Source organism: Prosopis cineraria, unplaced genomic scaffold, assembly GCF_029017545.1.
Source record: "Prosopis cineraria cultivar Desert tree isolate PC_DT_omini unplaced genomic scaffold, ASM2901754v1 PC10, whole genome shotgun sequence".
Classification (NCBI taxonomy): domain Eukaryota; kingdom Viridiplantae; phylum Streptophyta; class Magnoliopsida; order Fabales; family Fabaceae; genus Prosopis; species Prosopis cineraria.
Window position 1 is genome coordinate 36,168,260 of NW_026555341.1, and position 144,179 is coordinate 36,312,438.

General features: G+C 29.8%; 4 protein-coding genes and 2 pseudogenes across 6 annotated transcripts; 4 read left to right on the forward strand and 2 right to left on the reverse strand.

Moving 5' to 3' along the window:
* The first annotated feature begins 3,682 nt into the window (after positions 1–3,682).
* LOC129322609 (uncharacterized) lies at positions 3,683–7,587 on the forward strand (annotated as a pseudogene).
* A 22,578-nt stretch (positions 7,588–30,165) lies between these two features.
* LOC129321469 (transcription factor MYB8-like) lies at positions 30,166–33,002 on the forward strand. The gene is made up of 3 exons (XM_054967236.1): positions 30,166–30,444; positions 31,124–31,253; positions 31,880–33,002. The coding sequence occupies exons 1-3, from the start codon at positions 30,315–30,317 to the stop codon at positions 32,364–32,366; spliced, it is 747 nt and encodes a 248-aa protein (XP_054823211.1). The 5' UTR covers positions 30,166–30,314; the 3' UTR covers positions 32,367–33,002.
* Positions 33,003–58,215: 25,213 nt separating this feature from the next.
* Positions 58,216–61,745, forward strand: LOC129321633 (U-box domain-containing protein 11-like; annotated as a pseudogene).
* Positions 61,746–76,255: 14,510 nt separating this feature from the next.
* On the forward strand, positions 76,256–78,489 carry LOC129323129 (uncharacterized protein At1g66480-like). 2 transcript variants are annotated; one of them, XM_054969703.1, is made up of 2 exons: positions 76,256–76,889; positions 77,816–78,489. In XM_054969703.1, the coding sequence occupies exons 1-2, from the start codon at positions 76,341–76,343 to the stop codon at positions 77,873–77,875; spliced, it is 609 nt and encodes a 202-aa protein (XP_054825678.1). In that variant the 5' UTR covers positions 76,256–76,340; the 3' UTR covers positions 77,876–78,489. The 2 variants fall into 2 exon arrangements, with proteins under 2 accessions (XP_054825678.1, XP_054825676.1); XM_054969701.1 differs by having other exon boundaries at positions 76,269–76,898.
* A 2,249-nt stretch (positions 78,490–80,738) lies between these two features.
* LOC129322130 (putative 1-phosphatidylinositol-3-phosphate 5-kinase FAB1C) lies at positions 80,739–89,017 on the reverse strand. Its single transcript, XM_054968205.1, is given in 18 exon segments — positions 80,739–81,204; positions 81,821–82,042; positions 82,044–82,079; positions 82,201–83,712; positions 83,886–84,053; positions 84,180–84,205; positions 84,208–84,302; positions 84,405–84,681; positions 84,684–84,735; positions 84,875–85,117; positions 85,120–85,532; positions 85,535–85,637; positions 85,859–85,893; positions 85,896–86,063; positions 86,066–86,201; positions 86,275–86,428; positions 86,534–87,328; positions 87,567–89,017. Coding segments are annotated over 18 exon segments (5,226 nt in total). The 5' UTR covers positions 88,094–89,017; the 3' UTR covers positions 80,739–80,940.
* A 24,448-nt stretch (positions 89,018–113,465) lies between these two features.
* Positions 113,466–120,272, reverse strand: LOC129321233 (nicotinate-nucleotide pyrophosphorylase [carboxylating], chloroplastic-like). Of its 2 annotated transcripts, none has more exons than XM_054966936.1 (11): positions 120,060–120,272; positions 118,078–118,113; positions 117,568–117,710; positions 117,188–117,321; positions 117,048–117,111; positions 116,851–116,933; positions 115,941–116,024; positions 115,688–115,840; positions 115,247–115,423; positions 114,924–114,991; positions 113,466–113,880 (listed from the first exon to the last, which is right to left on the reverse strand). In XM_054966936.1, the coding sequence occupies exons 1-11, from the start codon at positions 120,149–120,151 to the stop codon at positions 113,784–113,786; spliced, it is 1,131 nt and encodes a 376-aa protein (XP_054822911.1). In that variant the 5' UTR covers positions 120,152–120,272; the 3' UTR covers positions 113,466–113,783. The 2 variants fall into 2 exon arrangements, with proteins under 2 accessions (XP_054822911.1, XP_054822912.1); XM_054966937.1 differs by having other exon boundaries at positions 120,098–120,196.
* Between the last annotated feature and the right edge of the window lie 23,907 nt (positions 120,273–144,179).

A 144,179-nucleotide genomic window follows, 5' to 3' on the forward strand; every position in this document is an offset into this window, starting at 1 on the left:
TGAATGAACTAGCCAGGGTGAGAGGAAGTGCAGCTGAGATAGCACAGAACTTTGTTCAGAGGCTTAATCAACAAAATGAAGTCTTAAAGAGTGGAAATCACTTTGCCTTGATCAAACAGAAGAAACCAAAGAGTGGATGTTAAAATGTAGGCAGATAATTGATTTGGCTAACGACAAAATTCCAGAATTTGCAAGAGCATTTAAGCAAGCTGAAGGCACGGTTCTCCCTGAAGGAACTCCATTAGAGATTGTTGAATTCTTCCACTTGTGCAATGAAATTGTAAAAGAACTCAATAGTGTGACAAAGTTCTAAATCTGTATTAACATTTGAATCATTGTATGAGGATCCACATGACGCTTTGTGGTTGTGAAATTGTTGATTGATTTGTACTACCATCATTTTCTTAAGACCTTGAATTTCGATAGGATCCAATGTCCTTCTAATTCAATGGTCAACTTTAAATCCCATATGAAATAATAAATTTCTGGAGGAATTTAAAGGGTGCCAGTGTCGTGAAACCCTTATGTCTACACAATACTGGATATCTTACGAAACAAACGTAAAGGTAAAACTTATTAAAATTAATTATTATGTTACACAGGTAAGCCAACATTGTGCCTCGAAAGAAAAACTCGGCTGACCAGATTCCCGCCACTCAAACATACAACACACGATCGCGTAGTCGTGTAATGGAAAATTCAAATGTGAATGAGTCAGCAACCTTAAATGATCGGATGTCTGCAGTGGAGTCTAAAATGGCCGAAATAAGTGACATAATGAAATTGCTAACAGAGGCTCTAAAAGGACGGAGTGATGATAATCCACCACAGAATACCGTAGCAAATGAGAACGCGGCTAATAGAACAATTGAGCCAAACAGAGGATTAGATCCTAAAGTACCCACGCCAGAGAAACAAGATTCTGGGATAGGGGCCTTTAACATACTGGATGGTCCTGGGGAAGATCATGCCTACATGTTCCAAATCCCACAAGTGCTACATAAAGAGAAGGAGTTGAAAGAAGAACTTGGAGAGATGAAAGATCAATTGAAGGCTCTTCAAGGATCAAACACGTGGGGTTCCTTAGACTTGAAAGAATTATGTTTGAACCTCAGAAATTGATGTTCCCAAGAAATTCAAGATGCCAAGCTTCGATAAATATGATGGTACAAGTAACCCAATTTATCATTTGAGGGCCTATTGCACAAAGATGTCCATATGGTCACAAGATGAGAACTTTCTGATAAACTTCTTTCCCGAAAGCTTAACTGGAGTCGCATTGACTTGGTACATGCAACTAGACCAAACCAAGATTAAAAGATAGAAAGACCTTGTGGATGTTTTCATGAGACAATACAAGTTCAATCTTGATACTGCTCTGACCAGAGAACAATTGAAAGCAATGACCAAAAAATCATCAGAGTCATTCAAAGAATATGCTCAAAGATGGAGAATAGTGGATTCGCAAGTGCAACCTCCAATGGTTAATTCCGAACTTTGCTCGTACTTCATCCGTGCATTGCCTAAGCCATTTTACCAACACATGATAGGAACACATGTCACTGATTTTGCTGATCTAATGGTAATTGGAGAAAGGATTGACATAGACATACGAGAGGGAAAGATAGCCACTTCTCAAGCTGAAAGTAGTTCATGAAAGAACTATGACCAAAAAAAAAGAAGGGAATGTGAACTATATTCAACCTGTAAGACAAGCAGCTACCAGTTCTCAAGTCCCTTATCAAATAGAGGGAAGGAATCAAAGCAGCAATAATTTGGGTTCAGGCCTAACAAGCACGGGCAGGATGGAGAGAGGAGAAATGTCCAATCTAGGGATAGTCGCCCATGGCCCAATTTTGGATTAACAAATGTTGAATTATACCATAAACTTTTAACAGCCCAATTATTAGGTCCACGACCTTATAAGCCCCTTGGTCCGCCTTACCCGGTGTGGTATAATCCAAATGTTGTTTGTGAATACCACATAGGTGCACCTGGACACTCAATAGAAGATTGTGTGACGTTTAAAAGGAATATGCTAGACTTGGTTGATTCTAATCATATCTAGCCTAAAGAAGAGGGAAGCTCTACCATTACTACTGATCCACTCCCAAGTCACGAAAAACGAGTCAACGCTATTGAGGAAGAGGATGCGTGTTTCAAAAGCTCCGCAAGGATCAGGATGCCTATGAATGAGCTTTATGCTCACTTAAAGGAGTATGGCTACATGCGAGAAATGCTCATCACAAATAATATCAGTTATCAAATGCCTGGATACTGTGAATATCATCAGGAGAAAATAGGCCATGACGTAGAAAGCTGTGAACAGTTTAAAGAAGCTGTTAGAAAAATGATGGCGTTAGGGATCGTGTCTGTAAAGAAGGGAGACGCCAAAGTGTGCATGGTAAAAAAAAATAGATTGAGCTTGTCATTAAAAATTCAAGCCTAAAAGAGCGAGTCCAAGCAGTCTCTTTTGTGATAAACAAAGCTTCTGTAGATTTTGCTCCTCACGCAAGACAACCAACATTGACCATAAGCACGCCTCATCCCTTTCCCTATGAAAGTGATTGAGCAGTCCCGTGGAAATATCAAAGCATTGTGGAGAACCACAAAAACCTAACGTTGATTGCCGGGACAAGTAATGAAATGGCAATCCAAAGGGGTGTTACTCGAAGTGGAAAACCATACTTACCATCTTACATTAGGAAAATGGTAAAAGAGAAAAATGCAAGTATTGACAGGCCAAAGGAAGATAATCCTAAAGAAATGGAAAAATTAGAAGATGAGTTTTTATCGATTATGAAGCAAAGTGATTACAGCATTATGGACCAATTGAAGAAAACTCCAGCGCGTATCTCCATACTTTCTTTGATTTTGAATTCCGAAGCGCATCGCCAAGCATTGCAAGAAGTATTGAATCAAGCTTTTGTGCAGCCTAATATAACCCCTGAGAAGGTGGCAAGTGTAATGAATGTTGTAAAAGCCTCCTCTACCATTTCCTTTTGGAAGAGGAAGTTATAGAAACTGCTGTCCACTAAGCCAAGGCTTTGCACATCACTTTGAAATGTGAAGGGTTCATAATCGCAAGGGTATTAATTGATGGAGGATCAGCATTAAATGTCTTGCCGCTCTCCACATTTGAATCATTATCACTAGAAGCTTCAAGTGTACATAAAAGCAATATTGTGGTAAGAGCATTCGATGGATCAAGACGGGAAGCATTACGATCTGTTTGTCTCTCCCTGGAGATAGGGCCAAGCAGGTTTAAGGTGGATTTCCAACTCATGAACATAGACCCAAGTTACACAATGTGCTAGGAAGGCCATGGATTCATTCTGCTAGGGCTGTTCCTTCTACCCTACATCAAAGGTTAAATTCATCAGTGATGGGGGAATTATAGTAGTTAAAGGAGAGGAGGAAATCATGGTGAGCAAACCAAGCTCACTCCCTTATATTGAGGCTGTAGAGAAAGATCGTGGAGTTTTTTTCAAAGCCTAGAGGTTGAAGGTATTTGCAATAGTACTCACAACATCAATTCTGTCGTGGCTAAAATCATACGAAGAGTGGGTTTATGCCAGGGAAAGGTTTAGGCTCTCATTTATAAGGAATTACGTGTCCAATTAAGGTTTTAGATAATTGTAATCGCCAAGGATTAGGGTATGAGCCTACCCTAGAAGACCAGATGAAAGACAAAGCAAGTTTGGCAAAAGGCAAAAAGGCCAGTAAATTAAAGATTCCACACATTAAAGAATCCTTCCCAGGCCCGTCCAAGGTGATATATGAACCAACTATCTCGGTGATCTCTTCTAACGAAGATGTAGCATGTGGAACAAGTGCCTCAATTGCAATCGATGATTCCAGCAAAGTCCTGACGAATTGGGAGTTTGAAGAGGCCAATGATGTCATTAGCTTAGAGTAATTATTTCAATTATGTTGTTCCTATTTTGTTATCCATTCTTGAGCCCAGGCTTAGGTAATAGATCTTGAGTATTCTCAAATGCAAACTTTTGGTGCATGTAATTTATGAAAATGAATTTCAGTTGCATTCATGTTATCTCTTTAATCCGCCCTATCCACTTCAATACATTTTTCCCCATTTCATTCATGTTCCTTATTTTATCTCATTTCATATTCATCGTCCAGGGATTTTGTTTCTTCTAATTCCATCTCTCACCCAGAGGTTAATAAGCCCTTTGAAGATGATTCACTCGTTGCCACTGATATGCCTGATTGTGAGTCTGATAATGAAGACATAATCCAAACTTTTTCTAAGATGCTTGAATTGAGTGATAAGAGAATATGCCCACATGAAGAAGTGATTAAGGTGGTTAATATGAGAACCGAGGAGGATCAAAGAATGCTCAAAATAATAGATAATCCTGAAAGGGAACAAATGATTGAGTTGTTCAAAGAATACATAGATGTGTTTGCATGGTCTTATAAAGATATGCCCGGGCTAGATCCAAGCATTGCTTCTCATAAAATACCATTACTTCCTAAGGTTGAGCCTAAGAAACAGAAGTTAAGAAGAATGAATACGGGGGTGTCCTTGCAAATAAAAGAAGAAGTAATAAAGCAGTTAGAAGCAGGATTTTTGGAGGTAGTAACTTACCCACAATGGGTGGCAAATATTGTTCCTGTTCCTAAAAAAGATGGTCAGATTCGAATGTGTGCTGATTATCGTAATTTAAATAATGCGAGTTCGAAAGATGACTTTCCATTACCCTACATTGATGTATTGGTCGATAATACTGCTTGAAGCTATCGCTATTCCTTTATGGATGGTTATTCAGGGTACAATCAAATCCCTATGCATGAAAGGGATAAAGAGAAAACAACCTTTACAACCCAATGGGGAACTTATTGTTACCGGGTAATGCCTTTTGGTTTGAAAAATGCTGGGGCAACTTATCAATGAGCTATGGTAGCACTATTCCATGACATGATGCATAAAGAAATTGAAGTATATGTAGATGATATGGTAGCTAAATCAGCAGAATGAGAGTCATGTTGGAGTCCTTAGAAAGCTATTTGTGAGATTGCGTGAATATCGGCTAAGATTGAATCCTAACAAATGCATTTTTGGAGCTCTTTCTGGGAAGTTATTAGGATTCATTGTGAGTCGTAAAGGGATAGAAGTAGATCCAGATAAAGTGAGGGCAATTCAAGAAATGCCATCTCCCCAAACAGAGAAAGAAGTTAGAAGTTTCTTGGGACGATTGAATTACATTGCTAGATTCATTGCCAATCTAACAGCTACTTGTGAACCAATGTTTAAGCTGTTAAAGAAAAATTGCAAGGAGACATGGGATGATGATTGTCAAAAGGCCTTTGATAAAATTAAAGATTATTTATTAAATCCCCCGATTTTGGTCCCTCCCTCACCAGATCGTCCACTAATCCTTTACCTAGCAACTTTACCTCACTCAATGGGAGCAATACTAGGTCAACGTGATGATTCTGGAAAGAAGGAAAGAGCGATTTATTTCTTGAGCAAGAAGTTTAATGAGTGTGAAGCTCGTTATCTTGTGATTGAATGAACTTGTTGTGGACTAGTATGGGCAACTAGAAGGCTAAGGCAATACATGCTTTACTACACTACCTGGCTAATCTCACGAGTGGACCCACTTAAGTACATCTTTGAGAGCCCGCACATTGCAGGTAGAGTACTAAAATGGCAAGTTGTACTATCAGAATATGATATAAAGCATGTGATGCAAAAGTCAGTCAAAGGTAGTGCAATAGTAGATCACTTGGCCGATAATCCTTTAGAGGATGACCAACCATTAGATTTTCAATTTCCTGATGAAGGCATATGCACTACAGAAGAAGGTTGTGATGAAGGAAACAATGAAGAGCAAGAATGGGAAATGTATTTTGATGGAGCCGCCAACATGTATGGAAATGGGGTAGGAGCAGTGATCGTTTCACCAGAAGGAAAACAATTTCCAGTGGCCATCAAATTAGAATTTGATTGTACTAACAACAAAGCAGAATATGAAGCTTGTGTTAATGGTCTTCGAGCAGCTATTACCCTTGGTATACGGTGTTTGAAGGTATTTGGTGATTCAGCTCTCATTATTCATCAAGTAACAGGAGAATGGAGAACAAAGGATGTAAAATTGATTCCCTATCAAGAACTCCTAACAGATTTGATTAAGCAATTTAAGGTTGCTAGCTTTCATCACTTGACTAGAGATAAAAACCGTTTCGCTGATGTTTTAGCCACTTTAGCAGCAATGATCCAACTTGATTGTGGAGTCCATGTCTAACCCATCCAAGTGGAAGCTAGAAGCTTTCCAGCGTACTATCTAAATGTTGAAGAAGATCGAGAAGAATATCCTTGGTTCCAGGATATTAAGGATTATATCACTAAGAGATCATACCCAGCTGGAATGACTGAGAATGAAAAGAAAACCCTTCGTCGTTTGGCTATGACATTCTTTATCAGTCAAGATGTTCTGTACAAGAGGGGTTATGATGGTACTTTACTTCGCTATGTGAGTTCAGAAGAAGCAAAGAAAATCATGGTTGAGGTACATGAAGGCATATGTGGTACGCATGCGAATGGTCACACTATGGCCAAACAGATTCAAAGGTGTGGCTACTTCTGGCTAACAATAGAGAAAGATTGCTTTGAGCATGTCAAGAAATGCCACAAATGTCAGATCTATGCCAATAGGATAAATGCTCCTCCAATCCCATTACATAATTTGGTATCACCCTGGCCATTCTCAATGTGGGGCATTGACATTATTGGCCCAATTAACCCAAAAGCTTCGAATGGACATCGCTTCATTCTTGTTGCGACTGACTATTTCACAAAATGGGTAGAAGCAAATTCATTTGCTAGCATCACGCAAAAGACGTTCCTTAAATTCATGAAGACAAATATTTTATGCCAATATGGGATTCCTGAAAGGATCATTACTGATAATGGTCCCAATTTCAATGGAACGGAAGTCAGGAACTTTTGCAAGAAGTTCCAAATCAAGCATCATAATTCAGCCCTATATAGACCTTAAATGAATGGAGCAGTTGAAGCAGCCAATAAAAATATTAAGAAGATCATTGGAAAAATGACAGTAACTTATAAGGATTGGCATGAGATGCCTCCCTATGCTTTACATGGTTATCGTACTACTGCACGCACATCCATAGGGGTAACCCTATACTCCCTTGTTTATGGAATGGAAGCTGTTACACCCATTGAGATGGAAATACCATCTTTAAGAGTATTAGCAGAGGTAGATTTAGAAGAAAATGAATGGGTACGAACCCGATTTGAGCAACTTAACATGATTGAAGAGAAAAGGCTCATTGCAATGTGTCATGGACAATTGTACCAAAAGAGAATGGCAAGAGCTTTTGATAAAAAACCCACGGGAATTCAGTGCTGGGGATCTTGTACTCAAGAAAATATTGCCTAACCAAGAAGATAATAGAGGCAAATGGGCTCCGACCTATGAGGGACCTTATGTTGTCAAAGATGCCTTTTCTGGAGGAGCACTGATCCTAGCTGACATGGACGGTCAAGAGTTAGCAAAGCCCATTAATGCAGATGCTGTCAAGCATTACTTTGCTTAAACAGAAAATGAAAAAGAATGAAGCGCTCGTTAGGTTGAAAACCTGTAAAGGCAACCTAGGCAAAAGTTAGAGCTAATAGAAAATGAAAAGGAAATAATAGCTCGTTAGGTTAAAAAACCTGTAAAGGTAACCTAAGCAAAAGTTAGAGCTAAAAAAACGGGGGGGGGAGGGCAAAGCCATAATAAGAAGAAGAAGAGCTCGCCAAGACAAAAGGATGTCTTAGGAGAAGAAAAGGAAGGCATCAAAAGTTAAGTATCTATGTTTGGGAAAGTTGACTCCATCGTCTCTCATATTATGCATATCAATAACAGCTCAGTGAAACACCTGTTGGGGTTTTGAAAAGCTAAAGGAAAGAGATGTGATTAAATAAATCCATATATCCCATTTACGCTTTGGCCATTTGTACTCATAAACTAAGATATTCCCATTTCTCTATGAATTTTAGCATCAGTGAATGAATTTTTTCCGCCCTTACTCCTTTGAGACCATCTTTCTTCTCGTTTTGTGTTATCATATTCAAATTCATATCCCCTCTATTACAGCAGGTTCGCATTCAAGGAACAATATTTATTGACGCATTTACTTGACGTAGAATGCTGGTATCTTTATTCTCGCCTTTCGCCCTTGAGGTATCAAGATCATTGCATAGGTGTAAAATGATAATGAGAGCATGTCTACCATCAGTGTTCGGTCATAATAGTTGATCTCATTAACTTGAAGACAAGATCAAGCGATGAGAATTTGGTCATTGGAATTTTCTAAAGAGGGGCAACGGCATACTGTGATACTACACTTATTAATGAATAAAGGTTAAATAACGGACTTGGAGGTATTACCTTATGTTCGAAATGATTTATTCAATGTGCACAAAATTTTCAAAAAAAAAAAAGGATAAATACTAAGATAGTTTTCAACATTAAGCTTTCCAATAAAATTTTTGCAATACATTTGCATTATTCATACATTTGCATTGGGGCAAATAAGCGCGTCTTACCCTTTGCATTTGTCACAAAAGGAAGTCTCATAAATTGAGGCAAATAAAGGTTCAAACCTTTTACATTGCAAATCATCCATCCATGGTATATTGTACATATTCTCAGCACTTATGAAAATCATACACGGCGCATTACCACATTGCAGAAACACGCCGCATTTGGATTGGGGCAAAACGACATATAAAAAGAAAACAAACAACAAACAACAACAACAACAACACAAAAAAAATTTTAGGAAGTAAGAAAAGAAATAACGAACCTCACCTGTGAGTTTCTCATATCTTCCACGTGAAATAAAACCTATTCTCACCCCCCAAAGCCCTGTAACGGCAGGAACCCTAAAGCCCAGTACCGGCTAACATGATTCTTTAAAGCCCTATAATGGCAGGCACCCCAAAGCCTTGTCACGGCAGGCAACCCTAAAGCCCAGTATCGGCTGGCATGATTCTTTAAAGCCCTGTAACGGCAGGCACCCCAAAGCCCTGTCACGGCAGGCAACCCTAAAGCCCAGTACCGGCTGGCATGATTCTTTAAAGCCCTGTAACGGCAGGCACCCTAAAGCCCTGTCATGGCAGGCAGCCCAAAGCCCAGTACCGGCTGGCATGATTCTTTAAAGCCCTATAACGACAGGCACCCCAAAGCCCTGTCATAGCAGGCAACCCTAAGCCCAGTACCGGCTGGCACGATTCTTTAAAGTCCTGTAACGACAGGCACCTCAAAGCCCTGTCACGGCAGGCAACCCAAAGTCCTATAACGGCAGGCACCCCAAAGCCTAGTACCGGCTGGCACGATTCTTTAAAGCCTTGTAACGACAGGCACCCCAAAGCCCTGTCACGGCAGGCAACCCAAAGCCCTGTCATGGCAGGCAGCCCAAAGCCCAATACCGACTGGCATGATTCTTTAAAGCCTTGTAACGACAGGCACCCCAAAGCCCTGTCACGGCAGGCAACCTAAAGCCCAGTACCGGCTAGCACGATTCTTTAAAGCCCTGTCACGGTAGGCAACCCAAAGCCCAGTACCGGCTGGCACAATTCTTTAAAGTCCTGTAACAACAGGCACTCCAAAGCCCTATCACGGCAGGCAACCCAAAGCCCTGTAACGGCAGGCAACCCAAAGCCCAGTACCGGCTGGCACGATTCTTTAAAGTCCTGTAACGACAGGCACCTCAAAGCCCTGTCACGGCAGGCATCCTCCAAGCCTTGTAAAGGCAAGCATCCACCAGGTCCTCTGGAACATAGACAATTCACCTCCATTGAGGTTTTGTTTTGTTTAGTTCCTAAATCACATTTCATTTTAAATTCTTTGTTTTATTTTGTTTTGTTTTGTTTTGTTTTATTTTTGTTTTTGTTTAGTTGTAAGTACCTAAGAGTCTTGCCCTTCCAAACAAAATACCGGTTTCTCTCTTCATTCATTTCTAAGGTAAAAATATCATCTCATAAAATTCTCACTTAGAAATCAAATGAAGAGGGGGCATCTCGTCAACATATATTTTGTTTGGATCGTTATCATTTAGTTATTTTCATTTGCATCACATTGCCAAAAAATCAAAAAATTCAAAAATTATTTCACTGTGTTTGTTATCCAATGGTCTTGCATTCTTTTATATTATTTGGTTATTTTTATTTGCATCACATTGCCAAAAATCAAAAAATTCAAAAATTATTTACTATGTTTTTACCCAATAGTCTTGCATCATTTGGTCATTTTGATTTACATCACATTGCTAAAACCAAAAAAAAATTATTATGCTATTGTGTTTGTTTTCCAATAGTCTTGCATCATTTGGTCATTTTGATTTGTGTCACATTGCTAAAAAAAAATCAAAAAAAATTCATCATCATTTTATTGCATTTGCATCACATTGCTAAAAAAAAATCATTTTATTGTCTTGCATTGTGTTTGGATCTTTGTCAATTGATCATTTTCATTTGCATCACATCATCTCATCACATTATTAAAACAAAAAAATCATGTCATTGTGTTTGTTAAGCAATACTCTTGCATTTAATCATATCTTGTCGTGTCAGGGGCAATTAGGTCTTTTCATAGGTATTGCATGGCCGACCAAAATACATGTTCTATCTTTACTTGTCACTTATGTAAGAATTCAAAAGCACACTTTTTCATATACTTACACAAGAAACAAGTAAAGAGGGGCAACTGTGAATACCGTATCTTGTCCAGATATTTTCTTTTAATAATCAAAAAATATAGAAATACAAAAATGAGATTTAATCCTTTTTAGGATTATATTTTCAAAAAAAAATAAATAATTAATAGGGTTTAATTTTGTTTTAACTTAGATAATCTTTTATTAGTTAGGATCTTATTTCTTTTAGTCCATTCAAAAATAACCAAAAAATATATATAAAAATATAAAATAAAATTTAATCCTTTTTAGGATTATATTTTCAAAAAATAATAATTTAACAAAAAAAGAGGTTAAATCTTGAAAAATATTGAGAATCAACTTTTGAGGATTAAATGTTTTTAAATTTGTCTCCTTAAATCTAATGTTTCTATTTGAAATATGTATTTTAAAATTAGATCTTTTCCCTCTCCCTTAATCTGCTTGACAAAAAAAAAAGGAGCATTATGACAAGTGAAAGAACACGAACACACGGAACACACATGCAAGTATACTTTCGGCCATGACAAAAGAAGCAGAAATAAGAACATGTAAGATTAGATAAAAATAAAGGCAGACATGGCAGAAGCAGAGAAAGAAAGCAGAATGAGCACACACGGTCAAGCACCAAAGGGCAAAGTCAGAGGTAGCAAAGAAAGACAGCAGCAGGAGCACTCACGCAAAAAAAAAGAAGACGAGAGAAGCGCTGGAAAAGGAAAAAGGCTCAGACGCATAGAAGAAGAGCTAGAGACGCAAAACCAGACATGCACGTTACAGAAAATAGAAAAAGTGCACGCAAACACAAAGGGAGACAGAGCAGCGAGCACACACAAAGACAGTAGCAGAAAAAAAAAAGCAACATGCAGTCACGCATGCACGGAAAAGACGTGAGAGAAACAGAGCAGAGAAAGAGCAGCAGAAAAGGAGAGAAAGAGGTAGCTGAGAGGGAAAGACTGAGAGTATAAAAGGATGTTCATGCTGGACAGAAAGGAGGGGAAGAGCGAAGGGGGCTGGAAAAATAGAGCAAGAAAGGACGATGAAAAAACACAGCAAAACAGAGATAGAGATTAGAAGCTAAAAGAGAGGCTGAGAGAGAAGAACAGAGGCAGAGGAGAGAGTTCGAGAGAGGATGGAGAATGAGAAAGAGACGGAGAGTGAAATATGAGGAGGAAACCGGGAAGAACAGAGCATGAAGGAAACACCGCATGCACGAGAAAAACAGAGACCAAAAAAAAAGGAAGGAAGGAGAGAAACGAAATGCAAAAAAGAGAGAGAGAAGAGGGCATCTGGAGAGAAAGAGAGAAACGGAGAAGGAGAGAGGAGAAGGAAACTAAGAAATAGAGCTTGAAGGAGAGGGAGAAGAGAGAGACCGAAGGAGGCAAAAAAAACAAACAGACACCAAGAATAGAGAGACTGAGAAGGAGAAACAGGAATGTGAAAACGGAGCAAAAATCTAGAGCAGGAGATCGAGGAGAAGAGCATGAGGATGGACGGAAGAGAAGAGAAGAAAGCTGGATGTGAAAGCTGAAAACAAAGACAGAGAGAAAGAGGAAATGAGATCAGGAAGGGAAGAGTCTGCTGGACTGGTGAGACGGAGCTGAGACGTGTTACACACAGGTTTATTAGTCTGTTTGTTTAAAAATTTGAAATGCTCAGTTTGATTTCAGTTTATTAATTTCCAAACAAATTCCATGTTTAAATACCCGTCCCTCATTTTTTTAAGTAAAAATCAACGTAATTGTCTTTTTCTTAAAAAATAAAAAAAGAGAGAGTATGAAAAAGAAGGATAAAGAGATTGCAAATAATAATTTTGTTTGCTATCATAACTAAGCTTAATGCAATTTTAGGCATAATCTCATTTCAAATAAAGAAAGAGTTAGTGCAATTATTAGGCAGGGTCTTTAAATATGTGTTTAGCATGAAAGGGCGTATTAATATGTGTGGGCATGTTTTTTCATTTCCATTAGTCCTAAAGTCCTTTAATTGTCAATAATATTACACTCATAGTGTATGACACTTTCTATGATGATCGCATGTATGATTTCAATTATTATGACGAGCCTATTTTATAAAAGGAGGAGGAGAGAAAATTTGATTATTACCCAATTGAAAAACACATAAAATAAGTAAGAGAAAATTGGTTTCTAATCACTTACTTGTCGTGTGAGATTTTAAAAAAATTTCCGCAGACATTTAAAGCAATCTCGTATCATGTAAATCAATAAGATTTCACAGATATGAGAGCAAAACTTATATGTTAAAATTAACTGTCCTTTTATAATCCAAATTAATAATTTATTTAAGTTCCATGTGAGATTTTAAGGATCTTCGTAGGGACTTAAACTAATCACATTATCGTGTGGAATAATAAGTCCTATAGTGATTTTCAACTTTTATAGATAAGTGATTTTTCATATAATATACAATTTAAGAAACTTAATTATCCAAATTAATGTATTTAAATTGTAACCATATTTACCGATTATATCTTCTAGTCATGTGAGATTTTTGAATCTCTGTAAACTTATAAGATAATAGTATTATCGTGTGAGTCAATAAAACTCTGCAGATATAACGATTAAGCTTTTTAAAATATATGTATATAAATTATATATTAAATTAATTAAATTAAAGATGTATTTAAATTTAATTCCTTTATCATGTGGGATTTTAGAATTTTCGCAGATATTGAGGATAATCATATTACCGTATAAGTCAATAAGGCTTTACAGGTATGTTGATTAAAATTCTTCAAAACATGTATCTACATGCTAAAAAATTTATTATTAACACTTAAAAATGTACATAAGAATATAAATAAATAAATTAAATTGCCAAACTCTTTTATCGTGTGAGATTTCAAAATCTCCGCAAATATTTAGAGCAATTGCATTATCGTATGAATCAATAAGGTTCTACAGGTACTGCGATTAAAATTCTCAATCATAAAACATAAAGAAAAATAATTTTAAACCATTTTCTTTCTTTATTCTAAAAATTTAAAAATGGAGAAAATAATTAAAATTAAATTACCTTTTGCAATTTAAAACACACATATCAAAATTTCAGAAATTGTTTTATTTGCAAAATGGTGAATTTTTTCTAATTAATTTCTCTTCAAAAAATATTTTCACCAACAAACTTTTAAGCCCGAACTACGTGGACTTTGATCCCCATCACAGGGTACGTAGGCCTCAGAGTCAGATTTTGAGTCAAGTGTGTCCTCCCTCGTAAATAAATAAACATTTATCACTCAATTATCATCATTTTTATATCATATACATGAATATAAAAGGGATAATTAAAATAATTTTAAAACCATATTAAAAGAGCACAACAAACTTCAGGTAACCGTTCTGACGAACGGGTGTTGTGGGGTGCCTAACACCTTCCCCACACTCAACCGACTCCCAAACCTATTCTCTGATTACGCAGATCATCCTTATCCTCTATTTAATCAGTTTCCCGAGATTTACCTCAAAATCTTGGTGACGACTCCTCGTTCGATCCAGTTCCCGCCGCGAAGGTCGGGACCTTCGCTCGCGCGCCGTCTGCGTCGTATTTTTTCGAGTGCGACAATGAAGGCATATATTTATTTTTGTTATATATATGTATAACCAAATATAAATATGTCCATTGAAATATTTATATTATATTAGTATCATATATAGGTTTATTTTTTTAATTATCTTGTATGTTTTGTCATCTCAGCCTCCATAATAAAAATGTTTAGCTGCCCTATGTGAACAAATAATTGAGAAGAATTTTCTCAGTTTTTCTTACTAAATTAGAAAATGTTTAACGGAGATAATAAAAATTTTAGTTCTTTAAATTTGTTTCAATTATTGATCAAATTCTTGAAGTTTAACTTTTATCAATCAATGTCTAAAATTTCTAACCATATACAATTGATTTTTATGATATTATTTTCTTCAAATTAAAAGAAGTAATCATATAAGTCTTTTGAAATGTCAGGTATTTAATTGATATAAATTAAATTTAAAAAATTAAATAAAATAATTCAGACAAATTTAAAGAATTAAAATATTCATTATTCGTTGTTTTTAAAATAGAAGCCATTAAACCACTCGATATTTGTCCTAATAAAAGAGACTATGATTGTTTAAGCATGAGTTCTCAAATTTAAAATCATGTGAATACAAAAAAAAAAAAAACAAATTAGAAGAACCATCCCTAATTAGAGCCGATAAATATTGAATTTAATTAAATCGAATCAGATAATTGTATTAAAAAAAAATAAAAAAAAATAGGAGCCACAAAAGCCACGTTTTGACCAGAGCGATTTTTTGGGTGGCTCTGGGTGCAAAATACAAAACGTATGTACTCTTGGTTACCGTTAACAAGGTTAAAATTATTGGCTTCACAACCTACGTTTTGGTGGTCACTTGGGGAATGAATGGATATTTTGTTGCAACAATCACATGGTTTGTTTGGGGATCAACTCAGACGTTTCATCAAGCAACTCCAATAATGATTGAAACAAAAAAGAAGCTGATCAGAGAGATGCCAAAGTGACAAAAAAAGGAATAATCAAGGATAAACAGTAATATATAACTACAACAACAATAATAGTACTGCGCCTTAGCATTTGATCTGACAAAAACTGTATTAGCACATGACAAGGTTCCTTTGATGCTGATAACCCACATACACTACAAGAAAAAATCAGTTTACCATGGCATATATTCTTCACTAAATTAGATTTTTCGTCCATCATTAATTTTATTGTTAGAAATAGCCTCGTTAAATTTATGCATACATTTAAAAATAGCTACTTAATACCATATCATCGGTGCATTATCACCAATCATGTATGAGTCAGCTCATGACATGTCATTTATCATCTCATACCTTATCATTAGTCAAATGTATAATGATGACTTATGCCATGTCATCCTTCACCTTGTGACACACCACCCACTTATTGCTATGTTAAATATTCATTATATCTATGTCAAGATCAGAATTTGAACTCTTAGCCTCTTATCTTCTTTAAGGCTTATGTTTTTCTTTTTTTAGTAGTTGAACTGAAAGGCACTTACAATCATTATATGAAAAATTAAATATATGCTATTTAGCTACATAGATATATCAAATAATGTATTATAAAAATACACATGTGTATTATATTTTATTTTCAATTATTAATATATTAAAAAATTTTATATTTGTATTTATATGACTCTTTATATTATATTTTCTTAATAAAAATATCATTTTTTTGTAAGAAAATGAACTTGAAATAAAGAAAATATTAAATATTAAATAATTTTATTATCAATATTTTAGTTAATTTTTAAATTTAATTTTTTATTTTTTAAATAAAATAATCATATGTATAATTAATTAAAATTTATTTTCAAAAATTAATTTTTTCAGTAATTAGCTTGGGATATAATTCCTTACTAACTATCAAATTTTAGAAAGGAATAATAGTCTCTCACTATTTTTTCATAATTATTTTATTTTAAAGAGAGATTAACATTCTCTCACTAATTTTAAGTGTAGTTACGAAAAAAACATCCCTTATTCATTTTCTCACTAATTTATCATTTTAGAGAGGAATAAATAATCTATCACTAAATTCTTTTATTAATTCACATTTTTTTAATAGTTATATGTTTATTTTATTTTTGGAGGAAGACAGTTAGGTTAGAAAACAATGAATTAATACCAATTAAGTTTTTGACAAATTTTTTTGAAAAGTAAGTTAAAAATATCAATTCAAATTATTATAAATTTAAGAGTTTCAATTATAGATTGGTATTTAAATATTAAGTATAACTTTTAGGTTGTAATAGAAATTTTTATTTACAACTGTTTAAATTGATATTTATAATTCATTTTGTAAAAAAATTATTAAAAATTTAATTAGTATTAATTCATTGTTTTGAGACTGTTATTCTCTCTCTGTTTTTTTTTTAACCTTAAAAAAAAATCTTGTTGAAAGGAATCACATGATGTCCTAGTCAGACTTCGAAAAGCCAATCATATAGAAAATTACAGTTTAGCAATCAAATTTTATATATTTCACATTAAAATATCTTTAAAATTATAATTATCTCGTAGGAGTTACGATGAAAATTATTATTAAATTAAAAGTATCATTAACTTTTAAGGAAGTTATTATTTATGTATTAGCAACGAATCTAGGAACACACATAGGGGGCCAAAATTAAAAATCACCCAAAATACATGATTGCAGACATGATTCAATTAAAAGTTTTAATTTCTTATTCATTCTAAGCTCGTTTACAATAACAAAATCAATCTCAATCATATTGCTCTCTCGTTTCAAGACAATCAAGCACTTTATTGAATCAAATTACAGTCATCACATTAATTAATTTAATCAAAGCTGAACATCTGCATCATGCACTAATCTAGCTATAATCGAAATATAATACTCCAAAGCAAAACTTTATCCATACATGATGAACATCTCTTAATTTGATCAAAATATATAGCAAATTAGTCACTAAACAGCATATGTAGATGAAAAGAAAGAAAAAGGAAAGAGAAAAATAATAATCAGAACGGATTTCTTTTTTCATCCTCTAAGCCTTAATCCTCCTTCAACTCATCATCTAAACATTTTTTAACCAAAAAAGAAATCAGTTAATGACAAAATCAAGCTGAAACACTTATTTTCACCCTAAATTAATTAATTCCATATTACAATCAAGTTGTTAATTTGCTTCGCTTTAAACTTCATTTCTAAATTGGCTCAAAACATAATGAAGCTCCAAATTAGTATACGAAACCATCCCAAATGATATGAAATATTAGGATTCATCAATGCCAGATGACCAAGTTAACTAAGAGGTTATTTTTGAACAATTACTTTCATCTTTTTGGAAAAGGAAAGAAGATTTAATTATAAACGACCAAAATGGATTAGATATAAGGAAGAGGCTTCCTTTCCTTCAAATTGGGATGAGAATCAGCCAACCAAACGAGTCCTTAAACAAATTATAAGATAAGGAGAATGTGGTATTTTCGTTTCACTTTTCAACCCCTTTTCTCACGGGATACTTTTCTTGGCAACAATATTAGCTTTAGTTTGTTGAGATTTAATTATTTCCACTGGGGATATATATTTTAATTAATTTTAAATAGTTGAGATTTCTTTTGGAATTTTTATTTTATTTTTAATTTTATATTGTTTTTCATAAACCATATAATATCTAGTACTACTAATTAAACCTTAAAATACAAGATTTTCACCTAGACTATTGTCACATAAGATAAAATTCAAAACCCTCAATTCAAATCTTTTGAATTAAATAAGCGAAATCTAATAACTTAATCCATTGAACATCTCCTCAATTGAATAAATCTAGTACTACTAATTAAACCTTAAAATACAAGATTTTCACCTAGGCTATTTTCACATAAGATAAAATTCAAAACCCTCAATTTAAATCTTTTGAATTAAATAATCGAAATCTAATAACTTAATCAATTGAAGATCTCCTCAATTGAATAAATCCAACATTTTTCATTTTCTTTATTTATTTATATTTTGGTGGAAAACAATTCCTTGTCTTTAACTTTGTCACTTGGTGTTTTAAAGCCCAACGAAGCTTTAATTTTAACCAAGAAAAATCTGCAGAAAAGATTAATCTTACTAATATAATGACTCATGTGACAAACAAAACAAATTTAGGAGAATGATTGATCCATGTGAATGTGTCAAAACAAGCCATGGGAATAAGATCTTGCAGGTTCATCAACTAGCTAAGTGGATAATTATAATATTAATCACAATTCACATGGATAGAAGTTGACTGATGAAAGAAACAAATTTTCAAAAAACAATGAAAATTACAATTTCTAATGAAAAAGAGAGAGAGAAAATCTGACCGGTAAGGGGCACATGGATCACATGCTCATCAAGAAGTCCAAACACAAAAGTTGGGTGCGAGGACGTGATTGGAGGGGCTGATGATAATGCCTGTAAATATATAATATCGAGTATTGCGATGCAATTAATAATTTATATTTCTTTTTATTTTTGTTTTCGCGTATGTTTATCCATATCCAAGATGCTTCCATTGTGAATGACTCACACCTTTTTTTGCATGGGCCCACTTGATCGTGCTAGCCCACCAACCATCACTCTATTCTCTGAATTGGGGACCATGCCTCAGTTTTTAACTAAATGCAACCGCACGCAACAACCTAACAGCCTAGCTAGTAACTTTCTCTCACTGCACACCCGGCGTTATAAAGTTGTAGTCATATTTACATGCGATTTCTAAAAACAATAAAATAAAACTCATTAATTTTTTAAAAAATTTAATAAATTTTTAATTTTATTCATGTTAAATATATACACTTTCATACATATTTTTATACTGTATTTTATTTCACCAATATTTAATGAGGAGTAAAAAAAAATTCGTGATAAAAAAGTTGATAAAATGCTTTTTAAATATAACAAAAAAATCTTTTTTTTGTTTTATAAATAGGATTAAGGGAATTATATATATATATATATATAACCACTATATGAAACTTTAACATACTCCCTCCTTACACTCCTTGATTTTCCAATTTTTTTTTTAGTTGTATCTATTTGTTTTTTCATTAGAGGCAATTTTATTTAAAATATAATTAGGTACTAAAATTAAACATATTTTTTAATAAAAATTTACATATTAATTCATCACATTATGAACACACTTTCACTATATCTAATTCTTCTCCCCTCCTTTTTATAAGAGAAGTTTAATGATTCTAACAATGACTATGGAAACTAGTTAAAATTAGTTGCTCAAATGTATAAATTTTAACTATTTTATATTGATAGTACACATCTTCAACTTGAGCTTGTGCATGTGTTGTTTTTTGGCCCAAACAACTCGAGTGTGCTTCGTTCAAACTAAAAATTTATCTAATAAATAAAAAATTGATATAACATTAAGTGACTGTAATAAATAAACTTTATATTCTAAATAAGTTATAATACTAATGTTCACAAAAAATAGTTATAATACTAATACTAATAAACATTAAGTGCGCTGTAACAAATTATATGTTGAGAGAAAATGTTATAAATTTAATAAGCGTAAGTGACCATGATAAATTAACAACAATATAATGAGAATGGATATATATCTAAAAATACAAAAGCACTTTCATGTTGATGGTTAACTGTACATAATAGCCACGACTGTTTTGAAAAATATACTCTCAAAAATTATTAAATCTTTAAAACATATATATATATATATATATATATGAAAGAAGCATTACTGAAACATTCAAACATGCAAACACAATTTTAGTTATACATATAACATATATATTGAATCAATATAAAATAAGAATATTGATATATGTTGAAATTGTTGTTGCTAAAATGAATATTAAAAGTACAATTTTTTGTCACTAATATTGAATAATATCTCAGCAACCAAACTTTTGTATTGAATCACCAACATTTACACGTGAATATGTTCTTATGTACTAAATTAAATCTAGCTCTCCCCCAAATTAAAAGACGTCACTTTATTGTCAAAAAAAAAAAAACAGTGATTCCAAGAGAACGCAGCTGCACACAATACCTTGAGATATATATATATATATATATATATATATAAAGGAAAAAATGACATTCAAGAACTTCCCACCAAGAGAATTATTAGCAAGCAAGGATTAGTATGAAATTATTTATTGCTAAAATAGTAATAGTGATTTTTTTTAATGGTGACTTATTGGTCATCATTTGTGAATAATTTTTTTGAGAGATCCTTGAATATGATTTTTTTCTCTTTTTTTACCAACATAATTATTATTGATATCCAGAATTATCAAGTTAGATTTAAGTACTCTGAGATTTAATTATAAGTATCTTTACTAGATTTTCCAAGAGAAATAGATCAAGTCACCAGACTCAAACACAGCTACTAAATACTTGTTAACTCAATATTCATTCACATGTTACTATATTTCAAGTTCCAACCCACAAACCAATAACCTATTTTAAATTTTAATTTTTCCAGTGAAAGGAATTATAGCCATTTAAATATGAAGTCTTAAGTTTGGGTTCGTATGAATTCAAAAAATATTTTGGGAAGAACCTTTTTAATTGAATATGAGAATGATCGAATCTGACTTTAATCATATATCTATATATATATATATATAAACTTTAATTTTCATTTGTTGGCTATGAGAAAAAGGGGATAATAAGCGGGAAAACTAACAGTCAACAGAGAAAGATGTGGTGAGCCCTAATTTAGTGTGCTGTCGGTTCAACTTTTGGCCATATTGTTTTTGTCTCCTCCTCACATTTGAACTGTGCTGATATGGTCCAAGCAAGGCAACTTCCAATTTTGAGAGAGAGAGAAAGAGAGAGAGAGGTGATAGGCTCTACTCATGTCTACTGTACGGAATGCGTTCTACCCGTTGTTTTAATTTAACTTGTTGTACACCGTTTTCACTTTTTACGGTGATTCCATTTTCGCCGCGCGGTAACTTCACTAACTCACTAATAATGGATGACGTGAAAGAGTCCAAGAGAAATGAAACTATCAAATTGTGTGGTCCTGATTGCTCTCTGACTGTAGATATCATTTTGAAGAGATGACTGATGGTCTGATCAAAATGCTCATCAACATTACTCATACACTCTCCAACACCCGAAATTATTGGATTCTTTACAAGTTGATGCTGATTGAACCTCTGTAATATCGGCATGTATAATTTGAATCAACAGTGTTAAGATATTCAAGTATAAGTTAGTTTAAGTTGATGTAGAGCGAATTGAGTCTTATATTAAATAAAATTGGACTTATATTCATACCATAGAATATAAAATTCATGGAGAATTACAATTAGATTCGAAATAAAAAATTAATTATTTCTTCATGAGTCTTTTTACAATTCAAAATTCTATATTTACATGTTAAACTTCAGAATTTACAAGTAATTAAATAGGACTAATTGTGAGTATTTACTTTTCTTATTTAGAATTTATATGTAATCCTCCCTAAAATTAATTAATGCGAAGAGGAAAGTATACTCTCTCTATCATTTATAGTTTTTTTTGTTAAATTATTCTCTTTTTGAATGTATAATTGCGTGCTTATAGAAGACCTAATTTGTTTATTTTACAAAAAAATGGTGAGACTTAACCAAAAAAAAAAACAGAGAGAGAGAGAGAGAGAACTTTTAATGTAAAATGTTGTTTTCAACAACTCATTATGAATTTTAAAATTTTGATACATGAGGATGGTCGTTATATTAATTGGTTTTGTAAAATTCTTCTAACATGAACCCTAACACATACCATTGAATTTGAACCTTAATAATAGTACATAAACACCAAATTAAGAAAGAGAATAATTTATTTCTCGTTCCAATCGTAACCAGGCCACTATTCTGCATTCTCCTCTACTTCAAAGAATTCACCGTTGCTAATTTTTGTACTGTCTTAATTTTGTCAGACATGTCTCAATGACGCCGCGCTATTAGAAAAAAAAAATTTATTTTTCTTTATAAAAAAAAAAGAAGATATTTTTAATCAAATTTCATCTCAATAAAGTAGTTATATATTTCTAAACTAATTCTATTTTTTTATATTTATTCCTATTAAATATCCAATAATAAATATAAAGCTATTGTTAATAGAGTCATTTAAAAAAAAAGACAATGATCACACTTTAAAAGACTAAAAATACTTTACATTTTTTAATATCTAACTTCTAAAAAAATGTTTATATTTTTAAATGAAGAAAGTACTTGCTATATATATATATATGTATGTATGTATGTATGTATGTATGTATGTATGTATCCTCATAATTAATTGATCGTGCCCGTTGCACCCTGCAATAAGCAGGGCGTGGGTTCAAGTCCAGAATAAATCAGGGCCTGTTTGTTTTTTAGTTTTAAAATTTATTTTGCTTTTAAAAACAAAAAATTTAAGAATTTGTTTGGATAAGTATTTTTTATAATTTTTAAAACCATTTTCATTTTTTATTTTTAAAAACAAAAAAATAGAAACAACCTCAAGTTATTTTTGTTTTACTTTTCTTATACACTACTTTTAATTATTAAAAATTATAGTTACCTTGACTAATTTTTATTAGTAATTACTACCATTAACTGCTTATAATTATCACTGTCAATTCATTTTTTAATTTTGAAACTGTTTTTTAATTGATATAACCAAATAAATTTTTATTTTATTTTGTTTTGAAAAATAATTTTAGAAACTGTATCACAAAACAGTTTTTGAAAATGAAAAATGAGAACAAAATCCAAAACAAACCTTTAGTTTGTGTGAGTTTCCTTCCATGGGAAAGGAATTGGGAAAAAAATTTAATCTTTTAGCTGTAGTGATTAACCAGCTCATTTTTCTAACCAATTAGAAGGAAAATTCCAATTAGTCGGACAAAGATCAAAATTCATGAGTATGTTTTTCTCCGTCCACCTTATACACAAGCAGATTAGCTCAATTAATTAAAGACGCATAATTAAATGGTAAGGAAAATATCATTTTCTCCTGTAATCTTCCCATTTTCCATTTTCAGTTAAACAGAAAACGAGGTATTTATACCAAATTATAAAATAATAATTACAGGTGACTCCATAAGAAATAAAAAGAAATATATAGAATAAAAAATATAATCGTTTTTAGTAATTTAATTATATAACAACAGGCACGACTCTCTCTCTCTCTCTCTCTCTCTCTCTGTGTGGTAAAATTTATTTTTTAGGTTGTTACTGAATGAATGTTGAATGTACATTATCATTTATCAACAACCAAACTTTTGTACTGTAACATAGGCTCATATCATATGGTATTATCATATAATATTATATAATATCAGCCTATATTATACTGATCCCATCATTTAATTTGTTATACACCATGTTCTAATTTTTTATGCTATTATAAAAAAAATTTAAAACATTCACCTTGCTTAAAAAAAATCAAATATTTACTTGACCTGACTACTATTTATAGTCTAAAGTTAAAACAAGAAAGATAAATAAGTAAATTACTCACTATACTTTAAATCCAAGAATATCATAGATTTTGAATTCATTTATTTTGTGAATTATTTTTTGAATTTTTGTAAATAATACAATCCAGCTTGAGTTATTAACATTAGTTAACTTGACCATTGATTGATCAAAAAATAACTTCAAAAATTCAGAAAAGAACAAAAAACTTTTTTAATCCTTTCTTGTAATTTTTTGGGTCACTGTTTGCAATTTTTTAGTCATTTTTAATAATTTGTTAAGTTCTTTTATACTCCCTTTGGTCCTATTTATAGTTAGAGAGAGAAGAATTTTTTTTTGTCATAATAAATTTTCTCTCTTATCCTCCATTGAATGTTGAAGAGAGAAAATTATTATTATAGTATGTATATTTAATAGGAGTAAAGTTGATAACTAATTAAATTTTAAGATATAGTTAATAAGTTTTAACATTTTCCTTGGTACTAGTGAAATATATTGAAAGTGCCTTATAAATAGAACAAGAGGAGTATCATTTTTTGATCAGCTAACAGAAACTAGATTGCACAATTTTTAAAAATTGAGAAAATAATATGGACAATAAATGAATTTAGAATCAGTGCTACCAAACTTAAAATTCAAAAAATAATTTGTTCATTCATCCAAACAAAGAAAAGAATTATTAAATATTATTTTTAAAATTATAAAAAGACACGTATCTTCTACATATAATTCGGCTTGAGATGTAAACTAATCTTTTTAACATATAAACCAAACACGTTTGCATTTGGTGCTCATCGCTGTGATAAGCATTGAACACTTATTAGTACATGGCCAAATCATGGCCTTTTACTTCATCCTAAAATGATCTTAACCATTCATCTTAAATTAATTTTTAAATATTTTAAATATTATATTTATGAATATAAAAATTATAAAAAATTTTGATTTTAAATTTGAACTGTCTTTTACACTCATTCAAGAACGAGAACCATCATATTCATAATATTTGATGAGATCTAAACCATCTAAATTTTGTTATTTTTAATTACATTTATCAAAATAAAAATTTAAAAAGATAAAAAATTTAATTAAATTATTTATTATCAATCTGACCAGTACATATTTATTTCAAAAGGTCTAATTTAATATTAAATTTTTTTATAATTTTTATAATTTAATTATCTAAATATACTCTGAATAATTCAGTTATAATTTGGATGATTTAATTTAATATTAAAATTTTTTATTATTTTTACTTATTATATAAATATACTATAGACAATCTAGATTTCACATCAAAATTTTTTATAATTTTTATATTAATAAATATAATATTTAAAAATTAATTTAAAATGAAAGGTAGAGATTATTTGAGGATAAAATCAAAGGCCATGATTTGGCCACGTGTGATGAGCGCTCCGTGCTCATTAAGGTGAATGCAAACGCAAACCTAACATGGGCCACTACCCACAACCACCCCGGCCCCAGGCTAACTTGGCTTACTCAAGATGAGAATTTATTTTGTCCCCTGTTTGTATGTCAACATATAACTCTAGTACAGTGATTAGCCGTCTAATTTGATTTGTCCACCCTAATTGCAAATACGGACAAGATCGATAACGTTTAGTAACTGTATTTTTCTTTCTTTCTTTCTTTCTTTCTTTTTTTAAATTTAGAGTCAATAAGTGTATTCCCCCTACCCCCCACGACGTTATGCACCTGCATTAAATAATTAGGTCAGCTACAGTTTTCTCCGAAATTTCCCCCCAATTTTCAATGTGCATAAAACTAGAAAATTAAAGGACCATGTTGTCGTGTTAATGAAGGGTGAAATTTCCATGTATTGATTCTAGAATGTGGGTATCTATATGTATCTCTCTCAAAAAGAAAATATATATATATATATATGTATATGTATATACTTTGACTTCAATAGCATTTTTTTCTTTAACTATTCGCTCAAAAATTTTTTAAATGGAATAATGTTGCCACTACGTACTAATAATAAATGTTAGCTTTAATCATTAATTGATTCAAAAAAAATTATAGAGAGTGACCTAAAATTTACAAAAAAAAATAAAAAATTACTTATAATTACTTTATAAAAAATAATATCAATTAAATCTCCCAAATTTCTCATGTTACTAATTAAAAACAAATATGCTAATTAGAAACAAATATAATTTTTTAAATGGACTATCTAGTTTGATAGGTTACCAAATGATTATTGGATCTTGATTGTTGACAACAATATTGGTAGTTAATTTAAAAAAATACTATATCTGTTTTAAAAATTATTTTATTAAAAAAATTAACAGTTTAATATTTAATAATTTTAATAACTATTATTGCTAGTAATAATTATCCTATAATCACCAAGTAGGGTCAAAATGATATTTTAGTCTTTTTGTATGGTTAAGAAAAAACATTAATATCTTACAATTTATCTACAGTTTAAGGGGCTTAATCCATATACATTTTCTTTTCTTTTCTTTTCTTTTTTCTTGATTATTTATAAGTATTTTCATATTAAAGGCAATCATGTTCCAAACACAATAGGATACTAAATGTAGGCACATTTTTTAGTAAGAATTCGATCCTTGATTCGTCATTTTGTGAGAGTGATGCAAAATAAGAAAGTGAAAAGGGAGAGTATAACAGAAAATAATAGAGAAAGAGATAGAAAGAGAGAGTAGAGAAAATATAGAGAGAAGATGAAAGCGCAAAGGAGAGACAATACAATGGCAATTCTTATTCAATAATAGGCTTGTCTACAAAGTAAATGAGTTGAGATGCTATTTATAAGCCTCAATCTAACCTTATAAATAAATGAAAGAAAATTCTCAAATCTTTCAATCTTTTCAAATCCTTAATATCTTTAATTATTTCTTTTCTTCTCATCATTTCTCTCCTACTTGAAGAACTCTCTTTCAGAGAGCAAAATTATAAATCTACTCAAGAAGTATGATGGGATCAAGAGATTCCATGTTGTGGCTCTAGTTGTAAACCCTTTCTAATAAATCAAATACAAGTAAATGGTGTCAAATGAATAGAAAAAAATATGAGCATGTAGAACCACAATGTGCAAGTTGGAAATCTTTTCCAATAAACAAGATAATAATGGAGAGAACCATGTGATTCAAGAATAATTTGTTCTTCTGCAACTACAATAACATTGGCACTAGAAGCCTTAGTAAATGAACGATGTTGAACAGGAAGCAAATGAAATTAAGTATCATCATTAATAATATTAGAATCCAAAACTACCATGGGTAAAGTTGGTTTCCATAACTATTCTTCTTCCAAAATATTAGCTTCCTCTTAAGTCTCAGCAATGCTTATAGTTAGACTAGAAGCAAAAACTTTAACATGGTTTGACTTGGCTTCTTTGTCATATACCTCAATTTCAAAAACATCAATATTATTACTTTCTAGCATCGCTGATACAAGTGAAAGGTCTTTGTTGGGAATATGATCTCATTCAAAAGTCAAAGTATTAGGGTCTTTGTAAGGTTTTAAGATGATAGGATCATAAGTTTTTTTTTTTTCCATTCGATATGACTTCTCTTTCTCAACTTGATGGCAATTTCCTTCTTTTTATGTTGTTCAAAGAGAGCTTTGAAATTCATCCATTTTATCTCACAAATTCAAGACGTAAATATATGAAATCCAAGTTTAATTGGTCAACCAAATCATACTTATTGTGATATTGATGATGATTGATATAATCATAGTAGTGTAAATCAACATAATTATACTGACGATGATAATTATACCAACAATAATCAATATAATCATCCTTCCAATTAAATGAGCCCATAATATCACAATTGAAGGTGGTTTTTTTTTTGTGTGATTGTAGACAACGGAAGGTGAGATACAAAGAGATGGTCTAATATCTTATCTAAAAAAGGTTTCCAAATTATCCTCACTTATAAGATGTAGACCTTATTCAACAAGTCTAGCCTTCTAAAAATTCAAAAGTTCCTCAGAGACCACATATGCTACATAAGTAACTTCACAATGACCTTAGAGGGCTTGGAAACTTCTCAGAAAAAATGATAGAAACTTTGACTAGTTTAGGGTAAATTTTGACCTAGGTATAAGGTCAAACTATGTTTGAGAGTTAAGTGTGGCTTAAGATTATAAGAAAGAGGATTAAAAGATATCAAATTTTTTGGGTTAAACCAAAGGATCAAGGAAAATATGAAATTAAAACGAGAACAAAGGAAACAAAAGATGGAGCAAAAAGAGAAGGAGCTATGATAGAATGGTTTAGAATGAGGGAACTATAGAAACAACACAAGAATAAGATAAAAATAAATAGGAAGAAAGGGATTCAAAATACTCTGTAATATCTAAAAGATTTAGATATTAAAGTTTAGGATCAAAGTACTTTATCGAATAACCCAAGGATCTTTAAGTTAGAAAATTTACCGTCAAAGTGATTCCTAGCACTAGAAAGGTATTTTAATGTGAGTTTGCTAATAGAAGTAAAGTGGGAATCAAGCTTTAATGCCAATTGATTTAGAACAAGAAATGGAAAAGGGATATAAGAGAAAAGAATAGAGAAAGAGAGAGTAGAGATAATTTTAGCAATTCTTATTCAATAATAGGTATGCCTACAAAGTAAATAAGTTGAGGTGTTATTTATAAGTTTCAACCTAACCCTAAAAATAAATGCAAAAATTTTTAGAAATCTTAAAATTAAATAAAAAGATAACAATAAATATATTGAAAAATGAAAATAATTTAAATATTATGATAATTAAATCAAAATATTCATAATTAATAAAATATCTTTGATTTTTCAATCTTCACAAATTTTTAATATCTTTAATTATTACTTCTTCTTTTTCTTCCCATTAGAAGGATTATCCCCTTCTACTATACCTAACCCCATTGGTATCCATATAAATTTTCTCAAAGGGTCCTTTAATGTAATTTTTGAAGTTTATTTCTATAATTTTTTAAGTTAATTAACAGTCAAACTTAATTTTTTTAACAGTAAGGCAAAATTGCCTTATTTTCAAATATCAAAGGGGGATATTGCTCCATAAAAAAAAATTTAAGATGCCAAATACTCCTACACGAATAGCACGTTGAGGAACAAAAATGGTGTTTAACGTGATACTATAAATTTTTTGTGATAATAGTTTAGAATTTATGATACTAATTAGTCCACATTCGGATATTACTAGCTAGTAATAAGACTTTTTATCTACAAGGTTATTTGAACCATCAATCTCTTTTAAAAATATCCAATTCTTTTGTTCTATCCAATCTTAATGTCGATTAAACTTATGAAATTTATATATTTTTGAATTCCATGATCACAAAGATAGGATAAACTATTCTTTAATTTCTTACATGACAAGTATTCAAATTACACTTTTCTCTAGCATAAAAAAATATGAGAGTTAACATACATTTTTATTCTTGAATTATTATCCAATGAGCACCCAATGTTCTAAATTATTTGTTGTAATAATTTTGCTTCTAAAAAAAATAAAATATAGCACATTTACTCTTGACGTCAAATATCCCAACGTTGACTATTATAAATGCCAACCGAAACTTAAGTTTGAGTTATTAAAATACTACATGTCATATATACCAAGTGATCTAAGGTACGTTTTGAATTTGATTAGTAGTACTAAAATATATTTTATGTTAGTCTTTCTGTTTGTAATTTTACGCCAGATTTTAAGTTTTTTATATTTATATTTATAAGTTAATTTTGCAAAATGAACAAAATAATCAATATTTTTTGAAAACAATTATGTATAGGTCATGTATAAAAGACTTATCTACAAATAAGTCTTGATAAATTCAGAAACTAACGCTAAGTTTTTTTGAAACTTAGTATAATTTATGGTTGGAGTGCAAAAATAATATTGTCATATATGTTCCTTCTTCATAATTTTAAAATTTCAGGATTTCTAATTGTAATTAATGATTTTAGAAGCTTCTAGAATATCATTTCTCCTAATTTTTTTAAATCCCTTCAACGCAAAGAAAAAAAAACAAAAAATAAGTCACCAAAAAAAAAAAAAAAAAAACCTGTTAAGATTTGGTTGGCTTCTCTGTGCAATAATACATTACCTTTGGCTGGCTTCTCTGTACAATAATGCATTATCCATCTATCGCAAATTCATGAGAGGACATGTACACTAACACACCTTCCATTAAAAGAATGTATGAATCCTTGCAGCCTACGTTGTATTGAGCGAGAGACATTGACTGATACTTAACAGGCAAACTCGAGCCAACAAACACCCACCAACTTTCCAAACACGAGCATTGTCATACCCCCAAATTTCTTGGTGAGTTAGAAGCAGATTCAGTCAACAACACATGCATTAACAGATAGCCAAAACCACCAGTCCAAGTCAACCCTTTCTCTTTCTTTCTCTCCGAAACAATCTTAATATATAATATTCGCTCCCTTGTTCATCTGCTTTATCGCTCTCTCCCCCACCACCACCACCATTTCTCTCAGTCCTCGATCTTCTGTCTACCTAGGGTTTAATTTGATTTGCCCTTTTTGGAGAAAGCGCGAGTCGAGTCGGAGGAAAGAGTTGAGCGAAAGGATTAGGAATATGAGGAAGCCTTGCTGTGATAAGCAAGACATGAACAAAGGAGCTTGGTCTAAACAAGAAGACCAGAAGCTCATCGATTACATCAACAAACATGGCGAGGGCTGCTGGCGTACTCTTCCTCAAGCTGCAGGTTTTTTTTTTTTCCTTTTCAATTTCTATCCCCAATAGATATATACCTCCCTCTCCTTGATGTGCATACTCTTCCATAAATAAGCTATAAATACGTATTATTTGTCATGCGTATTTATACGTGTTGTGTCTGTATACAAAAAATTCTCTTGCTGCTCCAAAATGTGCATGTTCATTGTGCCACATTCATTTTCTCACAAAATTATATGGTGGGGCAAATTCAAAATCTAATATGGCGTGTTTTACTTTTTCTAGCTATCCGTTTTTCTTACAGATTTGGAGTGTCTGTTACTCCCTCGGACTTTCATTTCATCTAATGGCGTGTCAGAACAATTTCATTTAATTTTAGGCAAAAGAGGGGGCTGTTGGCACCTCAAATCATTTCTTACTGGGTTTTAATTAGCATTTTAAAGAAATAAATTTGATAGCCAATTTTAATTTGAAGGAGAACAGTCATCATGGGAATGCCAGTATATGTTTTGAGAGGTTTTGGGTATGAAAGAGAGAGTCATCAGATCAATTTCTTATCCTAGCTTAATTAAGAAGACTCTTAAGAAGACTCCCTTAATTTGTGTTTGAATTATATTAATTCTCATATTTTGATTAATTCAAAATTAAGGGGTAATATAATTGATAAAAATGTATAGCAATAATAACAATTTGGCTTGGTTTTTTATCAGGCTTACTTCGCTGCGGTAAAAGTTGCAGGCTGAGATGGATAAATTATCTAAGGCCAGACCTTAAAAGAGGCAACTTTGCTGAAGATGAAGAAGATCTCATAATCAAGCTTCATGCCCTGCTTGGCAACCGGTGAAACTTCAATCCACAGCTCATAACCACTATTGCACTTTATTTATTTATTTTTAAATAAAGAATGTATAAAGATTTGAAACACGTAATAGAAGAACATATAATATAAGTGAAAATCAAACAACTAATCTGAATGTCTCCTCGCAAAGACGGATCCAGAATTCACTTAGACTGAACTTTCAGACCTAGCTCATTCTCTAATTACTAATTATTGTATATCAATTTTTATTTCATATCAATTGGCATACAAAGAAAACAAACATGGAAGGGCATTTCAACTGTGCATATCCTCCACAAAATAGCATAACTAATTGGATTTTGCATGCATTTCTTTATTTCTTTCCTAGAACAAGTTAGTTAGTTAGTTAGTTAATTCCTCTACATTGAATTTCAATTTGAGTATGTGTCCTTTGGTTTTCCCAATATAGCATTATAGCTGACTATTAGGAGACATGTTTAATTACTTCTATCATTAATCTAATTGCATCTTAACTAATTAAATCTTCTCTGTCTTGAAATAATTGAAAGAATTAGATATATATGCAAGAAAGGATTTTTAAGCATTAAAATCTTTGATTTTAAATATGGTTATTAACATTGTTTTTTGGTGCTTTTTCTTTGTATAGTTGGTCTCTAATTGCTGGAAGATTACCGGGAAGGACTGACAATGAAGTGAAAAATTATTGGAACTCTCATCTAAGAAGAAAGCTCATCAACATGGGAATCGATCCGAATAATCACAGACTGAGTCATAAATTCCCTTCTCTTCAAAACCAAACCACGTCCGGTAGTTCAGCATCATCAGGATTGAAACAAAACAAGGCCGCCAAGAAGAACAACAACAACAATATTATTGATCAGCCAACAAATAAGCCTAAAAATGGTAGTGGTCAAATTAATCATGAACAAGTTTCAGATGCTGCCAGTGGCTTGGAAGATGAGTCCTCTGGCTTGCCTGATCTAAACCTTGATCTCACAATCAACATTCCTTCAACCATACCCACTATCAGTGCTGCTTATGAAGACAACCAAAAGCCAATAATTCATCATGAATCCAAGTCACCAATGAATATGCAACTAGTATCTTCTCCAACCCTTCTTCTATTTCAGTGATTAATAAACTTCGTCACCAAAGTACAGAAACTTCGCTTATCTGATGGAAGTCAGGTAGATCCGGTATAGTTCTTGCGTGTTTGCTATCAAGTTCTCTAATGAAAAACATAGCAAGTGGGTAGATTTTATCTATTACCCAACATTACTGCAATGTTTAGTACACAGAAAAATATTTTCTAGAAAGGAAACGATAAATGCACTGAGAAAAGAAATAATATAAGTGCAGTTTTCATTTCCTTTCTAGAAAAATATTTTTCTTTGTACCAAAAATTGGATACATGATGGGATTTTTCCAGAAATCGAATCTACGTGTTATGTTTTATAAGAGAATTTGATAACAAATATTCTTGTCCTATAAGAAGCCTCTTCTTTTGTTGGAAGATTTGATACGCTTTGCAGACAACATTGGACTGTGCTACACATGGACCGGTAATAAGAGGCAGAATTGCTGCTGTGGAAAGTTATGGAGTGGTGGATATATGAAAAGGGATAGACCACATATGCTTGGAAATTTTAGTTCTGAGTGAACCCTAAGATTGTTTCCACTGAATCGTAATCATACTTGTATTTATAATTATTTACTGTTATTCATGTAAAAGTGATGACCATAATGAATAACTCAATTTTTTTTTCCTAGTTCTTGCATGACTTTACTGTTATTTTACTGTGTTTTATAATTACTTAAGATGCATAATATTGAAGTGTAACACATTTTTTCATGTTTACTGCAGAAACTGCAAAATAATATAATACCCAAAACTTTGAGTAATATTACTGGATTCTTCTCTCTTTCTGAAGTCTAGCACTGAAGTTGCCAAAAGGGATAGGATCCAAAGATTTTCATTTAATTTACTGGAAGTATATTTTATCTTCATTTCTGTATTAGTTAATAAATTTAATAGTCAAATACAGCTCATTCTTTCTCATTATGTGTTTGTCATCAAGTTCTCCATAAAAATATGATAAGTGAACCCTGAGATCTGCTGGGCAAAACAAATCCTGAGATTGATTCCATTTTATATAATTATTCATGGTTAATCATGTAAATATGATTACATGAACACCATGAATAACTTTTCCCCCTCTCCTCTAGCCTCTCTCTGAGGTATATATATGTTGATTACTTTATTGTGTGTTAACTTTTAATTAGGATAATAATTTTAAACCTTGCAAGTTGGATCTGTTTGCTGCTAATTTGGGAACACGTGCACGCGTATTTCAATCCTATAGAATAGTAGAAAATGACTATATATTTCCTTTAGGAATATGAGAGAGGACACACTATATCTTAGCTTAAAATTCAAGTCTCCAAAGTTTGAGTGCATTAGTTATTGCACTTTATTATATATTCCTTTCATTCCAAAATATAAGTATTTTCTCACACTAATCTTGATCCAAAATATAAGCTCCTAGTAGATGTAAAAAAAAAAAAAATCCCATTTTACTCATTGTATTTATTAACCTAGATATTTGTTTAAATATATCTCATACTCATTATAGAGTGCATTGATAATTGGGACACTAAAAGTGAAAGAGAAAAATCATATGTATATATAAGAATGAGGATTTTATTAGTATGTGAATTTTTTCAAAACACTGATTATATTTTGGATTGGAATTTTTTTTTTTGAATGAAAAAGACCACGGCAAAAACCATGCAAATGACAATAATTAAGTCATGTTAGTGCTCAAAAAGTTTTTCACACCTTAGAGATGGTTCATTTAAAATTTTAATATTTAGATTATCATTAAGGGCTTGACGTGCAAGCCAATTTGTGCAATTATTGACTTCTCCATGAATGTGATCAAAAGTGATCATGTAGTCTCTCATAGTAAAATCTCTTATCTTTGTCATTATTTCAAAGAGAGGATAATTACCATTGAAATCATAACAAATGAGTGAAAGAGCTTCAAGAGAATCAAAATAAGGATTGACTTTAAAAAACGTGCTATTCCAACAAAAATTGAGCTCTTCAAGGTTACTAAGGTCAATTTTATTTAATGTGAAACTTTTCACATTGATTCAAACCCACTCACATTAAAAAACTCTAATATTAATCTTCCCCACAATTAGTGCGAGTCCATAAGCTTTTCTATATATTGAAGGTATCACAAGCAACAAGCACGTACCTTCTTCCGCAATCTTGGCTAGTCATATTTTGGACTTCAAACAATGTGACATGCACAGTCCTGTAAGCTTGAGCTTAAAATGTTAAAATATGGCATCCTTCAATCTCTTGCTCAATTGTTCTCTCTTCCCATTTTTGAACGTTGGCGTCCAATTCCTAACACTCTTCAATTATATTGTTAATGACAAAATCATATTTGACATTTGGACAGGAGATGCAATGTCCAATAAGGATAAAAAATACCTTCGACATTGACATTAGAGACCCTTATTTTGGTAGGAATTCTCAAGATCATCATCACGCTTGCGTCATAACTAATTAAAAGTGACGTATTATTATTGCATTACAATTAATTTGTGGGTGGAAATATTTGAAATGAAGTGTGTGAGCGTGTGTGTGTCATCGAACATTCAAAGGGCTTAAAGAAGAAGAAGAATGATTGGTGAGTGTCACTATTAATGTTGATTTGTAGTTTCACACGATTACGTTGAGCTAGTGGTAGGTGACTACCTGTATATGTTGGCTAAAGAACCCAATACCATGTGATCCTGATGGCTCTCTTAACCCCACACCTAAACTATTGAGAGAGATATACATCTAAATGTATTATTATTGGCCCATTTTATGCGAACCAGTACATTGGATTTGGATTTTTTTTATTTTAATTTACTCGAAAATATCTCTAACCTCTGCCTTTTTCTCTACCTATTCCTGTGGCCTAAATTTTTCACGCTTTAGTGTCATTAATTGCAAGCAGTGCATCATATCAATATCATTTATGTATCACCACCTATAATGTCACATGATTTTTCTTTTCATCAAAGTTGCATTGATTTGATCTTTTTTTATTTTTCTTCTGCAAACATATTTTCATATTTTATTCGTGTGCAATTCCAACTACTCTTATCCCCTTTCTCCTTCCTTTTTTTTTCTCCTTTTTTGTTATTAACAATTTCTATTAATATTTTTAGAGAGTGCAGATTTTTGACCATTTGATATTCATTAAAAATAATCAGATGAATTTTTTTTTGTTTGGATCCATAAGTAAAAATAAAATAAAAATACTACTACTATTATAATCATTAAATAATAATATAAATATGTAATAAATATTATTTTTTATTTATTATGTTTAAGACGTGACATTATTTATATTTTATATAATCTATATAGTTAATTTAGAATGAAGCTAAGTTGAACTTATTCACATAAATTTTTGACATCTGTCCACGGATTTGAAGCCTCTCTATACTCTCCTTCAATACATCTTTCCATATCAATCTCAACCATTCATTTAACTATTATTTTGGTTTAGTAATATAAGATTGCTAATTATAACGTTAAAATAAATAGGTTATTCACTATCATCACTTAAATGCTTTTGAAAATAAAATCACAATGCTTATTAATGATAACCATTAAGTGAATATTATATTTATTTTAATGCTACAATTAACAACCTTACAGCATTAAACTATAACAACAATTACATAAAGAGAAATACTTAAGTAAATTGAATACATCACGTCATTTATGATTTTAATAAAAATATAATATTTAGGTGGCATTAAATATAAATTGATTCTAACATTAATTATAGTAAAGAGAGGAAAGGAAAGAAATCAAATATGCATTTTGTTATAAAAATAAAATCAACTTAAAAAATATCACACAAGATTTTTATTTAAATACTTGAAGCATTTTAATTGAACAAACTATCAATAACATGATACACCCGATCTATTTAAGTATTTCTCATACATAAATAGTTGAGATTGTGTATGAAAAGATATATTGAGAGAAAGTATGTGGAGAATCCAAATCTATTTACTTATCACCTAAACACTCTCCATAAATACGAGTCCTTGTGGGACCCTATAGATGGGTGTTATGCCAATTACTAAAATACCACTTAAGTCACCAATTAATTACTTCATTTTCTCTTTAACTGAAATACCATTAGCCATTCTCTTTAGAATGAAGTACATGTGATAATTACCATAAGGAATGAATTCACTTTCATTAAAACGGAATTTTATGCAATATTCTTCTATAAATAATTCTGATTGAATTTGATTGTATACATTTTAAATTTTTCATTGCTATGAGCAAGTACTGCAATAGTTTAGAGAGAGAAAAAATAACAGCAACAAGTAAAGTAATGCGGTAAATATAAGGAAAAATTACTATGAAGTCCCCACAACCGTTTAAATGCCCGAAAGCCCTGTGACTGGAGGGTGAATAAAATTGAAATGATAATAAGCAAAATGCCTAAGTCATAAAATGCCCAATTAAGCAGCCATTTACCTTAAGACAAAGGTTATTGACAAGTGAGGATGTCTTTGTCACCGGCACATATTTGTCACCTGTCCATTTCCTTTGCCTTGTGGTGAATGACTATTGCCAAGTTATCAATAAAACATCTTATAACATGGGCATTTTAGTCACTTTTATTTCAATCTTATTTACTTTTAAGTCCCTAGAGACTGGACACATATTTTTAGATTTGGTGAAACCTTTAGGTATTTTCAATGGTTGTGGATGACTTCGTGGTGATTTTCCTAATTACAACTATGCAAAGGGCAGTTGGGGAGAAATTAATTATATTTCATACTTACTAATTACAAGCATTCACTTTTCAGCCCAGCCTCCAAAAGAATCATATGAACAAAAAATGGTTAATTCTTTGAATAGGTGATTGCATATAACTAACTACGCTGTAGTAGTTGAGATCATAAATACCAAATTTATGAACAAAGAAACTGTAGATATGATTATATTGTATCTATCAATCAATATAATATACATATTGTAATGTAGGACAATTATATATAAAGTTGTTAAACTCACAAATTTAAATAAACTCATGATAGGAATATAAATTTAAAATGTAGACTTAAATTGTAAACTTGTAAAAGTTTACCTCCATTAATAAATAACTTTAAAAATATATTATTAAATAATTAATATATAAAATATGACCATAATTTAATTTAATTATATATATATATATATATATATCATTGACATTGTATCTATCTTTTTGGCATTTTATTTTTTATTAATATTAATTTTTTGATTCTACATAGCATATACATATCTTGCTCGATGAGTTTATGAGCAGATTGACACAATTTTACAACTTAAAAATGTACAAATAGTAAACTTGAAGAGTCAATTTTCTAGCTTAACCAAGTTTTATTTAGTCTGAATTTATGAATAAATTAACATAATTTTGTAAGTTAAAAATGTACAAATAATAAATTTGTAGAATCAATTTAAGAGTTTGACAAGAATATTGAGTGCAAATCTTTTGCAATAGATAATTTACTGTATGCAGTAAAAAATATGTACAGTTATTAAATATGTACATTTATTATATACAGTACTTCATGATGTCGAGAAATAAACGAGACATAAATAAATACAAGTAGATAAATATTAGTAACTAACTCACGATTTTTTAAAAATTTAAAAAAAATTTAATTATATTTCATTAAATATTATTTTTAAAAAATAATAAATAAAGTTTGGGTATAATTTAAAAAATAATTGTGAAACTATATAATATTTTATATTTTGTACAGTAAAATTTTAGAATATATCTTATTTTGTGATTTGAATTTGTTGAAAGAAAGAATCTCCTACACCATATTTCTTTGTCTCACTCTCTTTCATTTAGCAAAATTATTGAGGTCCAACATATAATTTAATGTATTGATCCTATTTATTATAAGTTTCTTTCAATATATTTTATCAAAATTAAAAAATTAAAATTTATTAATTCTATTTAAAATTTAATAAGTTTAACTTGTAATGTGTTTCTATTAAATATGTATGAGGAAAAATTTGTGATAAAAAATCAATAGCATGCCTTATAAATAGGATAAAAAAAATTTTCTGTCTAATAAATAAAATCAGAGGAAACATATCTTTAAATAAGTGAATTAACTTCCCGTTATATTATTTTTTTTTCAGTGAAAAATTAATGGTATAAAAGTAATCTCCGGTCTACACATGCTCAATAAGTCACAAAGATTATGTACTATAGGAAGAGAAATTCCACCCAACACGTTAATTTTTTTTCCTTCAGTCTCAAATTTTTGCAAAGTAATGATTAAAATGTAATTTTGACCCTCTAACTTTATAGAATCATTTAATTCCAACACGATTAGTTTCAAATCATTATTTTTTATGCCAATTATGATTATTTGTATGTCAATTAAACTTAATATTATAATAATGTTTAAGAATATTTTGTTAAATTTAAAAGTTTAATATATAAACTTTTTGTTGATGAAACTAAAGGTGTGAAAATTAAAGAATTGAAAAGATATTTATAAAATTAAGAAACTACAATAAAATTTTATATAAATTTAAAGGATTAAAAGTATAATTTATCTCAAATTTTAATTAATTTTGTTGGTACCTCCCCATTTAACTCATTCGCTCCTGCTTGCGCATCGGCTTTCGCGATGGGAAATTAAAAAAAAAAAAACTGTAGTTAATTAATCATCAACATTTTAATTTAATCTATCGCTAAACTACAAATGAAAATCTATTTTAATTTTTAAGTGTAATTCTTTATTTTAAAAGTTCTGACATTTAGAGATAACGTCCAAATTTAGATGACATGCACAGAAATTTTGCAACTGATCATGGATCAATTGTAAAAGTTAAATCACTTAATCAAATAGAACAAATTATCCTGTAATGAGAAGTATCAAAGTGTGTCAGCACGTACCTTCCCCATTAATTTAATTAATTTATAAATCAATAAAACTGTGGGGTACTATTTGTATTCTTCCATTCTCACCTGCAAGTCTTGGTGGCAATCACAATTTTAAGAATGTCAAGGATTTTTTCAGTACATAGTACTAAAGAGTAATATTTTTGTATGATATTTTTTTTATTTTCTATGTTTTTTTTTTTAAAATATTTATTTTTGTTATTTTATATCATTTTAAATTTTATTTCCTGATGAAGAAAATCTTGGCAAACGATGCATCTCTCTCATTTTACTCTGTATTATTGCTTGTAAATATAAAATGCGTGACACTTTTATCATGATGGGCTAAGTTTTGCTTAAATAAATCTGAAATGAATAATATTTGCAAAGGTAAACTTCAATTATTAGTTGTTCTCACCTTCTTGACTTTTTCGAATCAGACAATCGCTTCGTCCCTAAACCTGTATAATCGGCGCCAGTACAATTTTGTGCCGTCACATTAAGAAGAATAATTCAATTTACTGTGAAAAAAGATAAATCATCCAATTAGAAGTAAATTAAATATATTAAAAAGCAATTATATTTTGACACATATTTAATTAGTTAATCTTCCTTCAGCTAAAATTCTTAATTAATATCTGAACTGGGTAATGGTAATATAGATCGGTCAACTTGTCTGCCTTATTATATTTTCATATGGCAAAAGTGTTTATGCATTGTGCTTCATTTATTTTTCTTAAACTTAATTAATTAAATTAACTAATTATCTTTTGTTCCTCGCCTTTTGATCTGATTCATTTGTCCCATTAACCCTTAGATGTTAATTTTAATCGGCATATTCTGCTCTACAAGCGAATCACGTGGTGGAACAATTACACCTAATTCATCTTCAAATATATATATATATATATATATATAACTGGATCAGAAAAATACAAAATGACAGTGAACAAGCACAAGTTTTTTAATGTTAAAAAGTATTGAAGACATTTAAAGATAACAACCTAGGTAATTATGTTGATAAAAAAAAAAACGAACCTTGGTAATGAACTCTATGTTGGAATAGTTTAAATATTATGGATTTGCATTAATTAATTAAGTTCGAATAGATTGGCCTTTATGATCTTATATGAATCGTGATAAGTAGACTATACAAGTGAATCCAATGAACAGAGGTCTAACTTACAACCCTCAGCTATTGATTATTCCCTATCTCATAACTGATTGAGTCAAGGATGATGTGAGATTTTATTATTTAATTAATTAATTATTAAGACAATTATTTGATGTAATTCATATGATGCGATCTGTCGACAACTAATAGATACTACATACATTTTTCATTATTTTTATTATCTCTGAACTCTTTACAAACTATGGGAGTTTAATGAATTGTGTGTCTATCTATACTTAAGATAATTGAGATCTCACATTAAGTCATGAATTCTTTAAGTATGCACGTTACTTTATTCAATTTTATTAAATTTATATGAATTGAAATATTAACATTGACATTATATATATATATATATATAAAGATATTATTCCAGTTAATGACAGATATCGAATTCGACATTAACACACACACACACACATGCGTGTATGTGGCAGCAAGTAATAATATACAGTACAATGATCGTTAGTTTTGTGTGGGGGTACTATGTTTACTATTCTATTCTCACCTACAAGTCCTGGCACTTAACAATCGTCGGATTGGATTCAGTACATATAGAAATTTGTTTTTAATAATATTTAGATTGTTATTATTAGTTAATTTCACTCACAAGAAAATTAATTTTTTTTAAATATCCCGGCTCCAAATGAAGAAGCTGGAGAATAATACATCATACATTTCTACTACTTGTTTATGCGTACACTGCTTGCACCATATATGTCCGAGTAATGACCATGATGAGTTAATTAGGTTTCATGTAAATGTAAATGTTTAACCGTCTTTCCATAAAGTGTTAGGTTTTGTGTGTGTTGTGTGAGGGTAGAGAAAGATATATATATATATATATATATATTTAAAAAGAAACAAGAAGATTTTATGTTTTATTAAAAAAAAATTTGGAGCTTGGTTGGTTTTGATCTCAATTTAGGCCATGTTTGGTATGATGGAAGAGTTTTTAATGGAATCGGAATCGGAATCGGAATCGGAATTGGAATTGAAATTGGAATAGAATTGGATTTAAAAGTGTGTTTGGTATAATGATGAAATACTGATATAATTTTAATAAAATAAAGTACTTAAAATAAGAAAAGACTAAAGTGTCCTTTTTAAAATTAAAAAAAATTATATTGGAGGAGAGAGAAGGGGCAAATTGGAGAAAAGGAACCATGGAATTGAATTCCATGATGCATATGATGGAATTGGATTCTATCAAATTTCCTTGAATCCTGATTCCAAAGAATCATAATTATTGCATACCAAACACACATGTTAACAATTCCATGTCCAATTCCATTTCTTTCTCCATGATTCCAAACTACCAAACGGGCCCTTAGAGCTTCCTTGGATCCCTGAAAGGATCATTTATGTACATGTACTGTTCTGTGCGTACATGACTTAGCTAAGGCTTTCTCTGCCTTGTTTCTTTCTAACTAGAAATAGAAAATAGTAAAGCTAATCAACAATTGTACAGTGGCCCGGTAACAAAATTGCATAATGAATGAGATCTTTTGGGAAGGACACAGCAGTTAATATGATTCGTTTTTGAAGCATGAGGAGGATCACAACTTCACAAGAATGAGATTCTAAGATTTTAAAGATGAGATTGGTTGATGAAATACAAATTTACAGTTTATTGATTAAATCATTGTCAAACGGTTGATATTAAATTAATATATTTTAAATTTATGTATAATGATCTAATCAAAATAAAAAATATATTTTTGTTTTAAAAAATATTGTAAATAATTGGCAATATGATGTATTGTCGATAAATATATGATTAATATTATTCATGAATGTCTTTTATTTTAATTTTTTTAAAAAAATATGTACTAGGCACTTTTAAAGCCATATTTAAACTAAATTAAAACAACTGAGTTTAAATAAAATAGATAAAAAATAAAACATACAAAAAATTTAAAAATATGTTTACATTAGAAAAAAAGCTTCATGATGAAAGTAAACAATAACAAAGATCACAAGGGGAAAAAAGGTAAGGGGGTGGGGGAAGAAGAATGCATTGAGTTGTGTGTTGGTTGCGCATATAGTTTTATAAGGAAACCCAATTTGAGATAATCGAGATAAGCTTGGTCTTTAATTTTTATAGTCTCGTAATACTGATAATAAATAAATTTTAAAAAATACTGCCAAATCTTTATATATATATATATATATAATATATATAACTACAAATCTAATTGTGTCATGTCCAAACTCCGAAGTCAAGAATAGGCAGCATTGGTGTAAACAAATCTGAGCCCAATAACTCTCTAGTTTAACTATATTGGAGTCTAATACCCAAATCAGTTTTAGAGGCCCAACACTCATTTTGGGCTGATCCATAAGGCCCAATAAATCAGCAACTTTACTGAAAATGAGTCCAAAAAGTATTAATACGGAAAATATGCCAAACCCTCCTACTGTCCCATGGTACTTCTTTTTTAATGCATTTGAAGGTTCGAACTTTTAAGTTGTACTCACATTTAGGGTATTGCCGGAAATAATGAGAATGTAATTGAAGAAAAAAAGATAAAAGTGGATTAAATTTTCCTTCCTATTATAATAAGCTTGATAAAACCCAAAAGCACATACCATAAATATAAAAATCACTACTGCCTCCACAAATCTTATAAATTATAACTTTAAATTTATGAATTAAATTATTCTTTCTTTTGTAAACATGATCGACCCATTTACTTTTTATATTTTGATCATCTTAATTTTTGTCTTATTTTTATAATACATTTCATTCTTATCATTTCTAACAACCAAACATGCTACTAATTAATCTAACCCATACTTTTATCATGTGGAGCTACTTTCAACTTCAAGTGCCTGCATGGTTTATAGCACTTTGAAATATTGAAAATAATGTAATAAAATTTTATGGAACTATAAAAGCTATATAGTTGCTTACATAAACTTTATATCCGTTATATGCAATGTGCTGATTGAATGGATACAAAAAAAAAAAACAAAGAAAGAAAACAGTATTAACTAGGTTGATAATTAAGCGTCAACCAAGAAGATATAAGCAATTGAGCTACAAAAATTGCCGTTTAAGAGATAATCCTTTTTTTTTTTGAACAAAAGAGATAATCCATTTTTAAATACAATTATCTTATATTCAGTACTATTGAGTTAGATCTAAGTAGTGTTGAGTCAAATTAGATATAGCTTTCCTAATGCATTTTTTTATAAACAAAAAAAAAATTAAACTAATATTAGTACCTTGTGCATATTATCGAGTATGACAAAAGGATACAATTGTATAACCTAGTTTTATGTTTTAATTTGTTTAAAAGAATGTAAAAAAGTATCCCTTCAACTTTCATAGGCTTGATTCTTAGTAAAGCCATCTCAACTCTTTCAATATTCAATTTTCTAAATAGAAAGGATCCAAATGTATATGATGATCGGTAATAAAAGGTGGCATGTAAGAAAAAAAAAATTCAAAAACCAAGAACGTGAATGAGAAAAAGAACAAAGAACAAGAAGGTGAGGAGGAAGGTTCCATGGTATTATAATAAGTTAATAACCAGACAAAATAAAAATAAAAGATTTTAAGACGAGGTTATACTATAACTTATAATTGTCTTGTTGACCCTCCCAACACCAAATTAATTGATTAAGAAGCATTCGCCAACTTATAGTTCTGTTCTTATAACTAAACTAATCATTTGGAGATTCCACTTTCTGGAAGCCACTACGAGAGCACCCAAACAATGTAATTTAGAAATCAACAAATGATTTAATTTTTTACTTTCTTAATGCAATGCGTGCTACTGGAAAAAAAAATATTTTTTAAAGAAAACAGAGAGATGAGAAAGGGCATCAGGACTAATTGCATTATGTTACAAGGAAATCCATTCTTTTATTTCCATTTTTAAAAACATTTTTCTGTGTGCTAATCATCAAGAGTGAAGACAAGGAGACTAGGGGATCACGACCATCTTAACTTTTTAATTTTATTAATAAAATATAGAGATTTTATATTTTCAGCACCTCTAAATTAGCACATTATAAAAGTCTTAAAATATTACATGAAATTTTTATTTCAATTCTAAATGTAGTTTTTTTATGCATATATAGTGCAATTGTATTAATAGCTTGAATATATAATTATCATAAGATCTACTTATTTTCAATAAGATCATGTTACATATGTTTTTAAAACATTAATATCATTTAATTTTGTTTTTGTTTTATATTTGATAAAAAAAAATTATGAAAATTATTACTAACAAAATTTATCAAGTATTATAAACAAAAATTTTAAGATATATTAAATGCTATGTACTTGAAATCTATTATAAATCACTTATCAAAAAATTAAGAAATTATGATTAAGATATGTTCTTGTAGATTTTTTTTTGTAATAACTAAGCCATTAAAATTTATTATACAAATGATTTTTACTATGATATAATTCAATCTCATCAATGTAAAAAATTGTAACAATTGAGCATCATTACCATGATTATATATTTATTTACTTTGAACTATCAATTAAAAGAATTAAATAGCAAATTAAGTAAGCAAGTAATAAAACTCCTTAAATTGAAAAAAAATAGATCCCAATGACACATTTAAATCATTCAATTTTTATAGAGAAGAAAATTTTTTTACCAATTTAATGATAGTTTATATTGAGAAAAAATTGCTAAAAAGTTTATTGTGGACATAATAATTAATAATTCTTATACCACATAAATTGATGACCAAAAGTTAAAAAATGACGGTATATGTTTATTTTTGTTATATATTTGTAAAAGTGAATATAAATATATATATATATATATATGTTGAACTATTTATATTATGTAATTTATATATATAATTTAACATTCTTTTAATTATTATATATGCTTTGTCATCTCATTCTCTTAAACAAAATTTTTTTGGCTCTACCCAAGTAATAATTAATCACAGTGTAACTACGTAATGTAAAACAAATATATTGTTTTTAATTTTATTTATAAGTCATTTATAATATGTTTTTCACGGGAACTAATTAAGAAAAATTTTAAAATTTATTAATTTTGTCTAAAAATTTAATAAGTTTTTAATTTTTCTCCTAATAAATATAAATAGTATAATAACATATTTCTCTCACTATAATTTAATGGAGGTTAAATGAAAAATTTGTGATAAAATTTAATGACATGACTTATAAATAAGGCTGAAAAATTTTTTTTCTCTTTCTTATAAATAAAACTGAAAGGAAATATATGAGATGTGTACATGCATGTAGAGAATGTAAATAATAAACTTATATAAGGAAATGGGAGAAACGGTTGCGAATTATCAAACATTTATCTGATGGGGGATTTGTTTAAATACATTCATCTACATTAATTTTCTTATCAATGAAGGAAGGGAAGGCTCGCAAGGTCATGGCCTATCAAGATTTTTTTTTTCTTAGTATTACTATATATTTTTATCTCTAAAAATTTATGTAAAGAATAAATTATATGTACTTTTCATCAATATCCACGTTTCTGTAATAGATACTCCTCTATCCTTTAGTCTTTATTATTGGATGCATTTTAAAAAATTCTTTGATTATTAATATAAGGCATATAGAGGGTCATTTATTATTATTTTCTAATTTTATCCCTATTAAAAATTTAATTTTATGGCTCCTTGTATACTATATATTTCTCTCTTTTTATTTTTAATAGGAATAAAATTAAAAAAGTTCATTTTAAGGCATATTTAATGAGTTAGTTGTCATTTTTTTTAATTTCAATAAAGTAATTGAAAACATCTTATAATAGAGACTGAAAGAGGTACATGAATGATGAATGAAGAGGAAGTGCATTTCTTCAAATGATAAAAATATAAATCAAATAACCACAAACAACAAGTCATATCTCATTAAGTGAAATTATTTACATGGATTGCATGACATTATTGTGTTCTATCATCAATCAAGCTTTTAGATATACTGTTAATTGACAAGTCTTGTTCAACAACTTTTTTGAGTTTTTTACCTCTTTAGTTTTTCTCTATCTCTCTTTACAGTGATCAAAAATATCTATTCAACATTCTTCATTAGCACGTCTTTTTTTATAATTTCCAACCATTTTCTTCTTAATAGATATTATGCTCACTTTTTCTTATATGTTCTCGTTATAATTATCTTTTATTGTATGCTACATGTCCACCTCAATATCATCTTCTTTGCTCCTTCAACTTTGTGCTTTTGTTATCCTTTTAAAACCTAATATTCATTACAATAATATGGTTGGTTTTATTGCAATTCAATTAAGCTTCCCTTTAAATTTATTAAGTATCTTTTTTATTGCAAATAATTCTTACAATATTTCTCCATTTGAATCATCAAACTTATATTCTATCTACAACATTCCCATCCATTTTGCCACTATTTTGAATATGAATAATATTGCCCTCAAATATATAAAATTTTTCACTAGTGCTTTGATCTATATCTCAATCTGACCTCCAACTACTAATATGATCTCTTCTCAAATTTGCAATCAATATATTTCAGGCTAGGGGCCTAGCTCTAATATGCATTTTTAGCTTTATTTAATGTCCTTTGTAATGCTGTGCTTTTTCAACTTGATTTTTTTTCTCTCTTTAGATTATTAACTTCTTCATAAAATAAAAGACATTTTTATATCTTGAAGTTCTCAAATAAAAAAATTCTTAAATTTTTTATGATTTTTCAAAGATAAAATTGTGTAATTATAATATTATAAAAATTATAAAAATATAAAACTTTACCATTTCAAACTTCTAAATGTCAAAATATCTCTTATTTTATATAAAAACAATGATAAAAAACAAAATTAAAAAGAGAGATATTAAAGAAAGGCACATTAAAATTTCTAACCTTATTATGTCTCACACTTGCTGATACAAAAACTATTTGACTTTAAGATCCTTTTCCATATCTTAAATTTAGAGTTGATATTTTTTCTTGACTCCGCAATAACGACAACAATATTTGAATAAAAAAAAAAACATGCATTTGGACGACAACATGATTGTATATGGTTTGTATGATAACTACATTTTTCATCGGTATCCTCCTTCACCTTTGCAGTCACACATCCGCCACTAGAAATAATTATTTTCTACGTCAAGCCAATACACTTGCCTTTTCAACAATTTCAGGATATAAATAAGCAATCTTAAGCATTTAAGCATGTGTAATGGCCGGTTGTTGCCGAGTTCTTTTTGAGTGTCCATTCAAGGACTGGATTTATACTTCTCTTTAATCCCATAATAGATTCAGTTTGATTTCCAATCTACATATTCATCCCCTTTCGCCTGAATTCATTGTTCAAGGAATCCTTGAAGAGGACAAGCAAAGAAGTCCTACCTTGCATCACCTATAATTCTAAGTAAAAGAATACAATATTATTGCCAACAACATTGTTGAGTCAAATGGATGGAGAAAAAAAAATAGAAAGGACATCAAGCAAGAGATGATAGATTTGGAGTTTGGTCTATTCAATTATATGGTTCGATTCAATTTTTTTTAAATAAAAATTTTGGTGGATTGGTTTGGTTTGGCAGAAGAATTGTTAAACCAAATCGACTGAATCATAATGCGTGTGTATTTAAAAAAATTGAATAATTAAGTTAGGAAAAGAAAACCTAACCTTTTTCACCTTCCATTTTCCTTTCCATCGGCTCAACTTATTACTTGGATGAGTAGTAAATATCCTTTTCATTTTTCCAAATTTTCTTTTCCATTTCTTACCCTCCATTTGCAAGATAAATATTTTTTGTATTATGTGTTGCTTTGTGTTTTATTTCTATAATTTATTTTTTTTAAGTAGTACCACTTGTTTTTATTAGAGTTTTTGTGAATTATGGAGTAGAATGACTAATATTTTGGATCTTTAATAGTATGGAAGAAAAAAGGGATAGAATAATATGCATACAAGTAACTTTTTATGCCCAAATTAAAGCCCATCAATGGAATAGACTGATAGTTTTTATTTGTTTTAATTAAGTATTTCAGTTCAATTCAATCTAAACTTTTTTGTATAATTCAGTTAACTGGTTTTGGAAAAATTGGCACCTAAATGATGCTCACCCCTACTTTGAAGTGAGCAGTTGATGTGTGAATGATAAGTAATTTGCTTATTTGGAATTACATTATAATGAGAATATTAAAATTAAACAAATTAACATGGACATAAAATAAATTAAAATAATTATGAGTTGGTTGAATTACCAAAAGCGTTAAGGTTCCAAGCCCCCATGTGTGTGTTTGTGTGTGTATCAATCAAGAATATGGGCTTAATGTGCGTGCTTTTAAACTCGTTTTTATAAAAATTTAGGTTTATAAAATAAGAAATTTTTAGCATAACCAGCTTGCTTTGTTAGGTATTGAAAAAATAGACTCAAGTTTGAACGGTCTGTTTAGAAATTTTTTAGTTTTATTTCTAAAAAATAAATATTTTTAATTTATAAATTAAATTTAGACTTTAAAATATATATTTATTTCTTTAACCCTAGTTATAAGTTACTTCCAACATTTTTAGCCAGAACCAAGAAAAACCTTAAAATTCATTAATTTTATCTAAAAAATTAATAATTTTTTAATTTTATTCTATTAAATATACATATTTTAATAACATATTTTTTCTTTCTAACATTCATTGAAAAATAAATAAAAAAATTTGTGATGAAAATTGAATTAGGTGATTTATAAATAAGATAAAAAAAATCTTCTTTCCCTACCCTATAAATATGATAAAATATATTTTAAAATTAGAATTTATATTACTTATTTTTAATTTTCGAACATTATAATTTGTATTTTATGAATATAATATATGTAATATTGTAATGTAAAATTAAATTTCAAAAATTTAAAATTAAAAATGACTTAGGGCCGGGCTCTAAGTCTAATAAATAAGGTTCATACTTAAAAATAACTAATTTTATGAGAATGGCACTTTTGAACTTGCACCCGTATAAATTGATTCGCCTGTTCGTCTCAACATGTATATCAAGTTAAAATAATATATATATATTATTTTTAATTCTTATATTTTGGTACATGTTACCACACTTTTTTATATTCTAGGTCCCTATAATTTCCTTCATCTGCAATTAGTCTCTACTTTATTAGAGGGACATTGACAGGACGTAAATAGTGTAAATAATGTTGACATGTCAATTAATATCATTAATTTTGTGTACTCATGTGTCAAACTAATGTTGACATAAAATTTTTAACAAGCATTTTTTTTTAAAAAAAAAGACTACATGAAATTTGTGCAATTTGTTGATTATTTTAAAAGTTCAAGTCAATCTTTTTAGTTCATCTGATATAGGCTTTTATAATTTCTGCTTATTAAATAGTTTTCTGTTAGCATCATTTTGACATGTAAGCATAAAATTAATAGTGTTAATTGACATGTCAACATTATTAACACCATTTGTATCATGTTAACATCTTTCTAAAAATATAAGGATCAATGTTACAGAGAAAGGAAAATGTAGGGACCTAATGTTGGGTTGTCAAGTGTTAGTGTATTTGGCTTAACATAGAGAAAAGTCCCACATCAAATAGAATTGGGCAAGAAAAGAGATATGTAAATGAAAATGATCCATAAACTTAATGCCTTGAGATTTTAGTTAAAATGTGGTGTCATACTTATTTATATGTGTCTTTCTGGAATCATTGGGTGGCTCAGCTATGTTCTCTCATCTACAAGCCCTAATAAGTGGTGTCAGAGTCAGGTTTCGAGAAGGGACCCAATTTAAAGATGGTGGAAAAAGCCTTCGAGGCCCACCAATGTTATTAGCCTAAGCTATTGGTAGCAGATTGGTGTCTTCAAAGTGTGGGTGAATAGGGGGAGTATATTTGTGTACTTAATAACGAATTCATACTTGAAGGAAGATTGTTGGATTGTCAAATGTGAGTGGACTTAACTTAGTATGAAGAAAAGTCCCACATTGGGTAGAATTGTGCTAAAGAAGAGATATATAAGTAGAAAGATCCTATAAAGTTAATGTCTTAAAATTTAAGATTAAGATGTGTGTCATACTCACTTATATGTATTATTTTGAAACTATTGGGTAGCTCAACTATGTTCTTAAAATTTTAGGTTAAGGTATGGTGTCATACTTATTTATATGTGTCCTTTTGGAACTATTGTGGTGGCCTAACTATATTCTCTCCCTTTCAAACATGCTCTGTAGGGCCCAACACTTAGAACATTAAAAACAAGCGTTCACATTCGGTGCTCATCGTTTGTGATGAGCACCACATGCTCATCAGGCCAGGGAGAAATCTTGGCCTTCTATTTCAGCCTTGTTTAATCCTTCCTGTTCATTTAAATTAATTTTTAAATATTTTTAATATTATATTTATTAAAATAAAAAATATAAAAATTTTAATATTAAATTCGGACTATTTAAAATACATTTAAATGGTTAATTTGTAAAATTTATAAATTTTTATTATTAAATTAGGTCATCTGTATTATACCTGAACTGTACAGAGTCTATCTGTATAATCAAATTGTAAAAGTATAATTTTTTTAATATTAAATTAGATTGCTAGATTAAATCTATACTGACTAAATTGATAATAAATAGACATATTAAAATTTTAATTTTTTAATTAATAAATGAAATATTAAAAATATTTAAAAATTAATTTAAATGAACGGGAAGGATTAAACAAGGTTGAAATAGAAGGCTAGGATTTCTCTTGGCCTGATGAGCATGCGGTGCTCATCACAAACGATGAGCACCGAATGCGGACCCTAAAAATAAAGTACAAAAATTTATATCAAAACTTAAACAAAGCGTATGAATTAAAATTAATGTTTTTTTTTTTAAAAAAACAAATTTATATGGTTGAATGTTGATTCCTCACTCCTCATCTCTCGTCAGGCAAATTCAAAAAAGAAAGAAAGAAAGAAAGAAAGAAATGTGTCTCATTTCCCACCAAAGTTCAATGCCCTCGAGATTCGCGTACCCCCAATCAATTTTATTTTTAATGTCTCTAGAGATTTTATAAATAAAACTAGATATCAACTCAACTGGCCAATTTTAATGGTGAATTGAATAAACCAAAAAAAGATATCAAGCGAACTTATTTATGTTGATCAATGTATCTATTTATTCATTCATAATATAAGATTACATCTAAAACTAGATATGAGACTGCTTTTTTTTTTTTTTGGCCACCTAGATATGAGACTCGATACAATACATTGAGTAAAACATTGAGAATGAGTCGGTTGGGGTTAAAAAAAAAAAAGCCTCCAACATTATATTTTATTATTAATATATTTGTCTTTTTACCTAAAAAAAAGAGAATGAGTCATGCTTTTCATAATTTTTTTGAATAAAAGGTTTTTTTACTAATTTTATCATTTTTGTTGATCATATAAAATTGTGTTACTTGGTATAATAATGAGATGAAATACGAAGCAACGTATATTCACATAAAAATATATAAAATTAAGATTTACATCAAAAACTAAAATATCAAATTATAAATAATATGGATTATTTGGTGGAGGCCCACTTTTCAATATAAAATATAAAAATTTTAATGTTTATTAATCATAAACAGAAAATAAAACCCACCTAATTATGGCAGACAGTAGAATTGGCATTCATGGCCCCGCAAAAAGGGGGAAAAAAAAAAGCAGAATTGGCATTGTTTTTGGATATTTTTCTAGAATCTCTCGACATATTTTATGAAGTAAACAAAGATAAAGAGATTAAAATATAAAAGAGATTTGAAATCAGATAAAAAAATATTTTATTTATTAGAAAACAATGATTTATATGGTATTATATAATTATAATATATGTCATCAATAGATAATAAAAATACAAATCTTATTATTAGAATTAGTTAGCAGGGAATATTAAAACTTTTAATCATTTGAATTTATTTTAATTATTAATTTAGTTCTTTAAATTTAATTTTTATTGATTCGACCATTGAATTTTTTTAATTATCATATTAATCTTTTAAAATTTTAAAATATAAATTAACTCTTAAATTAATCTAAAGTTGAAGGCATGTGTTTTTGGGTGGTTTTGAGTGAGTATGCTAGAGAAGCATATCCTTCAAATGTGCAATTTACCTGACTTTTAAATGAAATGGTGAGTTTTTAGGGTTCTTTATCATAATTTTCTCGAATACAAATGCTTAAAAATAAAAAAGAATGAAGGAATAAAGATGGAGAAACATGCGAAACTTGTATAGTGAGAACATATATGATATTGATAACGAGGAAAGAGAAATCTATAAGTATATAATAGAAGAATAACAAGCACATCTTTATAAATGACAAATGTCATTTTTTTTTCAAATAATACAATTTCAAAAAGCTACGTAAGATTTCATTTACAAAATTATTTTTAATTCATGAATATAATTTATTTTTATTCATTTATTTCAGTAACTTCTTAACCCATGATTTAACAATTTCCTAATCCACGATTTCTCTTTTAGATATAGTTAGTTATTTAGTATTTTATCATTTTAATAACTTCCTTGCTCTACAATTTAGTTTTTTATTTTTTTTAATTTATGCATATAATTAAATTTAAATATGGATAGTCATTTAAATTATTTATTCCAGTAACTTCTTAACCCATGATCTAATAATTTCCTAACCCCACGGTTTCTCTTTTAGATATGTTTAGCTATTCAGTATCCTATCATTCTAATAACCTCTTTGCTCTATGATTAATTTGTAATTTTTTTAATTCATGCATATAATTAAATTAAATATGGATGGTTATTTAGATTATTCTATTATTCTAATAACTTCTTAGATCCATGATTCACATAAATTTTGGTGAGAATATATATATATATATATATATAAATAGATAAATAAAAAGTACTTTTTCAAGTTTGACACGTATGAGTTTTTTTTTAATATTACAATTCTATGCTATTTACATCATTATTAATTTTTAAAAATATTTTTTCAATTTGTAAGATTATAATTTGACAATATAACTTCTCTCCTATGATATCAAAATCTCAAATATAATTTTTCAACTATTTCACAATGTAAAATTTTATTTTTAAAAATTTTATCTTTGATATTCTCTCTCATAATTTCAAATATAACTTCCTGAGTATTGTCATTTTGTGAATAATTTTGAATTAGTATGATAATTTTATGAATAATAATTTAAATTATTTTTTTGAAAATTAAATCATATAAATAAACAAATAAAAACTGAATGATAAATGTATGAATTAATAAAATATTTATAAGTTATCCATGTTAACATTAATTTCTAAGAATATTTTTTTTACATAATACCAAATTTTTTTATAAATGATAATAATATTATCTTAAATTATAGAAACCACTTTTTTTTATCCCTAAATTTTCTCTCTCATAATTTTATCTATTATCATAACTTTTCAACTTCTTCACCACCTAAAATATACAATTTCAACATGCACATTAGATTTTTTATCAAATCTTCTAAATATTAAAAAAGTATTATATTTAAAATTAAATGAATTATTTTAATTCCTATTTTCCCTCATTTCTCTCCTATCATCGTAACTTCCCATAATTTTTTATTTTTAGTTTTAAAATTTTAATTACACAAATACACGATTACATTGAGCAGTTATAAAGCACACAAGATTTTTTTTCAATCCTAATATCATTCAATTGCTTCATTCCCTCATCAAGACAAGCAGAATCACAAAACTCTCATTATCGCTAGCTTCTTCCTTTATCACCAATGCCCTCTCACCCCTTGTGTCATCTTTTATGATGATTTTTCATTCCTAATCAATGGTATGATGATGTTGTTATGTGCTTGTAGATATTAAAAGAGCAATTCAATTTTTGATATATCTCATATTCATGGTAGATACAATTGCACTTAAGTGTGCATTTTGTAATTTTTTTTTACTAAATTTTTCTCCATCATTCTAAATCTTTCTTTCATAAGCAATAGAACTGAAAAAATTTACTGTGCTCTATTTTGTGAAGTTATGGTTTCATAGAATTTAATTTTTATTTTTAGAATATTTATTGTAAATTGTATGATGATTTGTTAATTATTTTACAACTTTGCAGGTATATTAAAATTGAATGAAGAGGAAAATATATATTGACATGGTTCTTTACATCAACGTAAAATAATTTTTTTCACTCTTTATATATCTTGACCCTTAGGCATCTCTTTATAAATCTTTTTTTGAAAAGTATACTCAAAATAATTTACTCATAGTGATCCAAATTTCTTAATTTCAAATGATATTTTAATGATCTATGTTTAATTTTAATTTTTATTTAAATTATAAATGTCAAATAAATTAATCAAATTTTAAATTTTAAAATTATATATAATTTGTATTTGAAGATAATGACTTAGCCATCAAATTTGTGTTTTGATCTTGATAATATTTTATATTGTAATATCTCAGTTACAAGATTTGAAAATATTGATGTTTGCATTGAAAATTAAATTTTTAATATATATTAATGTTTGTTTGTTGATATTTATAAATCATAAAAATTATAGTACTTCAAAAAATTTTCTACCCTCACATGATTTAATAGAAAAGATGGAGCCATGCAATTTTTATATTTACCTTATAATCTTAATTTTTCATGGATTATATGTGAGAAAAACATTATAAACTATCTAATTATTAAATAAACCTATAAATGATAAAGAAACAAAATATAAAATCGCAATATTAGCACAATAAAAATAATAAAGTATATTATGGTTTATAAAGAAGATACTTCAACAACTGTGAGGTGTTAGACTTGATCAACTATGATAGTTTCCGTGCTAGAGTGAAAACAAAATAAAGCAAAGAAGATTGATAGATGAGTCAAAGAAAAGAGACAAAAGGTATGGAGAGAGAGACCACCATAATTTTGGACATTTGAGGATTCATAATGAATTCTTTAATTTATTTTATAATTCTACACTCATCTTATCTTATTAGTTAATATTGTAATTTATTTTATGTAAACTTTTTTCATTTGTATTGATTAACATTCTAAAATAAAATTATTTTAAGTTACAAAAATACACCGTGCATTGCACGGGCACTGTACTAGTTATATGAAATAACAAATGAAAAACTAAATGTAATATTTGCACTATTAATGTTGTTTTGTTAGGAGCTAGCGCTTTATTAATTGCTGAAAAACTCACTATTCACTATTAAAATTGTGGCACATTAAGGACACTATCTTGAATTTGTTGAAGGATAAAAATGAGTTGCGTTGGGTAAAGTAAAAGATGACATAAGATTAAGGTTTTGTATTGAGCAAGTAAATTTTTGAATTGAGTTATTGAAGTGTTCAAAAAGATTATCTTTAAAAATGTGTGTAGTTTGTAGAGTTGAAAAGTGTGATGACTTTCCTTTTATAGGCGCAAAAAGGCACTGTTTCCTTTATTTCACTTTTGCCAAAAGTTACAAATTTTCTAAAAACTTTCTCCACTTCTACTCTTTTAAAATAGTGGGTTAAGATTTTCTACAACTTCTTCCCTTCTTAAGACTTTGATGAATTTAAATTAAAATTATCATTTTTAGTCCAAATAATTTGTTAGGATCACAAATTAGATTTTAACCCAAATAATTGGCCTTCGACCAACAAATTATATTATAGCCCAAATGATAGGTGCATAATTTGGTGTGTGTATATAATTAAATGAAAATAAAATAGATCTCAAATAAATTTAATTTTATCAATGTGGTCTCTTACTCTACATATTTTTGTTTTTAAAAATTTCAAAGTTTGTTTTTTATATAAATAATTACACTTGTTTAGGTTAATCTATATTCGTTACTTTCAATAGTCCATTATTTTTGTTAGCAAATTTTAACAATATCACCCTTTGTTGAAATAATAAGGACTAAATCAATAATTGAAACATATTTAAGAAATTAAATTGATAAAAATTAAATTTAAGAGATCAAATTGTTAATTGAAATAAATTTGATGGATTTAAAAATTTCATCATCATAAGTAATTATTTTCACACTAACATTTAGGGCTGTCCTAGTCCGGTCTGACCTAGTCCAATCTAAGATGGTCCTGTTTGGTTCGGTCCTTATAAACACTGGTTCTTCAGGACCAAAAAAATTAAAAAGAACAGCTTATCTTTTCAGGTTGGATTGGATAGGAGACTAAGCATCTGGACCATTTGGTCCAGTCCGGTCCTATTAATTTATTTAATATAATTATAATTAATTTATTTTTGATAAATGCTTCAAGTGTAATTGACTCTAAGGAGATGATTGCATATTTATTGAGTTTGTTTCTAAATTATTGTTGTAATATAGTGTTGCTGAAAATTTGTTGAGTGTTGTTTTTGTTGAAATTATAAATTTAAATCATTTGAGCAGTGAGTGATTTTATTATCTTAATTAAGTATATTAGGTTGAAATGGCTTATTATCTCTCATAGAGAAAAAAGGAAAAAAATAGCTAAATAAATACCGGACTAACAGGACTAGTCTCCCAATCTTATGAACCAAGTTCAATTCTGTTAATCTTTAAGTTATCACTTAACAAGATCGAACTATGGGTTGTCTAACACAATTCTTTTCATGAAAGAGATCAGATTTCGGGTTAGGTTGAAGTCCAGTGATGTCTAGTCCTTTGTGTAGCCCAAGGTATTGAAAACTAGATTGGTCATCGAATCGATCAAGCTAACGAGTTATGGGTTAGTAGTTTAACTTAGGTTGAACCGTGGGTCAACCCGGAGGGTAAACCATTCATGATTAAAATAATACAATTAAATAAAAAGATATTAATTATGAAAATATTCAATCAAATCCAAGATCAACATCTAATACAAGATACAAATACAACAATAATTATAGAATTATAACCACCCAAAAGTCTAACAGTAATAAAATATAATTTTCTAAATATTTATTCTTACAATTACAATTTATAGCCCTTTAATCATTAAAAAGTCCAAAACTAACCATCACTAACACTAAAATAATCAATAATGATGATTATAATTTATAAATGTTAAACAACAATCAGACAAATGAACAACAGTAAATAATGAAAGATTAAAATAATTAAAACATAATTAACTTAAAATAATATTGAATCTTTTAAGTTTAAATTTACAATTAAGGTTTTTATTTGAATTTGAAACTACAGACAATAAAATCTAATTTAATTGTGTTGCTTTTTTAATCTTTAAGCTGAATTTTTTACTTTTTATTTAGTTTTTATAATTTCAAAAAATATAAAAACAAAAAAATTAAAAAAAGTGACACGATTGACGTAACAGCTAGGCTATTGAGTTAGCCAGGTTATCTTAAGTTGACTTCGATTCAGCTGGGTCACATCAAATTAATGGCTAGTCAATTTAAGTGAAAAATTCAAATTAAAAAAGAGACCTAATCATTGATTTATGGGTTAAACCGGCCGACCGATTTGATCTGAGTTTTCATATAATGGTGCAGCCCTGCTAACACCCGCAATATCGGAATGGTAATACCACACACCCTTTAGAATTGCTGGCCAAAAGAAAAAAACAAAACAAAACACTCATACGAAGTTACAAATAAGTTATTATGTTAATGTTTTATTTTTTTATATTTGTTGGCCAATCAATAAATAGATTTTATTGCGAGCTTCGTTAATATTTAAATAGATTGTTTTACAAATCACTTTTCTAGGTGACACAATTTATGAACTTATTTCGTGATTCAGGCCCAAAAAAAAAAATTATGACATCAAATTTGATAAATTAATTTTTAAGTAATAAAAAATTCTTAGTTTATTGACCGAGAAGCAGCAATCTCCAACTCCCACAACGCGTGCCGATCGATAGGCTCAGTCCATTTTGTTGCAGAGATCTCTCTCTGACAGAGGAAGAGAGAAGGCCGAGAGTGACAATGACCGGCGGAGGCGCCGGCGACGGGACCGTACGCTGGAACTCCTAGGCCTGGTTCATGATATCACTGCAATGTACGGCGGGGCAGCTTGTGGTTCCTCCTCCTCCTCCTCCGTCATTGGCGCCGATGCATTATTCAAGAAGGATTGTATCGATCTGGTTCGTCGGATCTCACTGCTCTCCCACTTGTTCGAGGAGATTAGGGATTTAAAGGCTGTTAATTCTGCTGAGTTGGATGCTTCCACTTCTTCCGATGGCTCTGCCTCTTGCTGGTCCTCTGATCTGGTGCTTGCTCTTCAATCTGCTAAGCGCCTTCTGTCCGTTGCTAGTAACTTCCATTCCAATTGCACTTCTGTGAGTTTTATTTTAAATTTTTATCATACTTTCTTCGCATTCTCAAGCTTATGTTCGATTGATATAAATGAATTCAGCTTACTGCCAAGAATTTAGAACATAAAAATCATCTAAGCTGAGAATGTACTTGCAACTTGCTTGTGTTTCTTGGTAATTCTACATCAATTTGGTAGCAAAATCCCAACTTTTGATGCGATATTTATCTGTTTGAGTAATGGTTCTCAAGTTCACACTGTTAAAAATTTCTCCCAACAACTAATTTTTTTTTTCCTTACCATAATTCTGCTGGATAACTTTTGTTGCCCTTTTCATGTGATTAAACAGATTTGTTACTTCAATTTATTTTACTTCAAATACGATCACTTAGTTCTGACCCCAAAAAAGAAGTGCGAAGTTGATTCATGCACTGATTTGGCGCCGTTAATGGATCGAATCATTTCTGCAACTACTGATGTTGATAGTGCCCATCTTTAAGTTGCAAAATTGCGATGCGATGTTTGTGCAATTTGTTATGCCATAGTAGTTTTTTTTTTTTTTTTTGGGTCAGGGCGTAGGGTAGATATTTAACTGCGAACGAATTACACATATAATTAAATGACTTATCAGGAAAACCCACCCAACGTTGATTCCACGGAATGGGTTGCACTTTGTGGTCAGACTACACCAACTATTTTTCATCACAATTAAAAAGTCAGCCTGATGGGCATTATATGTGCAATCAAGCGATTATCTGTTCTCATCTGTAGGGAAAGCAAAGAGTGCCATGTAGCCTTATTATGGCCGGCAGTCAGTTTGTGTGTTTGGCATTTGATATATTATTCTATGTGACTGTGTAGAAATTATTATTATTTAATCTGAACATATTCTTACTTAAGAGGCCGCCCTTCCTAACGTTGAGACCGCCCTTCGTAACTTTGATTGCTGAATGTTTGTGGGCATTTGTGTATATAATATTTAAAGGATGTCTGGGTTCATCAGTGAAATTTTTTATACCTTGTTTAAGGACGAAGCTGCAAAGACTATTGTCTTCCAATTTCAATGTGTGACCTGGAAATTGGAGAAACTTTTGAGCAAATTACCGTATGACCATTTCAACATACCAGAGGAAGTTAGAGAACAGGTAGAATTTGAGCAAATTAACCTATGACCATATGATATTTTGGCTGTTATTTAAATTCTTTTGACTGAATTTTGTTTATGTACTACATGCTTTTCTAGGTGGAGTTGGTGAGAACACAATTGAGTCGGGCTGCTGAGACATATGGATTTATAATCTCAAACATGTCATCTTGTGGCAAATCCCGGCAACTGGCTGGAAATATTAGTCAGGTTAATGGCAAATCTAGGAATCAGTTGCATAAGCAAAACAGCTGCCCTGAATATTTATTAAAACTAGACAGCATTCCTAAAAGCAATGGAGGGAAAATATGCAGCACTTGCCAGGCAAGTCTTCACTTGGAAAGGGCAAAGAGCATTCCTGCCTCTTCGGAGGCTTCCATCTCAAATGTGATTCACCCTGAAAGTCAAGAAACTTCTGAGAGGAAGGGCCTAACTGGAATTAGAAAACCTGAAACTATTGTAATTCCTGAAGATTTTCTATGCCCTATATCATTGGAGTTAATGATGGATCCTGTTATTGTGGCCACAGGCCAGGTATGTTTCATTTTAGACTCAGCGTATAACATCATCAAGTATTTAGACTTTTTTTTTTTTTTTTTGACTCGTAAAATATTTTATTCTGCAGACATATGAGCGGTCTTACATACAGAGATGGATAGCTTGTGGAAATGTAACTTGTCCAAAAACTCGCCAGAAGTTGGAAAATTTGAACCTAACACCAAATTATGTTTTAAGGAGCCTTATCAATCAGTGGTGCATGGATAACAACTTTGAGCAGCCAAGAGGACTAACCCATGGCAAGCTAAAACAGAGTGATGGATCATTTAGAGATGTTACGGGTGACATGGCAACCATTGGGGCTCTGGTCTTGAAGCTCTCAAGTCATTCCATTGAGGATCGTAGAGAAGCTGTCACTGAAATCCGATCACTTTCAAAACGAAGTACGGACAACAGAATACTAATTGCTGAAGCTGGAGCTATTCCAGTTCTGGTCAACCTGTTAACGTCAGAAGATGTATTGACACAAGAGAATGCAGTCACTTCAATTCTCAACCTCTCTATATATGAAAACAACAAGGGACTTATAATGCTTGCAGGTGCCATCCCATCAATTGTACAAGTTCTTAGAGTTGGAAGCATGGAAGCAAGAGAAAATGCTGCAGCAACCCTTTTTAGCTTATCATTTCCTGATGAAACAAAATAATAATTGGCTCCTCAGGAGCTTTCCCTCCTTTGATAGAACTGCTCCACAATGGCAGCCCTAGAGGGAAGAAGGATGCAGCATCAGCATTATTCTACTTATGCATTAATGAAGGGAACAAAGGTAGGGCCATTAGAGCAGGTGTCATCCCTGCATTGTTGAAGATGCTTACAGATTCAAGAAAATCAATGGTTGATGAAGCCCTAACGATGATGTTAGTTCTTGTCAGCCACCGAGGTGCCAAGGGTGCTATTGTAAACGCTGGCACTATGCCTGTTTTGATTGATCTTTTGAGTACAGGTCTGCCACGACAAAGAGAGAATGCAGCCGCCATTTTATTTTCCTTGTGTAAGAGAGATGCTAACAACCTCGCTTGTTTAAGTACTCTCGGTGGTGTCAAACCATTGACGGAACTTGCTCTCGGTGGCACTGAGAGGGCGAAACGGAAGGCCACCTCATTATTAGAACATATTCGCAAGTCTCAGGAGCTTTGAATGGTCTAGTGTTGTGGTAAGAACTGTCGGTCTCTATTCTTCTGATTATTTCACATAATGTTCAGTTTCTTTCTTGGGTTTGCAAACTGATCATACGGAGGCTGACATTTAAAAAAAAAAAAAAAATTGCAGCAGCCTCATTGATTCATTACATTCCTTTCTGCTTCGTTCTTCTTAACCTGCCCTTTATGGGCGTGTAAATAACTTAATCGATGCCTTTGTTCTCTCACAAAGTTATGACTGAATTGGTTTTCCACTTCATTTCTATTCATTGTTCCGTGATCTCTTTCTTACCTGGTCATTCTTATATCCTCTTTATTTTAGTAAAGTTTACGGAATTAAAGAAATAAATTAGAGATTGAAAATCATATCTTAACCATATTAAACTTCATTACGAAACTCAGATAGAGGAGCTTTCTCTTGTTTTACATTTGCTCCTTGAAATCGGGCTAGGTTGGACGCCTAGGTCATACTCTAACCCAGCCCAGTGTCTTGTTCATTTCTTTTACAAAATTAGGTACGTGGGCAAAACCCAGCCAGCCCATTTACTTAGCTTTCAATAAGGCTTCACGTCAATAATTCAATATGATAGTCCCGGCAATTAAATTATTTGGGTTAAAGGATAAAAATATACATTAGCTTTTTTTTTTGAGCGCTCATCATTATTAAGTGAACATAAGTGTAAGAATATTCAAGAATGTAATGAGTGCAATAATATTCATTCCATTCAATTTGACTAACAGCTATTAACATTGACCATTGAAAAAGCGAAACATACGTAAAATGCAAAAATACCCAAAAAAAAATTCTCTAGGAGTTTTTGATATTTTTGAATCATCGGTACTCATTAAATTTATAAGATTTTCAGATAGTTAATTTTGACCCTAACAACTTGAGCTTTTAAGCAAGCCTTAATATACAAACTGTTAAATATTATTTTATTTTATCTTTTTTTAGTTAATTTCAAATTTTATCTTACAAGATTAAGATTTTGAATTTTCATCTAATTTTAATTTATTTTATTAATAATAAAAATAGTTTGGGTGTTTGGACTAAGTTTATTTGGGTTTGAACTTCACTTGAATTTTTTTAAGTTTCTTTGATGGCCTGAATAAGTTCCAAACAAATGAATTTTTTAAACTTTCAAACCTAATTCTAAAACTTTTCAAACTTATTGGGTTGGTCCATTTACCTTAACCCAAATTAACGACTCTAATATTTTTCAATCTATTAAAATAACTTAATGTTGATCATAAAGTTTTAAGAATAAAATTTAACAGATGAGGAATATTGGCTTATTTTATAAAATTAATTGGTACCTATGCATCATTGTTAACTTTAGAATATTAGAAGCTCATGGCGAAAAAGTTTATGGATATTTTTGTATCTTATGTTTGCTTCTTCTTTTTTAACGATCAGTATTAATGGATGGTAGTCAAATTTAACAGAATGTTATTGTTGTACTCATTATAATAAATTCATGGATATTTCTGTACTTGTGTTCACTTAAAAATATTAGGTACTTTGAAAAAAATTATTATATAGTTTTGCCCTTTAACCCAAATCATTATTGTCTTTGTCTTTTTCCCTCTGTTTTGTGGCAACCTAATTGAGAGTGATTTACTTTTTATCCTCAGCACCGCGGGTGAGATTAGTCTTTGTTTGCAGATTGTACTATGTGCCTCACAAAAAAGGTAAAAAAGCAACCAAGAACCATTGGATGAAAAATTATATCAAGTAAGGATGGATGAAAAATTATATCAAGTAAGGACCAATAAATTTTGCAATGACACTTCAATTCTTCAATTCTTGATTGATATTAATTTTTTAAGTGAAAAGATAAAATTACCTCAAAAGTTAAAAAAACAAGAAAAGCCACCCCTATCATCGGCACTAACTACCAGAGCCCTTACCACCGACTGCATCGCCAGTGGCCGATCATTAAAACTTCGGTATTAGCAATACTTTTTTTTAAGAATAATTGGTAAAGGTGGTTAAGAGAGGGTTTGACCCCTTGGTCACCTAAAAAGTGGCCACTAAGCTTTTTAATTATATATAACAAAAAAAAAAGATACAAGTAGTAAAATAAGTTTTTAACCACTTTTATATTATAATATACTTTTTAAAAGTTTGAATGTATTGTTGTTAATAACAAATAGGTTGTTGTTAAAATTTGAATATATATTTGTTGATAAAGAACTAACATATACAATTAAGCTTATCCTATTGTTTTTCTAACTTATTAAAACCTGAATAGATTGTTATTAATTTTGAATGAATTGTTGTAAAAACTTAAATGTATATTTGTTGATGAAGAACTAACACCTACACATTATGCCTATTTTATCCATTTTTCTAATTTGTTAAGGCCTGAATAAATTGTTGTTAATTTTGAATGAGTTGTTGTTAAAATTTGAATGAGTATTTATTGATGAAGAATTAATACATATACAATTATCTCCGTCCTATTTGTTTGTCATATTAATAAGTAATATCACTCAAGAATTAAGGGATTGTAGTGCAATTTAAGGTTTATTGATCATTGATATAAATTTTATCTAGTAGTTCTTGACTCCTATTTTCCCCACAAAAAATGCTGTCTCATTATTTTTTACCGTGCTTTGCTCATAGAAAAAGATAGGAATAAAAGAAAATAAGAGAAGAGAAAATGAAGATAAGAAAAAAATGAAGGGATGCAATTTTCTTTCATCATGCTTGGTTGAGTGAGAGAAAATAGGGAGAAGAAAAAGTTATTAATTTATATGAAAAAAATAAATTTATTATTTATAAACATATTTATATAATAAAATTTAATATTAACATATTATATATAATAATAATTTCTATCATATATTATTGATTGAAAAAAAACATAATTAAACATTATTTTATCTAATTTAAAATTTTATTTATTAAATTATTAAATATATAATAATCTTAAAATTTGAAACTATAACCAAATATAAGATACTTAACTAAAAATTAACCTTAAATTTAAAATTAGCATTTGTCTAATTAATCTAAAAATTAAATATACTGCTTGTTTAATAAAAATTCATGATCGAAATATAAATACACTACAAATGTCATGAAAAAATAGACGGAAGCAAGAAGCGGCAATTAAAAAATTGGCAGATAAATTTGAAAGTGAAATTTTCTCTCTAAAATCTTCCCATATTTGGAGAGAAAAGTTAAAGATAAAAATATGTGGGTTTCACATTTTATTTTTTTCTACTTTTTTCTTTGTAACCAAGTTAAAAAAGTGTTGTTTTTCCTCTCACTTTTCTCTCTCCCCCCCACTTTTCCCCCAAGCATAGCAATTATTTTCAATGGGGAGAGGGTGAGGAGGATTGGGGGAGTGAGTTTGTGAACCCGCTCGGGTAATTAAGACTTGTTTGATTTCTATTTTCATTTTTTATTTTTAAAAATTGTTTTATAATATATTTTTTAATTTTTTAAAAAAATAAAATAAAAATATATTTGGCTATATCAATTAAAAAGAAATTTTAAAATTAAAAAATGAATTGATAGTTATAATTATAGGCAATTAATGATGGTGATTAATAATAGAAATTAGTCAAGATAATTATAATTTTTAATAATTAAATGTAATTTATTTTAAAAACAAGAAAAATGAAACGAAAACAATTTAAATTTGTTTCTATTTTAAAAAAATGAAAACAGTTTTAAAAATAACTAAATAAAAAATACTTATTTAAATAAATTTTTAAATTTTTCTGTTTTCAACCAACCGCGATGTGTTCTTGCTCATACTACTGATACCTAAAGATGAAAGCTGAAGTGCTTGTTTGGATATTGGTTCAGAATTGATTATATGGACCTAAACCATGTTTTGATTAAAAAAAAAAAAAACCCAAACACTCGTTTTCTCATAATCAATTATGTGAACTCAAGCTCGGTTCTCACTTTTGCTCTGGATACCAGCTTATCAATTTCAATTTTTAGTATTAACTCCATTTATTATGTGTGAGATTTAACATTCACTTCTTCCGATCTTTAGTACAGGACACTTTTAATTATTTCATGTATATTAAAAAATTAATTCCTTTATAATAAAAAGTGAAATGTATTTTTATTTTTATTGTTAATTTTAAATAATAACACAACTACAGTAAATACGTTCACACTAATTAAAAAGGATAAAATTAAAAAAAATAATTTAATTATTATAAAATATCTTATATTTTAATGATTTTTTTTTAAATTGTTTTATAAATAGAATTGGCGGTAGTATCTGCCAGTGTCCAAATCTACCACCTCATCCGTCCAAATACGATACGGCTCCCTCAATTTGACAATTTCAATGCCTTATGTCCACTGAGCTTTGCATTCTCTTTTATTATTTAAGCATTATATAATTCTTAAAATTATTTAAATTTAGCTATATTCATTTATTTATTTTACATATTAAATAATTATATAAATATTAGTAAATTTATCACTCTTATACATATTTTATTTGTCAGATATGATTTAATAATATTAAATACAACTTTATCAATATTTGCATTAATTAAAAAACAATGCCCTCTATTGTAATTTAATTTGCACATTTAAAATTGATTTCAACTAAAATCATCCAAACATGTCCAATTTTATTAAAATTAATTTTTGAACATAATACTCCAAACATAATCATGCTATAACTTAATCAATTATAATCAAAATCAATCTTATTAATTAATTTTTTTAATACCCAAAAACTTTTGCAAACTCAAACCTCCAAAATTGAGACCCGCCAAGTGGGCAGATAAATATATGCAAGTATATCCTAGAAGCTTCAATTCCATTTGGTTGATTAGTATATTTGATCCATTGATTAGTATATGCAAAGTGAGGAAGGTGTGTGAATTGTTTCTATAACAATTTTGCTATTCAACAACAAAATGTTGATAAGGTAGATATTCTTTCATGAACACATTGCAAATAGAAAAGCAAGAGTAAAAGGAAGTTTTAAAGGAAAGGGAATGTCAAATTTGTTATGCATGCAACCTAAATGTGGAGCTCCCTCCTGTATTTTTTTTTCCCCATCCCACCTGAGATGTTGACATGGCAACAATATATCTACTTAAATATTTTGAAATAACACTCTTCTGATCCTACTTATAATTACTTCTAACATGTGTTACTGAAATTAATAAAAACCTTAAAAATTTATTAATTTTGTTTTAAAATTTAATAAATTCTCAACTTCACCTCTACAAAATGTACATACTTTAAGAATATATTTTTTCTTTTCAACATTTAGTGAAGGGTAAAAGAGAAAATTTATATTAAAAATTTCATAAGGTGATTTATGAATAGAACAAAATAAAAAATTCTTTTTTTGCCCTATGAATAAGACCAAAATGAAAAATTTTTATTTGGTAATTGGGATAATGAACATTTAGATCTTTCTAATTTGTCTTAACTTACTGATTATGTTCTTAAAGTTTAATTTTTATCAATCAAATTTCTAAAATTTTAAAACCATACACAATTAGTTCTTTTGGTCTAAAGAGAAAATAATATCATAGACTATTTGTTTATGGGTATAAAACTTTAAAATTTGATTGATATTAAATTTCAAATATCAAACTGATAATTCACACAAATTTAAAAGACTATTAAAAGTTTCATTATCTCTTCTTTTAACGGGAGCATGGCATTTAGGGCCCCCTCAAGGAACAAAATTACAAATAAAGCTCATTATATTCCAAATCTTCTTTGCAGTCCCAAAAGAATAAACTAAAAATAATTTCTCACGTCAACTGACTAAATTATTCTTTATTTGAAAAGACAGACCACAGGATGCAAAAACCATCTACTGTAAAGAACCTGAAGTTCATTTCCTCTCAACCTCCTCAAAACCTCATCAATGGTCGGAGCTCATTTTCTACAAGATTGAAGCCATTTTCTCCAATCTTGAAAGCTAGAAGTTGGGGAGAATGATAAAGTGATTTCAAAAAGACTAATTCATTTAATTTAGATCCTAAGTGTCAAGATATAAGAATTTGCAACTTTGGTTATTGATTTACAATTTTATTGTATTGAATTTGTAACTTGGAAAACAAATTTATTTATTTTTCAACCATATTAATATTTAAAATATAAGTTACAAATTCATTACAATAAAATTGTAAATTAAGATTTAAATTTGTAAATTCTTAAAATTTAATACTTAAAATTTAGGTTAAATTCTTTTGAGATTTTTTTTATCATTTTTCAAAGATGCCATCTTGTAGTAGGAGAAAATTGAAGTTATACTACTTATCTGAATGTCATCAAAACCCATTTTAGCAATAGGATTAGCGGACCTATTGTATATTTGTAGTCTTGTAGGTAAGCGTAGCAAATATCTAAAAGCTTGTTACCTATGTGTCAGGAAAATTTCGAAAGAACTAATTTTTTGAAATGAGTTTTTGCTCGTGCTCCTGATTATTGACGAAGACCAAAGCTGAAGACATTTGCAAGCTCAAAATTTTAAAATTATTAGCATGTTTTTTTGACCTGAAACTATTGAGACATGCCCACCAGGCAGATACTCAATAAGTGTGTGTGTTCGGCCAAATTAAAAATAAATAAATAAATGTATGTGTAGATTATACTTTGACCAACAACAAATGAGGGCGTGTGTAATACTTCACATCAAAACGTGCCACAAGGGTTTGATAATAATATTTTAATCTTAGTCGTCGAATATATGTATGGAGTTTTGTTTTTTCACTTCGGCAATAGCACCCTCATCAAATCATACATCCTCATTGCTGCAATTTGGTTTGGATGAGCATCGCTGTCATGAGATAATGTTAATTTTGATGGTCTAGATTTAAAATATTCTTATATATTTTTATTTTATATTTATTAAAATAAAAATTTATAAAAATTACAAAATGATACTTATACCTGGATCATTCAGATTTTGACTTGGATGGTCCAGATTTAAACTATTATTATATATTTTTATTTTATATTTATTAAAATAAAAATTTATAAGAATTATAAAATAATTTTAATAAATTTTTTATTTTTAATATGTTCCATATTTAATTTAAAAGATTCAATTTAATATTAAAATTTTTATAATTGATGTACACTTACTATTTAGATATACTCTGTACAATCTATATTAACATCAGATTAAATCTAGTTTGTGTAGAATACTTATAAATAGTCAATATATATCAATTATAAAATTTTAATATTAAATTGGACCCTCCAAATTAAATCTAGATCATATTAAAAATAAAAAAATTTATTAATATTATTTTATAACTTTTATTTTAATAAATATAATATATATATATATATATATATATGTGATAATAATAGTTTAAATCAAAATCATTAAGATCTCATTACAGTGATGCCAAATCGGGTCCTAATTTGCAAGTGAGTAGGTCAACATTTTCACCATGATAAAAAGATATAGTAAAGTTTACTTCTAGGGGAATGACGACAAAAATTTAAATGAGGGAATTAGCAAAACCACGAAGCGTATATGTCCTGTAAGTGAGTGGGAGATCAATTTCTTTTTCATGATGATTTTAAAAAAAATTAAAATATACATTTAATTATTCAATTTTATACAAGATTCTATTTTAATTTTATAAAATATTTTTTAATTATATAATCTTAACATCATTAGTTTCATTGACAAAAAATTCTTATATTGAACACTCAAATATAAACATATCAAATTTAATTAATTTTCTAAACTAATAATAATTGGCATAAAAAATAATCATTTAAAATTAACAGTATAAAGATTAAAAAATTAAAAAGATATTTTATAAAATTAAAAAATTAAACTAAAACTTTATACTCCCTTTATTTAAAAATAAAAGGAATTTTTAATCGAATCTTACCTCCTAATAAAGTACTTACTAACTTTTTAACTAACTCTGTCTTTCTTTATTTATCTCTATTAAATACCCTATAATAAATATAAATTCATATCAATAGGAGTATTTTTGAAAAAAAGGCAATAATTATACCTCAAAAAATTAAAAATACCTTATATTTTTTAACATCTAACTTTTTAAAAATATTTTATATTTTTAAACGGAGGGAGTATAAAGTTAGAAGATTAAATATACATTTTAATTTAAAAATATATCAAAGTCTACTTCTGGGGAGAATGATAGTTAAAAGTTAAGTTTTCAACTAACTTTTTTTTTTTGACAAATTAACTATAATTAAAGGAAAGATATATAGAAGAATTCTAGTTACAAAATAAGAGTTACTCTCTTCATTTAAAAATATAAAATATTTTTAATAAAATTTTATCTTAATAAAGTAATTATTTGTTTTCAAACTAACACTATATTTTTATATTTACTCTAATATAATATGATATTTTACTCTAAAATAAATATAAAGTGATTATTTAATGGGGACACTTAAAAAAAAGAACAATAATTACATCTTGAAATATTAAAAATATTTTTTTTTAACGTCTAACTTTTAAAAAAATATCTTATATATTTTTAATGGAGGGAGTACATTTATAATTACTTGAATTGATTTTTGAACCTTATTTTTCAAAATATCTTATCAAAACCTTCTTAACTATTATTAATTTTCTTTTTAGAACTTAATTAACTATACTTTCCCCTTTACCTTTTCGGGGTCTAATACCTTTTTTGAAAGAATATGGCTTCCAAATTGATGAGCCGACTATCATTTTAGACCAGAATTTTGACTTTAGTTTGAAATCAAATCCCAAATCATTTTTTTATTATTTCTCTTTTCACTCCAACATTTTGACATATCCATTGACAAGAGATATTTTATGGGCCCATAGCTCGAAAGAAATTCCACGTTATCTTTGTGTGTTTTCAGATAAGAATTTCTAGAAATCAGGAGCGTTTGAGTCGACAAAGATAGATTTGAATTCAATAATTACAATTAGTATATGTATTGAGTGGCTGTATTATTTAAATTGTTCAAGTTTATATTAATAGTTTTAAATTTATACTCTACTTAAAAATAATAAATGAGTGAGTTTATTAAAACTGTTAATATAAATTTCAGTGACTCAGATGATACAGGAACTTAGTGCTTGGAGTTATCGAAGTCAAATCTGTTGGCAGTATGGATGTAAATTGCGAATTGCTTGAGTCATGTTTGGAAGGACACTGTCCTTAAGAAATATTCTGGCATACCGAAAAGATGGACTAGCAATTTTTCAGGCTTAAAAAAGCACTTCCTGCACAATGCAATGGCACAGAACAGCAGTGCTAACAAAAAAGAAACTCAAACGAAGAAGAGAAGCTGAAGGAGGAGAAGAATACCCTGAAAGCTCAAGAGGTTGGCATCTTGTTCAGTCTGAATGCATGTCTATTATATAGGTCAAGATCTTGGACGAACGTTGGGTGGCGTTTGATGGATTAATTCACCAGTTACACGAACATAAAACATGTTTAAGCATTTGTCTGGAAACGTTGAGGGGACAAACACGTTTAAGAATTCAATCATTCATTTCAGAATCTGGTTAATGGCCAAAAAAGGCTCATGGTTTGGATTTAAACTCCAGATAGCTAAAAACCATGGTATTGAAACCCGGACCGGACCGACCGGGTCAACCCGAAAACTGATGACCCGATCCCTTGTTCGGTCTGAGTTTACTCCTAAACCATTGATGAAATGAACCGGTGTAACCCGGTCAACCCAGGTTCAACCCGGTGGGTTGACTGGGTTAATTGGGTTATTTTTTTTGAGAATTTTTTTTTTCATTTTTTATTTTTCAGAGTGCTGAATTCAGAAATAAGATAACAAAAAAAGTAAAACTAAAGTCAAAAAATAAAAAATTAGAGGTAGAGCACGCTAAGTCTAATTTAGATTTTCAGACAGCATTTAGTTTGGCCTTTCATCTGTGTCTCTCCTCTCTCGCCCTAACCTAATCAGCGTCTCTTCTCTAACTTAGTCTCCGTCTCTTCTTCAGGCTCCAGCTCTATCTTCATCTCTTCTCCAACTCTATCTCTGTCTTTGCTATCTTCATCTCTTCTCCAGCTTAGTCTCTGACTCTTCGTCTTTTTTTCATATCAATCTTCGTCTCTTCTCCAACTCTATTTCCATCTCTTCTCTAGACTTTTGAGATTGAAAAGTTGTAATTATAATGATAGATATTTAAAATGTTGTATTTTATTACTGTTAGACTTTTGAGTGGTTGGATTTAGTTGAATATTTTTATAATTAATGTCTTTTTATTTAAATTGTATTATTTTAATCATGACCGGTTTGCCACCGGTTCAACCCCCGGTTCAACCCTAATTGAACCACTAACCCGTGACCCAGTGTTATAACCGGTTCAATGACCGGTCCGGTTTTACGTACCTTGCTAAAAACAGAGATTTTTTTTTAAAAATAAATAATTATTTATTTTTTTTTAAAAATAATCTAGTAAAAGGAAGCCAGTGACTCTTAAACTTGCGTGTAGGGAAGGCGAATCGGCTGATTTCAACTGTGATTACCCTGAGTTGGCCTATTTTGTGCTTGTGAACCTACTTTTTCTCCAAGCCCATTTTACTAACCTATTTTATTTCTTAGTATTTATTATTAGAAGAGTTTTTCACTTAGACAATATGAAACTTTTGACACACATACAACAAAATATAAGAAAGATTAATTTTCAAACTCCTCCAAACATAAAGAAATAAAACTCTGTGATGAAACCTACTTCTTGATTTTACATTTAAAAGCTAGCAAAGTGAACAATTGTTTTTGGCAGAATGTATAACCTGTTGAACACAATTTCATCATGGAATGACAATAACTATAGATAGAATAAAATACACCAACCTCCTATATATTTTATTTTAGCTACAAAATTCTCCCTTCTATTTTTAAGATCTATATAAATCTCCATTTAAATCAAAATTTACATAACACATACTACCTCTCTATTTTAATTATTTCATTTTTAATCCATCCAACTGTTAATTAACTGTTAAATAATAAAGTTTGGACTAAAATACTCCTTGAGTCAATTACCTTTCGAAATAATAATTATAATATATAAGTTGACAAAAATAATATTGATGATAAATAAACTAATTTACATATAGTATATAAGTTTAAAAATCGTTTTGCTTAAAGAAAAAGATCAACTTATATTAACAGTAGAAAGAAAAAGAAAACAATATCAGAAAGTCAAAATAATAATAGAAAAGCTAAATGAGGGAGATGGGAAAGCATTGTGACTTGTGTGGATGTGATTGGTCTTTCACAAAATCACAGTTGACAAAGTGCTTCAAGAGGAAATTTACTTCCCTCCGCAAAATACTAGGTTTTGCACTAATCTGTTTCACGGCTCCAAGAGCAAGCCCTTTGTTAAAGCATAATTGAAGATGGCATTGTTGAACCCCTAGTCTTCTAATTGCTTGGTCGAAATTTCTGATCCAAAGCCACATGCTTCCAATACATGACTCCATGAAGAGACATGGTGGCAGAAAAACAGATTTCTTGAACATTAGACTATGAATTTCTTCTTCATTGAAGAAAATACAACCATGATAGTGAGTTATCCTTTTCCTTTTAAGTTCCCTGATCTTAATCTCCCAATTTAGATTTGAGTTTACAGATCTCGGGAGATTTGGAGACATGCTAATATAACATATTTTCTTATTGAGCTTGGGAGTATAGTGCTACTTGAATGTTTAGATTCCCAACTACATGCAATCTTGAGGAATTTGAAATTTTCATTAAACTCCTTAATGACCTGCTGAACTTTACACTTGGATCCACTATGAATGATTAAATTCCTTTTGAGCCAAATAAGATAAAACAGAGTAAAGATGCTCTCCAAGGTAATAAAATCTTGCTTGAGAAAGAGGGTTCTAGAGACCCCTAAAATCCAATTTATCAACCCATAGTCAAATGTATTTGTTGATTGGAAAGATAAAGCCCTAAACCAAATAGCTCTTAAGAAAGGGCATTCACAAAAAAATGTGATTTAAGGTTTTGGAATACTCACAACCAAAAGCAAAAAGAGTAGAAATATGAAAATGATGACTTTGAAGAATGTCTCCTATAGAAATTGCCTTGTGGATAAGCTTCCAAATAAATAGAAGAGTTTTGTAAGATAAATTGAACTTTCAAAGAAAATTCCAAATCTCTTCACCAACATAAGGATTGATCTTTACATTTTGAGTAAGCCAACAGTAACCTAAATGAACACAATAGGTGCCTTTCCCCCCATATAATCTTGTTAGCTATCTCTGAGAATGAAATTGGGGTCTCTAAGATTGCTTTGGCAGAATTCACATCATATAAAAGACATGATAAGAAGTATGTTCCAGTTGGCTGCTGTTCAAGGATTTGGACTAGGGATGATTAGATCATAAACTTATTTATATAGTAATTTTTAAATTTTAAATATTTAAGTTGAAAAAAATAATATTTCACATATGTATGAATAAAAATTTAATAAATTAGAGAAATTCTTAGAAAAAAATTAGGAATTTAATATAAAGAGAGATGAATATATTTTATATTTATTTTGTTAATTTTAATATAATTTATGTTTATTAATTTTAATATTTTGTAAAATTTTTATGAAAGTGAAATATAACCATAATATTCTTTAAAATTGAAGGAGAGAGAATACATTAAATTATAAGGGTAGAGTAATAATTTTAATTTTTTTTGCATATTTTAATTAATATAATAAGGTAGTTTAGAGTACTAAACTAAATATTCCTAACTGCATTAAAAAATAGACCAAAGTGTAGGTTTTGAAAATAAAGAGGAGATCTCTGTAATTTTGACAAACTTGAAGGAAGGTCATTGTATTTTACTCTTATAAATAATATGATGGAAGCAGAATTTTCAATTCAATTATTATCATTTAATAATATATTAATTATCATTGAAGTAATGATATATGTGTCGGAATTTTCGTTGTACTATTTAAGATGAGGGAATTTTAAGCATTAATGGATTAAGTATTGGATGAAGCAAATTTTGCTGTGCAGCGAACGAGAAGTTAATTTCAACTTTCAAGTGCATTGTAATATTAAAATTTCCTACAAGAATAATATTCAAAATATTAGTACCTTTTTTTTTTTTAACCACCCAAAACATTAGTATCTTATCAGTATGAGACAAAGGAATTCCATATTTTAATAATTCTGACGTTGTTAAGATGTCATCCCGTTTACATGCTAAGCGCAAATGAAGACATGACATACCGCGCAAAAATTCATATTTTAATAGTTCAAGCGTTGTTATTTATCATTAAAAGAATTTTGTTGTTAAAAAAGTTTCCACATATGAAACATACGCTACACTTTTGCATAAGCAAAAATAAAAATAAAAATAAAATATCATATATATATATATATATATATAATAAATACATTATACATCTCAATTTTAATATAAAATAATTATGTATACTATAGTTTTCGTTCTAGATACCAAACAAGACCGAGTTCCTTACCTAATGGCTCCTCATTACCAAAACAAAAACAAAAACAAAAACAAAAATAAAAACACAAAAAAACAAGACCTAGTTGAATAGTATACTTGGTCAAAAATAGGTATTATTATTTCTCATCTTTGTCGGTGGTTAAAAAAAGCAACGAACCCAATTAATTAGTATAGGAATAATCACAACCTCAAGATCACGTTGAGAGTAGCATGCTAGTGTACAGGAATAATCACAAGCTATATTTATAAGGTGCATATTTATCATCCAAATCAATCTTCATTAATTTCTTCATTCAAGACCACGTTTAGATTAGCATGCCAGTATACAGGAAATAATATATTATATTTTAAAAGGGCACCAATCACATGCAACAATTGAATGAATGAATTGAATATATATCCTGGAATTCTCCGCCGCGATTACCGTTATGAGAGTGACTCTCATGGTTGAAGAGATCAGAAAATGGTTGGCTTTTCTGGTTGGATGCTTCTGAAAAAACTCCTCTGCAACTGGGTCCTATCTTTGAACATCCCAACATCGTTGTTGAAAAAACCAAACACTCCCAAATTATATTTACTTGATCCTACCAATTGCCTCTGCTTTTTTGTTGTTTTGTGTTTTCTGTTTCTCCACTGTTTTCTCCAATTCTGCGTTGACTCTGCATCCCAACATATACACTTCAATAAGCTTTGAGATAAAAGAATTGCAAGTGTAACCATTACCTGCCACTTCCACAAACTACTATCTTCTCTTGGCTGTCTTGAATATATAATATATGAATGAAAAAATAATCTAACTTATCTAAAATAGTTGGCTGCATTAACTAGAGTTAAGTTAGATATAATAAAAACAACTAGTTATTTATTCTGTGATAAATTAAAGTTTAAAATTTTGTTGGGAGATATAATTATATTTAATATTTTATTGTGTATCTCAAACAAGATTATCATCCAATTGGATGACACATGTGCAATAACAACAACAATAAAAAGTTTTATTTTATCATGTAAGGTTGGTTATATGAATTGCACAATATCATTATACTCTATCAATAATCAAGCCTTTCGGTATGTTATCATTGAAAAAATCTCGTTTGACAATTTTTTTTAATGTTTTCTTCAATCTTCTTTTACCTTTTTTATAGGACTCAAATTTTTTCATTTCACTTTTTTTCACTAATGTTTCCTATGACTCTATTCTCTATACATGTCTAAACCACTTGTTTAGTTTTAATTAATCAACAACATGATGACAATCACTTACTAATTCATTCTTTGTCAACCATTTGTCTATTTTTCAAACTTTGCCTTCTTTGTTGACCAAAATTCACACCCTACCCCATGATCATCAACCACCCATAAAACAATCACCTCGTCATCTTCCTGTATTCCTCTCTCACACCCACCATCCCCCCTTAATCCTCCTTCAAGCTTGATACCCTAATAATGGGCAATACCTTAGGGGGCAAAAAAACAACCAAGGTCATGAAAATCGATGGAGAAACCTTCAAGCTCAAGACTCCATTGAAGGCTGGTGATGTCCTCAAGGACCATCCTGGTCTGGTTCTCATAGACTCCGAAGCAGTGAAGCATTATGGTATCAGAGCCAAGCCTTTGGAACCTCACAAAGATTTGTTACCCAAGAGACTGTACTTTCTGGTGGAGCTTCCCAAGGACAAACTGACGGTTCCGAGAAGGGTTCGTTCTGAGATCAAAATGAGCGCCAAAGATCGCCTCGAGAGCCTCATGCTGTCTAGAAGGTCTGCTTCTGATCTGTCCATTATAAAACAGAGTCATGTGAATGTGAATGATGGTTCAGAGAAGGACGTTAATGGCGGCGTCGGCGTGAGGTTGAAGATGAGGCTTCCTAAGTCTGAGGTTGAGAAGCTTGTGAGAGAAGCAAAAGATGAAGCTGAAGCTGCACAGAAGATTATGAGTTTGTGCATGGAGAAAACTAGTAGCAGCAGCAGCAAAGAAGCAGAGACAAGCATGAAGGCACGTGAGGTATGTTTGTTAAAGAAGATGCATATAATGTTTTTCATTCTATATCTGATTCTATCTTGTCTTCTTTCTTTTGATGGCTGTTTTGTTGTACCGTGTCTTTTTTGACTCTGAGAACATTTGAAAGTACAGTAAAAAGAACGAGGATAATAATCTGAAGTTAGATATATCCTCTGAAGCAAAAAGTGATGACAAATTTGAAGGATCTGAAATATAGTGTCTCCTAAAAGTTACATAAAGAAAGTTAATCTTCAGGCTCTTTCATTACCTAAACACTCACATTTCGGCTAAGTACAGATTTCGAGTTTTTCTAGATTCATGCATTAAATATATCAAAATAATATGTAAAATGTATAAGGATTGTGTTCACGTGAACTGAGAAGCCTTTATTGTTTTTTCTTGGTACATATCTTTCATAATACCCAAAATCAGGTGGTAAGTTGAGTCCGTGAGTGAATGATCATGATAAATCAAAAGTTTGTTTATATATATAAAATGGGACAAAGCTGACCTCTGAATCAAAAAGCAATTATTTAAGAGAGCGAAAAGGAAAAAAAACAGAGTTATCTTGAACATCCGTTGCTTTCAAAACAGAGGAACAACGAACAAGATGGACCTTCTAGAAGAATAAAAAAAAGATAGAATATTGAATTATAATTTTTTTTTTGTAAAATTTAAATTTTAAGTCTCTGATTTTTTTAAAGTTCATTCAAATTTTAAAGTTTTCCAATATAAAAGGGTTCAATTGATTTAAGGTCCTACTCTGCAATTTTTTCTTGTAATTTAATTACTTCTCACCTATAGTGGGTCTTTTGTTTGGGGAAAAAATATGAAAGTTCCTCAAGTGATCTACTACATCTCCACACATTAAGTTCCTTTTGATCGATTAGATTTTGTGGATTTATAAAATCTGTTTGCAGAGGAGAGTGAGTTTCATGCCCATCAGCAAAGGAGGCAGTGAAATAGCTGTGGCTTCTTGATGATATTTTATCTGAGTTCTCCATGAAGCCAAACACTCCACAACAAGGACTTCAGTCAAGGGGGTCGTCTCAAAAATCATATTTTAGTCTCTGATACATAGGTGAGTTTTAAAGTTGGTCCTTCATGATTAATTTCTTACTAGCTAGTCCCTCAATCATTGAACATCTTGCAACGTTGTTTCCTCATCATATTTACATCTGAAATTTGATGCGACAACCAAAATTAAGTCAGCGAAGTGTTAGGTTTTGTGTTGAACTTTGGATGAAAATGAAACAAAAAGTTAGAAACATTTCAATGATTGAGGGATTAACCTGAAAGAAATATTACATACGGAGCACCAAATTTAAAATCTATCTATTTATCGGGGTCCAATCTAAGAGTTTTGTCTTCTTGAATAAGAGTGATGCTGCGTTATATTAGGCTTGTAACTGGCTATAATTTAATAGCAATTTAGAATCTAAACTTTTGCATGGGGAAAAAGTTCCAGGACTAAGTCAATAATAGTTGCTTTTAATATATATGTATATATATGTAAAACCCTTGTTCAGCTACTGCAAAGAACAAAATTTTTTAGGAATTAATAGAATGCAATGTAGTATTAAGCTTCTCATTATGCTTTCTGTTCCTCCTTACCTAATCGTAATTCTATGCTTATCTGATTAGTGTTAAAAAGTTTCACACATACAGGTCATGGCAAGTTAAATATTTTGACAGACCTCTCTGTATGAAACAATTTTGACAATTATCCCAATGGATTTTTTAACCAAAATAAGTCATTCACATGTTATATTTTTATTGAATAATTTTCTTATAAATTCCTAATCTCCAATAGATTATTTTGTTTGCTCAAAAAAAAAAAATCCAATAGGTTACGTAAATTTATTATTATTGTTCTTGTTGTTATTGTTGTCAATATCTATTTATTTAATAAATCTATAGGAAGATACATTATGCACAAGCATAAACCATGATCCGTGTAGCTTATTATATAAGGTTTTGTTTAATTAAGGAGACACATGTATATATTCTCTCTTAAATCTTTTTTATAAGGTTTTATTAACTATCTTCATGATATTAAGAAAATTCGTTAAAGTAAGTTAAATGTAAAAAATTCTTACAACTTTTCAAAATTACCATTTGATTAATATTGTTTATTGATGCAAGAGAGGATTGAAAAACATGCAAGAACGAAAGAGATGAGTGTATAAATATAATAAAAGTTTCTTTAAATTTTAAAAGAATCTTGTATGAAGAATGGATATGTAGAATCTTATAGATAGAATAGAGAGAGCAATTATTACTTGCTATGAGTTGGTATTCATCACTGTCAGTTAAGAAAGAAATCAAATCCGTTTTTGAATCTAATAAGGGGTAGTTTAAGAAATATGGGTAAAGTGGAGTTGAAATTAGAAGCAAATCTTGAAGACAAAAGCACATGTCGTAGAAAAGGAAAAGACCTGTTGGAAAAACCAAAATTACCCTCATTTACACATGTGGGCAAATCCAAAAGCAGAAGTGCATAAAATGTGCTACTTTCCTTATTGGAGGATCAACGTCACAACACTCCAGCATCATCTTAGTCGAGCGTAGTCATATAGTCTATGAAATCAACAAAATTAAGAATAGGAAACATTATGCATAGATCTTATGAAACAAACTTATTTATAAATAAGTCTTACAAAATTTAAAAATCATAGCTATAACTTTCGAGACTTGAGTATAATTTAAAATTGAAATAAAAAATAATATTAATGCCTCTATTAAAATACATTATATCAATTAAATAATTAAGAATTACTTTATCAATAATTTATAACTATCTCTTTAAATTTTTACAATAATAACTTTGCGTGTTGCTAACAAAATTTAATACTAATTATTTACAACTGTTATATTAGTAATTTACAACTCACTTCAATATTTTACAATTGCAACTTGAATATTTTTAATGGAGACAATGTTGTCTTTGTATGCAAATTCAAATTGCAATCAAGTTCTAAGAAATTTAAATGTGAATTTTAAATTTTACAAGATTTATTTATAAATAAATATACTTCACGAGATCTATACATAATTTTTTCCTTAGGAATAATGAATGATAATTTTAGTTACGTATCAAAGTCTACCTCAATATTAAATTAATGTGATGTAATCTTTTCTTAGAACTTGGATTCCATGGACTATAACAACTTGTCCTTTGAAATTTACACCCGTAGTTTTTCTATTTTTTTTATCTTTGCAAAATTTTCCCTGGTCTTACAAAGATGCCTTGAATTATTTCATATTAATTAATTAGGTATAAAGAGATAATACAAATTCAATGCTACTAACTAAATTGACTAATTTTTTGTGAAGTAATTATTCTTTTAATTTTATTTATAAGTCATTTTAACATATTTAATTGAAATCAAGAACTCATTAACTCTATCTAAAAATTTATAAATTTTCAACTTTACTCCTATTAAATATATATATTTTAATAACATATACTTTCTTTCACCAACATTTAATGGAGGGTAAAAAAAAAAGTCATGATAAAAAATAATGACATGGCTTACAAATAAAATTAAAAAAAATTCTCTTTAAAATAGGATGGATGGTGTATAAGAGATCCTATATACAGTACCAGAGATCCCCATAAATGAGGTATTAGTATATGGCCAAGGCATAAAATGCATTTATCAAATTACTAGAAGTCAATAAGATAATTTTTCTGGGACAACCATAATATATCCAATATTACTGATTAATTTGAAGGACTTATATGTAAATATGTTCCTTCAATGGTACCTATATACAATTTTCTCTAAAACTTTAACATCTAAGACTGTGAATTAGGAGTGTGGCTTGAGAAGCAGACAGTAAGAAAAATGCACAATTATCCTGAGCAATCTTGGTTCCAAGTTCTGGTCAAGGCTATTATTTCCCCCATCATACACAAATCAAAAGTCTGGATTTATCACTCTTCAAGTTTCCCCATGCACGTATGTACAATTATCCTCACCCAACACTGAGATTCTTATTGAAGAATCAATACACAGCTCAGAAAAAGAATTATAATACATTAGCCAGAGGAGGATGACCCCTGATGAGGGAGAGTGAGAAAGTAGGTAGTCATGGCCTTCCTGAATCTCTTCTTGTAGAGTTTAGGAGAAACAATTGTGGGAGAAGCATCCTTAGGACCACCAAGTATCCCAGTGGCCTTAACCCATGTCTCCAAATGCTTGTCCCATGTGTACTGCCTCATGAAGTCTATTATCCCCAACACCAGCTCCTTCCTCTCGTTATCCACCCCTACCAGCAACGAGTAATCCATCACATCCACTGACTGCTCAATCACGCGACAATGTCAGTAACATCCTCAACCAACATCTAGGAGTAGCTTTTATTTACAAGTCACTTCCAACATATTTTACTAGAACTGAAAAAACTTTAAAACTTATTAACTATGTCTAAAAATTTAATAAATTTCTAGCTTTGCTTTTATTAAATATAAATGCTTTAATAATAATGCACTTTCTCTTACCAACATTTAATAAAGGATAAAAAAGAAAAATTGTGATAAAAAATTCATGACATGACTTATAAAATAGAACCAAAAAAGTTATTCTCTCTCCACCTTATAAATAAAACCAAAGGGAGTACCTTCCCTTCCCCAAGTAGGTTGACAGCAAAATTGTCAAGCTCTCAATATCCCATTTCCTGATACCTCTAAAGAGTAATGTTAGGCTTGATATGAACCACGAGGATGGGCACAAGATAAGGAACAAACTTTCAGAAACTACATACAACGAGAAACCATTATATGCTTGTGCAATTTATCATGCTCTCGTCTACTGCATAAGAACCTTCAGATTCTAGAAAATTTCAGGCTCACGAACTAAAAATTAAGTAACGAACTTGAAAGAATTTAGAGCTGGTTTGGAAACCAAAATGAAGCTTACCGCCAAAAAGGCTGTGTCATTCCATACAGCTCTCTCAAGACGTCTCTTTGCCCTGCTCCCAAGAAATATGGGCTTTGTCCTCAATGCTTCTAACAAATTCATGTCTAACATTGTCCCAGTTGTTTCTGTATTGTACCTTGATCTTTTTGAGCCCTTAAGATCATATACTTTAGATATATTTCTCTTATAGAAGATATTCTCCATTACCATCAGATCTATTTTTCGTTTCCTTCCCACCTTTTGGGTATTTGACAGTGACCTGCCATTACACATGTAACAGTTACATCAATATCACAATGTAGAGCTGTTGGCCAAAAAAAAAAATTAACAATATTGAGCTTCATGATGCAGGCAGACACAACCCTAGAATGAAAGCTCACCTGATAGATACCAAGAATTTTAGCAAGGCAAGTTGGGCTTCCTGAACTAAGGGAATCCATCAGGTACGTAAAGTACTGAGGTGCAAATTTTTCAAAGGAATCGAGTTCTGTCTTTATGACTTGTTTAATTATAAACCTATCATCCAAAGACTTGGCAAAATATACATTACTTTTTCCTCCTTGTGCACTCCATCTATGGCAGCGGCTCAAGGAACGTATAAAATCAACTTCATTAGGGAAGCACATTTTTCTAAGTAAATCAAACTGCTTTGCATAATAACAAGTGACAGAAAAGCTCACTTTTCCTCCAGCGCCCAAAGAATCATCACCAAAAGAAATTCTCAAGTGTAAAGATTTTTTGGAGTCCATTAGAAGAGAGGCAATAGATGATGGAGCATCTTCTGACCCATATCCACCATGATGGATATACTCAAAGTCTGAAGAACCAACAGACTGCTGGGCTGAAAAGGAAGCAGCTGAATATTGTCTGTTTCTTTCATGCATAATCAAGCTTCCACAATGTAGATCCAACTTATGTGCAACCCCATCTTCGTATTCCCTAGAACTAAGGGCATAAGATATTATGCTAGAGTAATCATCATCATAAACAGCAATAACTCTATCACCATGATGTGTTTGGGGAAGCAGCAACCGCACACCTTCAGCCACATGACATGCAGAGGAGATGAATAGTGGTCTGGAGCTCAGCATCAGATTTAGCTTCTGCACCTCCCATGGTGACATTTGAAAGTGAGTCTGCAATGGATTAGAAACAGGATCTCTAACCATATCCCTGTAATCACCAGAAGCATGAAAAGATCTAAGTGTTGACAACCGTAATGAGAGGGGTAAGGCTCGCCGACTTCTTTCTTGAACTCTTAATGCTGAACCAAAAGAATGAACTCTCACTGGCTGGATCAACCTTCTAAAAGGGGGCTTCTCATTTAATTCAGACTGACTGGTACTTCCAGCTTGTAGACTACCATCTACTTGAAATGCATGAAGAGGTCCAACTTTTGAAGGAGACTGATCAGTTCCAGTCCAGGCAGAACCTATTTTCTCAGAAAGATTAGATTCCTGAGAGGGGAGACAATCAGAAGATGTTTTATTGACAACAAAGTCAATATCTGAAAGCAAGCGTTCTCTGTCTGTATGAGATGTACAAGCTTCAGAACCTGGATCACGATGCTCATCCATCTGTCTAAGAATACAACTTTCAGGATATTCCGTTAAATTGGATGGCTGAAGGCTACACTGCTCAGGCCCATGGTCAAAATTGGGATCCTTGTGACATAAGTCAACTCTTAAATCTCTAAAGTCTGCCGAAGATTCATTTCCTTGTTTGAACTTGGAACTAGAAATCTTTTTTATTAAAGAGTCCAAAGAGTAAAGCTGATGATCCCAAACATGTGAACCAATCAGAAGGTTACGTCTTAAGCGATTTAATTCCAGAATGTCTAAAGCCATCTTCCTTGGTTGTGAGGTTTCTGCAGTTGCTGATGCTAGCAGACTCTATATACACAAATGAACACACTCAGAGAAAAGAAAAGGAGGAAAAAGGAACATAAGAAATAAATATAAACACGTAAGAGTAATACCACTTCCACATATGGGGCTATGTACGCTAACATAACAATTATACATGGAAATTGGATGTAGTTTTTAGGCTTTTTTAGTGTGCTCACATGATATTCACTTCTTTCCTCTCTAATTATATCTTTGAGCTCCGCTATGTTGTTATGAATGTCACAGGTATCAGACAGCTCATACCCAGCACCAAAAGATACACGCTTCTCCATGCATTCAAGCAAATCTGATATTTCCCCGTACAATGTTTCCATTTTGCCCAAAAGCTGTGAAAGAAAGGAGCAAGTTAAAATTTAAACGTCAACAAGATTAAATAAAAAATAAAACCTACAACCTAATGTCACTTTAAACAAGTATTAAATAAAATATGAGCAACAGTTTCTCTAGAGCACCTCTCTTGCCTCCTTTCTTATCCACCCTCCTGATTATGGCTAAATTCCAACACGGATGGGGGCAGATGTACTGAGAGAATATAAATAGGGGAATACTGGAAGAAAGCAACCATGCTTCCAAAACTGTAATAAATCAATATGTTTATCAAATTTCAATGTCATTGATTAACTAAATTAACACACGAAAGCATAATCAATTATGGATTCCCTGTCTGAAAGCCATACCCATAAAAACGGAGGCAATGCCTCTGCAGAGAATGACCACAGATTGCAACTCGATTTGCAGTTGCATTGTTTGAGAGGCTAAGTTCCAAGAACTTTCCAAAAGACAAGCCCCAGGCAGCATCTGACATAACCACTCTTCGAGTTGCTGGTGGAACTCCATTTATATGAGGACATTTAAGGCATCGATGCCACATCCAAATCTTGCCATCTCTTTCCCCTGGTAATTTTGCCAACGGAAGGTGCTTAACCTTGATTGTAAGATTTCCTTCCTGGTGCATAAACACAGAACGTGGGCCTCCATAGGCTCTTTACAAGACTGACAGTGAGATGTCTGAGGAGAAAAGAAAAGTCATTTCACTCCAAATTGACAGTTGGTACCAAGTACCAAACACAGCAAGTGACTACCCAAATACAAAGCAAAAACAAGAACTTGTGTGATAAATATAGACCAAACAAGCCATATAAGTTACCTGACTGAAAAGATTCTCATGAAGATATCTTCCAAGAGGCGTGTCATCAGAACCATAAAACTTTATCCGAAGCAGCTTTGTGTGCTCACATACCATTCCCTTGGACACACAGTGGCTAGAAAAGTACACCAATATGCTCTGATTACCATCAGCGGCAGAAAAGTATTTACCAGAGAGTTCATTTCCATATTTCTCACCATTTTCATCTTTAGACAATTGACTAATTTCACCTTGCTGCCTCACCCCTTGAACATGCTTTTCTGCATATCTGGTTGCCAATAGTCTCTCCAACAAGGAGGCATAGGATCTCCCTCTGATTCATTGCTCTGATTCAAATAACATGATTCTATAGTCAAATTATCTATTAAGTCATCATGGCATGCATTAGAGAGTACCTTCCCAACACTATAACCCATCATCCTTGCATTAGAAGGAGATTTAAGTTCACTAAGATGCTCTAATTCTGATCCCAATCCTTCAATCTTTGATTGAAGAACCATTAATTCTTTCACCCTATCCATATCATCAGCCTCTGACTGGCACATAGTGGCACTATCAGCGTTAGAAAATATAGATATGTCATTGTCAGCAGAAATCCCCTCTGTAAAGGCTATGGAGTGTCTTGATCTCCTTTTAGGAAGGGTGGCACCCTCATCACAAGGAATGATGTCTCAAGAGATAAATGATAAGCTGCAAAAACTGCATATTTAACCACATGCTTGATTTTCTTTAGTTCTGCACGGCATGCACCCTTCAGTAGGACCTACAATAATAACCAAAATCAAACAAAGGAACCAATTTCACAAATCAATAATCTGCCATCACATCATACCAACGTGTAGCTTACTGTAAAAAAAAAAGAGATGCATGTAAGAGAATGTTATGCTTTTCATTCAAAAACAAAAAGGAGAATGCATTGCCTTTGTTCCTGAATAGTGAATTAATGATTTTAAAAACTAATAATGCAAAGCACAGTGAAGTTACCGTACAGCCCAAACGCCTTGGACAACCTTCAAAAACATAAAGGTTTTGGATGGCTTTTTGTTGAACTGATTGGCAGTCTCATGATCTTCTACCATTCTGTTCAATCTGAATAGTTCACAGTGCCCCAATCGTGCTGTTGATAAATAATCTATTGATGGAGTGATAAGAGCACCAGTGCAGCAGGCTATACGCTCCAGCAATGACTCTTAACATTCAACACCAGTGAAATTTCGTTTGCCAGCAGATATTCCTGGGCACATGAAGCTACAGTTTTTTCTACCAGCAAAACGTTCGGCCGAAGAGCCTCAATTTTTGAAATCATCATCTTAATATGATCATTTTCCTGCCAGCATTTAAAAATTAAAATTATATTTATACAAGAAACTTAACTTTACAAGAGGGCACAAAAAAGTCACCTGCTGCAACAAAGTATTAAAAGAAGCCAGTTGACTTGGAGCCTTCTGATATTCCAGTGCTCCTGCTAAAAGAAGTATTCTAGGCTTTTTATATTGTGAAGTCATGCGCTTATGCTTTATACTTTTTGTACAAACTAATCCTTTAATGAAGGTGCTGCAAACCAAAATCAGAAAAATCTTAATGGTTAATTGCAGAAAATTCCAAGGAAAATAGCATAAATCTATACAATATGCAGGAAGCATTTGAATCACAGCATACCTGTCACTTGGACTTCCAGATGCTAAACATTTAACCTTTACATAATCACCAGGATCCATACTGCCTCCTTTGCTGGTATCTGGTCTTACAAAGTTGGCAGCCTGCCATGCTATTGTTACAACAATGTCAAGCCAGTCATTGGAACAACTTTCCTTACTAACTTTAATACCCTCTCCTTGTAAAAGCTGTGAAACTAGAGCTCTAAAATGTCCCTGTATAACAGCTTTTAAAGGTTCTTTATTTTCTATGTTATGTTTCTCCTTTGATGGAAACACAGTAGACAGACTACTACTGGATGTGAACAAGGCACTTGAATCACCGATATCATCATCTTCATCATCAAATGCAAAAATACTTTCTTCTGTATCATCATATTCATCATCAGGCAAAGGAGGAAACCAGATAGTGTCATTGTTTTGAAAATCCAATGGCCTCTGAGAATTCTCATTCTGGCTCCAGAAAAATGACAAGTCATCAGAAAAATAATCAGTATTATATGAATCTGCAGTCCCTTGTTCAGGCTTACTTAAAACAGCCATAGTTTGTTCACCAAAGGGACCATTGTACTGAGAAATGGGGCTTCTTTCTTGCCCCCACTGTACAGGAAGCCCAACTCTACTGGAAGCAAAATCAATCCTAGAGGGGCTTTCAACAGAATCTGACCCCCTACACTTATAGTTGCAAGTTACATGGCTAGCTCTAGCACTAGAATGTGTATCAGTACCACTATGGCAATATGTACTTGACGGGCTATAAAGATGCTTCCCAGAATCAGCAATCCTTTTTCCATCATTCCTACATTGATACACATGGCTTCAGTAAAAATATTTGCAAAGTCAAGGATGAAACCAAACTCATTAAATTATGCATTTACGCCTTCAGAAATTGATTCACTAACAAATAATAAAATATATTGTTTCTTAATCCATGTATAGATGAGAAAACAAAATAATAATGCAAACCAGATTTTCCGAAGGAAATAACATTACATGCCACTGTGTCACTTCCTCTAATAAAAACCAGAATATAATACCTCCGTGAAGATGGAAGAGCAGTTGCTTGAGCAGGCGGAGAACCAGACAAGGCCATACACCTGCTGATCACGGCATCGGGAACATATGCATAATCTTGGGGTTGAAGATAGCTCTTACTTGACTCAATATTCAGTGGAGAACAGGTCCTTTCACTTTCAACACTGAAACATGGTGATGGTGGCTCAGGACTTTGTCTTGGACTCTCTTGGGTATCACTAAACTTCCCTTTAAAATCAGAACAAAATTTGCAAGAATTGATTGTCTTCCTAAACGCACAGTCCTCAGATTCAAGATTGCTAAGATCACAACCTTCAACACATTTCCCACATAACCAACGCCCACAACTTCTGCAGTTGTATTTGAGGAACATTTCATTGATGTTTCTTTGACAATTGCAACACATTTGACTGCTACTTTTAAGCATATCAAATTGGTCAGACAAACATTGCAGATCACTTGCTCGCCAAGAAACCCAAGATCTAACCTTTTCTACCAGATCTAGTAATGAACTATCAGGTATTCCCATAAGATACAATGGCCCCAACAGAGAATTTAGCCAGCACCTCAACAAGTATAGCAAAAATCTCCTCCTCCTCCTTACTCCAGTATACAACTTTACTTTCAGAAAGCCAAAAGAAACAAATATTTTTCCTCTGGTACTGGAATGCCGATTGCTAAGAAGTATTAAGATTAAAAAATATAAAATGAAGTGATAATTATTAAAACACAATCCGAGGAAGACAGGGGTCACAAACTTATGATCAGATTATGAATTCTCCTGTGTCTTTTTTCTTTACTCAACACTCATTTTCTTATTGATGATGACCAATACATCCCAAAAAAAAACACAGGAGCAGATCCTCCTGAAATAACACAATATCGAAGGAGTCAACAACTACAACGACGAAAATCTACCATCGACCCATCTACCACTATTTACACCAAAATCTTACCAAAAAAACACTACACACAAACAATTTTGAACATTTCAACAACGAAGAACTGTAATGAACTTAAACCAAGTAAGATCAAAACTTATAATCAAACGCTAATGACCCCCACCGACTAACCGATGCCTGAGTCATGAATAATGCATTCGGATACCAGTTTAACTAAGCAACACTTCTATGGCATAATCACAAAACAAAGAGAACCCTCAACCGAAGATGAACTTATCTCCGAAGCTTTAGCTTTCAAAGTTTAAGACTTTAATCCTCAAACCGACAAGAAGAAGAACAGGTTCACTGAAACAAGAGAAAAGGAAAGAATGGAAGATGAAGAGAGAGTTTAAATACTGGGAAGGATTAGAAGCAAAAGAAGAAAGAGAAGAAGTACGAAGGGTCCTTTTCTATCGGAATCGACTCGCATCTCCAACGAAAATACCATTTGCTTCATCTTTTCCGGTCGTCACCTCAGTATCCTTTTCTTTTCGTTGTCTTTCCTCTCAATGACCACAGTTCTTTCGCCACCTTATTGTTATTATATGATTAAATAATTCAATATAAATATAATAATACATTAAATATCGGTATTTTTATCTGACAAGTTAACTATAAGTGAATAAAATATCTTTAATCTTTCTGCTTAATTATCTCTTACCCAACGGGTCAAAATCAGTTCGGCCCAAACAAAAAAGGGGTCAATATCATGAGGCATGCTTAACTACGGTTTGAAAGCTACTCCTTCATAGCATACCGCTCCGTTGTTTTGTCAAAAATTTGGAAAACGTTATTTATAATTCATTTTACTACTTTATGTTTCATGAGTTGAATTGTTTAAAAATATTGTAAAGGATCTCAAAATGTGAGGAATATTGAAAAAACACATGGGCTTATATATCTACGTGTCTGTACTTGACAATTAAGGAAAAGGTTTGGTAGCTTTGGTTAGGTGCACGCGTGTTCAATGCCTCACATTCTCTGCTACGCAGCCATCACTTCAAAGTTCAAACTAGAGCAGTACTACGTAACACTAATTCGCATGACAAATTATTTATCAATAAAATAAAAATAATAAAATTTTCAGTTGCTTAAATGTATATCAATTATTAATTTGATCCCTCAAATTTCATTAAATTATCGTGTAAATTATATCAATGAGTTGGAATGTATATATTACTAAATAAAAATAAATTAGTTCTTTTTTTTCTTACGTTATATTTTATTCTTTTTGTTTAGCAAAAACAAAAAAAAGTGTCATGAGACGTGTTAAAGACGTGAGGTCTCAAAAAGATAAAAGAATCTAACATATAATCAAAAACGGAAGAACTCGAGCTTCCTTACAATAATTCACTTGGACGTGAGAATGCGAAGTGAATTAAGTTGAGTTGAGCTTGAGTTTTTAAATTTACAATTTGGGTGCAAGCACTTTTATTTTCTTAAAATTTCTAATTATGTTTTTCCTACCTACATAATTACATTTTTTTATTACTCTACATTACTACCCTCAATATTTCATTATTCATGTTAATATAGTTTAATAATGTTATCTCTCTTCTTTAAATAATAAGAACCAAATCAAAGACAAATTTAAGAAATCATATCAATAAAAATGAAATTTGAGGGACTAAATTGAAAATTGAAATAAACTCAAGAGAATAAAAATTTGATTATTGCAAAATAAAACATTTTAAAAAATATTAAATAAACAAAACATGAATGTTAGATTCAAATATAGGTAAAAAAAAAAGTAACTCTCCTGAAAAATTTTTTTACATTTACATAAATTTAAACTTGAGATATCATACTTAAACAGTTGGTTATAATTAAAAGTCACGCCTGTTGATATATTTATCAAATCTTATCACTATTTATAAGCCAATAAACTTATTGTGAAAAATATGAAATAATGATTTTATTTAGGATTGGCACTAATAATTTTGAGCCGTACAAGATATAAAAGGAATTAGTGATGGTAATTTGATGTTGAGATTGTGTACAGCGAGGGAAGAGGAAGCGTGTATGATTTGATTTCACTTGTGATCAAATTGCATGCAGGTTGGCATTATTTTATAAAGCATCAAGCTTCGTCATTCCCACACGCAAACAGTGCCATCATTATTCTCTGAAACTCAACTGACACTACCCCAACTCACTCTTCTATTATTTTATTCTCCCACAGATTGACATGTTTCTTCTCTTTTTATTATCCATTTTTGACTCTTCTTCCAAGTGGGACTTTATTATATACTATATATGTACTCGTGCTATCAAATACTGATTCCGCTCAAGTTATACATGTGGGCCCTTTTAATTATCATATATATATATATATAGGTTTAATTGATGCAATTTATTTAATTTAAAATATGAAAAGTGTAAAATGCCATAATCGAATTCTAAATAATCAACAACAATCCTGAACAACGTGTAAATACATACAACCGACTCTTCTAATTATTTTGGATTGTCATGATCTTTGTTTTCAATAACTATCTGTTTGATTTCTGATCAGATCAGTCTATCAATATTGCAGGTGACCATTAATTTAATTTAAGAGAGAACAAAAATGAAAGAAAAGCTAATGGGGAAAGGAGGAACATACCCACATGTTTTCTTATCACGCACCTTGATGTGATTATCATTGTTAAATTAGTTACTTTTCTTTCCTTTATAGTTTTTGTCCCATTTACCCAAATATATATAAAGAAGAAAAAATATTTTCTTTTTAATATATTATTCTCTTCTTTCTTTTTTTATATAACAAAATTAGGTAAGTTGAGTCTAAGCCTTATTAGAGCCATGCATGCTTTAGGTTAAAAAAGAACTTATAAAAATATTTACGAACTGCCTATCAAAAAAATTTAAATTGTACATGATCTAATTCTCATGGGATATGTTCTTTTCTTTCTATTTTCTCAAATTATTTTCTCACTTCCCATTTTTTCCCTTTCAAATAATGCATAAGCATTTCTATTTTCTTCTTGTGAATAACCGGTGCCAATCAATTGCACGCACACATACGTATATGTACATATATATTACGCACATACAAATATTATATACATACATCCAGGGGTGCAGCTAAAAAAATTTATTTAGAAGGGCCAAAATGATAAAGCATATATGATAATTGAAAGAAAATTAAATCTATATATATCACTACCATAATATAAATATTTCAATCTATATATTTATATTTAATTTTACACATATATATAACAAAATATATGTGTGTGTGTGTGCGCAATAAATATACCATATATAAAGACTACGAAAAACATTAAGAGGTTTCGTTCAACCTTCGATCAATATATTCTAACACTTTCTCAAATCATAGGAAAGGCCAAGAATTTTAGTGCTAGCAAAACTAATGAGTGACTTGTTCTTACCCATTGAACCTTCTTCATGGGATCTCTAATGACAAATGTTGGGTTGCTATCATTGTTAATTTCATACAAGTTTAAGTCTCATTCCCTTCGATGTTTCAATAATAAATTTCTTTCTCAGTGGCTTAGTTAATGGATTCCCCAAATTTAACTCTGATCTTACATAATCGATTGAGATAACACTATCTTTAAGCAGCTGCCTTATAATGTTATGTCTTAATTGAATATGCCTATTTTTGTCATTACAGATTTTATTTTTGGTCATTGCTATTGCAAATTGACTATCACAGTGCAAAGACACTGATGGTGTGGGTTTTTCACATATTAAAATACTAGCTAAGAAGTTTTTCAACCACTCAACCTCAGTTCCAGCTAGTTACATAGCAACAAACTTAGAATCCCTAGAGAATTTTATGTTGATTGTTTGTTTTGCAGACTTTTGAGTTACTGTACTACCACCAAGAGTGAATATATAACCACTAGTGGGCTTTATCTCTTCTGAATCTAAGATCTAGTTAGCATCACTATATCCCTCTACTAAAGTGAGAAATTCATTATAGAATATACCATAATTCATAATACCTCTCAAATATCTCAAGACTCTTACTAGAGCCTTCTAGTGTTTACTGTCTGGACAGTGGGTATATCTGCTCAATTTGCCTATAGTATAAGCTATATTAGGTCTAGTAAAATTCATCAAATGCAATAGACTCCTAATAATCTGTGCATACTTAGATTGAGTAATTGGGTCACCCTTGTGCATTTTTAATTGCACACTTAAATTATAAGGAGTACTCATAGGAGCATCTTCACGATGTCCAAACTTTTGAAAATTTTCTTAACATAATGTTCTTGAAAAAGTAAAATTTCATTCTCATTCCTTATGATTTTCACACCCAAGATTACTTTAACTTCACCCATATTTTTCATATCAAAGTTTGAAGAAAGAAAATTTTTGATTTCATTCACAACATACATGCTGGAGCCAAAGATTAGTATATAAATTTCATCCACATAAAAGCATATAATCACACAATTATTATTCACGAGTTTTGTATAAATGCATCTTTCTACTTCAATAGTAGAAAAACCACCATTTGTCAAAACTTAATCAAGTTTTTCGTGCCATTGTTTAGGTGCTTATTTTAAGCTATACAAAGATTTAACAAGTTTATAAACTTTATTTTCTTACTCAGGAACCACACATTCTTCAAGCTGTACCACATAAATCTCTTTTTCCAAATCACCATTCAAAAAAGTTGTTTAACATTCATTTGGTAAATATAAAGCTTGTAAATTGAAGCCAAAGTAATAAGAATTCTTATAGAAAAAATTCTAGTCACAAGAGAAAAGGAGTCAAAATAATCAATATTTTCTTTTTATGTAAAACCCTTAGCTATAAGCCTAGCTTTGTATTTATCAATTAAACCATTTTAAATTTTTTTTTTTAAAAATCCATTTACACCCAATAACCTTTGACCCTTGAGGCAAATCTGCCAAAATTCAAGTTTTATTTTTCCTTAGGGAATCAATTTCGATATCAATGGCTTATCTCTAAACCTAGCATTAAGAGAAAATATAGCTTCATAAAAATTCAATGGTTCATCTTGCTCCAGATGAGTATAAAATTCATCTCTAAAATCAATTTCTTTTTTTTTGCCTCTTACTTCTCCTTAAAACTAAATTCCCATTTGAATTTTGTTCAAAATTAGAATTTTCAACAGGTTTAGAGACATGCTCAATTTTTAAGGGAAAAATATATTTGAAAAATTTAGCATTTTTTGTCTCAACAATTGTATTTTGGTCTAGAATATCACTTTTTAAAACCAAAAACTGATAAGTAGCAGTTTGTTCAATATAACCAATAAACATAAATCGAAAGTTTTAGAACCAATTTTTCTCTTTTTAGAATCAGGTAACATAACTTTTGCAAGACATCCCCATACTTTCAAATATTTAAGATTGGGGGGGAATCTCTTCACAATTCATAAGGTGTTTTTCTTATTTTCCTGTGAGGTATTCTATTTTGTAAAAAAACAAGCAAACAAAATAGCTTCACCCTATAAACTATCAGGTGTAGAAGAACTCACAAGCAAAGCATTTATCATTTCCTTTGAGGTTCTATTCTTCCTTTTTGCAACAAACTTAGGGGCATATGGATGTGTCACTTCATGAATAATCCCCTCGTTTTCACAAAAATCATTCAATAAAATAAATTCTCCTTCTTTGTCTGACCTGACTCTCTTAATTATTTTATTTAATTGATTTTTAACCTTTTTCCTTATATAAAAAAATTTTTTCAAATGTCTCATCTTTATTTCTTAACAAATATACTTTAGTATATCTTGAAAAATTAATCTATAAAAGTAATGTAATATCTTTTACCACTTTTAGTCATGGTTTGTTTTAAATTACCCAAATCAATGTGAATCAAGGGTGAATTGGTAAAAATAAGCGAATAATAAATTAATGATATTTTTTGGATATTAATAAAGTTTTTGAACCTTTGAAAAGCTTGGGAAATAAGTTATAATGGTATACGGGTCAAGTGGGTTCAAGTGGGAGGCCATTTTGGCATATAGCACTTGTTGTGCCATATGCCATAGTGCATGACCAAACTCTGGCTTAAACTAGATGTGAAATGCATCTGATTTCAAAAGAGGGAAAGAAAGAAAATGAGAAGAGTGAAGGAGGAAGGACTTGTGACTGTTAATACTGATCTCCAATGCCATTTTAAAAGCTTTTGAAGTTTGATTATTGTTGGGTAAGCTTTCTATCTTCTTCCTTCCTCCCATATGTGAATTTTATATGCTTTTGGGGGTGTTTGAGGCTTGATTTCAATTTTCCTTAGGTTGTGACTGAGCTTATTGCCTTAGTTAAGATGTTAAGGAGTTAAATCAAACTTTTAAACATAGGTTTATGGATTGTGCAATAATTGGGAGTTTTTGGTTAGAGTTTAGATGAACCTTAAGTAGAATTTAGAAATTTAAGAGCAATATGAGTAGAATATTAGTGTTACTAGAGTGTTTGGATGCTAAATGAGATTAATGGAGTGTGTTAGGAGACTTAATAGTATTAAAGTAAGATTTTAGATAAAGTATATACCTAAAATTATGCTAAAAAGTGGGTTAATTAGTGTGTGAATCGATGAGTTAATATTTAATCTTGTAGATTAAATATTCATCGAGTATTTTTACGCTAGTGGACACATGTGGGGCTATTAATTAATCACGATAACCCTTTTAGTAATAACAGGGTTAAAGTAACCAAATTGTTTAAGCTATTTATTTGCGTATTTGGATGGTTATATGGTAATTATTAAAGCTAATAATCTTTTTTTTTTGTGTTGGTATAGTATTAATATAAAATGATTATGATTTAGAAACTTTATGTGAAATGGAATGGAAAATTATGTTTTGAACATTGTGGTTTTGAAGGCTAAATCCTATATTCAAGTATAAATATTTGTGAAATTCTATGATTTATGTGAAAATAATTATTATAATGAAAATTATATGTTATGATTATGCGTGGAATTGTTGAGCATATGTTTGGCATGATCATTGTGAAAGGGTAGGAGTTGACCCTAGTATGGTGTTAGGGACATTGTTTGAAAATCTATATAGTACACTGGCACCGTAAAGGCTCCAGTGTATAGGTATATATATTGTTTGAAAGTTCCAATACTATATAAGATAGATTAGGCTTCGACACCTTGGATATTCGTGGAAAGGGGGAATCTGTGGTCTATAGTGGGTGAAGGCACATTTAGCTTAGGCTACCTCCCATGATTGGTAAGCTTAAGCCATCCCAATCACATGGATTCACTTCTATCAAATTATCAACCCATAAATTTAGTTGGAAGATATAAGAAGGATATAAAGGTGGAGTGTTGATCATGTATATTTCCATTGAATAGCTATGTGTGTGTGTACTTGTTATGTATAAAATATATTTTAATGCTCCTTCACATGATCACTAATTGTTCTCACACACGAGTAGTTTGTTTAGATTATTTGGTTACTGAGTCTTCAACTCATCCTGTGGTTATATTTTTTAGCATTCAGGTGAAGGCTCTAATAGGGGTAATAGGAAGGAAGGTGCTGTTAAGTATTGAGGGATATGTAATTGTATAGCTCCTTCTCTTTTGGTTTTGTAACAAATAAATTATGCTTTTGCCAACTTAGGATCATAAAGCCATTTTGTTGTCACTTGCATAATTATATTATAAACTGTGGATATCTCAACCTGGAATGTCATAATTATAATGTAATGGTTGTGAGAGGTCGAGATACTCATGCAAGTATTAATTGTGTGTTGAATGGCTAGAAGAATTATTATTGTGAATTGTTTTAGCCCTTGGGTTTATGCTAAATTTGGGGCTTTGATGGCCAAATTTTGTGCGGAATGTTATTATTGTGATTTGACTATGCAATCAGGTTGTTTGTAGTCTATTTAAGTTGATTCAAGTGGTTCTAAAGTTATTAGCACTTGATATGTGAGTTTGGACATCTTGGTTGTTGTTTTGGAAGGAAAATAGATCATTTTGTGTTCGGATGTTCAACTTTTAATTGGTTTAATGTTTAGGTGTGAGACTAGTGCCAATAGCTAAGTAATTCAAAAAGCTATATGTAAACGCTTGAATTGCTCAAATTAGATGTCGAATGGTAAAATGGCACGCTTCAAAAGTTAGTTCCAAAGTGCTGTCATGACAGCATGTGTTGCAATGCATGACAGGCACACCACGGTGCAATACATAGAGAGGGATGTAGTCTTTCTATGCCATCTACCTCAGCGGGTGAGCCCTGTGTTGTGATAGATAGAGAAAAATCTAAAATTTTTCAAATTGTTTCATTTATGTTTCTTAAGCTTGTTATGGGTTTATATGCTTCTGTTATCTTGTGTAATTTTTCTTAAACTATAGTTTGAGCTCAAATAGATTTTCCAAAAGAGTTTTCTTGGGATCCCGATTTCTTAAACTTCTTCATAACCTGTGTTATGATAATCATATACAAGGAATTTAATTAATCTTGGTTATCATAATGGTGTTTCGTGTCTTGTGTTCTGTATGTTTGGTAATGTTAGAGATGACATTACATCTCAATAAGAATCCTAGCAATAAATTCATCTGGTAAGTTAATATTCTCAACACAAAGTTCCTCCAATAGCTTGTGAAACTCATTGATCTACTCCTCTACATATTTGTTCTCATTCATCTCCCATCTATAGTAGTTTTTTACAATAAACTTTTGCTTGCCTACATCCTCAGCAATATACTTTGTCACTAAAGACTCCATGGGCTCTCATATCTCAATGGCTTCCTTGTAAATATAGTAAACATCAAACAAATCATTAGATAAATTATTAATGATAGTGTGCCGACATACCTTATTCGCATGAGTCTAAGCATTCCTATGAGCTTGCTTAGCATCAACAAATGGCTCGACCTGACTAAGGGCAGAAGCTACACTATGAAGATCAGAAGATTCATTCCTACCAATGCTTGAAGTTTTTGCCATCAAACATTTCTATCTTTGAAATGTCTAGGAACGACTTCGAAAGAGGGACAGCCATTGCAACAGGGATGAATGCATCTCTATTAGAACCACTAGAAACATTCTCAAGGATGATGTTTTTGGCATTAGACGCCATAATAACTCTTAAGATTGTAGAGAACAGTGAGAAGAGTGTTAGCTTGAGTCGTGCCAAGGACACTGTCCTTAAGAGCTATTTCACCACATATTGTTAGTCGCACGACAGTTCCCCAGGATTAAACAAGCTCATCTTGAAAAATAAGGGCACAAAACTACAAAGAGCAATAGAAGAAAACACCTAGACAATACAAACAGAGCAGGAGGGAAGAAGAGGCTCAAAAATTCAAGAGCCGAGCACTGAGAACACTAGATACACAGATATATATAGGCTTAGCCCAGATAAACGTTGGATGGACATCAACACAGTGGATCAAGGAATAAAATGCCATAAAGCTTCAACTTCAAAACGGTAGAGGAATAAAGGTCTTGGTTACTGAATGTTGGCAAATAAATCCTGGTTAAAGAAAATTAATCTTGCTTAAGACCACCGTTTTTGAAGCTCTTAAAATTCAAAATTCAAAAGGCCAAAAACTCAAGATTTTAGATAAACAAAATAAAATAAATTAAGAAATTATTTTTACAAAATAATTCTTGTCAAAAAAAATCCAATGCCTCTTGAACTTGGGATAATTTGTTTATCTGAAATATAAAGAAAATTCAGATTTAGTAGAAACAATTCACCACAAATATGTATAAGAACCATTGCTCATTCTTAACGTAAGCATCATACTTGCTTTCCAATTCATGAAAAGCATTACAATGAGAAGCAGATAAAGTAATAATAACAATAGTCATAATCCTGAGTTGTCTTCACCAACTAATTACAAAAGAATAAGAGCTTAGTTCACCAAATTAAATGGATAATTAACGAGCATAATTGGTACGTTTTGGCATCACCCATTGACTAAACGAGCAAGGCCAAGAAAATCAAATGGCCACCGCTTTGAGTTGAGTGCGTGAATGTCTTACATGTCACTTTGCAATGGTCGGCTAGACCTATCCTTGATTTCTGATGGTACGTTGCTTTCACAAAGGTTTCTCAATATTTAATAATCAATCGGTATCAATAAATTGATCTAATTAATAAAAAAACACCAATCCTATCTGGTTTTAATAAATTTGATTTTATTAATAGGTAATCTAAAAATAATTATGTGAAGGTTTTTAAATTGTGAAAAAGTTTGTTTTGACCCTGATAAATTGATGAGATTTAACTTTCTTAAACTTTTATTCACGATTTTTTAAAAAAAGTTAGTGGGTAAATATCATAATCATGTATATACATATATAGGCAATGCTAATGCCAATGCGAAGACAAGATATTCACTAGTGTTGATCTTCCTTTATCGTTGAAACTTGAAGGATAGTGACAAATGAAAAGGATGATTTATTAGGGGAAATGTGTGGTGGTTAGAAGTCGATTATGGACACTTTTAGAGTTGGATTAATAATTAAGGTATTTTGCTTTTGTCAGAACAATTATAATTAGTTTTGGAGGAATATATTTTACACACACATATATATGGGCACAATAAAAATCAAACTCATACCTATCAAACATCAAATTTCTTATGACTATAGTGCCACGTGAATTATTAATTCACTGATAGCTTCATTCAAATTCATTTTTGCTTCCATTTTGTTGCTTCTTTTACTTTTGGGAGGGTTTGAAGTTGAACAAATCTCTACCACATCCCATTCCATTCTATTTATTTATTTATTTATTTTTACTGTTAAAAAGTCAAGCCTTCAAGTTTATTTTTTTAAAAAAAGTTATTAATTAATATGCTTTTAATTAATTTCTACCTGAAAAATATTTTTAATGTTTTTCTAATTATTTAATTAATAAATTCTCTAAAAATATTCGTATTCTAAAAAATGAAAGATAATTTTTTTTCAATTTTCAATTTTTTATTTTTGTATATTAAAGAAAAATGTGGTGCTCAAATTAAAAAATGTAGATGTGAAATCCAAGATAAAAAATAGGTTATGATGCATGACCAGCAGTGAAAAAAGTGGCTGTGGGCTTACTGCAATCAATTTCACAATTCATGATTCTTAAATAGTGTGTTTTAAGGGATTGAATTGTTTCTATTCAAAATTTATGGATTGAATTGATAATTGAAAAAAAATCAGGAATTAAAAATTATAATTTTTTCCTTTAATCTGTTTTACTCTGTCTACCACTCTTTTACAAGCAGAAAAACTGAAGAATATTGCTTAGACTCTCTGAATGTTGTGAGACAGCAAGATTGAAGCACAAGTAAATTTTTGCACCTTCCACTTCCAAAAATATAAACCTCACTCGTAAAAGGTGACCTAACTGGTTTACAATTCGCACCCAAAATTTCTATTTGAAACAATTAAATGAACAAGATTTTAGACCCCGTGCATTTTATTCGATTTGAAGATAATGAAAAAGAACAAAAAATAAGAGGAAGATTTAATGATATTAGAAAATGAAACTAAATAAAACAAATTTATATTAAAATATATATGCCATATTTTATTTTTAAAATTATCTTCCATTTAAATTCAAATATAAAAGTATGATTTATTTTATTTTTATAAATTATTCATATCAATGTAAACAAACAAAAAATAGTAAACAATTGTGTGTTAATTTTTTTTTTGGCCAAAAACAACTTGTGGTTAATTTAAATTTGCTATATGTGCCTACCAAAAATATAACCTAACATCTCATGTTTTCTTATATAAAATTTTTTTAAAATGTATTGCCTTGTGTAAATAATTTAAAACATGAAAAATTATTTGTTATTTCAAGGTGTGTGATCTCCACAAAAGTAAAATTTAAAAAACTTGTTTCTTTTTGTAGTCTTTATCCGGTTACAATTTTTAAAAATAAATAATATTTTATTTGATATTATATTGTTACATGCCATGTGATTAAAAAGTAGGAGATGCTTTTAGTGATTGTATATAGAAATGGAAAAAAACTTACATATATTTAGTCTTATGTATTTAATGTATTTATTTTCAATTAATCAAACATGTGCATTTTGATGGATTATTTATTCTATAGAAATTAACAACTTTTTTTATACTAAATATGAACAATATGATTATAATTGTATTTTTAAATAAAATAAATACATTTAATTTCCAAAATATAAATAATAACTTGTTGTATTTTATAAATTGTTATCTCGTCCATATCAAATATGGAATTTTCTAATTAAGTTGTTTACACCCCATGTATTTGATAAGTAAAAATATGACAATAATACGATTATAAAATTAAAAATTTGTTATACTAATAGGAACAATATGATTATAAAAGTATTTTATAATGAAAATAAATACATTTAATTTCCAAAAATATAAATAATAATTTGTTTTATTTTTAAATTGTTATCCGTCCATATCAATATCGCATTTTATAATTAAATAATTCATTTTATGTAAGAATTTATTTGACCTTGTATTGGAAGTTATTTATAAATTAAAAATAATTTCAATAGTATGGTATAAAAAATTAATTTTAATAGTAAATAAGAAAAGGAAATTACGTTTAAATGATATCTTGAAATTTTTCTTCTTAGCCAAAGTTATTTTAGAATTTTTTGTCTCATGTAAATTGAAGAAAATAAAAAAAGATTTTTATTTATTTGTTTAATATAATTCTTTTTGTTTCCCAAAGTATCCCACAGCAGGCAGCCATAAAATTAATTTCCTAAAAATCTGAAAGCCATTTAAGGAGTTATCATCTCTCAAGCAATCCTCCTCATACATACTTTCACATAATTGTTATTTGAATATGCATGATCTCTACATAAATTAAATATAAACAACATGTTTTATTTTAATTGTTATCATTTTCATTCAAATTTTTTAAAATACAAACAACCTCTTATTCTGTAGTGATTATATGACAAAAAGAAACCACTTGTTTATACAAAAAATGATAGTACGATTCTAAAAGAATTTTCTAGAATGAAAATTCATTGAATTTAGCTTTTTATAAAATTCTAACAACAATTTTCAATTTTATAAGTTATTAACATTTATATATGAAACAACACATTTTATAAGTTTTACCATATGCATATTAAAAACTTAAATAACATATTGTATTTCTGAAATTATTACCCAATAAATTATGTATATTACAATTTATTTAAAATCAAAAGTTAATTTGAAAAGTATAGGAGTAAAAATATGTTATTAAAAACTTCTCCTTTTATTCTCATACAAAGTATTTTATAATAAAAAATATTTATATACTTAATCTTATATACTTTTAACTTGCATGTACGTGATTTAGAATTTTCTTTTGATTACTACGTAGTTGTGTGAACAGAAGGACGGGAAAAGGCTCTGAAGGTTTAAGAATTGAGATTCCTATTATAGGCCTTGTTCTTTTGTTTTGATATGTGTGTAATTTGATAATATAATTGCCAATTAGGGACAATATATTCTTTTGTTACTTGCACCATTATATAATATATGTGTAATTTGATAATATAATGGAACTAATTCCACAATCAAATCATTTTTTCAATCAAAAGATGAACACTCATTTCTAAACTCACTTATTTTTCATAACAATACATAACTAGTGGACTCCATTTCATAAAACAAGTGTCAAGAGCCTACATCAACCCTCAAACCACACACAATGAACTATTATGAACTCATACATACACTACAGCCAACCAATCATAGATTTTTGAAATTTTCAATACCCAACCTCCTAATCACAAAAACATGAGAGGGAGACAAATATCATAAATCAACATAACAACGATCATATTTAACTAATTATATAACTCCTTACTTGCACTAGTATCTAAGTCCTAGGTAAACTTTACAATCTTATATCATATAGCCTAGGATACAAAATACACATTCAAATCATTTTCAATAATAGCACAAGTAGTCAAAATGAATCACATGTTAACCTAGTTGACAATGAACAAAACAAAATACACATAATACAAATGGTACGAGGCTTACTATTAGAATTTTCTCTGAATCCTAAGCCTTTAGTCATTTTTTCTTATCCTAATCCAAAGAGCTAGTCCCTATAATATTGAAGAACGAGAATTGAGTATATCCACTCAGTAACCAAGATCAATCTGATTTGTACAATTGCATATCAATTAATTAAAGATGGAAATGACAATTCTAATTCTTTTTGCAACTAGTCTATGCATATCTTTTAAAGGGTCGCCTCAACCACAATACTAACAATCATGTGATTGGGCATAAACGTATATCATTGCATATAATCAATAATGCATATATGGGGTCAAAATAATAACAACTATGTGGCTGTAATACGAAATGGGTGATCTATGATAACCTTATACCCTCTTGATACCTCTGACATGAACTAAGGGTTATTTAGTGGCTACATCCATAACTCAAACTAAGTAAACATTCCACTCATGAGAAGCTCCCTAGCTAAAGCTAACTCACTCACTTGTGATCCATGGTTACCCCTAACTGGTGGAGACTAGTTAGACTTGAGCCTTTCGAAGAATAAATGGGATAGTCCCTAATTAATCATGGGACAATAGCTACCTCTTAATTCCAACAGTTGGTGCCGAAACTAGCTTTCGATCATAATGTAAGCTGTATTACCACATGAATTTAACACAACTACGCATCGCCCTATAATGGAACTCCCGCCTGAATGATTATGCCAATCATACAAATGACACATAGTGTGCAAAAACTAATGGTAACATCACATCAATCACGTTTATTACAACTATCTCCATTATACTTTCTATATTTATCATACACCATATCTCATGACATTCATGGTCACATAGTATGTATGTATGTATGTATGTATGTAGGTATGGATGTATAAATTCTCATAGATAACATTGATAGCACATATAGCATACATATCACAAGGTCCTTGCCAAATTTTATCGAACATGAGTTTACAAATATTAATGAGTCTCAATTCATTTTCTGACAATTAATTAATAATACACAAAAGCATAGCTCAAAGTTTCTTTTAGTTACCTCAAACCTTTGAGAGATCAAAGTTTATCCCTCAAAACACAAACTCCAAAGCTTTTCTCAAGTTTGAATGGTACAACTTGGTTAATTACAATTCACCACAAGGATAAACATTAATATCCTCATTTGAATACTTTCTTATATTCTATCTCATCCTTTCTAATTCACATAAAAATATAATCTCCCATTATTCAATATGCCTATTAGGTTTATAAGGTTCTTATAGCCTACATTGTTACGATTGAGCCATTAAATCACCATGATGATCATTAAACACTCCCAACCACCATCATAATTGCAATTTTTTTGATAGTAACGGTCCTTGCAAACCAATAACTCTTAAAACCATTAATACTAGGTTTAAATGATTCAATAACTCTCATTAACTCTATGTGAATTAATGAATTCAGACCCATAGTTTTCTATAAAGACAAATTTATCTTTCTAAATAAACCCCAATTTTCATATTCAAGAAAAAATGGAAAGGAAGGAAGATAAATACTTAAAAAACTTACCTCTAGTGTTTATAAGCTCTAAAACACTCTCAATACTTCAATCCTTCAAGCCTTAGCAAAGCTCCTCGCATTTCTTTTTCCGTTTTTCTTCCTTCCCTCTTCTATTTTTGAACTTTGATGAAATCTTATTTTTTGCAAATTTTGCTTATAAGCAATGGCACTTGTACCACATGCCGTAACATGGGGTACAGAAAGGGGTGCTTTGGCCCTAATGACTGTGCACCACGATGTATGACATAAAGTTATTCCTCTTTGTTTTTCTTCACTTTTTGATATATTGGTGGCTTGACTTCACTTTAGACTCAATCTTAAAGCTAGAATAACAACTCATTACACCTATGAGCTCTCTATAATCACATATCATATTAATTTACTCAATTAATTTCATTTGCTTAGATAATTAGGGATTAAATTCCCCTGAATTTTACAACTTCGCATTTTTATTCCCATACAAATTTATTTTATAAAAAAAATATTTATATACTTAATCAGGCTTTAGGTGTTTGTTTTCAGTAAATATCGAATAAAGCATATGAATTTTTTGAATAAATTATTTATTATTATCTAACAATGTCTTATTATTGAAATTATCAATAATTTAAAATCTATTTTTTTATTTGATTGAATAAAAGTATGCTCTCTCTATTTAATATTATAAGGCATTTTTAATAAGAATCATACTCTAGTTAGTTAATTTGTTAAAATCAGCATTATTTCCATTTTGTACTCCTATTTAATAAGGCATGTTAATTAAAAAATTTATTAATTACAGCCTGATTAATATTATTTTTAGAAAAACCTTATTAACTATATTTTGAAAGATTCAAAATGACTTATATTTAAAAATACTTTATATTTTTGAATAGAAGGAGCTGTTGGCATATAATGCTAATTACTTAAACCTTCACTCTTATAAATTTGTTAACCATGTAAATTCAAGATACAAAAATAATTTGTTATTTCATGTTGCATAATTCACACAAAAATTAAATTTTAGATCACTTATTTTATTTTGAAATTTATTTTCCTCATGCAGCATTTTTAAATAAATAAAAAATTATTTTATTTAATTTAAAGTATATTTCCTCCCATGTAATTAAAAAATGGGATATGTTTGCAGTGATCATAAGACTAAGATAAAAGACTTGTTTATGCCATAAATATGAACAATAAAAATCTCAAATTTTTGGAACGGAAATCCATTCAACTATACTCATAAAAATTAAATAATAATTTATTATGTTTTATTAGGCCTTACACCATCCATATTAGACAGCATAGTTTATAAAGGTATTCAGCTTGTACCAATCCCGACTAGCTCGATTTTCCTGATATAATCTAGATAGGTCTCATCCTTGTCCAAACAATCAGAACAGGACGAACAAAGAGGGTTTAGGGTGAGATAGGACACATGATTACTATCAGACTTTCGCCCTATCCGAATATTTATATATATATATATATATTATTTTTTATTTTAAAAATATACATTAAATATACTCCATTCATTTAAAAATATAAAACATTTTTAACCGAATCTCAACCCATTTAAAGTAGTTATTTACTTCAAACTATCCTATCTTTTTATATTTACTTCTATTAAATACTGTATAATAAATATAAAGGCATTATCTATATGGGTACTTTAAACAAAAAGGCAATGATTACACCTCAAAAGACTAAAAATATCTTATATTTTTAACATTTAACTTTTTAAAAAATGTTTTACATTTTTTAATGAAGGGAGTATTAATTATACTAATATATAATTTTATATTTATATTAATTATATCAATTAATTTTTAATACATGTAATTTTTATTTAAAACTAAAGTTTTTTACATTAATATTTTTAATGACATATAATAAATAGGGTGATATCTTTCTTTATAATATATTAATTATAACAATACAATTTTATTCTTATATCTATCTATTAATAACTTTTATTTATATTATATTTCTATTTTTATTTTCTGAAGAGTAATTAGCTTAGCACATTTCAACTAAAGTAGAAGAATAATGATTTGATGTGCTTGGCTTGTATGTTGTTGCTACTCTTGTAGCTTAGAGATCACTTATAATTGCTATCATTATATGTTATACACTTGTAATTGTGATTTATGTAATTCAATAATTGACTTTAAATTGTTGTAATTTATGTACTTGTATTGTTTTGATTTTAAACTTAATAAATTATATGATTTAAAATTTAATGAACGTTATTATCCCGATCGTTCTCTGACATGTTCGATTTATTAGGACAGCAAGACATTTTGATCTCATCCCGATCTCTAATGGGACAAGACAACTTTCGGGATGAAATGGGACACATGAAAAAAATTTAATCTAGGTCTTTTTTTTGGAATGGGACACGAGATAGGGTACCTCAATCTCATCTCGTGAACACCCCTAATAGTTTATAAGTTGTTAGATCCATGCTAATTTTATTCAAAATATATACCTTTTATATATAGGGAGAATTTCAATAAAGACCCATTGATCATACTTATTTAAATTCAAAATCCTTAAATTTTTTTTACTATAGTCTAGAAGTACTAATTTGATATTAAATTTATAAGAAAAATCATAAATTTTTTCTTCATTTAATTAATATTAGAACTACTCCATTTCACTTGTTAATTGCCTTGCTTCACTTGTTAATTTACTTACAGAATGTTATTAATTATCCTACCCCACTTGTTCATTTTCATGTAATGAAATCAAGTGAAAGTCTACCAATGAGCAAGTGAAATAAGGTAATAAATAATTGTTTGTAAGCAAATGAATAACATATAGTATATAAATTAATAAGTTATTTTAAGATAATTTAACACCTAAAATAAAAATAAGTTAGAAGGGCAATTAATAACATTCCATAAGTAAATTAATAAGTAAAAAAAACAATGAACAAGTGAAGTAGGAAAGTTTGACATTAATTTAAATGAGGAACAATTTCATCATTTCTCTTAAAAATTTAATATCAAATCAATACCCTCTAAACTATAGTGTAATTTCCAAAATTTAGGGATTTTAAATTTAAATAAGTGTGGTCAATTGGGTCTTTATTGAAATTCTCCCTTATATTTAAATAAAAATATGATTTTAAAAAGGGAAAATGACATTAAAATTTCCTTAAATTATATAAATGACAATTTAGTCTCTTGAAGCTATAATTCCATTGAAGTCTCTAGGGTCTTCTGTATTAATAAATTTTAAATTGAAAATATAATTTTACCCTTATCAATAAATTGTGATTTTTATTCAATTATTGTGATTCTTTGAATAAAAGTTATTATTTTTTAAACAAAAGTTGTGATTTAAATTGTTATTTTGAGAACTTTTTTTTCAATAATAGAGATTACACTTGATGAGTTATAATTTTTATTTAACTCTTATAATTTGTAGAATAAAAATTATTATTTCTTAAGCAAAAGTTATAATTAGAGCTTGTTTTTAATAATAGAAATTATATTTGATAAGTTATAATTTTTATTTAACTCTTGTAATTTAAAAAAAAGTTGTTATAACAGTAAAATTATCTTTTCACTTTAAAATTATTGACAAAGAAGTCACTTGAAACTTCAGTAAAATTATAATATTGTAAGGAATCAGATTGTCAGTTATGTAATTGGGGGATTTTATTTTCATTTTCTCTTTTAAATTTTATATTGTGTTAGGAAGTATCTTGATATTATAAAATTTGGATAACAATACATATATTTATATATTTTATAATTTTTGCCTATATTAAAATTTTAAATAGAATATTTACACTCCAAATTTATATCTTATACTTATTTTATCCCAAATATAATATCATTTTATATATTTAATAAAATATAATTCAAAAAATCAACATTTTTTATTAAAAAAATATATCTATAATTTTTTTTAAGAAATATTGCGTTAGTCACGGTCAATTAGTGACCGTGTTGGCTGCAGGCCGTTGCTTTTTCCTGCGGGCAAACATGATTTAGATTTTTTTTAAAGTAATTTTAAATATTTTATATTTTTAAAAATATATTTTAAAAGTAAGGTACTTAAAACCAATCGATCAGCAAACCGGTTAAACACTGAATCATGGGTTAGTGGTTCAATCGGAGTTGAATTTGGGGTCAAATCGATCATGATTAAAATAATATAATTTAAATAAAAAGACATTAATTATAAAAATATTCAACCAAATTTAAAATTAATCTCTAATACAAGATACCAATGCAACAATAATTATAAAAATATAACCACTTAAAAGTCTAACAACAATAAAAAAATATCAATAGACAAAAACAATCAGAAATGCCAAGCAACAATAGATAAATCAATAACAGCAAATAATATAGAAACCACTCATTCTAAAATTAAAAATGCAGAGAAGGAAGAGGCAGAGCAATTAGGAAACTAATGACTAGATGATGAGGAGATTCACTGAGAGAGATAGAGGATAGTGACGTTACAACGAGTTTTGCTTCATAGCAAGCTCTACTTCACGGCAAGTTATGCTTCACGGTGAAGAGAGGAGGAGTCGAGAGCGATATGAGCTATACATCACGATACAGTGAGTTCTGCACTTCTGCTGCACCATGAGAGAGATAGAGTTTAAACTAGGAAAGCCAGGAGCTCAAGAGAGCGATGACAGTAGAACAGGCAGCGACGATGGTCGACGATCGATGAGTGGGGTTTAATTTAAATTAAGGCTAGGGATGAGTATTTAAAACTAGTGGGGGTAGGGTTCGATAGATTGATTTCAGAATTCAGAAACAAAACTAGCAAAGCTTTTTTACTTTTTTCTTTTTTTTAAACCCCTAAAATGTCATTATTTTGTGGACTTTAAAGGGTAAAATAAGATGTTTTAGGGTTTCTGAATGGCAAAAATAGGTGATCCAGTTAACTCATCTAACTTGTCAAGTTATTTGGTTTACATCGAGTTGGCCGGGTCATATCGAGTCACTCATTAACTAGGTTAGGATGAAAACTGAACTGGTGGAGAGGCTGGGTCATCGGTTCACGGGTTGACCTGACCAGTCCAATCTGATTTTTCAATAAACTGTAGTATATACAGTACATCTCTGAGGTAAATAAATAGGATTAACATTAATATAAGGTCCTACATACTGTTAGCAAAACCTATAGAAATAAAATGCTATGGGTTCATAATTCATTGTTCATGCAGATTATTGATATACTATGCCTTCTTTTTTACTTTACATACAATTGCAATTACGATTAGCATTTAAGAGGTTTTGTTTCATTTATTTGGAGTATCTCTTATCACTCTGCTGCTCTTTATAAATTATTTTTACCAATATCATCAATACCAATACAAAAAAATAAAAAAAAACTAGATGTGCATGAAATTTCAAATATACCCCTTTATAGCAAATTTAAAAAGTGATATTATATTATTTTCTCTTTCTCATGAAAGGTAATTTTGAAAATACTTTTCAAATATTACCTAAAAAATTGTACCATGATTTATAAATAAGATCAAATGAACATTCTAGAATTTTCTTATAAATAAGACCAGAGGAAGTACAAGAGTTGTGCTTTTGCTCTGCTCTATATGATCATTATAGTAGTACACATACTTCCTCCAATTTTGTATACTAGGTGCTTTTGAGAAACACATCTTATCCACTTAATAAGTCTTCAATTGATGGAATTATTTATTTCAAATTAAATTTCCAAACCATCCTTAAAAAGTGTGAGAGAGTGATGAAAAATAATATTATATAGTTTGTTTAGTTTTTACTTTTTATTTAAGAGTTATATTTGAAATTTCACTTATTCTTATTTCTTATACTTTTGTTATACTGTTATTGATGATGTTAGTAAAAATGACTTATGAAAAGGACCAAGAGAGTATTACTTCATATCTTGTGTCTTTTTGTCAATGCCCTCAACACATATATCAACTTCTTAGCTTGCATTATTTATATAGAGATATATATATACATTACACATATATAGATAACACACATATATACACACACACCACTCCATTTAAATAATAATATAAGTCATAGTTAACTAATTTATAATTTATGAATAATATGAGTTGAAAATCGTGAGGGTCTTCATTTTGCTGATTGTCCTCATCACTCCAGAATTGATGCACTTGGATTGGAGATGGATGGGTTTGTTCTTGTTGATGAGCATAGTGCATATGGTGGAATTTTAAGAGATAATACTGAAAATTGGGTTTAGGTTTTAGTCAAAAGCTGGACCATATTCCCATTGGTATTGCAAAAATTTATGACATTTTTTATGTGTTGGAATTATGTTGGAAGAAGGAATTTAGAACTATGAAATTATTTTGCGATAGTACGTATGCCATTTCAACTATCGCAAAGGACAACTATAATGATCATCCTTCTGTAATATTATTCAGGCTATAAGAAGATTTTTGCTTAGAAATTGGGATGCTAACATTCATTTTTTGTATAAAGAAGTTAACAGGGATACTGACTATCTAGCTAAGCTGGCACATAGTATTTCTTGTGATTTTAATTTGTTTCAGGTACCTCCTCATTAGGGTTCCTCTTGGTCCCTTAACGATGTCCTTATGGCTTTTCTTTCTTTGGTCTTTCTTTGTTTGTGCTGATTGCTTCTTTTTGAATGAAGTTTCCTTATTTTACTAAAAAAAATATCCACATCTTTTCATTTATATTGTCATTATTACTCTCTCTATTCTAAATTGTAAGACACTTTTAAAAAAATCTTACATACTAATAAATCTCATTAAATATACTTAACAATCTTATCTTTTCAAAATGAAAATATAAACTTTTAAAAACATTCATCATTTAATATATTGAAAAGAGAAGGGATAGAAATTAACTATAGAGAACGGGTAATATTGCAATAAACATATTTAATGAAATATTAATCTTTTCAAAGTGTCTTATAGCCAAATCTTTTCCAAAAATATCTTATAATTTGATATGGAGGGAGTCTATAAAAGCCTTGATAATAGTAATTAAAATTTCAATGCATGAACTTTTCAAAAAGAATAATAAATGAAGTAGGGATATAATTGAACAAATAAATATAAAAGTTATCTAATGTTTTATATTTTAAAAAGATACCTTATATTCTAGTCCAGAAGGAACTAGATATATATATATATATAAAAGGATTTTTTTAAAACAAATTAAAAGCAATCATTTTAAGGGGAGTTAAGTATTAAGTTTAGGCACCTTTCTCGCTAGGTTTGCCTTTGTTTAATATATGGTATCTCATTTAAAAATACATGATTGAGTGGCCTATTTATTAAGAATATTTAAAAAAATTATTAATTAAATGTTAAAAAACTAAAAATGCATTGTATTTTTAAACATATGATTAAAAACGAATGGATTATAATTTTAAAGGGAGAGAGTAAATGAGAGGATTTGCTCTTCTTGTCATCTCGAAAAAAGAAATCTTGGCAATTTTTTTTGTCATATTTTTTTTATGCAATACACAAAAAAATTTACAAATAGGATAAAAGAGTAAATTGGTCTTTAAAGTATATATCTAGAAGTATCTAGGACCATATATTCATTTTTGGTATAATATTCTTTTTTAATTTTTAAAAACAGTGAATAAAAGTTAATTTTAGTTGTTAGTTAACCAAAAATAATAGAAAAAGTTAAAAATTACAGAAAAAGGATCAACAAAATTTTTTTTGATCCTTTTCTCTATTTTTAGTCATTTTTTATAATTTTTAAGTCATTTTTCATCAATTAATGATTAAAATTAATTTTTATTAATTGTAAGAGCCATATTTCACTATTTTCAAAAAGTAAAGTGAAATTTTATATCAAAAATAAATTTATAATCTCAAATACTTCATTGCCTATAATTTAAGAATAATTTGCTTTTTTTATCCGAACAAACAGTACAATTTACTCCTTAGTGTGAAATACAAGAAACGTGTCTAGTTAAATCATAAAATAAACTACCCTTCGAGAGATCGTCATGTCGTACAAGAATGGGCAAATTACCAAAAAAAAAAAATTATTGAGTGATTTTTTTTTTGGGACTATCTGATTTCACTAGAGTGAATAAAAGTGATCATCATGAGAAAAGTGAAAAATTATTGCTCCTCCGACTTTCGTTGAATTTGGTCCATCTTAGTGAGAAGGAAATTAAATTGAACTCCTCTGTTTTTTCTTTTCTTTTGGTCTGAATTGACTTTGCTTCAATATGCAGATTCACGGGTTCGACGGACAATGTTAATTCAATTAATAAAAATTTGATTTATAATTCATAAAAAGTTTGAGATCCAATCTTATTGTCAATATGAAAACCTATTAGTGAGTAATTTATAAATACTTTTATAAATATTTTTTAAATTTTAAAGTATGCCCTAATCCTAGTAAATCTTCTAGACTCAACTTACTAAATTTTTTCTTATTAGAAAAATTTACCAATCAAACAGACCAACCGAAATTGATTCTTCTTACCGTTTATTTTTCTTTATTTGGACTATTTTATTTTTATTACTAGAAAATAAATAAAAATACAAAAAACTATTTATTTAATAGAAGTAAAAAAAAAATGTCAGAAAAGCTGAAAAGTATTGTTTGATCTCAACTTGGAAGATCAAGTTGCATATGAGACTAGCAAAGTAACGAGTTTTGAAAACGGGAAATGAAGATTTTTTTTTTTTTTTGCTGACGCGTAAGGGGAGAAAAGGGATATTGAAGAGCTGGAAAAGTAAGCCGTATTGAGAAGAAAATAAGAAAGTGACGTGGATGAAGGGATGGGGAAGATCAGCTTCACGAAAAAGTCATGGCAAAGATTTTTCCACATTTATTAGGCTTTGTAGAAAATAAATGGACACACGACTTTTCCCACATCACAGTGGACTTATTAAAGAATGAGACATACATGATGGCCCCTTTCATATAACACGGGAATCTAATGAAAAATATAAATAAATTAACATGGAATAATTCTAGTGAAATTGACAGTAATTATAAACACAAGGTTTCGACTCGAGTCTCTGTAAACAAGAAAAATGCTTTTAACGAGAAAGCTCTGATTTGAAAAAAAATGAAAAAATATCTCACTTTTATGAAAATTACTTAACATCTGGCAAACATTATAAAAATACTTCCCTTAACATTTTTCATTTCCTGGTAACCCTTCATGTACCAAACACAGTAAATAGGTTAAATTAGAACTTTAATTTTTTAACCTATGTAGATTGCATGAGCGTGCATGTGTGTATATATAAGCTATTACATGTGGATCCTAGTGTTTAAATGGTACATGAAAAAAAAAAAATGTACATGTGTTTCCCTATCAATATTTTGGGAAACTACAAATAACCCTCTTTTATATTAACCCACAACAGGTAAGACCAGGCAATATCAAAAAATACGAAAATTGAAGGAAAAAAGGAGGGGGTAAGAAGGGACAGATAAAGCATACTTCCATTGCCAAGACATGCTTCCACCATGATCCATAACGTAGAACAACAGTTATCCTATTACCAATCATACAGCATACAGCCACAAAATGGTCAAACTGTAACTTATCTGATATGCTTTGGTCACTACTTAAAACTGATGTAAAAAAAGAGGTCCAAGAAAGAAAAAAAAAGAAACGAAGTTTGTTTCAAGTATGTGATATATGTTCAATCTGACTAGTATACAGTCATTTTATTTAGGTTACAGACAACGCTGCCTCATCATTTTTGAACGCAGAAAAGCGAGAATTGGCAATAATTTATTGCATCAGGAGTCTAGATAACATACGTTATTAGTGAGAAACTTCAATGAAGCACAATTAGGCTCTTCCAGTACGCCTTCCAACTTTAAGTGCCAGCTCAGTATCAATTTTTAGGGAGATGTCAAGTGCTTTCACAGAATGAGTTAGTGAACCACTGCAGAAAGGCAAGTGACTGTAGTAATATTCCACAGCAATAATACGACTAGCGGGTTTCTTACAACAGTAAGAACCAGAATAAAATACAAGGAAAAAAAGATCATGCTTATTATGCAGGTTATTAGAACTCAACAGGTTAATTGATACTTGATGCAATTGCGAATTAGTTCCTTTTTTTTTTTTTGGGAAAAACAGTAGTTGAATTACCAAGGAAAAAAAAAATCTACTGAAAATATAGGATTTCATCTGAATTCCGATGGATGGTAAACAGCAACACAAACACATCCTGCACATAAATATACTATCAAGGTTTTCTAAGTCACAAATATAAACTGGGGAATAAAAATATAAAACAGTATGAGATCTAAGAACTCAACTTGGCATCATGAATAGTGAATCCTCTTCTAACCCCCCCCCCCAAAAAAAAAAAAAAAACCTTCACTCCTCTTTTCAAAAGAAGTTGAACGAAAAAAGAAAAATTATGATTTCTCATGTGCTCAAAATATGATGATTTTAATCATTTCCCCCACGAAATGAAATATATTCAAACTGGTTGAAGGGAAAATAATTGAGCATTTTAATTATCTGTCTCACGACAAGTTGTTTATTAGTTAAGGACATATACCAAAAAGCATTTACAAAGCTTTAACAATTTTTCCCGACAAAAAACCAAAGCCTTGTATTCCATCAGTTAGAAGGACATTTAGACCTAGAATGAGTTTGAGTGTTCTCCAAGAAAATATAGAAATTATGAACAAGAACTCCACCAAGGAAGAGTACCACACTCTATTCCCAGATAAAAAGGTCAATTTTTAATCTGAGATATCCCTACTCATCATTTATCTGAATAAGTGATAATTTTGGACATGGGTAATCTTTCAATTTTTGTTTTTTTAAATCTTTTGTCTTGGACATGCCTATTCTGATTTATTTCACCAGCACATCCAATATCAAGGAATTGACTACCAAAAGAAAAAAGGGAAGAAAAATGCATGCCCATATCAGAGGTTTGGAGTTGCATTTGCAGGAGGACACTTTTACCTTGAAATGTAGGTTACTCCAGATTGCCCAATTTGATGTACTGTTTCAATAGTAACATTGCCAGATGCCTGTTATCACGACAGAGACACATTGGAAATTAGTTACTACACTGATAAAGGGGCAATATTTACCGTGAAGTTAACCTTGAACTCTTATAAGATAGAATGCATTACATTTAAACCGAATGGCTACGCAAACAAGAACAAAAGGACTGGAGAAGTAGCAGATAAACTAACAAATGCCAAAAAGAAGACTTCAGCAAGGAAGATGATAGTCTCCATGGTACCAGAAATATCATACTGAAATTTGTTAGCATTGCATACCTCAGTCTCAAATCTCCCATTGACCAACTCTACAGCTTCTTTAAGCATAGATATGTCAACATCCCCATTTGCTAGAGGCACAACCATATTATCCAACATAATTCGGGTAAGAGAAGTCTTTGTTTGGGATGCATAATGTAATGCTTCTTTCACTTCCTCAAGTGTCCTGGTCTCAACCTGGGAAAAACACAAGTACCTTAAAACTACCCTAGCTTCTGCAAGGCTTGATCCTGCACATGCATGGATAGCCAGAGAATAAACACCAAAAAGCCTATGCTCTCACAGTGATCACATGGACAACATAAATTTGAAGTCGGTAGTCAGCAAAAAATCAAGAATTTAAGTAATCTTGACATAAGACGAAAACAATATCCACGTGCATCGAATGCTCATAACAGCCTCAAAATGAACAGCAAAAAGATATGTCAAAGTAACAGTCACCTCTACTGGCATTTGAAGATCCCTTTCCTTTAAATACAGGTCAGCAGCTCTAAGAGCATTAGTTAAACCTCCAGCTATTGATATATGATTATCTTTCATCATTATCATATCAAACAAACCCATCCTATGGTTACGACCACCACCAATCAGTACCTACAAAATCAGATGTATAAAAGCTGATCAAGTATGAATTTCATTATTAAAAAAAAAATGAAATGCTCTATTACTGTAGATATAAGGAAGAGATTCAGACCGCCCACTTGTCCAATAGTCGTAAACCTGGAGCAGTTTTTCTGGTCTCCAAGATATATGCTGGGTATGCTGCATCTGCCATTTTCTATAAACAACATTAATCTAGAAAGTAGTCCAAATACATAACAAACGTATTAAAAAAAAAAAAAAAATCACTGGTCAATGTAAATGGTGAGATATCATATTTTACTATCTTTTTCAACTCGCAATGGATAATTTTTCATACTTGTGGCCAAAACATGTTGATTACTTTAACTACAAAATTATATGCAAGGCCAATATTACAAACAGTTTATGATAGTCATTTAGACAACTCATACAACAGTCAGATGTGGCAGGAAACATGTCCTATTTTTTATTTAATGTAATGTAAAATTTTAGTTTTGAATGTAAAAGAGACCTCCACAATGGGCCAACTTCCTGGTTATAGTATGAGACAGATCAGCAAAAATGAAATGATGAGTCTGTCATTCATGATAAGAAGGAATATGCTCAGGGTATTTATAGACTAAGAGTCTTGTAACTGTTGTTTAAATAACTCACTTAATCACAGCAGGACAACAACTACGATACAGTTAATACAACTAATTCGTAACCATCTTGACACTTCAACCCAGGTCCCTCCCCTTCAAAAGTTTAAAACTGGGCTACAAAGTCATGAGCAGCTGAGCTACATATGAAAGCTAGAGACTTGTCTAATTTGACCAGTTATTGCAATTCTAATTTATAATTGCAGGCATTGCCAATAAATGGTACGAAAGCTTGTTAGTATCCCAACAGGGACCATTAGAAATGGCATCCAGTACTAGCTAATGTAGTTCACTGAGAGGTTCCATTGGCAATCAGTTTCTTGTAAAGAAAAAGCAAATCGAAGAAAATTTAATAAAAAGATGTACTTAAAGAAACAAAACCTTAGTTAAGGTTGCAATGCCACTCATCCTCTGCATAAAGTTTAGCACTACCCTTTCAGCTACTACAATGTTGTGCGCCCTTCCTACACATAAATTAAGGACAATTAGTAACAGCCTTTTAGAACATTATCCCAATTCTGCTGATGATTTTCTTTCATTTTTGCTTTTGCAGCTACATCTCCCCTTAATTTTCTTACCATGAACTTTTCCAAACTGGAGCCCTTTATGAATATAATCTCCATCGTTTTGAGACCACTCCACCTGAAATTAACCTTACAATGCCTCAACCACATACTAACTGAACAAGAAATGTAATCTCATGACGTTACCTTCATACCCTTAAAGATGGATCAACCTCATGAAATATCATCTCTGCTAGTGCAATGCCAGCAATAATGCCATCCTCCTTTGCCAAAAAATAAGCATCCACTTCCATGTCAAATGGAATGGTGGCCAAGCATGTAACATCACCTAATGAAAGACATGGTAACCAATGCCATTTATGCATTTATGATTTACTAATACCAAATTAGATAGTAAACATCAATATTGCTTTTTAGAGAAGCCCCAGCAATATCACAAGACTGTTTTAAATTATAAGAAACAAAACAGATAGTGACTCATCAATTTAATTATTATTATTATTATAAATAGAGATCCAGAACAGGAAAAAGGGAAGTTTATGCAAGACCCTCAGGAGAAAGGTTAAATATAAACCTTGATCACCAGCATCCTCTGCAAGTGCTGACTTGATTATGTTCTTCAAGTCATAAGTGGGATGCATGGGAGGCTTAATTGCAAAGGACTTAGATGATATTGTAGAGCTTGTGATGTCAGTGGCAGACATTTTAACAACCTTCCTGCAGTTGTGCATAGCTGAAATGAGTTGACCAACAAATACGTAAAGACTTAATTTGTACTCATACAGAACTGTTGGACCTGTTCGATTCCTGATTTCAAAAACATTTTTCATGTTTTTAGAAATAGAAAAACTTGTTTGACATAACAGTTCTTGTTCAGTTTCCAAAGTATGTTACTATGCAATATGCATAGAAAACAGATAAAAGCTGACAAGGTTCCATTTTCTTTTCTCTGTTTTCTCTCAAAAAAATAAAAAAATTATTATTAGTATTTGATATATAAATTTTGAAAATGACCAAATTAGTCATTTACATTATTATTTTGAATTACTATTTAGAAAAGATCAAATTGATCAAGGGAACTTACCTGATTTTAGATTGGCCAGGAAAATTGGGTGAGAAGCTGCAAGAAATTGATGTTATATAAGCATTAGAAAGGCTTCAAAAACTTCCTTATTCATTGCAAACATAAACCGAAGAAAACTTAGTAACATGAAACAGATACATTTAAGGTATGCTTGGTAGAAATAAAAGTGAGAGGAGTGAAAATGAAAGGTTTGGGCAGAAAAAGTGAGGGAGAAATGAATTTATTATACAATTAAGAACATATCATGCCTTTTTTCTTCTATCTGTTATTAAAACAAGCACATAACTACTCTTGAAGGTCTCAACCTATGTTGTAATGCTAAACTCCATAAAGTTAATGTCTACTCTAATTCAATGAAAAATTTATCCTCATCGAGCATGACTACTCTAAAAGACACCGGCTTTTTGACATTATTAGGAAAATTTAAGACCTCACCAAAAAGGATTAGGTCACTTTCAACCATGTTTATAGGGAAGCTAACAGATATTCTGACTTGCTCGCCCGCCAGCCATCTTGGGATAAATTTGATATTAGGATTCTTGATAATCCACTGCCTAAATGTAGAAACCTTATGGTTTTAGACATCACTTGATTTTGTCACTTTTGCATGGTTATGCCTTGGTCTTGTATTAAAAAAAAAAAAAAAAAGCACACAAGGTAAATTTATTTTCAATAATCTCCTTTCCCAGCCCTCTGCCAAGCACAACAACAACAACAAGCCTTTATCCCACTAGGTGGGGTCGGCTACATGGATTGCAAGACGTCATTATGCTCTATCATTTATCAAGCTTTTAGGAATATTATTAATTAAGAGATCGCGTTCAATAACTTCCAAGAGTGTTCTCTTAGGCCTTCCTCTACCTCTCTTAATCGGACTCAAAGTTATATGTTCCACTCTTCTCACTGGTGCCTCCCTTGGTCTTCTTTTTACATGCCCAAACCATCTCAATCAATTTTCTACCATTTTTTCCTCAATAGGTGCCACCCTCACTTTTTCGCGTACATGCTCATTTCGAATTTTATCTTTACGTGTATGTCCGCACATCCATCGTAACATTCTCATCTTTGCTACTCCAACTTTATGCTCTTACTGTCCTGTTAGAGCCCAGCATTTATTACTATATAATGTCCGCTCATCTGTCCAACCGTCCCCATTTTAACTACCTCATCCGTGTTTTAGCCTCCAATTTTATAATTCTCCTCCCCAGGCAATTGGACTATTTTCTGTCTCAAAAAATGTGAAGCAAAAGGAAAAGATAAAGAGGAATTTTTTTTTTTTTACCATTCTTCTTCCGCCCTTGTGTTAGATAATCTCTTCTGAAATTTCCTATTTCTCCTCTTCTATATCTTTTCAATCTTAACAGTACATCCAAGATCCAACTATTGTGCCTTCGATTCTGGACGCCCCAAGTCTCAATCCCCCTGTTCTCAATCTATTATTCTGATACCTTTCTTTTGGTGTATTTTCCTTTCTATTCTATTGGGACTTGAAAGTTATTTTCAAGAGAATAGTAACTCCAACGTGTATATTCAATTCTCTTTTCATTATAAGGGAAGAGTGCCATGTACTTCCAGAGTGGCTTAGTCCATTTTTCTACACAAGACACTGCCTAAAACTCAATGTGAATCAAAATATTTGGCAAAAAAGAGCACTTCCATGTGCTAACCCAATAGGCAAACAAAAACTATGGAACTAGAATAACTTGCCTAAAACCATGTAGCTACATGATTCTAATAAAGAAACAGCAGGATGAAACATGAGCAAGGTTCAAGATTAATTAAAAGTTTGACTCCGTTACCTATAATCGACTCTAATTTGCGGTTTTTCTACCTAAAACGCGGCAAAAAGAGACAAACCAGTGATAAATGAGACTGCATTCAAATTTGACTAAAGCACGAATTGCAATCCTGATGATAGAAAAAAGTAAAATTGAATTGGAGAGCACGAAAAGAAAGATGCGGGAGTGGAAGGGAAAAACAACCCAGGTGGAAATGGAGTTTTATGACGCCGTGGCACTACCGGAATCGAAGAGAGCAGCAACCGCGAGGAGGAGACCACAAAAGAGAAAGTCATCCAGAAAGAGAGGAACCTCAAGGGAGAGGCTGAATTCGACAGAGAAGATGGTGAAAAGCGAAATCTCACCGACGGCAGCCGGAGCTTGGCGGCGGACAGTACGGTGCAAGCTACTTTTTAAAAAGTTGTTCGGGCAGAGTTCCTGGGAATTTATTGTTTTTTTTTTTTTTATGTGGATGAAGAAAAGTTGATCACTTTAACTTTTTTTTTTTAAATTTTTACATTTTTTAAATTATTACTCCAGTCTGTTTAGCTTTAAAAAATAAATTAATTCTCGAATTAATATATTAAGATTAATTATAAAGATTTTTTCAAATGAAGAGTTTAATATGTATATATTTTTAAATGAGAATAAGTTAATTTTTTTTAGAAAAATAAAAAAATAGATTATTCGTGAAAGCTAACTTATTCTTATTTAATTGCATATATGATATATTTTAAATCATCATCATGCTTTACATGTTATTTAATTTAAGGGTTAATTTGTGAATTAAAATAAATATAAAGAACTGAAATGATAATTTAAGAACATGTAAGGAGGATTAATAAAAACTAAATTTAAAGATTAAATTGATAATTGAGATAATTTAAGAGACTATTATTTCTTTTTCATGTAAATTATAAATTGGTATAACAAAATAATATGTTGAAAACTTTTATCACATAATTTAAAATTGAGAAATTATTCATCCGTAACAAAAAATTTAAAAACATGATCTAAAAGAAAACAATGTTAAAAGGATCTATTGTCATTAATATATCACATTTTATTAGTAATCAAAAAAACTAAAAAAAAAACTCCTTCCATTTAAAAATATAAAGTATATTTTGAAGAGTTGAATATTCAAAAATATAAGATATTTTTAATTTTTTAAGGTATAATCATTGTCTTTTTTTTTTAAAAGTGCTGTTATTAATAATGACTTTATATTTATTGTAAGGGATTTAATAGAGGTAAATATGAAAAGATAAGGTTAGTTTAAAAATAGATAATTTCTTTATTGATAGGTAAAATTCAATTAAAAATGACTTATATTTTTAAATTGGAGGAGTAATCATTTTTACTTAGATCCAAGAGTTTTTGACTTATGAGTTGGTTGGCTAAGACCCATAAAATTTCAAGAGATGCAAATATTGCTACTGATATGTTTTGAAATTGGCTCTTGCATTGTTGGGCTTCATCCCTTATTTTCCCCTCCCTCAGTTTTGGTACATGATACTAGCATTACCTTATAGTTTTTCTTTTGTTTCCTTTGTCTATATAAAAAGATAATTATTTTTTTGTTATTGGTGAGAGTTGGAGATTATTTATTTTTGGATGTGAAGGCAAAAGGTGTAAACTTTTCTTAACTTTGCTCTATGCACCAAACATGATTGTCAAACTCTTGAATTAACTTTCTAAATTTATCATTTTTATGTTTCTAACTTATAAAATCGTGTTAATTGATTCATAAACTCGAATTAGATAAAATTTGAGTAAACTCACAAATTAACTTTATGAATTTATCATTTTTATGTTTTTAATTTTTAAAATCATGTCAATTTTTAATTGAGTTGAGCAAATTAGATATATCGTCCATAAAAATTGCTTTATAGAAGTGATAGGATACAATTTAAAAAAAATAAAACTTAAAAATCAAATATTAATATTAATGAAAAAGAAACCAACAAGAATAAGTTGCCTTATTTTAAAATTTTTATGTTTAACATGATAATTTATCAATGTATGTTGATTTAATTTTAATGATTTATGCTTAAAATATATTTAAATTAAATTATAATCATATTTTATATTTATTTAATTATATACTTTTAATAGTTATTTATTAACAAAAGTAAAATCTTATGAGTTTACAATCTAAGTTTACATTTATGTCACGAACTTACTTAAACTCGTAAGTTTAACTACCTTGGTACTGGGCAAACAAAAAATTATTATATATAAAACATCATATAAATATTACATTGAAATTATTTGTTTAACCATTTATGACAGTTAAATCAAGAGAAGAGAATTAATCTCTTATAATATAGTAATAAAGTGAGACTTGAATCTTTGTTGAGAAAAAAGAAATTAATTATGTTTGGACTAAATCTTTATATTCATTTGCCTCTCTTTGAAAGCCACCAAAGGTAAAACAAGATTCCAAACTAACTAATATATAAAACGATTTCATAAAGTAATACGATGACTTTCCACACAATAAAGCAAATTTTTTATTAATGTCTTAATTTAAAAAAAAAAAAAAAACCCACTGCCCTCCCAATCCATTGTCAATTGGTCTGGCAATAGTTGAATTAAAGTAAACTTATTTACTGAGTTGGTATGGCACTTAAACACAAGATATTAAGTTTCGAATAGTAAGAATGTAAAAAATTATTTTCACTTAAACCCGATAATATTTAAATATATCATTTATATATATATATATATATATATCAAAGTATAAAATGTTAAAAAAAAAGTCACATAGATAATAAATTCACGTCAAATAAATTATGTACAATTGATGAAATATAAATATATATTTGTATAACATCCCAAATTCTTTTTTAACAATTTTTTTTGGAGCAAACTTTTTAAACAATTAACTCAATCATGATAAGAAAGTATCTATTATGATAAATAGAAGTCAACAAATCCTTTTTTATTTTAAAAAAATTCTATAACTTGAAATGTGACGATTATAACAAGGAGCTAACATGATGGAAAAGGATAAAACATAATTTTTTTAAAAAATTCACCTTTTAAAATAACAACTATGGTAGAAAAAATTAAGCTAGATAAATAAATACTATCATGATAAGTGAAATTAAACTCTTTAAATTATTATTTTTAAAATTTGGGATCTGAAGATTTAAAATTAAAATTAAGTGTGAAAAGCCCATATAATCTCATTTAAAATTGGAAACATCATATATATAATAGAATAGGAAAAATAAAAATAGTCATATATTTCAAAATCTTATAACCACCTAGCAACTTTTCCAAATAGCACAATTTAATTCTTTTTACTACTCATACATATCTACAATTATAGTTGGGTTATAATTACAGCATTCAACACAATTTATATTAACAAAACTATTATAAAAAAAATCTAATATTTGGCTTAGGTTTGCACAATGCATTTCAAATAAATTTTAACCTCTCTTATATCATTAAGCAAAAATCTCATTTTTCCAACCTTATGCTCTGAATAGCACTACTAGAAAAATGAAATTTAGCAAGGGACAAATCCTTAGCTAAATTGCATTTTAGCGAGGGATTTTGTCCCTTGTTAAATTTATAATTGAAAAAGGACTCGTTAAATTTAACAATGGATCATATTTTTCTCACTAATTAGTGAGGGATTCAGTCCCTCACTAAAATTAACAGGGGATTGAATTCCTTACTAAATATGTCTATATTTAAAAATAGTAATGCCACATTACCTGTTATGTGTGTGTCAATTTATGACATGTTACCAATAACCTTGTGCCTCGTCAACCGTCATGTCACCAACCATCTCATGTCCCATCACCTAGCACATGTGTAACAATTCATGACATGTTATTATTTACTTTGCGCCATGTCACTTGCTCCCTATCATATCATATATTCATTATGTTTATGCCAAAATCAAGACTTGAACCCTTGACTTAACGCCTTCCAAACTTTATACTCTTCTTCTTTGTTACTTGAACTGAAAGGTACCTGCAGTTATTATATAAAAAATTAAATATATATTATTTAACTACATAAATATATCAAATAATATATTATAAAAATACACACGTATATTCATATTAAATTTTATTTTTAATTATTTATATATTAAAAATATTATATTTTATTTAAATTATTCTTTATATTATATTTTTAATAAAATATTATTTTATTAATGAAAATGAACTTAAAATAAAGAAAATATTAAATAATTTTATCATGAATATTTAGTTAATTTTTAAATAAAAATAATTAAATATATAATTAAAAGTCATTTCCACAAGTTAAATTTTTTTTTTGCAGTAATTAGCTAGGGATAGAATTCCTTACTAAATTTCCTACTAATTATCTTATTTTAAAGAGAGATTAGTAGTCTTTTGCTATTTTCTTCACTAATTGTCTTATTTTAGAAAAAGATTGACAGTCCCTTGCTATTTTTCTTGTTAATTCTTTTATTTTAGCAAGGATTAGTAATCCCTCGCTATTTTCTCCCTAATTCTCTTATTTTAGAAAGAGATTGACAGTCTCTCATTATTTTTCTCGCTAATTCTCTTATTTTAGAAAGGAATTGATAGTCCTCACTATTTTCTTTGCTAATTTTAAGTGAAGTTGCGAAATCAATATTCTTCACTAATTTGGTATTTTAGAGAGGAATAGACAATCCCTCAATAGTTTGTATTTTTTTAATTTGATATTTTAGAGAGGAATAGACAATCCCTTGCTAGTTTGTATTTTTCTAATAGCGTAAGTAACTATAAATCAACAACTAAAATAGACAAATTAACTAATTTTTTTAAAAAAGCCAATTATATGACTCTATAATTATACCATTTTAAACCATTCAAAATAAATAAAACTTCAAGGTTATAGTCATCCACAGTGTACTAAAAGTAGAAACAATTTGAAGGGTATGATCACTACATTACATTCATACAATTATCAATAAACCAAAAACCCTAGCGTTGACTATATAACATCATTAAAATCATAAATCAAAATACCCAAAAGAGACAAAGAATCCATACCACTATGCCTCAAGGGCTTTTCCACATGTCATACTTGGCTCTTTTCTTAAAATTGTTCTCCACGTGCCATACTTGGCTCTTCTCTTAAAAATTGTTAACCACATAATGAGACTTAAAAATCTCAATAACCAATACCAATTTATGATAATGTATCCAAACATTTATATATTTGCAAAGTGGGGAAAACAACAATTATATAATGGAAATACAAGAGATATTGTAATGCATGACAAACAATCATCCTTATCTTCCTCCATTAACCTTGAGTTATAGCCCTTGCTTGATGTTAGATTATACAGTCAAAGGTAGATTAGCTCGAGCCCTTACAAGATGCCTATTGGGCCTCTAATAAGAGTGTACCACATAGCACAAAAATACAACAACAAGTCTCCCAACACATTCTATAGAATTTAAGCAATCACATATCAACAATGTACAAATATATAACATTACAACCTTTACCATTTTCTTATTTTTAATAATATTACAACGTAACGTCCCACTTGGCAAAAACACTCCAAAACGCATATTCATAGTTCTACAATTTTTCTATAAAAATAAAATAATTTTTCAACAACAATTCAACAATTTTCTCAATAATAACACAAAAAACAATAAGAAACACTAATCACAAATTAAAGCATGATTTACCTTATGGCTTTATCAATAAATTATCCCTTGAAACTTCTCTTCCACCAAAACCATCACCAATAATATAGTCTATACATAACGTATTATTTATAAATATTCATTTCAATTATTGAAATCAATAAAACAACACCAATCATAGAGTTTAAAGAGTATAACATGATCCCTAATGTCGTTATTAATCCTTGTCTAGGGCTAATACCCTAAAGAAAAATTCTAATTCCTCTTTTAATCATCAATAAACACCAATAAGCTAAAATTAACTTTTAAACCAATTTCTATTATGAAAATTTCCCTTTCTATTCCACAAATTCGCATCCAAAAATATCCAAAAATTGCAAACTTGATTTCAAGCTTATAATTATCATTTCATAGCCATAGTAATATGTTTCTTATCCAAAATAATTATCTAAACATCAACAAATCATCTTATATTTTCATATTAAACAAAATATGCCCATAAAAGTATAGGGTATAACACATAAGCCTCAAATTCAAACTCCATAAACAAAATAATACTACAAAACATTTATTATATTACCAATAATCTTGATGACCACTATTAATCATAAATTCATCCCTCTCTCAAACCTTAGGTCTATCACTTCCAAGAAATTAGAACCTAATTAAAAAGAATAAGTAACTAAGAAAAAAAAGAACATTTACATAATCTAAAAAAAGCTTAAAATCACCCCAAAAATATCATATTGAGCCTAATTATTAAAACTTCCACTATTGCCTGTCCCTTGTCGCAACTCGTCAAGAGGAAGAAGAAACCGAAAGTGAATGGGAGAAAAAAATAGGGGTGGTGGACTTAAAAAATCGAAGGGTCTGACATATTTAAATATGTTGATTATTTTTTTTTTATACCTTTACACTAGAGCCGTTAAGTAATGCTCCTGAACTCATCCAACATAATTAAGGGCCGGGCATAGCAAACTAATGATTAAATACAAATATCTAAACATCAACAAATTATCATATATTTTCATATTAAAAAAATGCCCATAAAAATATGGGGTGTGTAACTCGTAAACCTGAAATTCAAACTCCATCATCAAAATAATACTGTAAAACATTTATTTTATCACCAACAGCCTTGACAACCACATATGTTCATCATAAATCCATTTCGCTTTCAAACCCTAGGTCTGTCACTTCCAAGAAATTAGCAACTAAAAAGGATAAGTAACTAAGAAAACATTTAGAACACTTGCATAATCTAAAAAAGCTTGAAATCACCCCAAAATATCATATTGGAGCCTAACTATTAAAACCTCCATTATTATCTCTGCCTTGTCACATCTTCGCAGACTGTGTGCGAAGAAGAGACAGAAAGTGAAGGGGAGAAAAAAATAAGGGGTGGACTTAAAAAGTCGGTGGGTCCCACACATTTAAATAAGTTGACTATTTTGTTTATACCTTTACACAAGAGCCATTAATTCATGCCAAGCCCGAATTGGTCCAAAATATTTTAGGTCGGGCTTAGCAAACTAATGATTAAAAAAAATTATCTAAACGTCAACAAATCATATTATATTTTTGTATTAAACAAAAATCTACTTGTAAAAGTAAAGCCTTTAACTCATAAGTCTCAAATTCTAACTCTATTAACAAAATAATACTGTAGAACATTTATTTTACTATCAACAACCTTGATAACCATATCTATTCATCATAAAGTCATTCCCCTTTTGAACCTTAGGTCTGTCATTTCTAAGAAATTAACAACTAAAAATGATAAGTAACTAAGAAAACATTTAGAACATTTATATAATTTAAAAAAGCTTTTCATCACCCCCAAAATATCATATTGGAGCCTAACTATTAAAACCTCCATTGTTATCTCTTCCTTGTTGCATCTTCGCGGACTGTGTGCAAAGAAGAGACAGAAAGTCAATGGGAGAAAAAAAAAAGGGCGGTGGAGTTAAAAAGTCGGTTGGTCCCACACATTTAAATGCCTTGACTATTTTGTTTATTCCTTTACACTAGAGCCTTTAATTCATGCTAAGCCTGAACTGGTCCAAAATATTTTAGGTTAGGCTTAGCAAACTAATGATTAAAAAAAATCATCTAAACATCAACAAATCATATTATATTTTCATATTAAATAAAAATATACTCATAAAAGTAAAGCCTTTAACTCATAAGTCTCAAATTCCAACTCTATCAACAAAATAATACTGTATAACATTTATTTTACTACCAACAACCTCGACAACCACATCTATTCATCATCAATTCATCTCTCTTTCAAACCTTAGGTTTGTCACTCCTAAGAAATTAACAACTAAAAATAATAAGTAACTAAGAAAAGATTTAGAACACTTACATAATCTAAAAAAGCTTTAACTCACCTCCAAAATATCATATTGGAGCCTAACTATTAAAAGCTTCACTGTTGGCTATTCCTTGTCACAGCTTGTGCGTGAAGAGGAAGAAGAGACAGAAAGTGAATGGGAGAAAAAAAAGGGCAGTGGAGTTAAAAAGTCGGTTGGTCCCACACATTTAAATGCCTTGACTATTTTGTTTATACCTTTACACTAGAGCCGTTAATTCATGCCAAGCCTGAACTGGTCCAAAATATTTTAGGTCGGGCTTAGCAAACTAATGATTAAAAAAAATCATCTAAACATCAACAAATCATATTATATTTTCATATTAAACAAAAATATACTCATAAAAGTAAAGCCTTTAACTCATAAGTCTCAAATTCCAACTCTATCAACAAAATAATACTGTATAACATTTATTTTACTACCAACAAACCTCGACAACCACATCTATTCATCATAAATTCATCTCTCTTTTAAACCCTAGGTTTGTCACTTCTAAGAAATTAACAACTAAAAATAATAAGTAACTAAGAAAAGATTTAGAACACTTACATAATCTAAAAAAGCTTTAAATCACCTCCAAAATATCATATTGGAGCCTAACCATTAAAAGCTTCACTGTTGGCTATTCCTTGTCACAGCTTGTGCGCGAAGAGGAAGAAGAGACAACAAGTGAATGGGAGAAAAAAAAAAGGACGGTGGAATTAAAAAGTCTGTTGGTCCCACACATTTAAATGCGTTGACTATTTTGGTTATACCTTTACACTGGAGCCATTAATTCATACCAAGTCCAAACTCGTCCAAAATAATTTAGGGCTAAGCTTAGGAAACTAATAATTAAAAAAAATCATCTAAACATCAACAAATCATATTATATTTTCATATTAAACAAAAATCTACTCATAAAAGTAAATTCTTTAACTCATAAGTCTCAAATTCTAACTCTATCAATAAAATAATACTGTATAACATTTATTTTACTACCAACAACCTCGACAACTGCATCTATTCATCGTAAATTCATCTCTCTTTCAAACCCTAGGTTTGTCACATCTAAGAAATTAACAACTAAAAATAATAAGTAACTAAGAAAAGATTTAGAACACTTACATAATCTAAAAAAGCTTTAAATCACCTCCAAAATATCATATTAGAGCCTAACTATTAAAAGCTTCACTGTTGGCTATTCCTTGTCACAGCTTGTGCGCGAAGAGGAAGAAGAGACAACAAGTGAATAAGAGAAAAAAAAAAAGGACGGTGGAGTTAAAAAGTCTGTTGGTCCCACACATTTAAATGTGTTGACTATTTTGGTTATACCTTTACACTAGAGCCATTAATTCATACCAAGTCCAAACTCGTCCAAAATAATTTAGGGCCAATCTTAAGAAACTAATGATTTATTTTAAATTTGGATTTATTTAGGTTAGCCTGAAAAAAATTTGATTCAAGCTCGTTCAATTCAAGTTTGGCTCGAATACTCAAATAAAAAAATTTATTTTCTTAAACTATATGAAATATAACAAATATTAATTAATTCTTTAAGTTTTAGGTCATTTTATCTTAAATACAATATATATTTGAGTGCATAATATTATATATATGTGTGTGTGTATATTTAAAAAAATTAAAATATTTATAGTTTCATTCTTTTATGTTTTTAAACTATAATATATCTGAAAATAATATTTAAAATATATTTTAATATTTATTTTTATATTTTAAGACTCATATTTTTCTAAAATTTGTTTGAGTCCTATACATCATTTAAATATCCAAAAAATATATATTTTATAATTTTATAAAATAAAATAATTAATTTTAAAATAAAAAATTAATTAAAAAATGTTGAAAAATAAAATTTGCATATTTTAGTTGCCCTAGGTCTATAGAAATTCCAGCTCTCTAAGGAGTTAGGCTTGAATAAGTTTAACCCATTTGAATTTTTGGCTCTACTTTATACACCCACATTAATGGATTTATCCGTCCACCACCCCTTTTTTTATTTTTCATATATTTATACATGCATGCATACATACATACATACATACATATATATATATATATATTTATAAAATATTTATTGTTACTACTACTACTACTATCATTATTATTATCATTTAAAAATCTTAAAATCAAGTTTATATCGTAAATTAAGTTTAATAAACATCTTCTAATAACTCATTTACTTTAAATGTATTTTTAATATCCATTAACCCTAACTGACTCTTAAAATTTATATTGAGATGTTACCGTATGTGTATGAATAAAAGTGTCAAAATTTTGCTTCAAACGGAAAATAAATATAAAGAGAAAGATTTTTATCTTATTCAGTGGTAGACTTATTACAGCCTGATTAACTAATTAATTTTTTTGGAAGATCAAATAAACTAATTTCATGACCGATACCAATATTTCCAGTCCGTATTGTCTGTTTAGCCTGTCATAAATTAATAACTAATTAATAACAATGGCAACTTGATCGCCAATTATATTCCAGAAGTCGCTTATTCTGTTTTTTAAAGTTGCCGCTGCTACCAAAATTTCAACCCAAAACAAAGACTTCAAAGCACTCTTAATTCAAAAACAATCCAAAACCCAAAAAAAAAAAAAATAACTCTAATAAACCTCTCGTCATAAGCATTGAAATTAAACCAGAAAGAAATCAAACACTTAACTCTCAGTTCGTAACGAAAAGTACAATTTCAAAGCCTCCATATTATTCTCCTTCTTCTCCTTCTGAACAGCAACAGATTGATCAGAGTTAACTAATTAGGGTTTATAGGGAAGCAGAAGAGTAGAATCAAAGAAGCAACAAAGCCATGTCAGGATTTGGAAGATTTGGTTCGACGAAGTTTGGTATGTGCGTGTTTGGTTTTAACATGCAAGTGTGTTAGAATCATAAAAGACTTGAACGTGATGACTGATGAGATGCAGATTGAAGGGCCAGCTTCATATTAAAGGGTTCGCGCCACCTTCAGGGCCTCACCATGTCACCTCGCTCTCACTCCTTAAACTTACAACCCTGCATCATAATAAAGATGATGATAAGGATTAGATCATATGTGGTTTTAATTAATTATTACTCAACTGGATATATACAGGTCCATTCTCTTGTTCCTTTTCTATTTTCTGTTTCTTCAAGTGTACGTAGTTCTATATATGTGTGTGTTTCCCTACAGTCTTATTGTACAAGGGAAAAAGGAGCAAGTTATTTACACACAATTGTATTGGAATTATGAGAGCACTTAATACTTTATTCTATAATTTATTGATCATTTATATGCTTACACGATATAAAGATTAATATGTCCATTAATTAGTTGGGTCTTTAATTTTATCTTCTTCTTCCTCCTCCTCCCTTGCCGATTGGGCGAAGTTCTGACTTTATTTTTACCTTGTTCTCAACTAAATTTCAATAGACAGCAAATACTTTTCGCCAATTAATCCGAACAAGAAAAGAGGGCCAGCAGTGCAGTGCCATATGGTTCATGATTAAAGAGATGGTCTAATGATTAATCTCTCTGTGTGTGCGTGTCTGCAAGCATAACTTTATAATTAAGAAATAGCACTGTTCTGTTCATATATAACTCAATATTCAAACTTCCACAGTATAATTTTACACCTAAAGGCGTCTTTGTCTGGGATCTTTAGCTCATATAGTGCCTAGGTACTCTTTTTGGAAACAAAAATTTCTAATGAACAGGACATATAATTGAGACTTGAATGAGAATCACTGCAAAAATATGACTTTTGATTGTGACAAAAGTTTAAAAGTTACTACTAAAAGTTTTTAACTACAACTTTTTCTACCAAAATGTTGCTATAAAAAATTCTGTCGCTAATAGTTTTTTTATTGTAACAAACATAATCGTTGCCAAAAATATAATTTTAGCGCTGAAAATTTTTTGGTGACACCATGTTTGTCGTTGTCAAAAACTATTAGCAACTAAATTTTTGGCGGCAATTTTTGGCAATGAAACTTGCCACTCAAAACCTTTAGAGACAGACTTTTGGACAAGTCGCCAACAAAAACATTTTTTTTTGTAGTGATTCTCTTTCGAATCTCAACTATATGTCTTTTTCATTAGAAATTTTTTGAATTATTCAAACAAAAAATTCTAAATACATGAATTGTAAATGTGAAATTTTAAATTTTAAATCTAAATTTCAAATTCAAATCAACCAATCTAAACATTAGATAAAATGAAGTTGAGTCAAGCTATATATATATATATATTCAACAAACCATTAAGTACAGCTGATTTTTCAGACATTCCGTATACAATAACGCTCGAAAAGGCGTATTTAGTTATGTAAGAAAGTTCAATTATTGAAGGTACACACAGATTTGGTTTGTTGAAGCTTGTGATCGACAGGAGTTAACGTGCTTATTGGCTATGAAAGTGAGTAGTGCACGCGTGAGATTCTAACCTGCTAGTCAAACAAAAGCCTTCTCACATGTTAAATAAAACACGCCCAAAATATGGGGACAAGAACATGGCTTTATTACCACAAGTAGTTGATGTTTTCTCTATATAAATCTCCAAGTAAAGAGCAAGACTACACATACAAGACCGTGCTTCTTCCTAAAGCAAGCGATATCCATATCTCTCAGAAAGGTACTCATTCCTATCCTTTTATTTTGCACTTCTCACTTTCTCCTCCTTTTGGACTTAATTTTGTTTTCTCTACTTTATTCTTAATTAGTTATTACCGTTAGGGTTGTCGGGTTTATGTAAACATAAACTAACGCTCTTCCAAGGATTTTGTTTTCGCCATCTTGTAAGGGTTTCGAAATTAACGCTCTTCCAAGGATTTTGTTTTTGCCATCTTGTAAGGGTTTCGATTCGATGGAACATTGTGCGCCGATCGTTGAAGATAGGTGAGTGTATTCCATGCCGTGCTTGTCAAGTGAGCAGTCTCTTCTTGTGTACTACCTTTCTTTTCATTGTCTGTTCGACCCTGAACTTAATTAGCTTCTGTTCATCTCTCTCTCTCTCTCTCTCTCTCTGTGAGGGTTTTTTTTTTTTTTTTGTGTGAGAATCCTTGGATACTTCGATTTCCTTTGCATGGGAAAATATGTAAGTATGCGTTTCATTCATGTGTTTTTTTTTTAATTAATTACATCAAGGTGTCTTATCAAACCTCTGGAGATCTTAATGAATGGATGCAAGAAGAAAAAGAGAGTGCTTTGGAGAGATGATATATATATATATATATATATAGATTGCTTTTTATTTTGGTGTTGGAATTGAAAATCCTTTGGGGTTTTGTCTTTTACATGACAAGGGCAAACGATTGTCATGTTTAATTATCTTTGCGTCATACACACACACACACACACACACACACATATAGTGGCATGAAATCATTCTTTGCTATCTGAATTATCTGAACTCAATTCATTAAGTACACTTTTAATTTTATGATTAAGATGAAATGAAAACAAATTTATTTCATGGTTTGGATCCCCTGAGTACCTTAAAAGGAGGAGATTATTATGGATCCTTGTGAACAAATATAAATGGTTTTGATGTTAAATCTTAATTGAAAATATTAAATTGTTGAGTTTATGGGGGTTCCCCTAATAAACATCATTTTCAATAATAAAAAGAAAATATTCTCTTTTTTAAAACTCAATTCTATCCAATTGTGAAATGTCCTTACTTTTCAGTCAACTCACACTTCTCCTAATAAATATTTGTATTTTTCTTCCTCTAAGAATAGTTCTAAACATCTTAGATTATCTTAATTATGTTTAATTTGTTTGCAAAAAACCATTCTAAGGCTTGATATTAATCATTGTTTTAGATTGATTAATACACTTGATCTTTCATTTTATCATTGATTGGAAAATTACATCGTGTTGATCTTCGACAGTACATTGGTTACTGATCCAATTTTAGTTTTCCTTTTAACTACTACTCCCCATGTCCCGAATTATAAAACAAATTTAGAGATATTAGTATCTCAAAATATAAGACAATTTAACAAAAATAATTTTTCTTTAATAATATTTTTTAATATCACTATTCAATAGAGAGAGTTGAAATGATTGTAGTATAATAATTTAGTGTATATATTTAAAATTTTATTAAATAAAGGATATTTTTTGAAATTTTATATTCTTTTCTTTGAAAAATATAAATTTGCAAAGTATTATTATTAAGTTTTATTGATTGCGTATAGTTTATGAAAGAAAGAGTATAAAACAAGACAAATCATGTTGGAGCTGAAAATAGAAGATGGGAAGAGAAATAAAAAGTCAAAACACCTAACAAACTAATTAAAGAAAAGAAGTGTGTGTGTGTGTGGTTTTTTATCGCATTTGTTTCTATAGTATCAATTCGGAAACTGCATATACTATACATTCATACAATTCAAGTTTAATTTCAAATTAAAAAAATTAAATCACTTAACTATTTCAATATTAAATATATACAAACCATTAAAGTAGGCAATTCATATCATTAATACTCATTCCATTAAAAAATATAAGGTATTTTTAATCGAATTCCTCCCATAATAAATCACTTAATTGTCTTCAAATTAATACAATATATATATTTTATTTTATCCTTATTTAATATGATGTTTCAATTAAAAATAAATATAAAATAATTTATTTATTAAATATATTTAAAAAATATATTAATTACACTTTGAAACATTAAAAATGCATTATATTTTTTTAACATCCAATCATTTAAAAAATGCATTATATTTTTTAATTGATGGAGTAGTATAAAATGGATTAATTATATTTGTTTGGTAAAAATTCTCTCGAATCTTTTACCATTCTTACTTCATTTGACGGAACTTTAAAGTCTCATACTCAAACAATATTTAAGATAAATCATACTATTTATGATTCATGAATATTAGTTTCATATGAATATAATTAAGTCCAAATTAAATTAAATGTTTTCAAATTTCAATCAGCATGGATATAATTTTTATTTTTCAGTTCAAATGTTTAAAGATATGAGAGGCTCTTACATAGTAGCTAGTCATTAAATCTTCAACTACAAAGAATGACCTACCCGCTGATCATCAATCTAGAACAAAAGGCCTTCCTGAATATTTAAAGAGCTGAAAATTTGGTTGAGTAATTAAGAAAACTCCTAACGACCACTTCTTAACTAACATTAAACTTTTCTATTCAAGTTATATAAATGTGGAGCCATGTTCTGTAGGTGAGCTTAATTATATTATTGTGATCTGGATTAAAACTAACTACACTCATATATATATATATACACACACACATATATATAAGTATCATATGGGAGTTCATATTTCTCTAATTATTTAACTCGACAGGCACGGATTTGTTGGTGTCTGTTATAGATATAGAATATCGACATGCATTATATTAAGTGTCAAGAGAACGTAATTAGAATCTTGTAGCAAACTTTGGGGTCGAATAGACAGTGAAATCAAGGGACCTTAATGCAAGGGACTACTCATTTGACAAGGTTACTGCCATGGAACTCAACACCTTTCAATGCTCTTTTCGACTTGTATGAGGTTGAAGTGATCTGGATCCAAAAGGTATCTAAGTTTGTGGATAGATCTTCAGACGCATGAAAAAATTTGTGTTGATGTTGCGCAACAAAAGGTATAATTCCACCATTTATTTTTGGTTTCATAGGTGTATGATTGGTTTAATTTCTAAGAATGGTATTGAAATCCTAGTCAACCAATCTTGTTGAACTAGTAAATTATTGAACTAATGTCTTAACCGGTACATGAAATGCTTTATTATTCATAGTTGGTCTGATTAAGGTTTGATGAGATGAATGCGCTTACAGTTGCAACTCAGCTGCTAACTTGGATGCCACAAGGACCCAGACAGAGCACGTAGGAACAACAGCAGGCAATGAGGGACAGAAAGCGTTGCGCAGGAGTAATCGCGCGACAAGGTTCATGTGGAAGTTACGAGCAGAGGCGTAACATGAGTAAACGATGGATACAAAAGCTGCACACAATGATTGGGTTGTTATGGAATTTCTGGATTTGTCCCTCTGAATAGTTGATTGATAAATACAGGAGTTTTATCTCCAAATCTGTGTGTTATTATATCTGAGTTACATTTTAATTTGTAACGTTTGATTATAATTTTAATTATTAATTTTTGAACCAGTACAATATTGTTCGATTCAATGGCTGATTATGTTTGGCACGAATAACATCCTAAAAAGGAAAAGTTTCATAGGGCTTGGAGCTTTGAGAGAGAGTGTAAACTCAAAAACTTTTAAAAAGGTGAATTCATTAGTCGATTTAGAATACTTTAATTTTAACTCAATTCTATCTAAAGTAACATGCCTTTGCTTTTCCTTTAATGTTAAATCAAGTCCATTCATGCTTGACTTTCGAATAAAGAGATAAATAAACGGTGATTTTGGATCTCATTTCCCAAACACCCAAGACTACACATGAAGGGAATTTGTATTTATTTGATGTAATGACAGCTTGAATTCCCAAATTTGATATACAGTGTCATATATTCATTTGTGATTCAGTTCATCTCTATTATTTTATGTAGTAAAGGATCTGTTTTATGCTGGATAATATATGTTCAAGTGTTGTTTTTTCCTCGTGCATGTATTAAGTGCAATCGAATTGTTCTCATTAGTTATATATATATATATATATATCTTCATTGAACTCAGATGTAATAATCATGTCAATTGTTAGAGAAAAAGAGTTATTTTAACCTTTTGCAATTAAATACAAACCGCTGAAGTAGGCAATTCAAAAGGCACTAATTAAGAGGCAAGCCATATAATTTAACTTGGCTTTATGGACAATTCATAAATTAGTACTAGATTAATACTCAATCCGTTAAAAAATGGAATTTATTTTTAACCAAAACTTGCTCTAATAAATTAGTTAATTGTTTTTAATTAATAATACCATCTTTTTATATTTTACAGTATATAGTAGATTAAGTATATTTACTTTGGTAAAAATCCTCCCAAACCTTTTATCATTTAATTCTTCATATAACTAAACTAAACTATTTATGATTCATAAATATTGGTTTCGCATGAATTTAATCAAGTCCAAATTAAATGTTTTCAAATTTCAATCATGGATATGATTTTTATTTTTTCAATTGAAATGTTTACTGCCTATACATGTTTAAAGATATATAAGAGGCTCTTACATAGTACTCATTAAAACTTAAACTACAAATATATGAACAACCGGAGAGAGGGTCTCTCCATCTTTTTTAATTATCTTTTCTCTTCACTTCTTAACAATGACAATTGATATTAGTGTATTAAATGTATTTGTTTTAGTCATAGATTTGATGAATGGTCAAGATTAATAAACAAAGGGAAATTAAAAGATGATTAAAAAAAAATGGAGACACTCCTCTGCCATGAAGAACTTACCCACCGATCATCTACCTAAAACAAAAAGTCTTCCCTCAGTAATATCTAAAGAACTGAAAATTTAGCGTGATTAGCAAATGAAACTCCTAACAACTACTGCTCAACTAACATTAAACTTTGCTATTCAAATTATATAGATGTGGTGCCATATTCTGTACTCTGTAGGTGAGCTTAATTATTATGATCAAGGTTAAAACTAATTACACTCATTTACACATATACTCCTTTGGTCTTATTTATAAGGTAGACAAAGAAGAAAAAAATTGATCTTATTTATAAAACGCTTGTCAATTCCTAGTGTTCATTTTTATATTTTTTTTTCCTTATTAAATGCCTTGAATAAAAATACCACTAATGAAATTTAAGAACATTTATTAGGAGTAAAGGTAACAACTTGTTAAATTTTAAGACAAAGTTAATAAAATTTAAGGTTTTCCTTTATTCCAATGAAATAAACTAAAAGTAACTTATAAATAAGATCAGAGAGAATATATAAGTATTATTATGATCAGGGTTAAAACTAGTGTTTTAATCAGTTCAATGAAATGTTTTATTATTCATGATCGATGTGTGTGTTAACTTGGTAAATGATTTTGTGTGTGCTTGGGCGCGCGTGAGCGCTCACATGTGAACTCAACTTTTAAAAAGTAAATTCATTAGTCAATTTTGAACAATTTAATTTTAAGTCATTTCTATATAAAGTAGGATATCTTTGCTTTTCCTTTAGATAATGTTTGGATTGATAGATTTGAATTTGAAATTCAAATCTCACATTTAAAACTCATGCGTTTAAAATTTTTTGTTCGGGTAGTTTAAAAAATCTCAAGTGAGGAAGAGGGAGGTGAACTGAGATCCAAAAATTAAAAATTAAAAATTACAAGTTTGTTTTTTAATTAACAAGGGATGAGAAAAGATGAGAATTGTAGAGGTATCAATTTATAAATTTTTGTATATCCAAATGAAGGACTTGGTTCAAATCTAAATCCTCATTAATCAAAACACATTATTAATGTTAAATCAAGTCCATTCATACTTGACTTTCGAAGGAAGTGATAAATAAACGGTAATTTTGGATCTCATTTCCCAAACACCCAAGACTACACATGAAGGGAATTTGTATTTATTTGATGTAATGACAGCTTGAATTCCCAAATTTGATATACAGTGTCATATATTCATTTGTGATTCAGTCCATCTCTATTATTTTATGTAGTAAAGGATCTGTTTTATGCTGGATAATATATGTTTAAGTGTTGTTTTTTCCTCGTGCATGTATTAAGTGTAATCGAATTGTTCTCATTAGTTATATATATATATATATATATTCATTGAACTCAGATGTTATAATCATGAAAATTGTTAGAGAAAAAAGAGTTATTTTAACCTTTTGCAATTAAATACAAACCGCTGAAGTAGGCAATTCAAAAGGTACTAATTAAGAGTCAAGCCATATAATTTAACTTGGCTTTATGCACAATTCATAAATTAGTACTAGATTAATACTCAAGCCATTAAAAAATGTAAGTTATTTTTAATCAAAACTTGCTCTAATAAATTAGTTAATTTTTTTAATTAATAATACCATCTTTTTATATTTTACCCTTATTTAATAGAATATTTCACTTATAGATAATTATAAAATAATTTATTTATTAAAGACATTTTAGGGAAAAAATACATTAATTAAGTACAACTTAAAAATTAAAAATGTTTGACATTTTTGGACATCCAACCCTTGAAAAGGTGTTTTATATTTTTTGACAGTGGAGTAGTATATAGTAGATTAAGTATACTTACTTTGGTAAAAAATCCTCCCAAACCTTTTATCATTTAATTCTTCTTATAACTAAACTATACTATTTATGATTCATAAATATTGGTTTCGCATGAATTTAATCACGTCCAAAATTAAATGTTTTCAAATTTCAATCATGGATATAATTTTTATTTTTCAACTGAAATGTTTATTGCCTATACTTGTTTAAAGATATATAAGAGGCTCTTACATAGTACTCATTGAAACTTCAACTACAAATATATGAACAACCGGTGAGAGGTTCTCTCCATTTTTTAATTATCTTTTCTCTTCACTTCTTAACAATGACAATTGATGTTACTGTATTAATGTATTTGTTTTAGTCATAGATTTGATGAATGGTCAAGATTAACAAATAGAGGGAAATTAAAAGATGATTAAAAAAAATGGAGACACTCCTCTGCCATGAAGAACTTACCCATTGATCATCTACCTAAAACAAAAAGTCTTCCCTGAATAATATCTAAAGAACTGAAAATTTGGCGTGATTAGTAAATGAAACTCCTAACAACCACTACTCAACTAACATTAAACTTTGCTATTCAAATTATATAAATGTGGAGCCATATACTGTACTTTGTAGGTGAGCTTCGTTATTATGATCAGGGTTAAAACTAATTGCACTCATACGTACATATACTCCTTTGATCCTATTTATAAATAATATATTATTTAAGTTTTAAATATAACTCTTAAATTGTAACTAAAATTTTTGTTGGTGATTATTTGAATCCTTACTCATAATTTACTATCATCAATTTAATCTTTTATAACTTTATAGAAAAACTCTGGGACGAGGTGAATGATTTTAGATAAATCAAATTTGAACATCTAAGCAAATTAACATCTTGTCCTTCTCTCCAACATGTTGGTCCCTTCCTTTAATTTTACAACTATGAATAACTAACATGTGTTCTAGCTGTACCAAGAGGAAGACCAAAACAAAAGTTTGTGTAGAAAAGGACAATAAAGTTAGAAAGAAGCACAAAATATATAAAATCAAATTTACATAAACATATCTGCAACAATTATCGTGTTTTCTTGGAAGTAATTTTAAAAAAATAAATTGTATCAAAAAATTTAAAAAATTATTACTTTTTTTTTGAATTTTAAAGTAATCTTCATTTAAAAAATTTAAAATGCAATCACCAAGCTTGGGGAAGGAGTTCGATGAGAATATTTAATTTTTTAAAGAGAAAATGAAAAGTTTCATATAGCTTCAAATAAATGATTTGAGAAGAATTTAAAATAATTTAAAAAATATTATTCAACGATTGTTATAAAAGAACCGTTGAGTAGCTAAACTTTTTACTTAATGTTTCTTTATAAACAACCACTGAATATTGATGAAATTTTAAAAAATAATAAAAATAAAATAATACGCAACAGTTATATGACATAACTGCTGAATTTGTGATACAATATTCAACGATTTTATTAAGAACTGTAGAATATTTGAATTTTAAATTTTTGCCTATGTATATACAATGAGTTTCTTTTGAACTATTAAATAAATGTTGCTATATATTGCCATTTTTTTAAGTAATGAAGACTATAAACTTGAAGGGAATTTGTATTTGATGTAATTACGGCTTGAATTCCCAAATTTGATAGTGGCTTATAATTGTGATTCAGTCCATCTCTATTATTTTATGTAGTAAAGGATCTGTTTTTTCTGGATTATATATGTTCAAGCAAAGTGCTGCTTTTCCCTCTTGCATGTATTAACTGTAATTGAATAGTAGTTCTCATTAGTTATATATAACTTCATTGAACTCAGATGTAATAATCATGTGAATTGTTAGAGAAAAAGAGTTATTTTAACCTTTTTCAATTCCTTTTTTTTTTTTTTAGGATAAGCGAAGAAAGCTCGCTAGACCACAACTTATCTACAAAGCAAGGTGGAAAAAGAGGAAGATCCTCCAAAGGTATAAAAATGGAGCCCCTGGGAAAGCCCAAGGACCTTCTTAGCAAGGCGATCAGCTACCACATTGTCCTCTCTTCGATCAAAGCCAAGCTTGACAATGCAATCCCAAGAAAGCATGTTGTGGCATTCAAGAATCAAGTCCCAATTAATTAATTAGTACAGGGACATCACTATTCCCGTCTCTAATCAAATTAAGGGCCTCAAGCGAGTCAAGTTTTTCCGACATCCTCCATCTCAAGCTCTTTGGAGGCCAATAAAACAAGTCCAAAGTTCCCCAAAAAAAGCATTCCCATCAAGAAGTTTAAGCATAAAAGCTTATAGTGAACGTTGATTGTCATCTTTAATAATGCCCCCACAACTCGTACGCAGCAGCACTGAAATAAGAATGAGTTCCATCCACATAAGCCATAATCCAACCATCTTGTAGCATATATAGCAGGATTCCGTCTCAGTCTGCCTCCACCAAGATTCAAATGTCTCAAATTAACATAGCTGTGCATGATTATAGCTATAGAGATTATAACCTTAGCCTTCGTATATATTTGCTTGCTGTCCATAGAAGTATTGCCAAATGTCCAGCATTTCTTTCTTCTTCTTTTTTTTCAGATGAGCCAGCAAATAACAACAAATAATTATATTCATTCCAATTTTCTGCCTCCTATCCCACCGTTGCACTAATATTCAAAGAGCACCAATACCGCATATTACAATTGAAGAAACTCGAGACAAGACTTGGTTTAATAATAGAAAGCTACCAGGATTTGACCTCATCACAATCCCCAAAAACATGAAGAGAGTCTTTGGCAATTCTAATCAGGTAGGGATCTTAGGAGTGAGTTACGGGGATAAACTGTGCGGTCCAGTTTTTTTTTTTTTTTTTTAAGCCGACAAAAGCAAAAGAAAATTTTCAAACTATGTAATTAAACGTTTAGGTGAAGTAATCATAAATTAAGTCAATGTTTTAAAAATCATTCCAAACCAAATATGTTGAAAAATTCGGGAGAGGTGAATTAAAGTCAAACTATTCATTTAATTTATTTTGTATATATAATATAATTAATTTAATAAATACATTAATAAATTATTAACGTTAAAAAACTACAACGCTTAAAATATTTAACATGTGATAATAAATTCATTGGAAATTAAAGTAGTAATATGTAGATCTAATATACACGTTAGGTAACTAACAAAATTTAATATTTTTGGTCCAACCAAAATTTAATTTAAAATGACAAACAAATACAAATAAAAAAATGAATTTTAACTTATTCAGTGGAAGATTGATTACTTGATAACTAAATTTTTTTGACTAGTTTGAATACCAAACAAATTAATTTCATGGGCATAAATCCAATCGTTCAATGAGTATCTTAATCACAACTATTAAATTTTATCAATACTTAAAAAATTATCAGCACATATATATATATATTTTAAAATTCAAAATAATCCTCATAATTAAAACACTCCTTATATACATTGTCCCCTTAAAAAATTTGAGATTTGATACTTCTGAGTATTATATGACAAAATTTTTGATAATCATTTAATTAAATTAAATAATTGTTATTATATTATGTGAGATACTCATTGCATGAGTGGACTTAGTCACCGTTAGTAGATCCAAATCCTAATGTCGTGATATCCATATCGATATTACCTTATGGCATTCTCTTTTCTAAAGTGGCTGCTGCTCGCAAATTTCAATCCATAACAGCGAAATCATGGGTCACAATAATCAAAAACCAGAACAAAACAGACACCCAGATCATAACGGAACTACTACTATTTCAAGCCACCCATTATTCTTCTTCATTGCATACACATATATAAAGTGCGACCATTCTCCTTCTGAACACATATATGCAACAACAGATTGATCAGTTAGAGTGAATTGGGGTTCATATATCTTGGAATCTGCGGACAAGAAAGAAGAAGAAGAAGAAGGTGGTAGCCATGAGGTTTGGCATGCTGATGTGTATTATTGTGGCGGGAATGATAGTGATGATGATGAGTATGGTTCCAAGAAGTGAGAGCGTCAGAATCATAAGCAAAAGCCCTTTCGAGAGCCAACTTCCAAAAAGGCCTGTGCCTCCTTCTGAGCCTTCACGCTGTCACCTCAGTCTCTCCCCTCTAGCTTATAACCCTACCTCTGTTGTTCCTCGTATTGATACTCAGGATTATGTTACATGCGGCCCTTAATTCACTCTCTAGTCAAGCAGGACACACACACATGCCCAATCTTGTTCCATTTGCCTCTGCTGTTGCATATGCCTTATTATAAGAGAAAACAATTACAAGCCAAGAAACACACACACACTTGTGTTGTAATAAATTATTGATAAATTTTTCTTTTCAGTATATTGTTGATTTTATATTACGTGCTTGCTTGCACGTTGGAACGATTAGTAAAACTAAAATGTATGCATTCGCAGTCTTATAATTATTAATTTGCTCTTTATGTGTTTCTCTTGGTGTTTTTGGAAATTAACTCGAGTCACTCTCTCTCTCTCTCTCTCTCTCTCTCTCTCTGTGGTTTTTTTTTTTTTGGTCGCTTTTTTCATCTCGGTAAAAGGGTTTACTAGTACTGCATATCTCTAAATAAATTCATACTCTTGGCTAGTTGTTATCAAATAAAATTCTAGAGAAAAAATACTTTTTTAGCCAAAACCAGACGACTTTAACACTATGCTTGGCAGGGGAGGGGAGAAAAGTGAGGAAAAAGTGGAGAGAAAAGTATTTTTTCCTTGCTTGACTAAGGAAAAAAAGTGGAGGGAGGAGAGAGTGAGAAGAAAATAACATGTGAGATCCATATGTTTTTACTTTCAATTTTTTTTTAAATATGGAGAGATTTTGAAGAGAAATTTTCATTTACAAATTCACCTACTAAATTTTTGTTGCCGTCTTTTGTTTCCATCTATTTTATCATGATATTTGTAGTGTTATTTTGATTATGAACTTTTGTTAAAATAGCAGTATATTTAATTTTTAGACTAATTAGATAAATGCAACTTTTAAATTTTTAGGTTAATTTTCAATTAATTACCTTATATTTATTAAATTATAATATATTTAATAATTTAATAAATAAAATTTAAATTGGATAAAATATTTTTTTTAGTATTGGATAAAATAATTTTTAATTATACTTTGTTTAGTC

Coding starts and splice junctions, on each gene's coding strand:
- LOC129321469 (XM_054967236.1), top strand. CDS start 30,315: ATGAGGAAGCCTTGCTGTGATAAGCAAGACATGAACAAAGGAGCTTGG. Junction 30,445..31,123: donor TACTCTTCCTCAAGCTGCAG/GTTTTTTTTTTT, acceptor GTTTTTTATCAG/GCTTACTTCGCTGCGGTAAA. Junction 31,254..31,879: donor CATGCCCTGCTTGGCAACCG/GTGAAACTTCAA, acceptor TTCTTTGTATAG/TTGGTCTCTAATTGCTGGAA.
- LOC129323129 (XM_054969701.1), top strand. CDS start 76,341: ATGGGCAATACCTTAGGGGGCAAAAAAACAACCAAGGTCATGAAAATC. Junction 76,899..77,815: donor CAAGCATGAAGGCACGTGAG/GTATGTTTGTTA, acceptor ATCTGTTTGCAG/AGGAGAGTGAGTTTCATGCC.
- LOC129321233 (XM_054966936.1), bottom strand. CDS start 120,151: ATGACTTTCTCTTTTGTGGTCTCCTCCTCGCGGTTGCTGCTCTCTTCG. Junction 117,711..118,077: donor CCTGGCCAATCTAAAATCAG/GTAAGTTCCCTT, acceptor GCACAACTGCAG/GAAGGTTGTTAAAATGTCTG. Junction 113,881..114,923: donor GGAGTAACCTACATTTCAAG/GTAAAAGTGTCC, acceptor GCCTTTCTGCAG/TGGTTCACTAACTCATTCTG.